At 42.7% G+C, this 144,179-nt stretch overlaps 1 protein-coding gene across 1 annotated transcript; it reads right to left on the bottom strand.

Annotated features, from left to right (window-relative positions):
• Positions 1-34,658: 34,658 nt before the first annotated feature.
• efna3b (ephrin-A3b) lies at positions 34,659-113,391 on the bottom strand. Its single transcript, XM_049583372.1, has 6 exons — positions 112,916-113,391; positions 112,402-112,617; positions 51,832-52,124; positions 48,370-48,435; positions 47,143-47,220; positions 34,659-37,281 (listed from the first exon to the last, which is right to left on the bottom strand). The coding sequence occupies exons 2-6, from the start codon at positions 112,509-112,511 to the stop codon at positions 37,163-37,165; spliced, it is 666 nt and encodes a 221-aa protein (XP_049439329.1). The 5' UTR covers positions 112,512-112,617; positions 112,916-113,391; the 3' UTR covers positions 34,659-37,162.
• Positions 113,392-144,179: the final 30,788 nt, after the last annotated feature.

Raw genomic sequence — 144,179 nt, 5'->3', positions numbered from 1 at the left:
TCAACCAGGTGTGTGTGCACCTTGTTCCAGGTGAGATAAGAAAGCCATAAGGAAAGAGATATAAAACAAGAGAGGGAGAGCCTGTGTGGCCGTACTCGTTATCATAACTCAATAAAACTTTTATCTTACAAGTGTACGTGCAAAGTTCGCCCATGTTTCTCAAGAACGGACTTTGAAAGTTGTGTCGTTTTGGCCGAACAGACGATGTAAATTGTGAACTCAGTTCTGAAAAACCTTTCTCTCTGTGTGTCTGGCTGGAATCCATTTAACTCCCACAGAGACAGGCACAGCAATACTCACTAAGGCTTACACAGGCACTATTGTCCCTTCCTCAGACCACCATTGTCTCTGTGTGTGCATGCATGTGCATAGTTATTGCCTTGTGCACCAGTGTGTGGAAGGTATCTGCTAGTGTATATAAGCATGTGGGTTTATGTGTGCTTGCATGATGGCATGCCAGAATGTCTTAGGAGAGGGAGCCCATGGACTTTGGGGTCGGTAGACAAAAAACAAAACACATGCAGTAATGTGAAAATGTGAGCCGGAGAGAATGTGAAGCTCGAGAAGTACAAAGAAACAGAATTAAAATGGGAGAAAAAAGAGCAAACATAATTCACATCGAATTGATGTTGACATAGCCTGCAAAAAAATGTTAAAAATCCATGTAAAAACAGAACAATCAGAACTTAAACAGTGCAGTCTGGCTCAACATTATTCCCATAATACATCAGAAACAGGACAGAAAAAAAGAAAGAACAAACCAGGCAGGGATCCTTGTGGCCTTTTGACTTATCACAAATTAAACATGGTGACATCATGCCTGCTGTTAAGGCGGGTCACTGATACTACACTGTTTACATCATCCAGAAACACTACTCCCGTTTATCTCACTACCTGGACTGTGTTTCTTCATCTGTCCACTCCTGTGTGATGCCATGGTGTTGTCAGCATTATTCCAGGCACTGAAACTTGAAACCCTCTGCTTAGTGCTACAGTCAGTGATACCCGTTTAATATCACCACTCTAGTAGGGAAGACTGGGTATGACTGCAACAATGGGATGGTTGCCATCACCACTTTTACCAAGAGGGGGATGACCTATGAGTCATGTAATACATTTATTGTATGAGCACTGTCTTCCTGACATTGCTATGTGAAGACGTGTACAGATTTTACAGGCAAAACACTAATTTTCAGGTGTGAAAGTAGTTTTTTGGACCACTTCTGTTTTTTCTATAGTACCGATACTGTTTAAATTAGAACTGTATAACTTGTATTAGATTAAAGAGTAGTTTCTTGGGCAGTATAAAAGCAAAATCGGGTAGTGCGGCAAATTGTCTACCTACTTTTGTTCATACAGAATGCACCTTTTCGGGGCAATGGGGGGCGTGAGCAAGTAACAAAACGTGTAGCTCAGCGTGTGACGTAAACAGTGGCGTGGGAGGGAAGCCGCGGCTAGTCAGTCCTTTGGCGATTCTCTCCTAAGTCGGACCGTTCTTCACTGTTCCTGTCATCTGACGGTTAATGGCCTCTTCGTTTGCGTGGACAAGGAGGGCGCGCAATTCCTTGTCTCCCCAGTTGCTCATCTTCATAGTGTCAGGTTTGCGTTTCCCTCTTGCTACTAGCTTCTCGCTCAGCTGTTTCCTGTTTATCCACCGCCAGTGGCTTGCACGTGCGGCGTCATCAACAGCCCCTCCAGTTGCGGAAGGCCACTTTGTTCTGTTTAAACTAAAAGGGTTCCGCCAATATGACTACCTTACGAGGCAGAAAATTGAGCACCTCGGATCAACTCGCCAATCCGACTCTGTGTGTCTAAACGCTCGCAGCCTACCGGCAAAACAGCCCAACATTCACCAAAAATCTGGCAGTGTAAAAGGGGCTACTGTATTTCCTCCTTTATCAGCCTGCACCTCGTTTATTATCTACAGAGCGGGGTTGCACCCCAACATTTTCAGCACAAAACAGAACAGCCTGGAGTGTGAGTTTCTCTCAAGGGGGATATTCAAAAATAGTGGGTTTGTGCATTTAGTCCTTCTCAGGTAAATGTATAGGGGTTTAGTGTTGCTGGAGCCCACAGGAACGACGCTCCGTGACGTTTTTTGTTTGAGTGAAGATTGGAATATATGCAGTTCACCCAATCCAGTTGAAATTTAAATATATATATATATATTTTTTTAAGATATTTTTTGGGGCTTTTTGCCTTTATTGGACAGGACAGGTAAGCGTGAAGCGGGGAGAGAGAGAGGGGGGATGACATGCAGCAAAGGGCCACAGGCTGGATTCCGCTGCGGCAACAGCCTTGTACATGGGGCGCCTGCTCTACCACCAAGCCACCGACACCCCGAAATTTAAATATATTTTTAAAGGCGTGAAGATCCACTCATTACTAAAAGAGTATGTCATCCAAGAGAAACAATAAAAACTAAAGTTATGGTCAAAGTTGTCACATTGAAATTTAAGGTGTGTTGATGGATTCAAGTAGTCAACTCATACATTGAGTAACATTACAAGTAAATGGCAGCAAAACATCCTTTATTTTTATAGTTACAGTTTACAAAGTTATGTAAAACTAACAGTGGTTACATGAGCCTCAAAACCAGCCACAACTCAGCCCTTAGCAGAGTGACCGTCCGCTATTGACCAATCAACGGACTGCAGTGTTCACAGCTCCACCTTTTAGTACCAGATCTTTGTTCTATACCCAACAGAGGGGGGACCAAAAATGGGGACGGCAAGGAAAGTTTCCATTACTGTCCCCATTTTTTCACAGTGGAAACAGAAAAAAAGCGCATAAGACAGAACTGAACCGTACTGCTCAGTGGAAACAGGGCTTCAGGGGTGTGCTTGCATTTGTACTGAAGTCTCAAGTCTATGGGGCAAGGCAGGGAGAGACAGTTTGGTCTGTCCCCAAAGAATACTTCATCCGCCATGTGACATTGAGCAGATAGTGGAAGAAATTATAAAACCTCAGAGGAAGAGATTTAACACAGCTGCCCTGTGTGGGCTTTCACAGCAATGTGCAGCAAGAGGGTGTCTTGACTGGTTACTTCACTGAGGCAGCAAACTTGTATTTTGGACTCACTCTTTGCGAGGTACTAAGCAGCTAATGGGTACAGGTTAGCGAGTTAGACCTTAGGAGAGTTGGTTCTTAGTGTATCTATCAGTTTTTGTGTGTATTTTTTGCAACTGTGTCATCTTTAGCTCTTCACGCTTACTGTTAAAGTGTAAGTCATGAATTTACCCTGACAGTGGTGCAAGGTTTTGACAATGAACCTCCTGTATCAACTGTTAATGCATTTTGTAATATAGTTGGAGAAGTTGGAAACATGGCTATTTGCAGTAAACAAGTAAGGACAGGCTGCTTTGTGTCAAAATGTGAGAGCTCTGACACAAATATTTAGTAAGTGTAGATGCTGAGACACAAACTGTTACACAGTGTCTCCCCCTATACCTGCAAATTATAGCTTGTCTGCGCTTGTGAGCTTTGACTTTGTTATTGGAGGTTTGATTTGGTTTCAGTAGACAAGAGGTCTGAGCTGAGTAAACAGAACTGCAGTAAATCTGTGAAGCAATAGGTGCTAAGAATCTTACTGAGAAGTGAGAGTATCTTTTATCATACTGCATCTTTTTGCCATAATACCTAAGGCCACAGTAAAGGACTCAGCGCTTTTGCAGCATAGAAAGACTCTTCTTGTCAAATCATTTCCATTATGAACTGTTTCCTATGCTTTGAACTGTTTCTCACGTGTCGTCTCAGCATGATCCACTTCCAGTCTGAGCAAAGAAAAGGCTCTACAGTTTGTGAAACGTGTTTAAAGACTGTCTTGCCAAGAGTTATATGGGAGGATTTATACTGCATTCATGTCCAGTGTTGGGGAGTCACTAGTTAAATGTAATTACAAAATAAATGTTATTGTAATCACAGTTACAGTTACTGAGAATGTATGATTCATTCTGTTGCTTCGCATCTGTTTGCAGTGCAGGAATGCCTTCTTTTGGCATGTTTCCGGACAACGCAGCACAGCAAAGCCATTGAGACAAATCTGAGCGCAACACCATGAAGGGTAGGATGGCTTACAAGGAGCTAGCGGTCTCCACGTCCAGACAGGCTCCATTCATTCGGCAGAGTATGCTCTGATTTTGAGCATTGTTTCTGATTGCTTCTCTTGTTTAAATTTGCACCGTCTTTCATCCGCCAGTCAAATCAGTGCACATTGCTCTAAGCAACATTAATCTGCATGAGCATGAGACCAGCACATCACACCAAGGTAAGTGGTCATGTAAGTTGTATGTGAGGAAATTCAACAATATTTTTCTTCTGAAATCAGAAAAGGGCTCCAACATTAATGTCCAAAGTAAAGCTAGTGTAGCAGCAGTGAAAGGTAATTTTAAAAAGTTTGATGTCGAACCTGAGGAAACATCTACAGGTAAGATAATGTAACCGCAATCAGTAAGTGGTTATATATGAGTTATTGGCTTACATGACTTACTACATTTTTAACAGGGTGACTAGTGATCTGTTACCTGTTACATTTAAAAGTAACCAAGATATCTCATCATTTCTCTTTGGTTCCAGGGCACTGAAAAGCTTACTCTGCCAGAGAGAGCTGGTAACATCTAAGAAATACATAGCAGAAGAGAAGCATACCGGATATTTAAACTGCACACACTGTCTACCAAAGGATTAAATGATGAGACACCATGGCATGTCATGCTTTAATGGATTTGGGGATCTAAAAAGACCAATTTATGATACATGGCATACGAGTCTACAATGCTGAACATTTTGAATAATTTATGAAAGCTACAAGGCCGATGTGTTCATTCATATAATCAACATTATTTGTAAATAATCCTGGAAATAGCCTTTATGATGTAAGGAGTTTGAGTTTTCTAGGTTTTTCTTTATGTTTTTCTTGATCCTTTTCTTACGTTTGTGGGGTATGTGACATATGGTACACAGGCTGTTGTCAGTTATTGAAAAACACACCCACAGCTGAGTAATTCCCTTAATGCACACCTGTGCACACCTGTGAAATGGGTGGGGCAGTTTCTATTTAAGCTCAATGTTGGAAATAATGACGAAGGTCCAGGAGGATGGAAACGAGAAGTGAGAGCAGTGCGTGGGATCTTCTGTTCAAAGACAAACGTAACCTTCCCAAAACTGCTCATGTCTGTATGCTAAACATTACGTTACCGCCAGCATCCATCTTAGCTTAGCATAAAGCTTATTAAGTTTAAGTTTATTTACTTTATTAATCCCCCTGAGGGGAAATTCAGTGTTTTCACTCTTGCTTGTCAATTACACACAGCTCTGAAAGACACACACATGCACAAACAGGACCTATACATGCACAAAGTGGAGAGATCTCAGAGTGAGGGGGCTGCCCTTTGGTCAGGCGCCCCGAGCGGTTGGGGGGTTCGGTGCCTTGCTCAAGGGCACCTCGGCAGTGCCCAGGAGGTGAACTGGCGCCTCTCCAGCCACCAGTCCACGCTCTATATTTTGGTCTGGACGGGGACTCGAACAGGCGACCCTCCGGTTCCCAACCCAACCCAAGTCCCTATGGACTGAGTTACTGCCGCCCCAAAAATGAAGCCTAACCAATGAGAGTTTGCGGCAGGTCTACTGAAGCGCCCAAACACTGGTTTCAATCAAAGACCTGAAAGTCACAAAATCCGCCCACCAGCACCTTTATAGCTCATTAATTAGCAGTCAGGCTGTTTCCCCGTGTTTCCAGTCTTTCGCTAAGCTAACCAGCAGCTGGCGGTAGCTTCACGTTTAGCGTACAGGCACGACACGACAATCTTTTCATCTCACTCTCAGCAAGTAAGCGAATACGTTTCTAAAACATCAAGCTTCTCCTTTGAATATGTGATAAAAAATGGAGGAAAACAGAGCACAAATTACAATGTTTGGCGTATGAGTAAAGAGTTGTACTACACCTACTGTAAGTCTGACACTACAGGAACTAGTGTGGCCCAGCTCTTGATTCTAGGCCAGAGAAGATCAAAGCCTCTGCTCGTCTCTTTCCCGTCCTCCCCATCATTTCACGCCTGCATCAATCACCCAATCTCTGTTTGGCTTCGCTGCCACTTCCTTGTACCACAGAGCTCTCTGTGTCTGTCAAAACTCTGTTTGTCTCTGCTCAGTGATGGATCTGAGCAGAATTCTGTTTGTGTCCAAAGGGAAACAATTAGTTCAGTGTATCTATGTGTGTGTGTGTGTGTGTGTGTGTTTGTGTGCTTGGGTTGGCGGGGGTGTGTACCAACGTGAGAAGAGCAGGCATTCAAGGCCGTCACTGAACAAACTCATTAACCGGCCATTTGTTAGAGCCAAGACAGGACCAAACAAGATATAAAGAGAAAAAGGGAGAACAGCAAGAGATCTGAGACTAATGTGGGAGAAAGAAAATGAGAGGAATACAAAACAGACACGGAGCGAAAGTTTGTTTGGGTTTAATGATTGCTGATCATTGGTCAGTGTGAAAACCTTATCTTTAGAGTCAGCAGTTGCAGTGGAGGCAAAACACTTGGACACACATATGATAGCATATCGCCTGTTATTATAAATGATATGCATGTGATGTTACACATGATGGGGCTGATGGTATTAATTAAATCCTTTCACACCATGTTATTGTTAAATGAACTGTAACAACAGCAGGGGTGGGACAGGCCGACTGAGGGAAGGGGGGCAGAGCTTTGTTCACAGGTCCTCTTCCACACTCAGTGAATAATATAATCAGTAATATAATTGTTCATAAATACAGTGTAGAAATTTCCAGAAGTATGCCTGCTAAAAAAATCAGTTCACAGTTTGTCATTTTACAGGGACAGTTCAACCCAAAATTAAAGATACATATTTTTCCTCTTATCTGTACTTTTCATCAGTCTGGATTGTTCTCCTGAGCACTATAGACTAAACTATAGAGATATCTGCCTTTTCTTAAATATAATGGAACCAGATGGCACTTGGCTTGTGGCGCTAAAAGCACCAAAAAGTACGTACAGTACAAATCTCAACAGCAATGTCTCTTCCCAGAAATCATGACCCGGTTACTCAAGATAATCCACAGACCTTGTTGTGAGCAATTTCATTCAGGAACTATTTTCATTCTACTGAACTACACCCACCAACTGTATCACTGCGCTGAAGGAAGCGTGCATCTACTACTAGCTCACCTAGCACCATTGAGCATCTATTAAAGCTCAGCTGAGGAGAATGCCATTGATGTTTACATCTCGTGCTGTCAGAGACACAAGCTTCTTGTCAGTGAGTAGATGCACGCTTCCTTCTGTGCAGTGATACAGTTGGTCGGTGTATTTTGATAGAAAGAAAATAGTTCCTACATGAAATTTGAGTAACCAGTCATGATTTCTGGAAAGAGACATTGCTGTTGAGTTTTACAAATATATTTTTCTTTGAGCACCACAAGCTGAGTGCCACCTAGCTCCATTATATTCAAGAGAAGGCAGAAATCTCTACAGCCGATATCTCCGACACTTGGCAACTCGCGCAAAAACAATGTAGACTAATAAACAGCACTACAGGTAAAAAGGAAAAATATGTATATTTTGCACTGTTGCATTTACACCTTCCTTATCAAATGGCATACACAGTATATTATCTTTGCATTGATTATTAATCATTATATAATGGTAGGCTTATACGTTTCTTTATGGCCACTAAACAGTGACGTTTGTGATATTTCTCTCAGGACTTATCAATATAACATGATATGATAGAGACTGCAAGTCTGTGCATCCTGTCCAGAGTCTCTCCAGTTAATGGGGAGGCGATTTGTCTGCCAGTCACAGGTACTGCTGCAGCAGCCAAAGCTGAACAGAGTAGGCAGAATAATCATAAAACACCCACAACAGGTTAGCTCAGAGTGCAAAATTTGCTATTAGCTAATAGTCCTGGGCCCAGGATTTTATATACACCAGCGCAAAGTATTGGAAAGTGGGCGAGTTTTGTACAGAGGAAGAATCACTTGTTTTAAGGTGAGGCAGCTCACTGTTCATGGCTGTTTAATGAATTGTGCAAATATTTGTTAAGCTTTGTGATCGATGTTTTAGGTGTTAGTTTGCAGTGGTGGAAAGTAATTGAGTACATTGTGCAGTACAAGTATTGTAATTAAGTACAATTTTGAGGTAGCTGTTCTTCACTTGGGTCATTCCACAGTCATTTTCAGTTTAAGATTTTACGTTAAAAACCGTGAGCCTTGTGTACGTTCGTTTGTCTCATGACCTCTTACACACAATCAGTGTCTAGTTGGGGCCCTTTGTCACATTTCAAATGTCTGTCAGTTGTTAACAGTTCCACCAAAGAGACATTCCCCCCCTGAAATCCCTCACATGATTTAATTCAAGTAATTAAATGAAATTTTAAAGAATATTATTTATCAATTATTCAATATTTTACAAAATATGAAGGATATTTTGCCTCATTTGTAAATACGTAAGCTATCCTGACATTGTTGTTTTCTGCCCCTCTGTCGTGCGCACATCCTCAGACTGTTTGGGGGAAATGGGAAAATCGTCTATAGAGCATTGCTGTCATTAATGCCATTGGTAGCATCTGTGCTTTTTCTCCTGTGACAAATCAAAATGTCTGCTATGAAACAGGACGACAGTAAAAAAAACATCCTGTAACAGGTCTTTCTCACAGCAGACATTTTGATCTGTCATAGCAGGAAAAGTGCAGGTGTTGCTAATCAATGTATCCTCATACAATGGATTGTAAGATATCTAATGAATTAACGCCAGACAAATAAGTGCACCTAGGTTAGATTATGAAAAAGAATCATGGTTTGGTGTCGTTACGTAAGTTATGAATGTATCGTGAGGTTGCATATTTATTGTTAGGTTACATAGGTTAGTTTTAAATTAGGAAAGTTACATAGGGTAGGTTTAGGATAAGAATCATGGTTGGTTGTTGTCACGTAACGTACTTTACATATCATACTGATGTGACAACGTATGTTATGGTAATTCAGAGTTCACTTGGTTTTTACACAGGACAAGAATATGCGTCTCCTATGTTTGTTTGACCCATCCACCACCTCAACAGATCCTTAGGGGAACTAATGTTTTTTTCAACCTGTGAGTGATAGGATGTTCAATATTTGACATTTCTCCAGTATGAAGCTAGGGCTGACCTGCCTGTAGCCCGTGAGCACGTGCTATATCAAATAATAGGGCACTCAGACAGCGTCAAACAACGTCAAAAATAATTATCCGACAATATAACGGAAAGGAGAAATGAACGTCTGTGTTTACCTTTAGCTGGATTCGGACATGTTCCTCTGCCTGTTGCAATTTTAGTATATGTACTACCGAAGTAACACTGCTCCCTCTCTCCTCGTCCGCTCTTCAATTTCAATGAGCTCTGCATCCGTGTACATCCGTGTACTCCGTGTTCAAATAAATACAGGCAGTCATCAAATTCAAATGGCTCGTCCAGATCCAGTTGGTAAAAATTCAGCCATGACTACTCCAAACAGAGTAACTTCTTGCATTTGTAAGGTCACTCCAGCGGTAACGTCCTGCAACAACTCAAATCTCGCGAGACGTGAGATTTCAGAGTCAGACTTTAGTGTTTTGACTTGCCGCAACAATTATGTCCAAATTTTTCAGCCCTAGCTTTGTACTGGAGAAATGTCAAATACTGAACATCCTATCACTCATTTAAACAAAAGTAGATCGGAAAATAGGGCCCAGGTTGAAAAAAAACAAAAGTTCCCCTTTAAGCGGACTTTTGCTCTTTATACTACTACCATCTTTATTTACATTAGCACATTCGTCACGTGATCGCAGCCTTTCTGATTTCGTGGGTTATATATAAATTATTGCCTCATGATTAGATGGGGTGTAAACTAAGTCTAAGTTCTGGTGCATTATTTTTCAAGAACAGCCTCTTCCAATGACACTAATGATGATTCTGCTCTATACAAATGTTCAACTGACAGTGACAGTGAGCCAGCATGCACAACACCAGCAGCAAAATGGAATTAATTTCATTTTTAACATCTGTGCTTTTCCTACTGTGACAAGTCAAAATGTCTTTTGTAAATAAAAAAAGGCCCATTACCATCAAAAAATACCAAATGTGGATGGAGATTAATGCGCCAAACACCAAACAGTAAAGGAAAACTCAGTAACATCACTTGTTTATGCTGCCCTCACAGAGCTACAGATCAAGATTACTCACCATTTTCACACAGACTTCCAATGCTGTCGAACAGGAAGAAATCCCCTATGGAGAGGAGGAAGCAAAAATATCTATGTCTTCACCAGCAGTAGCCTCGGAAGACCATGATGGAACACAACCAAAACACGTGTTGTGTTTTGATTAATGGACACAACAACTCTTTCCCACCGCGAACTCTTGCTGTTACTATCATTAACACCTCTGCTATCACCCGTCATGGTCTACACCTACATATAAACAATAGCTGGACATGTAGGCATGTTTCTTAAGGGATAGTGAAAGTGGTTGTGGTAAACATAGGAAATCCCTCGCTGGGGTTGTATTACAAGAAGAACACAGATTCGCACAGAACAACAGTGTTAACAATATCCAGTGTTGTACTGCGAGGAGGAGAACTGAAAACTTCCTTTGGGGTCATGTAGCCTAATAAAAATGATTTATACCCTGTTGGAAGAGAGAGGGATAGTGTGCTGGTGTGCTGGTGTGTGTGTACTGTATGAGTACACGTTTGTCAGTGTAAGACACCGCCTCTGTGCCGGCATGTCCAGATGTTCCCAGATTGTTATTTTCCTCTCTATATCCCTCCATTTCTCTATCATCCATCATCCTTCACCCTTCTGTCCCGCCCCACTGACTTACTGCTGTTGATTCGTGTAATCCCCACCTTTTATCTCCTTTCTCCCTCTCCCCCTCTGCCCTGTCTTCATCATGCATTTGTCTGTCCATCACTCTTAACATTTAATCTCATCTGCGATACGAGTGGTATTTTTGAACTTGTCAGGTCTTCTGTGGAGGGTGTGAGTGTATTTATAGCCTGTAAACTAGAATGGTATAACCCCCCAGTCGACATGTGTGTTAATATGCTGTTGATGCCAAAATGAATCAAGGACAGCCTAGAGGATGTGTGTTAATGAGGCGTTTGAATTCATTCTAATGTACTGTACTATGTGTGTCAGTGTATACAGTACGTGTGTGTTGGCTGTGTGTTGTTTTATCTGGGTCTGTCTATTGGACTGTGTTATGCAAACTAATATGTTCGTCCTTAGTGCAGACCTGAGGGAGAACATGGGATCAAATCTCCCATGGTGCATTAAATCACATCAACTTCTGTATAATTAACCTGTTCTTCATTCACAACCCAAAATAGATGTTTTCAAATGACTATCATGTGTGCCAGATAGAACTAAGTTTAAAAGTTTAGGGACCCATTTTCATTAACCAATGACACATAACACAAGGAGAAGGCACAAAGTCCCTGGGTGAGGTTTTTTTTCTGGTAATTCAATTACCAAAATTGTGACACTGGTTTACTTGACGTGGAGGAAATCATTATCGATGGATGTGGTGAGGGCAGGCATCAGTCATGGAAAATTAAATCAGCTCCTTTTAAAAGCAGCACATTATCTGTCATGCAGCACACTTACTGTAGTCGGCATTCATTTGGGAGCCCTATTTAGATGTGCAAGGGCCAGGATATTAATGCACACACACACAAACCTCTACAAGAATGTCTACAGTCATGCTAGTGACTCTATGAGGTTTAGGTATAGCAGTGCTTCAAGGTATATGCTCACATCCACCTCATGATTCGATTCAATTTAGCCCTTTTTAGACAGGAATTGTGCAAATTTGCAGGAAAGCCCAGTCACTCTTCTTTCAGCATTGGCAGTATAAAAACAAAATTGGGGAGTGCAGCAAAATGCCGCCTACCTACTACCTAGTCATATTGGGTTCCGCCAATATGACTACCCTAAGAGGCGGAAAATTGGGCACCACGGATCAATCCGGCTCTGTGTGTCTAAACGCTCGCAGCTTGCCGACAAAACGGCCCAACATTCGTGGAAAATCTGTCAGTGTAAAAGGAGCTTTTGTTTATGATTCAGAGGGCAATGATTTGATATTAAAATGACTGTCGATGCATCACAATGCATCAAGTTATTTTCCTCACTGTGTAACTACTTGATACTTTTAAACATATCATACAGATGAATTTACTTTACATACAATCTGGCTCTTGTCCAGGTCCCTTTCTCCTTAAACCTTATAGCAAATGCTTCCATACCCAAACTTTAAAACCAGGGATTGCCAGACGGATTGTACAAATCTGCGGTTGCTCATGGTGACTCGCTGTGCGATATTTTTGCCAGCATAGTGTCCAGTGTTCACATACTGTAATATTTCACAGGAAATAGTTTGCAGTTCCCATACTGTGTGATAATAAATGGTTGGCAGACTTTTTATTTTAGTAATAATTACTGAATTTATCTATCTGAAGCACCTTACAGTCTCCTGCCTGTATGATGGTGATAAAATAAGGGGGATATGTGTTGTTTTAACCTCTCCAGCAGTGGAGAGCAGCCTCTCCGCTGCGCATTAGCTCCGGGAAAAGCCTAGACACTGAGTAGGCCAGGCAAAAGCATTTCTGAGGTGAGTTACTTTATTCTTCACAGAGGTGTTTTAAGTTGATTAATGCTACAGTGTGTGTTAGTCAGCCAGTCTTGTTTGTTAGCATTACTGCTAAATGCTGCTCCTCTCTGGTAATGTTTGTCTTCATGTGATGGCGTGAAAGGTATTCACAGTACACTTCATTCCCCTCGCAAATATAATTATTTAGACATTAAATTAAAATAAGCTTGTAATCGCTGCTTTTTGTAAAGATAAATTGCAAGTTAAGTCTAATATGTCCGTGCTGTAAACTGAGTTCTGCCTCTTTCATTCTGTCAACATCATGTTACCAGTAAACATTTACATAATTGATTATTGACATTTGTGAGCCTCCCACTGTTTGCATGCTCTGGACTCTGTATATAATGGTGCATTGAGATTTATTACCAACTTATTACCAAGCCCCAAACTCATCACTATGTCTTGTATGCTTGGGTTGGGTGGCTGTTTTGAATTTCATACTTTTTCATCGGCATTCTCTTGTTACAAAGCTATTATTGGCCTACTTCCAGCATATTTATGTGTCTACATTAAGCAAAAAATTGAAAATGCCTCTGCTCTCCATTCAAAGAACATGTTTTTATTGTCTGTACCGAGGGCTCTTTGGTTCTCTTTGGTTCATCAAGGCTGTTTCAAAACACTGTTGCAGGATTTTTGTATGCAGGCAACTCTGGCATAGAGATGCCAGTGTCTGGGTACTTTTCTGGTCTTTGTCATCATGTGTAGTTGCCCCACAAGAGATTTTTCTGGTTAAATAAAGGATAAAGAAAAAATTAGCACAAAACACAAAGCACCGCTGAGATCTTCAGGTATTCATTCACCGACCAAAGTACCAAATTTCATGACAACTGTGATCGTTAATTAGATATTTCAGTCTGGACCAAAGTGAAGGACCAACACTGCCATCCACAGAGGCACATCATTTGAGCAGCTGAAAATAACAACAGTGAATCAACACCACTCTGACACAGCGTCAATAAAAACCATTATATGCCTCACAAACATGTTTTCCAATGCAGGGCTCTTGACTATCGGATTATGTGGGTGTACCTAATAATTTGGCAGCTCAGCATGCAGCACTCCATTTCTAAATGAAAATATACATTTAAAAATGTGAATATACAGAGCCCCAAAAACATAAACATACACATTCTCAGACTATATCCTGAGGGCAGATTATACCCCTCTGAAATCACATTCCTGGAAACACTGAAATATTTATCACTATGTTTGAAATGATGCACAACATGAGGTGTTCAGCTGAAGACGATGACTGACACAGTAACCAGATGTGCAGGTCCATCTGAAGTGGCAGCAGCATAAAATGTGATCACATTATTTTGCAGGCTGTCTGTCATTTATGTAACGTACCTGATTAAAAAGGATGCATTTGGTTAATGGCTTTGTTTGCATTAATGTGCACAACAATGTAACTAAGGTAATAAGCTGATTAAACACTTTAAATGATTGCATAAACTGGCAATTCAACATACAGTAATCCTTCAGTTTGCATGACTGATGTAATTAGTTTTATTGTTTAGAGAGAGCAGAGGAGATTGTGGACCACCGCACCCTGTCCATAGCAGCCACGGGCCTTTGTAATGAATTTTGAAGGAGGCTGGTGTTTTGGAGTAGCTGTTTAAAGGAGGAGATGGCTTGTTGAACAAATGCATCTCCGGCAACCCAGGGTTTTTGCATCAGGATGGAGTGAGGATGAGTGGGAACATGCAGGCGTTCCTGTGTCCAGTGTGACCCCTGGACATCACCATCTGAAAACTGAAAACACCAAAATGCGTTTTGTGTATTTTGTGTACCTTTTTTTATCTTTGCAAAAGCTTGGTGCTGATTTTATGAGACAAACACCAGATGAGGCAAACATAACTGTGTATTACAAATCAAAGGCTGCAGATTAGAAATGAATACCTGTCCTTCAGCTGTTGCCTTTTGGAAGGCTATGAAAGGGGACGTTCTCACATATCCTGTCAGCAGCTGTGGATAAGAAATATTAGTAAGAATTGCCTCATATTCTAACACAGTACATGTATCTGCTGCTGAAAGTATTACTGTGAAGGCTTGTGTGATTTTAAAGGGTTTGTATGTGTTGTGGCACACGCATTATTTAGGTTTGATTGTGAAATTGCAGTGGTAATGCAGTCATAACAACCCTTATGATATGGCATGTGTACAGGCAGAAAAAAAAATCTGCTTTTACAGACACAGTCGCCACTTCACTCCTGTTTAAAGACTGTTGTATTTCATATGTGACCAGCATGCAAACAGCGCCCCAAAGCCCAGAACAGAAAGGAAGCATCAGCAGAAGTGCATCTTTTGATCCGCCGCAAACGAGACAACATCAGATCACACTACATTATAATTCCAGCAGAAAATGTGACAGTCACAATTACAGACAGGGAACTGAATGGGTGCTTTTGTGAGTGTTAAGTGCTTTTAGAAAGCAGCTTGCAGGGAACCAAAATACTGCGAACTGATCACTTGGAAAGACAGAGTATTTACACATGATGTCACTGTCACGGTTCACGTTTACAGTGATGCATCTGGAGAACAATTCACTTTGATTTAATGAGCAACCATTAAGGTAAAGTGTGCAGCAGGTGGAGCGTTCACTGACCTGAGGCTTCATCCGGATACAAGAGATCAAAGTAGGGGTTACGTCTGACCGATTGTGAAGAACATTAGATAACAAATCCATACATTAGGTAATGCAGTTCATTACTAACACAATTTTGCAGAAAATAATGTCTCTAACACAGTCGACCTCTGGGTTAGTGGCATTGTATTGCCGCATGTTGTTTTAATGAGACAGCACTGACAAGATAGGGTTTTGATCTATATTGTGAAATGTCCCCCGTGGCTATAGAGGTCATATCTACTGCACCGACGTAGATTCATCACAATAATAACCATGACTGTGTTATACAATGGTCATAATACCCCACTTCTCGCTGTCATTATGAAAACAGTTGGTGCATTTCTGGCATCTGGTTGATGTGAAGGTTGAGGGTCATGACAGATCGGGGCAAAGCTGGGAAACAAAAGCCCACAGCTTTGGAATATAATGAGCCATACGCTTCAGTGAAATCTCATTACAAAGAGGCAACTTTCATAAACATGTCAGAGGATTTATGCAGATCATTACATGTATTTAGATATCTGTAACTTTGAAATTAATCAGTCCTGGAAAAACATTAAATCTCCATTTTGTAAATTTCAGGTTTCTAGCATCTGGCTTTTATTCTCACATGCCAAAAATGTTGACCCTGGTATGTACACAGAGGGTGCAGATTGTGTGTGATACAGCTCAAGATAAAGCCCAAATCCTAAGGAGATTTTAAATGTAGAACTTGAGGGTTGATTTGAGGTAACTTACCCCCATAAAACGAGAAGGGCGGTCTGGGACAAGAGAAGAACAGCTTTGAGAAACTCAACATGGAGCTCCTGCACCATTAAGCCACTGCTGATTTGTAATTACACGAGATAAGAAGATGAGTGGGGGTTTAGTGCATGTCTTGACTAAATGAGAGAGGTTATTTGTGTTCCAGGGGGCACGGGATGATACACTCATTTTACAGGCTTAGGCCACTGCGCTGTCTGTCTGTTCCGAGCATCGGGGACAAGGGAGGACGTTTCCCTTTGGTGTCTCTGTGCCTACGTGTGCTAACAAATACACGTGTAATTGAGCATGTAAGCAGACACACATAAGGACGCACACGTGCACGTGTAATGACACGTTGATAGGATGTTATTTTTGCTTATCAGTTCCTTTCTGTCGCCCAAAATGCACAATAACCTACATTGTCACGATGCAGGCTGCAGCCTCATAGGTGTTTAGTAATCAGTGTCTGAGTGTGTGTTAGTGTGTGAAATGGAGCAGTTACTGAGTCAACCAGAAGGCTTTGAGTTTAGATCTGATTTTCCAGCATTACTACAGCTGAGACATTTCAAACAGCGAGAAATGATGCAGAGAAATATAGATTTCAAGAGACACTGACAGAGAAATAAAGAATGGAAGACAGACAAAGAGGAGAGCTGAGGGGAAAATGACAAATGACGGGCATAATGACAGCATTGTCAGCGTTGTCACCTCGAAATTGAACTGACAAACAAGCATCTCTGTGAATGTTAAACTCGCTGGATTGAATTTAGCATTAATAAAAAGGTGCGATGGTGAAACCACTTTGAAAGAAGCCAAGCCTAGTGCACTGAAATCACTCCTTGCTGCAGAAACTGATAAGGTTTTTTTAATTAACTCATAAGACCTGGGGTTCATTTAAAAGCATATTACAGTTTTGACAGCATAACATTATCTCAGGAAAATTAGAAATGTTTCATGATTGATTTTCGGTTCAGTCTCATATTTAGCATACACGATACATATATTTTATAATTAGACATGCAGTATGATGTCACTCCATGACAGATAAGCATCCAGACTACGTATTTAAAGGTTAAAGTTTAAGATGATTTAATAAGGCTAATGTAGGACACAAGGGCAGAAGCTTTAAGAACTTGAACAGTTGCTGCAAATCAAAACTAAGATTTAAAGGCTCATTCTAAGGTAACGAAACACAGCAGCTCTTATTTTCAGGCGATTATAGACGAGTAAATACACTGCTATGAATATTATATACCATTTCTGTCAATAGACGCCCCGAAATCACACACAGTGAGCCTTTAACAGTGATGAAACAACATCAGATAAAAGTTAAAGCAGTAGAAAATACTCTGAGGTCTTAGAGATGTATTATATTATGTGTCAGGCCACACAGTACACATTGTCACAGTGTCTCACCAGGACAGCCTGTTATTTTTTCCTTATTAATTCCTCTATTTGGCCAAAGCAGCACTCAGCAAGTTGCATCCTGCTCACAGCTTCAGTCGTGCTCATCAGCTTGTGTGCATGTGTGTGTGTGTGTTTGTGTGCGTGTGTGTTGGCCAGACGGCTCAGCTGTTTGTTTCAAAGTCGTTGGGCATTTGAGGGACTTGTGTGGATAAAAGTGGAAATGGGACTCTTAGAGCAAGTAAAAAAGAAAAAAGCAGGACAGAAAAGTAGACAGAGTCAAAATGAGACACATGAGAGATTAAGAAGAAATCTAGGGACAAAGCAGCAGACGACACCATATGCCCCGTGGCCCATTATCCACCGCTCCAGTTGAGCTTGCACTTATGTGCACCCCATGAGTTTTGAAAGCTTGACTTTGCCAAACAAGTAAAGCAGAGCACTAAGCCCTTTATTTTGTTCCTAATATCCAGATGAACTAACGCCACGTGAACGACTTCATTCTCTCAGAATCACATGTGGATTCACAGAAATTCATTGAGAGACTAGAATTACCGCCTCATCTGTTGGATGGCTCTGCGAACCAGTCAAGTTGCAGTTACACTTTACATTCATGTCTGTGTAAACATGGATGCTTCACACACATCTTCCCCCCGGCGGTGCAGAAGATCTATACAAACAGGTGGTTTCAAGGAGAGTCATCAATTCAATATCTGACCAAATGTCTCCCCTTCTGTTCCTGAGATATGATTATTATGAACATAATAATGTCCCAAAAAGTGTTTTTATAGAGCATTATGATGTCACAATTAAGTTGACCTTTGACCATATTGGTGTAAAATGTTGCCATAATTAGCATATGAATTCTTACACTATGGCAAAAAACATGTTTTGTGAGATCACCGTGACCACTGACCCTCAACCACCAAATTTAAATCAGTTCATTCCTGAGTCCAAGTGGACGTTTGTGCCAAAGTTCTCTCAAGGTGTTCTTGAAATATCACTTTCACAAGAATAACACCGACTCACAGTGACAGTAGCTATGTTTCCATCCAAAAGTGATTCGAATCATTGGGAAATGCATATTAAAAGAAATACGAATCCTGTGTGTTTCCATTAAATGTACTGACTTTGGTGAAAACTACGAACTACCTCCTCTTCTACGATTTCTGCGGTTGGCAACCAGCTTGTAAATGCATTACCGCCTTCCTGGCCCAGAGTGTGGCTATCACTATGGAGAGAGGTGCGCTACGTCATGACTTAATTCGAACATAACTGTTTCCATCCCCCGTTTTGCAAATCAACATTTTTTCGAATCAACCAAAACCCGGCTAAAGCGAGCGTATTTTTGTTTGTGCGAATCAGGGGATTTTAATTTGAATTTTGGCGTTTCCATCATAATTTTCCGATGCGATACTTCTAGATGTGCATCTAAACAGGCTGATGGAAACATGGCTATTGATCTTTAAACTTTGACCACCAAATTTTAATCAGTAAGAAATTCCCTCAAGGGGTTTTCGAGATATCACATTCATAAGAATGGGACAGATGGACAACCCAAAAACATAATGCCTCCAGCCTGCATCACACTAGTTTGAGGTGATACTCCGCCCAAAATGTGACTTTTAATATTAAACATTGACCTTAAAAGGTGGCTTGAAAGGTGGATGCTTTAATGAAATACTTATTTTTTGGGGGAAATTACACAGGAGCACTACACTAGAACTACACTAGCTTACTGTAGCTTAGCATAATGGTGGAGGTGGGGGCAAATAGCCAGTCTGTGTAACAGCTGGTGAACCAGGTGAGAGTGGACTCAAACACACAACTCTGGAGACAGTTCAGGTAAAAAAACAGTCTTTACTGGTCAAGAGGTAGGTTAGGTAATGAGATGGACTATCAGTGGAGGCAAACAAATCCAACAGGGATGAGGCAGAGTCAATCAACAGGCTAAATCAAAAAAGAGAAAACAAGACACACAGTCAATCCTCTGGTGAGGGGAAGGATAACGAGACACAGGTGAGGCTAATCAGGGCGGGACAGACAATCAGACACAGGTGAAGTCATCAAAATGGAGGGAAAACACACAGGGGCAGGAAGTGAAGTGATATGAAACTAGAGGAGATGTGAGTTTCAAAGTAAAACAGGAAGCAACATGAATGAAAGAAATAAAAAAACATAATCTGAGAAACTTGAGCTGTGAAAGTCTGGCTCTCTCTGAAGGTAAAAAAATCACCTACTAGCACTTATGAGCAGGTTTATCTTGTTTGTTGAAGCCATACTGAAATGACAAACTGAAATGTAGTGATGACAAGTTGTGGATTAAACAAACAGCAGATAACATATTAATTTGCAAGCTGTAGGCGTGTTAGTTGACATCTTTTTGGTCTTTGGACTGCAAGCTCATTAACTCCTGCAGGGGCAGAGCCAGACATTGTAAACTTTGGGGGCATGCTCTTTTCTGGGGAGATTTTTTTCCCATTTATGGCAGCTATATGCACTTCTTTCGAGCCATCTGAGATAATAGATTGGCTAAAAATCCGCAAATCATTTGGTAAAAATATGACAGTTGCCAAGGAGAAAAAAAACATCCTGCAGCCTATGATCTATTTCATATATAAGTGTATTTCAGCTGTCTTTATCATTCTGATACCATAACATGAATGTTGAGGATGACTTATTTTCACTCCTGCCACTTTAAATGTGGCAAAAAATGATGTGATGTTACTTTTTTTATGTTACCAAACATACTGTAGGTATGGTAGAAAGTCGGCATACCTATCCGAGCATTTCCAATCTTGAAACCTATTTTTGTTATACTCTGCTGGAGTAGAGCTCACAGAATGGATGTTTATCTGAAAAATCTGTTACTTAAATCCATGCCATGATAATCTGGGCTGCTCTAATTGCAAATTAAGGATCCCTGACAATGCCAAGTAAATGGTCTTCAATACTCTGAGTGTTATACCAGGCCAACAGAGGAATATCTACCCAATTATCTTAGATTTCTTTAGGGAATAGTGTAGATTCAGGGCTTGTGAGAAAACATTTGGGGCTGGAGCCCCAGAAGACACACGACCCACCAACCCCCCTCCGTCCCTGGACTCCTGGTGACAGCTCCATTAACACACAGACATGAAAGTGGAATTGATTTTGTCAAGTGTCTCTTGGCAAAAAAGTGAATGAGCATTTCCCAGAATGTTCAACTCCTCCTTTAAGTTTGTCCGTCTTATCTTCCTATGGTGGCACATTTTCATAGTGCTATAAAAGGGACGAAAATCTCCTTAGAAACTTCTCAAATCCACTTTTCTGGCTAAACACACAGCTTCCATGTTGTGCTGTGCCCTGGCAGTGGGGACCAATAGAAGCAACACACTGCCAATTTCGAGTTTATTATGCTTCAGGAGTTTTAAATAAGTTTCTATGAGGATTTTGGGTACTGTTTTTCCACCATGATAACTTGCCACAGTGGAATCTGTGATAAGTGACTGACTCCAAGCTGCACAGCTACTGTTCTCTGCAAACAAGGCTATTAAAATTGTATTAAAGTCACCTTTCAAGTCCACAATTAGAATCAATTTAACTATTCATCTGTGACACTGCAGTGGAGCAGAATTTAAATTTGCACATTTCAATTTAACATGATTTTTAAAAAGTCAGCATGAAAATTGCTGTATTTAACTAAACAAGCTCAGATTTGTCACGTTACCATGCTGATGAGCATCTGCACCTAGTTATGTATCAGGGAAACATATCTGTCATCATGACCTGACATTTAAGTTGTGAAGCAAACATGTTTTTGTGTCATGAATAAATGAATATATGAATTATGGAAAAGCGGTCACACAGGGTGCTGCAGGTGGTTGTACAGTATTTGTACACATGTGCCGCATGTGCGCAGAAATCCGTCACAGTCTAAGAATAAATAACACAATATGTCCAACCTGATGGCATCCCTGTGTGTCACTGCGTGTGCACGTACAGTATGAGGTTGTGTGAGCGCGTGTATGTACATGTGCACACATAACGTGTCTTGCTTTTGACGACAGAGATGATTCAGGCAAGCTTGTTGCATATGTCTCACCCACCACACATATCACCTAACTGTGCCAATATCATGTGCGGGTTAATTAGGAATCTAGTCTTACAGAAATAATTAGAACTTTAAAAAGTTTACTGTCCACCTGAGGAAGTCAGAAATGGTTGTTTTTTTTCTTTAGTGGCCATTAGAGGTCTAATTTGTCGTTTTTACTGGTTTTACTGTATTATTACAGGTAATTTTGCATGTATAATTAGAAATTAACAAACACAAATTCCCAGTAGCTGTGACCACAACAACCATTTCAAGGTGTGACAGGTGTGACATGTAACACAACAGCATTGCCTCTAGCGTGACATAAAACATATTCATACATCATATATATACAACATATTCAGCAGCATAGCATCAGTGGAGCTCCTTACCCTCAAGCAGAGGACAAGGACAGCGCTTTATTGTTTATAAAGAGCTGTCCTCATCCTCTGCTCGAGGGTATGGAGCTCCCGGACCTCATTGTTGCAGACATTTACAACCACTATACTTCTTCTTTGAGTTGACTGCCATCAGCCACATGACGCGTCTTCAAAACGTCACACCCTTCCTGCCCGTGATTTTGTTTAGTCTATCAGTTTGGAAGTTAACGAATTTTGTTGACTTTTGTTGACTCCTTTATTTTACATTTGGATCACAGATTGCAGGCTGTTCTCATGCACTGTCAATACATATACCTATATAAAGTAATACACCAGAATTTGTATATGAAGGCTGCTATCAAGTGACGGGAGTAAGGAAGGAAGTAGCATAAAAAGCAAAATTCCGATTAAAGACAACCTGGTCTCATTTTGAAGTCATCCAATACGGCGCTTGGGTGGTGACGTCAATGTCAGACACTGACAAAAAAAGCCTGTTACACACTGACTTGCCCCTGGCATGATAGGCACCCGGGTGGCGTCAGTTTGTAACACCATCTGATGGCATCAGGCTGACACGCGGCCAGACAACAACGTAAGTAAAAGAGCTGAAGAATCCAAGTAGGGGTTGTGGAGGGGATCAGCAATGTTAGCTTCCTGTGTGAATAAAAAGCCAAACCCTGTAATTTTTTTCTAACCCTAACCATGCTTTTGTTGGCTAAATGTATCCACATGCGTTTGTTGTTGAAAGAAAAAAAAAGTGTATTTCGAAAAGACATAATGCATGTAACAAACAGAAGGTGACACAAAGTCCCAGAGCGTCAAAACCAGACGCACCCAAGATACCTTGCACGTCATATAAAGACGTGGAAAGTCAAACACACCCAGGACTCTCCCCCAGGAGACTATGGTTTGCAACTGGTTTGAACTTTGAGTTATTTTAAGGTACGTCACCACCATGTTTCTTTTCCTAAACCTAGCCTATGTAACGTCTGTAACGTGACAACACTATTCATAAGGTGCTATTTTGTAAGATACCATAAGAACGACTGTATGTGCATTTGCATAAGATATCATATAAACTGTTGTATGACGATACATTGCAGACTGTGTCTTTAAACAGATGCGTAATATTTTAAATTTTTTAGAAACAATGCCAAATACCACTCTCAGGAAAAGCATGTAAGAAAAGATTCAGACGTCATACAGTACGTAACAGATTAGGGCAAAGTTGTTGTTGCTGCTGTTGTTGTTGTCAGAAATAAAAAAAACTCCAGAACAATGATCGTCACTCCGGAAACCTTATAGCAGATAATCTGGTGATTAGAGGATAAGAAGAGGGCATAGCAGGTTAGAGGTACAGTTAAACCACACAACTCCAACGCTCTGATTAATCAATTAGATCTAAATCCATTAATTCTATCTGTTGCCTTGCCTGAACTGGAAGACCAGTTCCAAGACATTACACACACACACACACACACACACACAAGTACAAGCACTATAAAGCATGTGAAAACTCTGTTTATCTAATGTCTTGATCTGAGAAACCTCACAGGGACAACTTGAATGATCAAACTACACTTTCAATTAACATATTTACTCTCCAGTCTCAAGAGTTTTATTAATGAGTCTTTCATCTCTAGCGTGTATTACAGTGTTTGTTCAGTGTTAAAGTACATGTGTATTTTATGGATGTGTGTGTGTGTGTGTCAGATAGACAGAGTAAATATAACCCTCCCATCTGTTCGGGCTGTACAGATGCTGTCTCAGAAATAGAGGATTAGTGCTAAACTTAGAGAAGAGGGGGACATGTGATGAGAGGACGAGGGGAAAGCCAGGCAGTGACTTACACCAAAAGCATAAATCTGGGGGCGAATGACAGCGTCAGAGCAGCCGTTCAGAGGGAGGATGAGAAAATGAAGAGACGGCAAAGCAGGCAGTGCAAAGTTGTAATGGGGCCAGGCACGTTGCATCCATGTGAGGGATGGGGAGTCGGGGAGAAGGAAAATGTACAAAAAAGGGAGACGGGGCGAGACAGACAGAAGATGTAAAGAGGGAAATTTGTAGCGTTCAACACTGTCACAACATCTCATCAAAGCCTTAGATATAGTTGGTTAAAAATACCCACTGTGTAATAAAGTCAGCGTGATGTGGTTGTTGGTCTGCAGGGAGGAAATGTGCTCATATCTGCCTAAGTGTATGCAAACAAAATTAATTTTACCGTGTGTTTTTGTCTCCGGAGACACGATCAGTCATAACTTCACGATTCACACCAAGGAATTTTAGAGAAAAAATGAATTTTGCTTCATGAGAAAACAATAGGAATGTTGTCATATCAGCACAGAACATAATCCACACGGTATTAACTTTATTCATTTATTTAGCGTGGTGCTCTTTATGCATTGCTGAATTTCCTCGGGCCTTTAAATCAAGGATGTAGAGAACTGGGAGGCTTTGAGAAGCCGTAATCAAAATCTCATCTGTTTTCTGCTTGTCAGGCGAAGACACGACATAGCATTGGTGGAGATGCAAGGTCGTCTGATTGCCTTTTCATGGCTGATGGTGATGAAAAGTTCAGCTGTGTCCAAAGTCTCAGTTGAGGAGCTTGTGGGGCTGTTCGCATGTCATCCGATTTCCCCGCTGATGTGCTGCTCACAGCGTGAAAGCGAAAGATGTCTGCAGATTGTGATACCTTAAACGTAGGATATGTAAAACATATTTTGCAAAATCACTATCAAGTCCTAAATTAAGTGACGTCAAAGAAGACAAGTCAAATTTACAGTAAGGTATAAGATTTTTTGTGCTGGAGTTTGAGTTGTTCAAGGTGGTTTTCTTTTCAGTATCTGCACAGCCATGGTGACTCTCAACACTCATGGTCATTTCTGAGCACGGGCTTTTATTTCAACATTATTGGGAAGACATGAAGACACATGAATATTCCATTGTGTAGGGTTTGGGGGGATATGTTGGCAGTGTATAATCACCTGAAAATAAGAATTGTCGTGTTTCTGTTACCTTAGAATGAGACATTTATATCTACATAGGGAACAGGTCCTTTTCTACAAAGATCACCATGTTGCGCCATGTTTCTGCAGTAGCCCAGAAAGGACAAACCAAACACTGGCTCTAGATAGGGACAACTGGCTTTTTTACCTTTTCCCTTCTCTGTATCGGTCACCATAGTTAGAAGCCCCTCCACAAAAAAAGCCTCAGAAAAACTCTGATTTCTTTAAAGTGAAACTACTTTATTCAGTGTTTTTACTACAAGGTTTGTTTTGGAGGGGAGGAGGCCTCTGCAGATAATTCGACTCCTGGTAAAAAAAAACTCCTGGAAGTCTGGTTTTTAAGTTTGAAACCAGGTAAGAAAACATTAGGAGGAGCGAGGATAGCAGCCTGTCTCTGACTTACCAAAGAGTGTTGGAGAAACATTGATTTCTTTAACCTGAAACTGCTTTATTCAGTGTTTTTACTGGTTTTAATCACCTGGTCTGTTTTTTTTTTGAGAGAGGAAGAGACCTCAGCTCCTGGTAAAAACTTCTTGAACAATAAACACTGAAGGAATTCTAAGTAGAAGAAGTTTTATCTGGTTGCAATCTGCAATCCTCACTCTGCTAGACGCAGCTAATCCCCCTAAATCTTACACACTGCTCCTTTAAGGGAGGTTGGATGTTCCTCCCCCAAGAAATTTTGAGTGCCAAACATTTCATTTCCTGCATTCTGGTTAAGTTTTCTGCACCAATTTATAATGGAAAAGTCTTTTTATATTCAAAGAAAAACTAAATTCAGGTAATACAACTTAGTCTGTACAAATGGACTATTATGGAATTCATAAACTCGTGGGCTTTCATGGATCATATATGTTTCAGCAAGATTTCTGCTCATGTTCAAAACTTTCTGCACACTCAAAAATATACATAATACCTGTATCGTCTGAGAAGTTGAAAATTAAGTGATTACATTTTGAGAAAATGTTGTGCAATATGTTACTGCTGGTACTGCTGTGCTGATATGGTAGGATCCCCTTTAGACCATCTGACAGACACAGAACTGTGTTTGGGACTCTCTCGAGAAGGAGGCACCCACAACAAGATAAGCAGTTACAAAAAATGAATGAATGCAAGACATGCAGTTCGTTCCATATTTTCTTGCACAGAAGTGTTGGAATGAGGATAATGTGAACAAGTTTGCTCGAGTGACAGTACGGACAATTCTGTCCTTCCAAAATATTGGACATGTCCCTTCCCTGTATATGCAGACCTATGCCTTTTTTTCTGAGTTTGCCTCTATTTAGTTCAAAGAACTCGCTTTTGCTATCCATAAACAAAGACAAATCGCTTCCTGTTCTCAAGAAGATTTTCCCAGCAAGGGTTCAAGTTTAAATGAAATGGGAAATGTTGTACAAAAAATTATGAGTTGATTTAAAAAAAGACATAGACAAGCAGAAATGTATTTATATGAAAGTAACACAGATTATTACTTCAACCTTAAGATTTTTACGATGAGGTTTGAGAAATGGAATGATCAGCATCAGTGATCAGTGATGAAATTGCATTATTTAAACCCAATGGGATCCCTCCAAAGCGCCAGAGAGAGATGTTTCGACGTCAGCCAGGCAGAGCTGTGACTGGAATTATGGGCCCGTGTTCAAGTGAGGATTCTTCTAAGGCTGAAAAACATGTGTGAGTATTTGCAGAGTTGAGAAAACAGAACAAGAATAAGGTTCAAGAAGTTCACCTTTGATTCGAATCGAAATAAATACATGGAAAAGCTCTGGGGGAGGCTTCATTTCCATTAAAAGCTTGATCAACCACACCTGAGTTCAATCAGGCTTGATGCTTTGGCAGGTGGGTGAGAGGGTTTTCTGAGTTTGGCCCTGGGTGCCACAACGTGACATCAGTGACTCAGCTCGCTTTCACCTTCTGTCTCTCTGGAACACGCAAATACCCAAATTACATGCTCACAACATGCATGAGCACTGAACAAATCCATGATGATGGAGTCACGCCTTAAGTTCAGTACATTGCCTTGAAGTGAACAGCAGACATGATTCAAGGCTGACTGAATCATCAGCTGAATTAATGTGCAGACAGAAAGGCGTGTTCACGTGGCAAGGAGCAGGTTTTATATGCAGGAGCCATAAGGCAGAGTAGGAGGGCTTTCCTTGCCTCGCTGCTGCGTCCGTCACAGAGCTCATCACCACACAGACGTGACTAAGGGAGCATGGGGAGCAGGGCGTGTGTCAGCACAGGGGGGATCATCTGTTTCATATGTCTTGTGGTCTTTCTTTCTGTTTATGTGTCACTGGGTGTTGTAGATGGATGGATGTGGGGACGCTGATGTTTTCTAAATTATTAAGACCATATGTTGTTTAATTTTTGTAGTTCGGGCCATTGGTTCTATTGGTTCTGATAAGACATTACTCACTAAACTAATTATTGAGATCTTAGAATGTGGCAACACATCAAAATAGTTTTAAAGATCTAAGACTTTTATGCACACATTATTTCTCTCACATTCTGGTTGCAAATTTGTTAAAATCCACATTAGTAAGCTCTTCTCCTTTGCCATCCGAACCCATCTGCTAGACATGTCACCCACTGAGCACGTTTGGGATGCTCTGGATCAGCATGTACGACTGTGTCTTCCATTTCCTGCCAATATCCAGCATCATCACACAGCCACTGAAGAGGAGTGGGCCAACGTTCCACAGGTCACAATCAACAACCTCATCAACTCTATGTAAAGGAGACGTGTGAACAGTGGTCGCACCAGATACCAACCGATTTTAGAGTGGCTTTTTACTCAGACCCTCCCAAGGCACACCTGTGAAGTAATGACGCTGTTCAGTCAGCATCTTGATAGGCCACACCTGTCAGGTGGATGGATTGTCATGGAAAAGGAGAAGTGCTCACTAACACAGATTTTAACAAACTTGAAAGCAAAATTTGAGAGAAATATATCTAGTGAGTGCATTAAAAGTCTTAGAGCTTCAACTTAAACCTGTGAAAAATGGGAGCAGAAACAAAAGTGTTGCAATTTAATTTTGTTCAGTGTATGCCCAACAACGCATACCTGTCAGCATGCATACATGTACATCCATACACACAATAAGTCTATCAACTGTCAGGAAAGGCCATTCTGTAAAAGTACATTTTCAGACAAGATTTAAAGACATTAAGAGACTCAGCTGATCTGATGCTCAGTGGGAGGCTGTTCCAAAGCCAAGGAGCAAGAACTGAAAATTGCCGACCACCCTTTGTCTTTGACCTGGACTCTGGAGCAGTTAGAAGACCCAGACTAGCAGACCTGAGGGGCCTGTTTGGGTGGTACGCTACGGTGTGTGAAGCTCAGTTATATACTGTGGTACCAGATCATTGAGAGTCTTGTTAAAAGAACTTTAAAATGGATTGTAAAAGAGTCTGGAAGCCAATGCAGGGAAGCCAAAGAAGGTGTGGATCATTTTGTTTTGTCTCGCTGCTGAAATTTGAACAATTGAACGATTTGGAGCTGGTGTACAGTTATCAGAGCGAGAGGATTTAAGAGCATGTATGACTTTCTCTGTGTTATTGAAGGACCAAGTCCATAGGGATCGGAGGGTCACTGGTTCAAGCCTCTGTATGGACCAAGTATGGCGTGTGGACTAGTAGCTGGAGAGGTGCCAGTTTGCCTCCTGGGCACTGCCGAGGTGCATCTGGCATCTCTCCATTTGATGCCTGTTCTGGTTCTGTTTGTGCATGTGTGTGTATTTCGGGCCTGTGTGCACATACCAACCTTCCTCTTCTTCTTCCTCTTCTTCTTCTTCTTCTTCTTTTGGTTTTACCTTCAAATAAAGTAATCTGCCACAAACCTGTCCATCTGTTTACAACCTATATAACTGTCTGACCACTTGTATTTGTCGCCCCAGTGGACCTATTTGGGGGGATTTTCTGCATTTGGTGATCCCACCAAATATTTTGCTGGTCACAGTGTTGTCATAACCAATAGCTATAAAAATAAAACCCAAGTCGTAATAAATCAGAGTTTCCTTTTAAATCCTTGACATTTGAGGAGGCCCACATGAGCTACAGGCTAGCTACGACAACAATAACTCTTAAACAGACAGCAATAAATTAGGTTTTACGTGTTCCTCACTTCTTTGAGACGTAAGCTTAGACATGCAGTGGAGACAGTTAGTTGAGGCCCTCACGGAAGAGTATCCTTTTGTTCGTGTGCGTGTTTCAGATATTGGCAGAACAATTGTAAACAGCTTCATATTTACAGGCCTGCTCATGCGTGACATTGTTTTCTCTGTTAAACAAACACAACCAGAGAAGGCAGAATATTTTCTCTTCAGCCTGACTCATTGTGATAAATGAATGTGGATTGAAACGCTGCCTTGACATTTACGAATGGAGGATGAGTTTAAACAGTCTGAAGCTTTGGACGTTCAGTTGTTGCATAATTGTTCGGTGGTTGGTATGTGAGGATGTGATGGTACTCGTCCATGACTTCCACAGCCACTTTCCGGAGCTTTTGGGGGCCTTAGCAAACACTCTCCATGAACTCACCTGCTTCAACATGCTGCAAATTGATGGCTATAACGTAACCATAGAACAAATGTTTTTCAGTTTCTATCACTTTCTTGTTTCCTCTGGACTATGGGGATGTAATCTGAGATTCATGACCAGTTGTAAACCCCTCACACACCGATGTACTCTATATTCTTTAGTTCAGCTGATCATCTTTATCTATGCCCAGAACCATGAGCGGATTATAAGACAATGGGCCCCTGGACACAGATATGCCAAAGACCCCACCACCTCTCCAATATAGGAGCAAGAATCACAGACTTTGTGGTGGTGTTGCCTCTTTTTTGTTGTTTTTTTGTGTCTCTTTGTCATCATAATGCATCTTCTTGTGGTTTTGTGCCCCTTTGTGCTCATTTTGTATCTCTTTAGAGTTCCTGTGTGTCTCTTTTGGTCTTTTTTCGCCTCTTTGGGGTCGTTTTAAGTCTCTTCCTGATTGGTACATGTTAATTTGCGCTACATTTTGAAGATGAAGGCCAGATGGCCCCTTATAGATTGGGGTCCTGCCTGTGTCTGTTAGGCTCATACAGTAATCCATCCAAGCACAGAACTTTGCACTGGTATTACTTCATCTATAAAGCCATCCTTGGACTGTGGCCCACTTATTTATCCACTTACATTTTACGTAAAAAGTGCTGTCATAGTCTGCACACTCAGGGATTTGTCACTCTTTCCATCCCCTCTGTTCATACAGTACTTGAAGAAAAGGCCTTCTCCTGCTGTGCCCCCACAGCCTGGAACTCGCTACAGCAGGAACTGAAGCTGTCCAGTATTTTTCCCTCAGGGGATTTTACACTTTAAGAAACCTGGAGAGCTGTAGGGGTTTGTTCTTGTCGTTTTTTTTAACTACCACTTTGGCACTTTTTCATTTGAACGTCCTGTTTACCTGTGACTTTGTGTTGAATGCTGCTCACCAGGTTTCTCTTGAGCATGAGACCTGGTGTCTCAGTGACATCACCTGTTTAAATAAAGGTTAAGTAACAAATAAAATAACCCAGTGAAATAAATCTGCACATTTAATCCCCAACGACTCCAGTTACATAATGCCCATTGTGGCTTTAATGGATTTATGTATTCAGATAAAGGATTACAAGGCAGGGGCATTAGGGAGCAGCGCCTGTGCTCACCGGAGCTGTGACTGAACAGCGGCACCAAGTGGTCAGAAGTGAGTACTGCAGCGTGGACGTGAAAAGGGATTAGTGAGACACAGAGGTGTAGTGGTAGTTGAGGTGGGTTAGGTATTAGATAGATGTTACTGAGGAGGACGTGGATATACTCTCCTTTACATTTTTAAGTTTTGTTTTTTTTTGGCTTATAGGTGGGTATACTGTCAACAGCAAGAAAAATAGTAGGTATACCCCCCACACCACTGGTGAGACCCACGAGAAATAAGCAAATTCACAGTTGTTTGTGTTGCAAACTTTGGCCCTTTAACGCAAATTTGTTTTTCAAGCTTGGGTTCATCTTTTGTGTAAACCACAGACGTGGCTGCATCATTGAAAGAACATTGAAAAAGCTTTTACTTTAACTTAATTAGGCTGTATGAATTATTCAGACCCGCTAATTCTGTTAATGTGTTAGCTCCTGATGGGTTGGACTTTACCCAGAATACAACAGCAACCATGTGCAGAATACTGGCCTGTGAATAATAAGGGAGTGAGTGTTCTGACAATTTAAAAAAAAAAATCGACAAATATGTCTGGAAGCTTGATGTCACCCTGAAGTGAGTCAGGGTGATTCTCAGAAAAGCAGACTTAATGTTGCCAGAATATGGTTTGTTGGGTGGTGCCAGTCATCACATTCATCCGTCAGGTTCACTTCTCAAATGCCACTGATGTCTGATTCACTGCAGAGATCGTCTTCCACTGGGGCTGATGATGTGCCTGTTACCAAATGGAAATGGTAATGATATTTTTTAAAGCATTAAATCAGCAGGGTTATAAGGACACCTCAGTGCTGTGTTAATAGCCTACAGCAAACAACTGGATCTCATATATCTGTACTCGACGAGGAGCAAATTTGTGTTCCAAACATTGCTCTTTTTCTAAATGTAATAACGTTTCAAAGGGAGCATTTTGCAGTACAGTTTCTGCATACCTAGACAAGAAAGATGTGGATGTTTTTGCACACTGATTGAGTGGATATAAAGCGAGTAACTGGACCGCATCTTCCAATTTATCCCTCTCTTATCAGTTGGGAGCCAAATCTGGGACTTTGTGATTGTATCTCATCTAAGTGACACTCAAGCCCAAAAAATATTTGCAGAGTGGGAAACGCTCCCCGTAGACCATTTGGTTTATGAAATATAAACCGCAGTTTCTTCACAGTCACAATTTCCTAAAGCTCAAGGTGACATCTTAGGAGTTCTTGTCTTGTTCGAACCAAAATCAAAAGATACTCTGTTCAGCATCACATTAAATTAAGAAAGCAATTAAGCAATTAAGGAACTTGAGCAAGCAAATGTTTGAAAATTCACTTAGAGCAGAGATGTGGACATGAGTCAGACTGGGGCCACAGATTTAATGAACCTAGACAAAATCGGCAAAATCAAAAAAGACTTCCAACTCCAATCGACACCAGTGACTTGTGACTTCACTTGGACTTGACTTCACTTTTGACTTGCAAATATTTGATACCTTTCATTTTGGAAAACAGCGTTATGGACATTTTTTCCAATAGGAGAGGAGTTAAATACAAGACAGGACGGACACAGCCAAAATTCATTCAGTTATAGGACTGGTTAATAGTGCTGTAGGCTGTGAAAGTATAATGTCCACAATACTTTTCTATGGTTACGTTCAGTAGCAGTTGTTTCAACAAATAAATTAAATATTTATAAAGCATTATTTTTTGTAAATTTAGTATATTATTACTTTGCTTTTAAGATGGCATTACATCTAGTGAATAACACATTAAGACTTTTTTGGGACTTAAAATTCAAAGTTAAGGACTTGGGATGTCAGCCTTGACTTGGGACTTGAATCCAGAGACTTGACGGTTACTTGTCACTTGCATAACAATGACTTGGTCTCTCATCTGTGTTTCAGTTGTGGACTGGAACCATACAGATGGTCAACAGAGAGGTGGCTTGGTTTGAGATGTTTCTATGATTATTGTTCAACCTTTTTACAGCCACCTTTCAAGCCTACACAGGTTCAGTGTTAAATATTCAAAAAATTGGATTCTGTGCAGAGTATCACTTTGTTTCCCAAACCTCAACTTGCTGCCGGAGGATTGAGTGTACTCATCTTTCACTAACCAACTTTTGTCTTTCACATCTTCTTTCTACAGCACCTACCAGAGTGCTGACCTCTATCTGTCCATCTTCTTCCTCGTGCTCTGCTGTCACGTCAGTCGAGAATATCTCCCGTATGACAGAGACCTGTTGCATAAGATCACAGACAGTGAGCCCGCTTGTGCTCTGACATCAGCAGCAGCTTTATCCCTCCATCAGCTGGTCCAGACATACAGGTACACACTGCTGGCCTGTCCCATTGTCATTCAAATGTTGGGTTGGTGATTGAAGCGCTTATCTCTCCTAATCGGAGCGTGTAAAGGTATTACTGCTGAGGGAGAGCGTCGCCACACCAACTTTGATATGGAAAATCACATCTGTGAGCTCCCAAACAACATTATCTACAGAGAACTGAATATACCAGGTAAAACCTTTCCTGCAACCCCCTCCATCTGTTGTCTTGGATTAGCTCCATGCTTGTTCCCTGTTTTTCAGATCCTCAAAGACAGACAGAGCAGGGAGGGCGAGGGGGGGATTAGAGAAGGGAGGAAAATAAAGAGCCGAACACACATCTCGTTAAAAGTAAGATTTGTAAGCTTATTATTTTGTTATCATGATCATTGTTATAACCTCTGTTATGGTTTGTTCAGTTTACAGTTTATTTTCAAGTTCATTTAAAGTCATTCCAGTCGAAGGTAAACATGATTGTAACTGTTGTTTCCAACACTATTAAATGCTTTTTTTTTTGTTTTGCCAGACAACAATCGGTCACACTCGCGCTCGCTCATGCACACATGGGAAGAGCAGAAACAAAGAGACTGTTGCTCACTCGCTCACCCATTCATTCGCTCACACACACATACTGACACCATCACACACAAAGACAGACAGCGTCTCATCCCAAAGCTCCTACACGCGGACATGAAGTGATTAACAGAAATGAGCTTTGATTCTTACTCTCCCTGACACACACACACACTTGCACGCGCACACACACACACACACACACACACACACACACACACACACACACACACTTTCTTGCTCTCGTGTCTAAGTTCTTAAGTGCAACTTCTTGAAGAGTGATTTACCCTCTCGCACAGCTCTTCAACCCTCCCACTCCACACTAGAACCCAAAACCCTTCCTACATCGCCCTCCCACCAAGAGCCATAAATACACCTGGGCTGCTTTGCAGACTGTATCATAACTACATGTTCCTTGTTGAGGTGACAAGAGCGCCTTTACATTTCTATAAATTTAAAAACATGGGCTTTTGCTGTCCAAAGTTTTGAGAAAATAATCTAGCAAACTGACATACTTTGGAAAAAAGCCACATTGTTCTCAAACTACGAGCACACAATGGTGTAAAAAATACCTGAATTTAGAATAAAATCCTATATATCAGTGGCTCCCAACGTGGTGGACCAGACCCCCTACAAGGACGCAACACTAGTTTCCAGCTTACACTGGGAATTACTGGATAAAGTTGTTGCAGCACTTGATGGTGAACCTCTGAGTTTTTTAGACTTAACGCCCCTTGCACAGGCTTAACTTTTCATTTCAATAGGGCAGACTAGTCGGGCAGATTTGTCTCTACAGACATCTCTATGACTCTTCATTGAGAGATTACAAGGACAGTCAAATGGCCTTGGCTTATTGGAAAGAAATAGCCACCATAAAGGAAAGAAGAGGCTTTTTGCCGCAGTGTGTGGAAGAATATGAGACATGGCGGTCATGGAAAGAGTGGCGACCCAGAGTGAAACAAAGCCGTATGACAATTTTGACTTTCGAGGGAAGCGACAGCACACAAATGTGTTGTTTGGCGGGACTACAGTGTGTAATACAGTTGCCAGGCAGCCTAGTTTTCAAGTAACGTTCTTCCTCTTTGACTTCTTGCTTATTTCCAGAAGATCCTGTTTGTGCATCCCCTGGTGCTTCGGAGCATATTGCAACAAACGTGTTTAACGCAAGCTCACTCCCACACGCCATCTACAGAGGTTTCGCGCAAGTTGAACAAAGCTAGAGTATGATCATCACTTTGTTGAACTGGTCACTGACTCCAATCCAAATTAACCCTAGTGATATCATCAGGGTTTTATTCCCTCCAGAACTGAAGGCATTTTACAACTGTTCGAATAATATTCCCTGTGACAAGTTAACTCATCCCACTGTATGTAAGTGGTGAAGTGTCCTTTAAGGGGGTCACGAGCCAAAACAGATGGGAACCACAGCTACTATATATGATTTGTCTATATATTTATCTTTCTTGAAATCATACTAAGTTAACTTTAAAGTAAGAGACTCACAGAGTGCAGCCCAAGTTTACGTATGGCTCAACCCACCCAATTCTCCAGCTTTTAAACCCCCGTCTTCCCCCTCAAGATAACCAAAAATACACCACAGCAAACTCAACAAAACAATAAAAAACATAATAAAAACAACCACAAGGAAACTGAGCTTCAAGTTTGTAAAAATGCTTACATCACATTTCACCTTGGCAAATTTCAAGACAGTTTGTTATTCCATTCTGTTGTCCGTTTGACATTTACACGAGTACTTGAACGCCTCACGTGCCGGTGGGTGAGCCACTGCGTGACCCGGTTCGGCCAGCTGTCGGCTTGCAGTCCATCATCGTCACCTTCATTATCATTATAATCATTTTCACCTTCATCATTGTTATCAGCTACTATAAGCCATGCCCTACTAGAGTCCATCGTTGGCAGGGTGGGGTAACCATGGTGAATAAGGTGCTAGTTGCTATGGAAACGCTATTCTGAAGCAACCAACTGGTACAGTTGTTTGAATTTTGAATTGCCGCACCTCCCCACCAAAGCACTTGGTTTGTATGTATTACTTGTTGCTTTAGTTTGTGTTTTGATTTTTTTTTTTTTTATTTTGCATTTTCATACTTATAAGATGTACAGTATGTGGATGTATTTTCAGGCTGTTAGTACCATTTAAAATACTCTCTCTCACTCTCACACACACACACACACACACACACACACACACACACACACACACACGTGGCACACTCACACATATGTTTGTCTCTTTCAAGCACGCACCGAACACTCACACAGCAACAGAAAACGTTTACATGTGGCATCTGACGGATGGGTTTACAGAGATGAGATTGGTGGAGCAGGCTGCTGCACCAACACTGATCAGTGGAGAGTTTCTTATTGTCCGGGACTGGGCCTGGGCGTAGATGCATGGGTGAGTGACTGTCCTTCGCGCTTCCTCCTCTTGCTCTCCTCCAGACGGCCTGCAGTCAGCTGAGAGGAGGGCTGTATTGCTGAGTGTATCCATGGCTGCTCCATAGCCATCGTGTGCTTCGTTAACCTCGGAGATGACACAGGACTAACCGAGTACTTCAAAGACAGGACAGAAAAGTAACACGGCAACTAATAACATCAACAAACCCTTGCGGTTTCTGTGTCAATGGCACATCTACAGTAAATCCCCGTTTTCTTTTCTTTAAGTGAATGATTCATCGTTTAAATGCTTTGAATTCCCCTCCCGACCCCGTCCAGCCCTGTTGCCTTCATTAGTGCTGGAGACTGATGGTGAACACAGGATGACACAGCAGATGGTGGATATGACAACTAAAACACTGGCGTCTGGAGTCCCAGGGTGCGTTTATGAACTATCAGCTACTTTGACTAGTCTCCTACACAGGACCTGCGCAGTTTGTCAGCTGGTTCCTTTAGCCCCCCGTCCGTGGACTGGGACAAGTTCCCAGCATCAAGATCATCATCAACAACAATAACAACAACAACAAAAAAAAGGCAATTTCAGTTCAGTTCTGATGAAATCTATCTGATTCAGTTCATTTGAGTTCAGTTTAATTCTTGTTGCAAGAAACTATGGCAACTAGCCCTAAGGAAGTGTTTCAGCCAATCAGATCCAGGGGAAAGTCTTCAAATGGTTTTCAATTGGGTGGGTGGATTTGATGCTTTTTCGTCTTCTATTTTTTTTTTTTCTTTTACTTGGACTTCAGCCCCGCCTCTCCTGTTGTATAAATGCTTTGTGTGGTGTGCATGATTCAACAAGCTCAACCTGTGGCTTGTTCAGACACACACATACACACACACACACAGACACACGCTCACACACCTGCATCTGTATGCACAGGCTGACTTTAATGGAACACACGGTTCAGTCTGTGTCACCGAGTGCCTGAAGGTCTTTCAACTCCACCAAAACCACACTCCACTCAAACACACAGCTGTACAAACACACACGCCCACACGCACGCACGCACACACACACTGTGATGCTTGAAAACTCTCATTTCTTGCTCCTCTTGCCTTCTGCTCTATTTGTGGTGTTGCAACTCTCCTCTCTCTCCTCCTGACCCCCCCTCTCCCCCTCCTCAACTCTCCCACCCGCTGATACTGTACACCCTCCCAAGGCTAGTTGGCATGGTGACGCTGATGGGATGGCCGTTGCTAGGAGATGAAGAGAGCGGCCAGAAGGAGCATCGTCACGGTGAGGAGAAGGCGATCCCTGGATGGGCTGCTTCCGCTGACGCTCTTCTCCAGCTTGGGAACAAAGGGGTTAAATTCATCTGGAAGAACAGAGAGAGAGAAAGGAAAGGGGGGAGAGAATGAGAGAGAGTGATGTCTTTATATCGTCTCATTACAATGCTAGCGGAGGCTTTTTCTGCACTTGATAAACTTGAAAGGAAAACAAGGAAAAAAGAGATAAGTTTATCTGTGCTTCTAATTGAGCTATAATCTGCTTACACAGCACAGCTTTGACTAAAACATTTGTTTTTTATAATGAAAAAAAAAGGCTGTTTACAGCACAAAGTCACACTCCTACTAAAATGTTATAAGTCCACTGAAAAGACAACACAACAGCAGTGCCATGGCAGACTGCTGCAGCTGTTATCAGAGTTATTGTTCTAATAAAGAGACACACTCCCAGTCACCCTGCAACACTCCATTCTTTACACCACATGATGCATATTGTCACATTTTTGCATTGTTAAATGTTGTTCCAGGTCATATACTTTGACATCACTGATAAGCATCATGAAGAGAATAAAAGAGAGGAGGCATTTGTCACCAGCAGATATAAACCTTCTTTGAAACCTTGGTTTAAAAGCCTCTAGGGAGCTGAAGTCGATTGCAGATTGTTGAGAGCTTTGGGTGTTGACTCTCAATCTCAGAAGCAGTTTAGAGCTGTGACATCGTCAGCTTTACTGATGCACCTGAGCAATCAGCTGGCACACCTGGTATCAATTAGCTGCTGATACCTTTTCCTGGTGTCTTTCAATCTATTAAATGAAAGCTGGGACCCCAGGTGAGCTATGGGGTGTGACACATGCACAATGTAACTAGGAGTGCAATAGAAATAAAGGGATGGTGTCCACCCAGGTGCTATTTGGGGTACATTTTTTTTAGCCTCTTTAGGTGCACCTGGCTTGACAGAACTTTTTGGGTATGCTAGAATGGATAGAGGCCAATATACAGTAGAACATTTTCATATAGAATAAAGACGGCTGTAGATGACTCGGTTTTTAAAGGCTGTAGACGACTCTACTCTAATACGTTTCAAAGGGACAGTTCACCTTGAAATCAAAAATGCGTATTGTGTCTTCCCTGTAGTGCTATTTATCAGTCTATATTGTTTTGGTGTGAGTTGCAGAGTGTTGGAGATATCAGCCGTAGAGATGTCTGCCTTCTCTTAAATATAATGGAGCTAGATGGCCCTCGGCTTGTGGTGCTCAAAGCATCAAAAACATACACTTGAAAAACTCAACAGCAATGTCTCTTTACAGAAATCATGACCCAGTTTCATGTAGGACCTATTTTCTTTCTACCTAAGTGCATCCACCAATAGTATCACGGCATCTACTCATGGACAAGAGATGTAAACATCAATGGCGTCCTCCTTGGCCGAGCTGTAACGTTAGCTAGCTCAGTGGTGCAAGGTGAGCTAGCAGTATGATGCACACTCCCTTCTGCACGGTGATGAGTGTAGTTCTGTAGAATTACAATAGTTCCTACATGAAGCTGCTCACAACAAGTGAACAGTGGATTCTCTTGAATAACTGGGTCATGATTTCCTAAAAGAGACACTGCTTTTTAGTTTAACAAATGTATGTTTTCGGTGCTTTGAGCACCACAATTCTAGTGCCATCTAGTTCCATTATATTTGAGAGAAGGCAGACATCTCTACGGCCGGTATCTCCAACACTCAGCAACTCACACCAAAACAATCTAAACTGATAAATGGCACTACAGGTAAAAGGAAAAATATGTATTTTGGATTTTGGTGTGAACTGTCCCTTTAAATATCAGTGGATCCACTTGTTTCTTAATGAGCATGTGTTATTAAAAAAGGAAAAATGTTCAGTCTGTTCCAAAGACAACACGACAGCAGTGCCATGGCAGACTGCTGCAGCTGTTACCAGACAGCTCTCATTGTTCTAATAATTCCCACTCACACACATGCATACTTTAACACAAGGGCGCACTGTATATACTGTAACCCCCCCTGCCCCAATCCCCCTCCATGTACACCTGGTGATGCCCTAAAAATAGTTTGCGGCCTTTTGTTGCGAGCTCCACACTGAGTGTTGATGTCTAGCCCGTGTACAAAAACACCAGACAGTTGGCTTCACGCCTACACTTATGAGACACACGTGCGGCCAGACACACCCTCTGTAGTCACTTGATTAATGAGACTGGAGACCAGACAGAAGCACAATTTTCTGTCTGTACACGGGACGGCTGATGCTGATTAGGAGCTATTGTGTTAACGCTCCAATGGCATCGCAGTGAAGTGGGGATATTCTCAGTGTTTCCACGCAGCGCCGTATCTACGCTCCAGAATGTTTCCAGCTGCTCTGTGGGTCAGACAGCAGAGTAATGACTAGCTGACACCTGGTTTTAGAGATGGCCTCTTCTGGTATGCTCTGCTGGCCAACCTAATGAGGTCTATGCAGCAGCGGAGCTCAGGTTAAATGCTTTGACCGCTCTGTAACCGAGCATGGAGCCGAGGGGTCGGGACGCTGTTACTCCGGCACTGACTGACAGAGCAGTGTGGTTTTGAAGACACAAACAGCAGACTGTGGAGCATCTCGCAAAACTGGTTCTAACGTGTGACTCCACTAATCGCCTCATTACACATCTACACACACGCACACACACACAGACGCACGCACACACTGTCTCTCACTCACTGTCTGTCACAGATAAACACATAATTATTGGCATGTTTTTGGCATACTTGTGCAGAAGACATGTGACGTGCATCATGAGCTTCTGACATGCTCCCGCACCAAACGTCAGCTCACACAAGAGGACTGTGTGTTACAAATGAAAGTGTGTGTGTGTGTGCCACATTTTGGAGCAGAAACGCAGGCAACATCCGCCTGATAATTAGGAAACTTAGACACCTAGAGGCGTCTATGAATTTCAATGTCATGTTGACAAGTTCAAGGAGATATCTTAGTCTCTGATTGTGTTTATAAGAGTCTGTGTGTGTGAGAGAGTGTGTGTTTTTACTGAGCTAAAATGTAAAAATGTATATGACACAATACATTATGCGTGTATGTATTATTGGGCAAACAAGCTAATGACACATTTAAAACAACATGTCAAATATGACCATTTAAAACCCCAAAACACTGTGTTTTACGTATTGTTCTGAAAAGCTGAATCCACTCTACATTGTCACGCAACTCATGAGTCTTGTAATGCACGCTTTATGAAAATAATTATCTTTAATTGTAGTTGTCAGAGAGGTGTTGACTCATCTCCATGGTAATCATAGAAGTTATAATTTGTGGTGTGCTCTGTTCAGAATGTCCTCATTAAAGGGTTATAACAGCAGTATCGCACCTCCGTGTAGTTCAGGGACTTTGGAGACATAATTGACACAATGGCATCTTTTATTAGACCCTCTCTGACTGGTTAATACCCATGATTTTCAACTCAAAACTTAATGAAGCTCCACAAAGACCCACAGATGAGAGTACATAACTATTTTTAGAGGCTGAGTTTTCCTCTTTGTGGCTGTTAAATTGACTTTAACACGTAAAATGAGTGGCGTGCCAGTGACTAAACTTGGTCCGAAAAACAGCGGTTGCCTATAGACCTTTTTGTTGCTACTCTCTTTGGCCCCTGTTTACTTCCTGTCAGCCTCTGCATTAACAAACATCCCAACAAGAAATACAAAGGGGCCCTTGTAGAATGTTTATGTTGTAAAGTTTGAAAAGGTCTTCATAAAAATAAATTTAAAAAATGAACTAATTTTACGTTTCTAAGCAACCACGTACTTTTTAAAAAGTGAATGTGAACATCTGCTGGCATCTGACAGTGTCACGGTGTCCATACATGTAATTTAACTGCACCCTCTGGCGTTAGACTGCATGTAAACAACAAAAATAAGCACCATTTGGGAAGTGAAACTGTTGAGTTAGTTATACAGTCCATTTGATTTTCGCCCCATGATGCACACTGTCACATTTTTATATTGTGAAATATTGTGCATTGTGCAGTCGTGTCCTCATAAGCATCAGGTAGAGAACAAAAGAAGAAGCATTTTCCACCAGCAGATCATAACCTTCCTTTCACTGTGGTTTAAAAGCCTCTAGGGAGCTTAAGTTGATTGCAGGTTGCTGAGAGCATCGGGTGCTTATTTTAAATCTCAGATGCAATTTAAGGCTGTGACATCACTAGTCTAATTGATGTACCTGAGCAATCGGCAGGCACACCTGGTATTAATTAGCAGCTGATTCCTCCTGCTGGTGGTTTGAAAGTGGAACAGGAAGCTCGAAACTGCAATTTCATCATGTTAATGTGTCTTCTCGCTTCCCTCGCTTGCATTTCTTTCCTCGCGTCTTAGTCCCGCCCACGGGAGATGCGAGCGGAGGAGGCGAGGAAAAGAAGCCAGGATAGAGGAGCTGAAGCTGCCAAGTGAGAAATCCTTGGTTCAGTGTATACAGCTGTATCACCTGTCAAACCGACCTCTTATTTAAGAATTTCAAAACCTTACATTATCTTTTATAGATCTCTCACAGGCCTAGAAAAGTCTTATATATACAAGAGACCTTTATTCATTTAGGGCCTGGTCTAGAGCCCAGTCAGTGCTCTTAATGTTGCTGTGTTTTTGTTCTGTTCCCCACTTCCTGGTCTTCGTTTTGTCTCCTCTCCCAGTTTTCCAATCAACTTTAAATTTGTTTCTAAAAGTGCCAGGGGGTGCTCAGTTAAAAGCAGCGCAGAGTGGCCTTGTGGGAGACCAAGGGGAGCGGGAACAGTGTATTTCTTTAAAGAGCACAATTTGTTGGTGGTTATAGTTATGGTAAGTTAAAGTTAATTTTTGTTAGTGCTGGTTTCCGTGCAGGGTTTCCTTTTACTTTTAATTTACTATAACTCTTTGTTTTCTGTTTATTGTTTCCTTTTTCTCAGACTGCACTTTTGCACTCATCCACTCCCTACACAGCTGAAACTACAGATTTCTCCCATCAATTTGTGTAACTTGTTTTGATTGCTGTTAAGTTAATAAATCACTTAATTTGTTAATTTACCTGTATGTCTCCCAATTTATTGCTGTTGTTGTAAATATTCCTTTGAAATCCTGTAGTTTATGTATGGATAAGTGATATCACTGTGCATTTGAGGGGTTTGAAGATCCTCCATGATGGCGGAGGATGATCAGTTTCCAGGTTATGGTAGGAGAGAGGAGGTGAGGAGGCATAAGATACTCTTATATGTTTTAAATATCAGTTTACATGGTGGTACGGTGGTGCAGTGATTAGCATTGAACCTGGGGTGGGGAAGCCCTTGGGGGAGTCTGCACGTTCTCCTCGTGTCACCGTGGGTTTTCTCCAGGTTCTATGTCTTCCTCCCACAAAGACATGCACTTCAGTTAAATTGGTGACTCTAAATTGGCCGTAGGTGTGAATACGAGCATAAATGGTTGTCTGAAAGGAAGCAGGGAAACTTTGCTGATACTAAACCAGCTGTGTGTCATCATATTGTGTGCAGATGAACGTTGTTTGACTCTCCCCAGAGATCCCTGCCCATCGAGTGGTAAAGGTCCAGGTGCTGGCAGTGGCACGGGAGCGAAGCCAAACACGGTTCATCTGCACACACTGCGATGCCACACAGCTGGTTCAATATCAGCAAAGTTTCCCTTTATATTCATTGTCTTGTGTGGTGATCAGCAGTGATGTGGTGGTTCACTTTTACACTGTGATCTGTAGCCTATAGTTGGGCTTTAGCTTCTAACTATCTTTGTCTTTTTAACCTGTTGTTGCTGCTGAGTCAGTTTGACATCCTGGATATATCCTTCAAACACAGACTGTAGACCCCTCTGTCTGCTTCTCTCTGCAATCACTCTTTCATTTCTCCAAAAATATGATAATATTTCATCAGGGAGAGCAGTTAGTTACAGTGTGGGCTCCATGCTTACTCCGACAGCTTGATGGACCATTGCAAAGGGGTGGGGCTTAGCAAAAGGTCAATTTCACCTGAATGCAGTGGGGATACACGTCGACATTTTACTACATACTTGATTCCCAGACCTTTGTATGGGATATTTTTTACTAAAACTCAAACATATGAGACAACTTCTTTGTACAAAATATGTTATACAAATGGAGACGACATTCAGTTTGTGCCGTGTCCTGCCTACTGATACTCAACCTGATGTTGCTGGCAAAGTAACCCAAGCACACCGTCACTTAAAGGAGTGCTAATTGCTACAATAAACCCCATTAAAGAAAGAGCTTCTGATTTTCTTCACTAATGGCCGGAGCTGATCGTCAGATGCAGTAACCTGAGCCAACAGGGTTGGTAAATGAGTATCCTCCCACTGAAAGCCATCAGTAATCACATGGCTGCACGGGGAGCTGCTAGCGCCATTCCATCTGTGTTGTAAATGAGATCTAAATGAAATCTAATACTAGAGGCCGTATTCAGGAGGGAACCACTGTTGGGCTGTAGACACTGATTGAAAGGGGCAGCGCCCAGGAAATAAACTGTGAGCAGTGAAGGGGAGAGAGACGGGGTGGTTTACAATATGAGCCTGCAACATTCAGCTTAGTTAAACATTTTCAGACGCGGTAATCAGGCAGATTTGAACCGAGCAGTTTGCGCGTCGCCTCGTGTTTGTGTGAATGTGCTGACGTGAACTTTGAATAACAGTAATTAAAACTATGATGTGATGAGTCTAATCGGCAGTCTGGAGGACCGAGAACGAGGGAGGGGAATAGGAAACTCTACTGCTTCTTTGTTTTCAGTTCATTTCACAGCTCCCTGCTGATTTCCTCACTTCCTCTTGCACCACTTGAGTTATCCTATTAATTTAATTGGCAACACAGCACTACAGGTGAAAATGACCCACAGGAGCTGGGGTAATTTGTGCTCCGCTATTGTGTCAGCCGTTCACTTAATATTAACAATATTTTCATGTGGCTCACATTCCTTATCTCTTCAAGTACATCCAATACAGTTAGTCTTTTGTTGAAATAACCTTTTCTTTTCTGTATATTCTTCTCTGTGACTTGTAATTAAGTACGCACTGTGTGATCTTGAATAAAACTGAACATTTTCTACGACTAGAATGAGCACCTTTTGCATTTACTGTGTGTTATTTGCAGAAAAGGAAGGAAGGTGCACAAGTGGTGGCAATATGTGATGAGAATGTATATCTATTGCAGTGTAGTGGCAAACAAAAGTATGGGCGCCAATCTGCGCTTGCGGAAAGGTAAAAAACAAACAACAAATATAATTTTGGAATAAAACCCTCTATTTTAATACAGCTTACATCACTGTGATAGCATTAATGCACACTATAATCCTGAGATTAATATCGTGCTGGGAGAAAAATATGTTAAAGGAGGGAAAACTCAATTTCACACATCAAAAGGTGAATAAACTGAGTTTTGGTGGCTTTCCCCTCCACTGCATTCCTACTTGTGCTCTGGGAGGAAAAATGGAGGATGGGAATTAAAGAGTGGGAGGATGAGGAGGGCGTGGAGGAAGGAGATGGAGTGAGGGAGAAAAAGGAAATGAAAGGATGATGGAGGGAGGAAAAAGAGGTGAGGGAGAGGTATCTCCACAAACTCGTGTGACACGCAGCCATTCGCCGCAGCCACTGATGAGCTTTCTTACGACAGTTACGAGAGCAGACTGATTTATTACGCAGAGGCACGCATGTGAGCACAGATTAACAACAGCAGCGCCATATTTTACAGGCTACCTTGGAGAAGAGTGTGAGAGCAAGACAGGATGGTGATTGATACTCACATGTGTGGTTGTGTAATGGGTGGCAGCTTGGCCAGGCTAGCTGTACACGTTATTGTGCTGCAGCCACATGATCATCTAAGAGGTTATCCTAAAGGTTGTCACTTATGGATTAACTGTGCAGCCTCTCCCTTCACTAGCTGCCAAATTTTACACAGTTCCAGTGCTAACAGATTTAGCATGACACCCATGATTTCATCAGTTGTGTAACCCTGACGAGAGCAACATAAGGGCGACGTGGGAGCACTAAGTTAACTGCAGGAAATCTGAATGATTTTTTTTTTTTTTTAAAGACATGAAACTTGGTGTTCTGTGCATATCCGGGTGAAAACCACAAGTGTGAAATGAATATGCATGTAGTTGTTTAGCAGTGATCAGCAGCTTGCCAAGCCAGCTGGTGCTGTGAAGTTAGCTGCACTGAAGGTCTCTTCTAAACATGGCACATTTAACTTTAGCTGGACGCTTCTGATGCTGCACGGTCACTGAACTGGTCACTCTGTCATCATACACTAGTGTTCAATATGTTGTCAGTATTTAAATCATAAGGATAGTGATATTTTATATTTGTGTTATTGTCAACAAATCCCATGAAATGACGTGTGTAATCCCCACTGGAGCTGGGGGGCATTTTCAGATTTTGTCAACCCTATTTTTAAAGCCTCATAGTAGCACAATCTCTCCAGTCAGTGCCCTCTTTTGTCCAGCTGTCAAAATACAAATGACAGAGGCTGTTAGTTTATTTTAACATGTGCTCACAGTCACAGGGCAGTGACAAGTGCTTTAGGGGAGTTTTTGCTGCCCTGGGTTTTGCCTGTCGGCCTAGATGCAACCTGTGGACTCTACTGTTGTCTGTGCCGTGTTGATATGAAGAGGCTCAGACTGTGGAAATCTTTGGTGGTGATCTTCGTTTATTCCTGACAACTCGGACAGCAAGAGGTAAAAACAAAATCTTCTGTCAATTACGACCATATAACTCGAGCCCCTCTCAGAAGGTAAACGGTAAGGCAGGAGACACCTCTTTATAGGTGGGGTGCCCCCAAAGGTGATCATAGGGGTACAGAAAGTGACGTTCCACATATTGACTATGGAGGCCTAAGCATGTCAGGTAATGATAACTGAAACAAATGTTGTGTTATTATGATACTTAATATTACAAATGCACATTTGACTTTGTGACACACATTACTGCTGACCCTGTGACATAGATACAGGCTGTCCTAACTATCTGATTGGTGGAGCTAGTCAGGGCTGAGCGCGACCTGACAGGAAGCGTTTGGGGATTTAAAATGGTCTCCTAAAAATATGCCAAAATGCTCATTAATCAAAGTAAGGGCAGGTACAGGTGTTCATGCTGTAAGTACTGATATTTGGTTAAAGATGTAAATATACTATCTTTATTTTTCGGGCCAGTGTCCCTTAATATATATATATAATTTTCAGTTATCAATACTACACAAAGAATATTTCAAATTAATTTGTTTAACTACCATTATTATGAAGGATCAGCACTATTATTCTTTATTTTTTCAACAATAAATTCATCCCTCTAAGGAGTATTAACTTTCTACAAAACATAAATAAGATACAGCTGCTGAAAGTGACATGTTCCCTTATTACAATGAAGCTTCAGCTCAGTTTGAGTCCAACATACACCACCCTGATGCCGCAGTAAGTCGCTAGAAAACCAAATGTGTATTAATCCGCCGCTGAAAATAGTCCCCAACAAATCTACCAGTTACTCCCGTTTTAATAACTTTTGCTAAAACCTAAATTTTGCGACTGTTTAAGAAAATGAGTGAGTCTTTTTTTTTTAATAAAACAGGATTTTGTGCCCTGTTTTTAAAGATGAACATCTCCAGCAGAAACAGGGCTTGTGGCTGAGCGCCACGGACAGATTGAGAGACGGACTGACACACTGTTGCTCTAAGTCTGTTTATGGGATTTGCTGAAAATACGAAAAAAACAGGGTAATCATCATTTAACGCCAATATGTCAGCTTGAATAGGGTGAATCATATGAATTCCATAATTTGAGGCTGATACGATCTGACTGACAAACATGAGTCCATGTCTGCCGTTATAAATCCAGACAGGCCGGATGATTGTGCTTCATACTTACTCAACTTCATGTGTGTATAAGTTTGAGTGAGTGTGTGCATGACTCACCAATATCGTCAATTTTTAGGCCTGGTCTAAGCGTGTAGTCTGGTTCTGTAGGCTCTGGCTCATCATCCACGTCAGAGGCTGAGGGACAGAGAGAGGGAGAGAGGAAATTGAGTGAGACAGAGACAGAGGGAGGGTGAGGGTGAGGGAGCACGGGTTAAACCCTTCCTCCAACCTAAAAGATTTTAATTAGATTCAACTTGACATCTTGAGAGAAACAGGCGAGAGAGCGGCAAGGCAAGGGTGCAGGGGTTAAATTTTTTTTTAGAAATGCCCCGGAGCAGACTGACAAGCCATAACTTCGCCAGCAGCCCAGAGAGGGAGAAAGAGAGGGAAGAGGGAAGGTGAGGGGAGGCAGATCAAACTGAAGAGAGGCAGTGTGTGAAAAGGGAAGGAGAGCGATGGAGTCGGGGAGAAGGGGGGGGGGGGGGGAAGGGAGGAGAGGTTAACACTACAGGGCTGTGGAAGTTAAAAGGACCGGACAGGCCAGGGATCAAAGTCTGCGTGTGTATGTGTGAGTGTGTGTGTAAATGTGTGTCTGTGTGTGTGTGTGTGTGTGTGAACGTGTGTGAGTGCGTGTGTGCAAGTGAGCGAGTGGGAGAGGGTCGAGAGATTGAAGGAAGGCAGGCAAGCGAGCGCGAGAGGTTAACACTACATATACATAGCCACCCACTGACCGCACACAGCAATAAATGGATTCTGACAGGGAGCGAGGGAGGAGGGGTGAGAGAGGAGGAAGGAGGGAGTCGAGAGGAGGGGAGGAGAGGAAGGAGGCGGAGGGGGTGAGGGCCTTCAAAGCCGGAGCTGCTCCTCTCTGCTGCTGCTGCTGCTGCTGCTTCTTTGGAGGGAGCGCAGGAAGAGAAAGGAGAGGCAGAAAAAGAGACAGAGCGAGAAAGGAGGAGAGAAAACGAGAAGCAAAGGGGGGTTCTGTGCTGTGAGTGAAAATGCTGCAGGGGAAACTCAGCAGGAGTATTAATAGCTCTGCCTGTTTTAGACTGTATTTAGATTGTGTATGCAGCATCTGTATGCAGCCGGTGTGTGTGTGTGTGTGTGTGTATACATGTGAGTAATAAGTACGTGTGTGTGTATGTGTGTGTGAGGATTCGTGGGGAGCCCTGTGCCTGCCAGATGGGTAGAGTGGCCAGATGGGTGCAGGTACAGTCTGCAAGCGGGTCCAAGCATTGCAATACAGGTCACACACCACACACACACACAGAGCTAAAGACTCACCCGTAGAGCAGCACACGTACACTCGTAGTCTCAGACAGCTGCGGCCGTGATGATGGGTGGGCGTGGCTATAAAGACACAAAATGCAAAACAGATCAACATGTGTACTGACATGTGTTTAGTGCTATATGTGGTCTCTAGCAAAAGTTCAGTCAGGAAGTCGTAAGTTTCTTTTGAACGCATGCTCACTCGCTATCTCTGCGTGTCGTTGTCTGGGGAGGTCAATTGAGTGGTCAGCTGATTCACAATCAACCAATAGCACAGCGACACACCTTCTCTGTCAGCCTATCATCTTACTGCTCCTCATTTTAAATAAAGTTCTTTCTTGCTGCCGTTGTGGGGGCCCTCCATCTCCCCATCACTACCTAGTCTTTGCAGATTCATCAGCCTCATACTCCTCATCAGCCATCAGCCTCAGTCATCAGCCACCAACACCACTGGTGTCTAGACTCCATGGGGAGTATTAATAGAAGACTTCAGTTAAATTATCTGTTAATTTGTACACTCATATTCTGTATTAAATATCATCTTTACTTCATACTTCTGTCTCTCTTGATTGAAATGTAATGCACCAATCTGAACTACCGGAACAGTATCAGCCGACACCAACCTTGTGACACACATTACATGAGCCAGACGTGACTGTTCTACATTAAACACAGTTAACATACAATTTTACACATAGCATGAAACGTTACATCCATCACTACACTTAAGTTATTTTCAGTATTCCAGGATGCAATGGAGCACACAGGCTGCCATTATACAGTCACGGTTTGTGACATACAACCGTATTTTCTAAATATAGTCAGGCCTAGACTGTATTGTACATATTACTGCAGAGTGAAATGAGCACTCTGTATGTTCAGTTCTAGTAGTGTCTACCTAAAACAGGGACTGTGGTCGGCTGTCAGAGTGTTTTTATTGCATGTTACCAAATGTGGCACATCATTTTTATCTCTTTGTGTCTTACTACGAGACCCCCAACATGAAGTGTTCAGTAGTATGGCCAACAACTTGCTGTCTACAGGGATCAATGCACACACAGCAGAGTTCAGCTGTGAACTCAGTTCAGAATTTCAGGGGGCAACTTCTGATACAGAATACTTTCAACACACCTTTACTCTAATGCCACATTTCCACTGCATGGTGCAGCACGACTCAACTCACTCATTTTTGGTTTTCAATTTGCACAAGTTGTGGATAGTACCTGGTACAGTATTGTGTCTGTACCACTTCAGTCGAGGTTCAAAGTGGCTGATTGGTCCCAGAGAACCGTCACTGCTTCGACACGGGACATCCTGCACAAACCTGCAATATTTAAAGAGCCAAGCTACCATCAACAGCGACCACAATTTTTTTTGTATTCACTCAACCCGGATTTTAAACTATAATTACTGTCTCTTTTGGTTACATGCCTGAGCCAAGCAGTCCAGTTATGGTTTACATCCATGTCTGTGCAGACTCATATGTAGCCATGACAGTAGACAATGCCTCAGATGCTGCTACAAGCAAGCTACATATTCTAAAACATCTTCAAACACATCTTCAAAGGGGCAGCACAGAGGAGCTATACACTCAGCAGAGTTTCAAGATGGACACCCAAGAATAGTGTCACAAATTCGACATCTGATCAAATGTCTCCTCTTTGGTTCTTGAGTTATGGCATTATTATAATGTCACAGTGAAGCTGACCGTTTGGTGTCATCACATCACCATTTGATCCTATTGGACATTTGTGCAAAATGTTGAGGTCAAAAAACATGTGTTGTGAGGTCGCAGCGACCTTGATCTCTGATCACCAAATTCTAGTCAGTTCATCATTGAGTCCGTTTAGACGTTTGTCCTAAAAGAAAGGAAATTCCCTCAAGGTGTTCTTGTGATTTCCCATTCGTGAGAAAGGGACTGACCTTGCTAAAACATGACGTCTCTAGCCATGGCTGTCACATGCGCAGAGACGTAAAAATGGCAGCCTGCAAAACTTAATCTACACTACACCTTACACTACAAATGACAAAGTGTAGACACTCCCGTGATTGGTTGCTCATGATTGAATCCAGCTGGTATTGCATTAAAGATGGTGTTACAGCAGTTTCACGTGGCATCACTATGGCAAACAGCTGAGAATCACACCTACACTGCAGTGAAAAACAAATTAAGAAAAGGACCTGGTACCAAAAGTGAGTTGAGTTGAGCCGTACCATTCAATGGAAACAAGATATACTTAATTATATAGCATTATAACTGATCTATGGCTGCACTGAACCACATATGGCACTCACATGAGCAGCACTAGACAAGCACATTTGACTGACTGTATTAACATCACTCACAACAACTCATTAATGGTCCAAAACATCTGACAAAGGTTTCGAATGATGTTCTCTCACCTGACCCCGAGATACAGATACAGAATGGACATGTAAAAACACCAGCCATATGACCTTGCTGCAGAGAGGCAACATTGAAAATGTGTCACCAGTCTCCACTATTTGAAGTCTAAATATGTCTTAATTTAGTTAAGTGTACTCTATAATATAAAACAGTTAATTGGAAAGATAAGAGGCCCATTTTTACAGAAGACATTTCGACATATCACAGTAGGAAAAGCACAGCTCCTGGTATTGTGCATGCTGATTTACTGTCACACTGTCATGGCTTGCTGGGGCACAACAGAGCAGAGCTATCATTAACGCCATTAGTAACACTTGTGCTTTTCCTGCTGTGACAAGTCAAAGTGTCTGCTGGTAAAACAAAATCTACATTGAAATTGTTGAACTTCAGATTCAAATGTCTTAAAGTAAAATAATATAACCAACCAATCACACCAAATTCATTTTAAGTTGCTATATATTTTCAGTTTCCAGAAGACCAAAAGAACAAGGAGACATCTTCGTTGCAGCGAAGTACAGAGCAGCTTCTGACTTTTGTGCTGCAGAGCTCAACAAAAAAAAATTTCATAGAGACGTCTCCCATCAAGTAATGTAGGTTAAATGAGTGCTGCGCTCATTATATAGCCATTTAATGCATGAGACATTCATCCTAGGCTTGACATATTTGTTTTTAAATTGTTTCATGACAAGCCAAGTGTTCATTATTTATACGGCGTCATATTTGTGCAAGGTGTTGTGAGTTAATTTGATTAGCAATCAACAAAATGGATGAGTCTGCTTGACTGCGGGGTGATATGATTAGATGTGAAACAGCAATTTGTTATCCGGAAATTACCTGAGGATGGATTTTGACTAATCTGAAGTGAGTTAATCACCAAATCCACTTAACATTAAAAGAATAACACGTTTAATCTTGCAGGGAGTGTTTGTCACATCACTGCTCTGCTCTTAATGACCTCCTGCAAGGATAGCAAGCTTTTAATATAATTTATTTTCATTTGTATTTCAAGGACATACACAGGCACTTTATAGTAACACGTACTGACACAGTGATGGTTTGATTACACTCACAGATGTAGTAGTACTCCTGTCCGACGTGGAACTCATAGCCCAGCGAGAAGGCGCTGTAGCGCTGGAACTTCTCGGAGAATTTGATGGGCGCGTGGGGCGCATGGGGCCGGTTACACTCCCACCTCTTGAAGCCCAGCTGGGGGTCGCAGTTTCTGTAACCACGGTAGCTGACCATGTAGAGGACGTACTGCTCGCCAGTGCCCACCATGCGCTGGCTGTCATTGTAGTGAGGGCAGTAGATGTCCAGGTAGTCGTTAACGTTCACCTGCATTGTGTAGCCCTCTCTACGCAGACTGGACACAGAGAGACAGAAAGAGTGCAGACAGTCAGGCTGAGTGTAATTATAAAGTTGAACAATAAACACATCATTTAACTTTTCCACAGTAACATTAATTAAAGCTGCTTCATTTAGACACTGCATTTCCACAAATCTGTCATCTTTTACAGGCAAACTAATTAGAGTGAGCGCATCATAATTAGACATGTTCTTTACTGTTTCCGCCCCAGTGGAAAATCACAAAGTATTTGCAGAATTTGAGGGGGGAAAAACTGTTTTTGCCTGCCAGTCAGTTGCTAGTATTACGTCTAAACTGCCTCTGGAAACAAATGAAATTTTATTAACCTTGTGCTTCATGAAATTAAAAAATAAATGTTATTTATCTAGTGCAAATTATGTATTGATTGCAGCTCACAGTGCTTAAAAAACACACAAAATAAATAACTGAATGAACATCTACAACATGTTTTTAAGGCTGCACGATATTCCAAAAAAAAAAAATCATATTGCCATTATTTTAACAGATATTTTAATTGCAATACCAGTCATGATTTTAGAAGGAATGACACATTTTGCATTTTGTTTTCACACAAAAATACATAAATAAATATATGTACGACAGAGCATCTCTGTAGCTCAACAATGCTTCATTTATAATGGCATGCTGTGACACATTTTATTGCAGCTCCTGCAATTTGGATATTGCACTTTGCTATATCGTAATTTCAAGAATTTTTTAAAAAAATAGTGAGGTCCTAGTTTCTGCCTTGCTGGAAAATCACAAAATATTTGCAGAATTTGAAGTGAAAAAAATTATTATTTTTTGCCCGTGTTATGTCTAAATTGCCTCTGGAAACTAATGAAACTTTATTAACCATGAGCATCAATAATGAATAAAAATAAATGTAATTTATATGGTGCAATCCGTGCACTGATTGCCGCTCACAGTGCTCAGAAAACACTCAAAATAACTACATGAATTAACATGTTCAACACACAGCTTTCATGTGCAAAACATTTCATAATGTATTTAAAAAAATTTCATTTCAAAAGTGGAAATGGGACTAATATTTCAACATGATCACACACCCTAGTAGCGCCCTCTCTAATAACGCACGCACACACACACACTCACACACACACACACACACACACACACACACACACACACAATGCAGCTGTGCTATTTGTTCTGTGACATCATGGTTAACATGAAGGTCCACATTTAGCATACATGCAGTTAACTGGCTCTAAATCCCAGTCGTCCGTGCAACATTTTTAGACACACAAACATCACATACATCACAGCGAAGACAACATGACACCTCACATCATCGTATGGTACCCTGTTGTTCCTGGATGCATGCATGTCAGCTTCAGCGTTAACTCGAGGTCAAACAAATCTTTGTCTGAGAGTTATTGAGTTATTAATAACACAAAGCAGGTGTGTGTGTGTGTGTGTGTGTGTGTGTGTGTGTGTGTGTGTGTGTGTGTATTTGTGGCTGCAGGGCTGCTGCTTGCAGAGAATGCGGAGCTGGCTCTTCAGTATGGACTGAAGGCCCCAGGGCCACAGCTCCTTCTCCTGGTGTCAGCGCAGCGTTGTCCCCTAACCCCAGTGCTCGTACATCAACCTGAGCGCAACGTTGCGCTCACGTCAGTCGTCAACGTCCCGGCCACGTTTCTCCCCCCCCAAAGCTCATATATCAGCGTCAACCCCAAAAAAGACTCAGCTTGACAGGAAGATAAGGTCTGAATCTGTGTCTGGGAGTGTATGTGTGTGTGTAGTTTGTGTGACAAAGTGAAATAGATTCTTTCCTGACATCCAAAAGCCCTCTTTTTCTCCCCATCACAGACACGGGCCCATATCTGTGTGACAGAGACAGGTTGCAGTTGTAAATCATACACACGCCGATGAGCATGTGTGCGCACACACACACAGACAGACACACACACACACACACACACACACACACACACACACACACACACATATATACACACACTCAGATGTTATAGTGGTGACATCATAAAATCACAAGGGGGCAGCAGTGTGTCATCCTCAGCCTGATGCTGCCTCTCTCTTTGCCAGTTCTAGGTCATGTCTCAAGGGGGATTATTATTCAATTATTAAATGAAGATCGAAACACTGTTCCCAATGTCTCCCTCTCTCCATCACTTCTTACTGCTCTCCTCAAATCCTTCCTGAATTTGTCTTTCTCCCCCTGCTCTCCATTCCTCTCATCCCTTCCTTTCAGACTAACATGAGCGGAAGATTAATTGTTCAACATCCATCCTTTGCTCTCCTCCTCCACTCCTCTCCTCTCATCACTTTTTCTCATTACATCATTTACTAGCCTACAGAGGGTATTAGTGGTAGAAAAAAAAAGCGTAAAATGCTTCAAGGGAACTATATTTATAGTGAATGCAAAAAAGAGAGAGAGAGAGAGAAAGAACACGAGTGAGGGATGAGTTTGGTTCCACTAGGGAGGCGTGAATGCAAATTGAGTAAAAGAGCAGAGAGAGCCAGAATGGAGCAGACAGGGAAAAAAAAGGAGGCGGTTGGAGAGTTTTACGCTACCAAAGAAAAGCAAGTTCTCCGAGATGAAGGGATAATGGCAGGAAAGAAAGAGAGAAAAATGAGGGGGAGGGCAACTCGGAGCATCTTGAGTAATCTGAAAGTAAATCACTTCTTTGAGATAAAAGCTGGCTTTAGGATTCCCACTGTGTGTGTGTGTGTGTGTGTGTGTGTGTGTGTGTGTGTGTGTGTGTGCCAACAAGCATTTCTGTGTGTGACACGAAAACATCTCACCTGCCTGCTTTTAATATTTGATGGAGTGACATCTTACGGGGGTGTGTCTCTGACATACACACATGAACCATGACACAATACATGAGCATGAGAAGGCTTTAACGCTACAATAATCTGTGTGAGGCCACTTTAAATTTAGTTTCAGGCTGTGGATAATCAGGAAATAGCAACCTGCTCTTATTCCCTGGGAATCAAATACGGCAGCCATGTTGCTTCTGTTATCGATGCACAAGGCACGCTCCTTCAGGCTTTTAAATAATGTTGAAATCCCGTCTGTGGCAATAACGTATTTGAAATAGCGAGAAAGTCCGAGTAGGGCGGGCAAGAGGAAGGGACATGGTGGAAGGTCAAACACACACCTTTCACCCAAAAGACCACTGCCAGTGTCCAATTTCTAAACCTAACCAAGTGGTTTTGTTGCCTAAACCTAAAATAGTTTTGGTGGTGAAACCTACGACTCCTGTGACGACAGATGTCACACTTGAAAGACATTCTAGCAAACAAGTGCACACTGCTAGGAAAGTGACGCATCCAAAACTGATTCTGGAAGGGAACGTAGAGCATCATAATTTGAAGCATAGGGTCATTGAACGAGTTGGGAGTGAGAACGTCATGAAAATACAAAGTTGAAGAGTGAGTTTTTGTTGAAGAGCACATGCCTTGGAGGATTAATGGTCTTTAAAGTATCATTTTTAATCATACATCTGATGTCTTATTTGTACACAGTGACACATTAGCATGTACATCGAGTGACTAGAAATGTAGAAACCAACGTACAGTACAATTTAATCCAGTATAACAGAGACTTGGACTGACTTGACTTAGTAAACCTTTCTGACACACTGGTGCTGATACTGACCTTTAAGTAGATCAAGAAGCGGCTGGTTGTGATCGACCCACATTAACTTACAGTTGAGGAATGAGAAGTTACGAATGTTGGTGCATGAATTTTTTCACTTAAAGTTAAATGATAATGTGTCCTTAAAGCATAGGTGCCCAAACTTTTTCAGGCCAGATTAGTAAGAATACCTGAGGGCCAGCATGCATCATATTGTTTTTCTTTTCCCCATTAAGGGGTGTTTTTTGGGGGAATTTTTCCTTATCCGCTGTGAGGGTCCTAAGGTCAGAGGGATGTCGTGATATTTATAAATAAAATTGAATGGAAATGAACATTGGGTGGTTAAAAACAACATAGAAGCTCGACAGTGCAACTGTTTTATCTTCCACTGAACTGTTCACAAGCTGTTCGATATTCCTGCCATTGTGAGGTGAACAAAAAAATATGCAGTGATCTTGCTTAATCAACCAATATTGTGTGGGCCACACATAGTATATGTTAAAAGACAAGCCGCCAGCCGTTTCAATCTGTCCGTGGGCCACAATTTTTGGACCGAAGTTTAGACATGCCTGTGTTTAAGGGACAGTTCAATCCCAAATCAAAAACACAAATTTCCTCTTACCTGTAGTGCTGTTTATCAGTCTAGATAATTTTGGTGTGAGTTTCCGAGTGTTGAAGATAACGGCACCACAAGCTAGGTGAGATCTAGTTAAGGCAGACATCTTAAATACTCGGCAGCTCACATCAAAACAATCTACACGGATAAATCGCACTACAACTTTGGAGCAAACCGTCCCTTTGACGTCTCATATGAGATAGAAGAATGATCCCAATCAGCTCCACACGGTGAGATATACAGATTTTACACTGAGAGAAGAGCACTAGTGTTGGATTGGCACTCGGTGTTGGAAAAGTGACGCCTAGAAGAGACTGATCCCAGTTTATACTGTAAATTCTGAATGTCTCTTTGTTTTTGAGGCTGTTCTTTGTGCTGTTATTTTACTGGACTGAATGGTAAGCATTATATTGTGTTTTTTGGTGTGACTAAAACTGTAGCTTCTCCATATGTCATCAAGTTTCAAAATATCAGACTATACTACTACTATACTACTTAGAAAAAAATGTTTCAATACAATTCACCAACACCATAAAGTACGATCCCAGTCTGTCTTGAGTGATGTAATATTTATTGCACATGCATTGTATTTCATTGTGGAGGTCACACTGGATGATTTTATACCGGTTTTCAATCACAGTGCTACATGTTCAGATGTGTACAGGGAGAATCTCCTCGATTAAAAAACAGCCTCCTGGACGATGATAAAAAGAAAATGTCTGAATCTTATTAGATAACAGAATGAAGGATTCGTGAACTGACCGGCCTTTGACTTCAATTTTTATGTTCATCGTTTCAGTGAAGCAGTTGACTACCAACTGTCTGTTGGGAATGTGGCCTATGCTTTCTCAGTGCTACCAGCCGCAATCATATTCTCCCTTCAGTAGCTACAAGACAAAACACAATGCAATAAATATTTTAATTTCAAAACCTGTTTTCCCTGAGAATCTTGAGCGAAAATCCTATCTGACTCAGAAAATCATCATTCTCATTTTATCCCAAAATGTGCAGCCCTATTTTGGAGGATTTTTCCTACATTTATTATATTGGACTTTATTGGATGGTAATGCTCCCTGAAAATTCCAAATAAAGAGAGATGGAGAGACACAGCGATACAGAAAGTAAGTGGCGGAGCAGCTTATGAAATGTCATGATGTGTTGCTTTCCTTGGCTCTCTCCCGACGCCTCCCTTTCATTTTGTGTTGGATCTTCACTAATTTCCTCCTTGGTACGTGACACCTGGTTAGTTGCAGCTGATAGCAGGGAGAGCCGAGAGATGCAGCGGGACGTTTTATCGACAACATAACTCTGACGAGCGCAGCCGAGGCTCCGACAAGCAAAAGAACACTTATATCTACAGATCCACCAGAGGGATGGAGCGATGGAAGGATGGGGAGCGAGACGGGAGGGTTTATAGGATGAGACGAGGGGTAGTCGGGGTTAAAAGCTGCAGAGTCTGGCCACCAGGGAGCGGAGGGTGATAGCGGGAGGGAGCGAGAGAGAGCAACAGCTAAGAGCAAGATCAAAGTGGGCCTGGATCAATGTCACTACTGTAAAATCACATCAGAGAGTGTGAGAGAGCGGGAGAGAGAGAGAGTATGTTGCCTATATAAATCAGTCGTGGGCAACATAATGCCACAGAGTTACCCCCTGCCTGCCTATTATCTGGCTGGCCTGTTGGAGCACCGTACATCAATAAAACACTTTGACAGTAAGAGCAATCATTCCTTTTTGTAACAAGAGCTTGGAGGACCAGCTTACTCTGCTGTTCTCTGTTGGTAAGATGGCAGACTTTGTAGACAAAGGGGGGCACTGAGGCAGACTGGAGAGCTCAAAGATTTAAGCTACTAAGTGCTGGTTTTTCTCCTTCAACCATGACAGTCATAGCATGGTATTACACTGAATATATACCATGCATCTGCAACAATAGCACACACATGTTCGATGCACCACATAAGCAATGAGGGCACTAAAATCATCCATGTGTGCCAGGTAGATTTATTCATTCTGCTCTGTGCGTGGTGGTGGTCAGTCTGTGGTTGTGTGACTTGTTTGTATTGTCTGAACCAATCAGAGATGTCACAGCTAAACATTCATGTCTTGTGGGAAATGTGACTCCTTTAGGCACATTTTGCAAACAGCATCTTATCAAAACCCTCTCGTGATGACAGATCAACAAATGTGGCTAAAAAATAAGCTAATCAGTCGCCATGGAAACCAGAGGGAAAGGCATAAGGAAGCACATTTCAACAACCAGCCAATAGACAACGTAATTACCATCAGCCTGATTAGTAAGTTTAAACTGGTAAGGCAAGGCAGCTCTATTTGTATGGCACATTTCATACACAAGGGCGACTCAACGTGTTTTACAGAGCAGTAAAATATGAAACATAATAAAGGATACAGAAAAGAGTGAAGAGGAAAAGGGATATAAAAGGTAAAATTAATTACTAAATGATTTACAATTAAAAAATATAACATAAAAAATAGCAAAAGCGTAGACAAGAGGTGCAGAAATAAAAAGATTATTTAAAATGATTTAAAATCAGGTTTAAAAATGAGTTTGCAGTCATTGCAAGATGGAGCAGACAGTGTAAAAAGGGAATATTTTTTGCTTTAGTGGTCAGAGTTGGGGCCTGTCTATCATCTGGGAGGTTATTCCAGGTTTGTGCTGCATGATAACTAAACGCTGCTTCACCATGTTTTATTCTGACTCTTAGGACGGTCAATAGGCCGGCCCCAGCTGTCCTCAGGGTCCGAGAAGGTTCATTTGTCACAAGCATGACAGAGATATATGTGATTTATACAGAAGCGGCAAGATTTTGAAATCAATTCTCTGAGTGACAGGTACCCAGTGTAAAGATTTTAGAACTGGAGTAATGTGGTCATACTTTCTTCTTTTTTAGTCCTAAATAGCTTTAAATGTTTGATCACATAATCTGTGGATCCACATGTTTACATTAATCAGGCCGTTTAATGGAAGACAGTAGGAAAAGCACACTTGCAAATAACATGAATGATGGCTTAACTACTTTAAGGCCTAGTCAACACGGACAAAGGGTTTTCTGAAGACGGGGTTTTTCCCTCCTACACACAAGCACGGTTATGAAAGAAATCTTCCTCCAAATGAAACACAAAACACAACTGAAGTGCTGTCAGAACATGCCAAACCAACATGTGGCAATAACCACAACCCTGAAGCCACACAAAGAAGAAGAAGAAGGTGTTGCCCAATCAGAAGCCTGTAAAAAGTTTTACCTGCAGGCTACCTGGCGCAGTGACGTCTGTAGCTAAATCTGACGCCTCTGTTCCTTAATACAGTGGAAGAGGAACAATACATTTTCTATGTAAACGTGTAAAAAGTCCTCAAGGTAAGGTTAGTCAGCAATATTTCGGTCATGCCTGGCATTGCATGAAATGATGCCTCATTTTGCCACCCTCACAAAAGGAGATAACTCCAACGTCTCAAGCCAAAAACTCTCCTGTCTGCATGTCAACTCTGAAAATCTTCACCCGGGACACAGTTTTACAAAAGATCTATTCTCAGTGACCTACAATGCAGTTTGCATGTGAACAAAAGCCCAAAACAAAAAGCTACATTTCCAAATATACTTGTGTACGTGTTGCCAAGGCCGTAGCTTCTTCAGTTTCAGGTTCGTGATATCGTGCTCGGGGGTGCACTGTCACTGTCATAGCTTACTAGGACTCTTGAATGGAACAGAGCCATCACTGATGTCATTAGTAAAACCTGTGCTTTGTGCTGCTACGACAAGGTGAAATGACTTCTGTGAAAAAAGATCTATTAATTGATTCTTCATTCTAAAAGAAGTGAGGTTCATTTCAGAGCAATTCAGAATAAGCGGCAATGAGGTTATCACATTTATAGTAAAGGTAGTTACTTTTTCTTTTTTTTATTAAAACGTTGAAATAACTTAAAAAACACCTAAATTTTAATTCAAATTAAATCTCTTCACATTGTCGCAGTTATTGGTGATTTATGCTACAAATCCCATTCATGAGTGATACTATAAAATTTCCTCGTCATGTTTTATCTATTATTGTACTTATGACACTGTGTTGTAATAGATTAGACTTTTTTTTTTTTTAAGAAGAGTCTTACTTACAGTGAGCAGGGTTTTTTTAAGTTATCTGTCCTGACATAACCCTTTGGGACTTTGATTAAAAATCATTCAGACTTAAACATACAATATGTAATTTTTGGGAATGGAGGTCATTAAAAATCAGTTTTTTCTTAGATAGTGTTCAGCTCGTCACAGAGGGGCTCCTGCTGATGTGTGCTCACCTATTTTCTCTGATAACTTAACATCCAAACGTTCAGGAGGTTTTTACTGTGAGACGAATTATCCACAGAGGTCTCCTCAACTCCAAAACAAACAGACCTGATGATTCAAACTAGTAAAAATACAGAACAAAGCAATTTTATTTTAAAAATCAGTGTTTCTTTGGCACCATTTGGCATGGCAGGGGCCAGAGTCAAGCTACCGCTAACATTTGCTCAGTCTATTTTTCTAGTAACTAAAGATCAAGATGTCTGATGACTAAAATCCTTCATCTGGTTAAAAAAAATGACCAAGAAATAAAAAGTGAATCATGATTTCTCTGGGTTTGAACATTGTTGGAAACTTTTGGGATAATGTAAGTACACAACTCAACAAAATAGTTACATATGTAACTTGAAAAAATACAAAACGGCAAACTTTCCCTAGAGATGCTTGAGCTTTCAATTACTCTCTCACAAGAGACAACGCCAGCTGCCAACAGTCACTTAGCACGAGGAATGCTAACATGTTAGCATGAAACACCTGAGGCTCTGACCCACAGGGGCACACAAGGCCATGAGTTTTTTATTCTTCCCAACTACTAAGTGCACAGTGATCAGAAGTATAAAACCACGGGTGGCTGATTGGGTTGCGAAGGTGTAAGTGTGTGTAACTGCCAAAATAGAAATGCATGCCAAGGTAAATCAAGGTTAAAGTAAATCAAAGGAGACACTGCTGATGGGTACAAGGTTGGGCTGGATTAAAACTTGTCCAGCAGTGTTACAAATGATTGCCAATCAGGACTTAAAAGCCACTCTGCCTCCCGAGGCCAGAATTCTTAATCCCACCTCGGTTCGGTACAGAGATGCTAACATTGTTGCGGGAGGACTCCAATCAGCCAGCGGAGCGGTAGGTATAATTGAACGGCTCCCCCGCTGAATGGAGACTCCCAGAGATCTGTAGCATCAATGAGGCCCTCATCAAACACAGGCAGGAGTCCTTCCTACTGTATCCTCTTCGTACTCCCTCTGCTCTCCCTCTCTCTTTTGTCTCCTCACCTCCATTTGTTCTCACTTTCCTCTGTTTCTGTCTAAGTTTGGCTTTTGCCTGAGAGGGAAGCATGCAGACAAGAGTGAGTAGAGAGACAAGGAGACAAGAGACAAGACAGTAAAACAAACTTGTGTGTATACATGCCCCTCAGTGATGCCATCTAATTCAATATTGGTTGACATTAAAGATATCGACATGTGTGACTGCTGGCGAATAAGAATAGCATCCCTCTCTTTAATTATCTTCTACCTCGTTTTGTTCTTTTCCTCTCCATCCCTCCATCCATATCTCCCTGAACCACTGGAGGAACATGTATGTGTGTTCGTGTCTATGTCTCAGGTGTGTATAGGTGTGTGTGTGTCTGATAGGGTGTAGTGGTTGAGTAGGTTCTAAATTCTCCCCATTGAAATCAATACCTGTCTAGAGTGTGTCCAACAGACTGGAATATGCTGCCTTCTCTCAAGGCCGCTACACGCACACATACAGACACACGCACACACGCACGCACACACACACACACACACACACACAGTCCTGCCCTGCAGAGCGATGGTTCATCATTGGTAATTGATCAAAGTATTACAGCTAACAGGGTTTCTTGCCAAGCGGCCTCACACGCGGCACTGACATGATCCCATAACACGGGCAGCATTCTCTGAATCACTCTCTCTCTCTATTTCTACCCTTTCCTTACATCTTCTACCTCGTTTGCTCCATTTTTCTGCTCTTGTCTCACTTCTCTCGAGCTCTTAAGCACTCTTTCTCTTTCCTCCCCTCCTCTCCTTCCTCCATCCATCATCCTCTCCCTCTCTCTTCCCCCTCTCCTCTCCGTCTGTGGATATTGACTGTGTGGTGTGAGAGAGAGTGCTCCGGCAGCACGAAACCCTAATGGCAGGCGTTATTAGCCCTTTGAACTGAGCTGTCTCGCTTTCACACAGAGCCACGTTCGACAGACACACTCCTAACCCATTACGCTTACGACGAGCATGTCCTCCTGCACATGCATGTTTTTCTGTCTTTTTTTTTTTTTTTGTCATCAATCACGCGCGCTTTATTTTGTGGGTTTTGTCCGAACACGCATGACACAGATGGATGGATGCGGGGAAATTAAAATGAACAACTGCATGAAACAACAGATGGCGGAAGCCGAGGCCGAAACACGTGCGGAATACGGAGACAAAGAAAAAAAAACAGCGAGAGAAAGAGGAGATCAGAGACGTGGGCGGATGAAAGGATGAACGACAAGGACGGGGAAGAGGAAAGACAGTGCACTTCGATTAAGAAAAATGTTGTTTAACCTGCGAACGAGACCGGGACTTGTGGTCTTTACCTTAATTTGCGTGTTTATTGATTTTGTTTTCAACTTTAATTTATCGTCCATTTCACAAACGTCCCCACCCAGCCTATTTTACGCTCCAAAGGGTTTCTCCACTTAAAGTCTTCTTCTACCTCTCAAGTGTCATTCACCAAGTGGCTGCCAATACCAACCAATCTCTCCCTCTTATTCTATCACTTTGCTCCCATCAATCCTTCCCGGGCCGCCCTATCTCTCTGTTTCCCCACATCTCCCGCTGTCTCTGTTCCCAAAGCCCTTACATGAGCAATAGTGATCCCATCAGACTCCGGGCCAGCAGCGGCAAAGAGACACACGGAGAAGAGAAAGAGAGTGTATGTTTCCTAAGCTCTCCCATGATTGATAGTGATCCTGTCTGATGGCTGTGTATAGACTCAGCACTCAGTGAGACATTACCCTCTGACCCAGCTATTGATTCTCTGCCCCAAACACACAACACTAGTCCTGACCCCGCCCGCGCAAAAACCACACAAAACGCACACACCCTCGCCCTGTGTGTACAGTCCTGCAGATTGATAGTCCGCCGGTGTCCTGTGAAACCTGATCAATCTGCTGCATAACAATCATTCTCCCTGCCCGCCTCAGCCCACTTCCTGGCCGAGTCACATGGCACCCGTGTCCCGCTGACTGATGTGTTTGGGTCGGGGTCTGGAGGCTTGAATATCAGGGCTGCGGGGAAAAGAGCTCCAGCGCTGGGATAAACCGTTCTCAACAACAACAACAACATTACTCAGATCCCTCTCCTGAGCCACATTTAATAAGGGATCCAGGGCAAGAAACAGTGCTTGCCAGACAGAGGGACAATGTGGAATGAGAAGTAGCGCCATCCATCAAGCAGACCTGGGTCAGATACAATTTGCAAATAATTCCTTATCTGCTTACACTTGTTTTAACCTACTTGAACTGCAAGCTGGGTGGGGTCTACCTTATAAAAGATATCAGCTACTACAGGAAACTATTTAAAACTCACTTTGCTTTTTTGTCTGTGCCGGAGCCAACTGTGCATGTGTGGCCAAGTTGGCTAACATAACAAAAAAAATCCTCCATCACGCACTTCAAACAGGGTAAAACAAAAGCTCCGAATGATTTGCAACTGTTATTTGACCCATGTCCGATATCACAGACAAGTTAAACACGGAGAGGATATTTTCGCCTTTGTGAGTCCAAGGGGGCGAAGCCAGAAAGAAAAGCGAGACAGAAAGGAGTGCCAACCGAGCTCCAGCCTAATGGGCTTCCAAGACAAAACCACAGCTGGCTTTCAACATTAGTCTCCATGGCGACAGAAGAAGCCCTAGCTATGGAGCTATTGTAGCAAAAAAAAAAAAAAAGGGGCTACAGGGGTTCATTGCTTTGTGTGAAAACCCATCTATCCCCTCTTTATCCACCATCTCCCCTCTGTCTCTCTAATGGCTAATTAAGTACCACTTATTACTATTCCACATTATCACAAATCATCGGCTATTACTGTGGCAAATTCACACCGTTTTCAGGAGGAGATTTTTTTTTTGCTGTATCTCAGTTTGCCTGCAAAAGGAACAAAGAATTAAGGCTAAAAGCAGAGGGGGAGAGCAGGGATGTGTTACTAAGGGCTGCAGGCAAAATTTGGTTTGGTCATGTACTGTACGACCAGCTAGGTGTGCAGGGTGATTTCATGTGGATATTAGAGGGGACATCCAAAGGTGAACAAAGGACTGAAGTGAAAGTTTAATTAAAGTTTATACCCTGTTAAATCACTTAAATTGCTAACAAAAAAAAAGTAGAAAGAGAAAAAAACATTATTCTGACATTTTTCTATCAACTGTAATGACAACTGTTTAAAATTCATCTCTCGAACCTTTTAATTTGCTCCGAAAGAGATAAAACACACTGCAACAAGGGCAGAAACTGTGCAGTTTTAGGAGCAAATGGAAGCTCTGTTGCTCTCAGGGTACAGCAGATGGATAAGCACACGCATACACACACACCCACATGCACACACACAAAAGGGCAGCTAGATAAACAGTAGACTTGGTAGGACAAGCAGGCATCAGTATGAAGCCTTTAAGTGTTTTAATGCGTCTGGGTATTCTTGTCAGATAGAAGATGACATTGAGCTCGAACATTGCGAGCGTTATGGATGTTCTATTAATGCACTGTGACGTGGAGAATTAATTAAATGCATTCACATATACCCGGTCACAAAGGCCTGAAATTAAAGCATGCAGATTGAGACACAATGCTAATCTAAGCGATAAGTGCTCAATTACCCATTTAGGAAAATAATTTCTGCTGCGTGGAATCAATGGAGTAAAACAATGAAAGGATGAAAAAAAGAGAGGCTGCACTAAGGAAAAAAAACAGTGTTCAGCCTCACTTCATCTGGAGAGTTTTCTATTTTTATTCTTTATCAAAGCACAACATAAAAGACAAGCACAGCACAGATGTTTCAGTGCTGAGACCTTCCACAGTTCGCAGGCCAAAGTGATAACCGAAACAAAAAGATTTTGTTGGGTGATGAATGAGCAGAAAAATCTATCAATGCCAGATTTGAACTCCACACACAATAGGCTTACAAGTGACTAGTGGCGATGCACTCAGAGTGGAAACAGAAACTCTGAGTTTGTGCAGTGTATCGCTAAACAGCTACGTGTGTGGGGGGGGTGCTTACTGATTTTACAGATGCAACTGGGGCTGCCCCCTGAAAGTCTAAGACTTGAATCATCAGCCGGAGACCCCTCAGTCGACTGAGATTCCCTGAAGTCGAACAGTCTTTTTTGTTTTTGTCAGTCAGTACGCAGCTTGGGGAGTGAGCGCTCCTCACTTTGACGCTGCTCTCTGGTACAGGCAACTGTGGACCCAGACCCACTGTGAGCCTGAAGCCCTTTATACACAGAGATGATGCTATGAAGTCCCTTCTTTGTGCCGCCTTTGCATTGTTACACAGAACGAAACAACAGCGGCATCATACCACCACCGTGTTTAAGTCTAGACAGTGTGCCAACATCGTGGAAGCAAAAAGGTGTGACAGGTGGGACGTGTAACACAGCAGCATTTACTTGGCAATTAACATGGCAATAACAATCATTTACCATCCCTGCTATATGGTGCTGATCATGCCCTCTATACAGCTGGTAAGGAGCTTCAGGACCTCATTGTTTTCCCAATTTGCGGACATGTTCAGCTGCTGTTCTTCCTCTTTGAGTTAGCCGCTAACTGCTTCCAGCTGCTTTTAAATCTCCCACAGTGGGTCACACACATAACCAACTGTGAAGACGTCACAACCATGCTGCCAATGGCCCCGTCCTGCTGGCAGTCCCTTACATAAACCTTGATTTGGTGCTGTTAATGCCTCCACTGCCAGACTAAAGGTGAAACTGTCCCGCCATTTCCCCATTGCACCTTTCATAAAGAACAGTGAGGCAGAATAACAGCGTGAAATCCCCGTCTTGAATAAGCACTTTAAAAGGATCTTGAGTGAAATGGAGGCAGTTGCCCAGAGAAAGAGAGAATTCAAGGCTCAGAGATAACCTTATTCGCCACCTTCGGCTTGGAAGTGATGAATTTACAGAAACTTGATACTCAGTAATACTCAGCCCTGCGATTGTCTGGTGGCTTGTCCAGGGTGTACCCTGCTTCTCACCCACTGTCAGCTAAGATAGGCTCTAGCCCCACATGACACCTAACAGCATAAGTGGTTACAGCAAATGAATGAAGGAATGAATGAATGAGAAACTTCATACAATAGTCACTAGTTTTAAGTATCCAAAAAAATATGTTGTTGCACATTCTCGTTCCGTCATTAGCAAAGTTAGCACGCATTAGGCTAACCTGGCTTGTTTACCATATAATATAGTAAACAAGGACAGCGAACCATGTAATATGATATTACATAAACTTCGTTGTCACCCTGAAAGTTCCGCCGAGGCACGTTCAAGCCCTCAAATTCAATATGGAATAAAGGGAACGAATATTTTTATCAAACAGCCAAATCTGATTCAACTGGCATAATTCTGTGCTGCATTCAGCCCTAGATGCAACTGTATAAAGCTTTGCCCCACTATCTTTAATTATTCCTTCTAACCAGGCCTGAGAAATGTTACCAGAGTCAGTCAACAGAGGGCTGTGAGTCTGTCCGGCTGCATGATATCTCCCTCACACTCCAGTAAATTACCTGTCAGGAATGCACAACTCTGCAAGGCCTGTGAAAGTCGATACAAACAATGAAACATGAAATTGGGGCAGTACACTGATGAAAATGGAATAATTTGCAAAGTATCTAGCTTGAGGACAGGCTACAGCAAAACACATGCTGGCGCCTTGCACGGCAATTAAAATGTAAGTAAACGGAGGTGTAGTTTAAGAAACCCTGTTAGTATACGATTACGCACATTAAGCCTTAAATCCTGTTGATTCTACAAGCTTGTGTGTGTGTGTGTGTGTGTGTGTGTGTTTGTGGGTGTCAGTATTTCATGATGTGGCTGACTCTCTCCACTGAACATGAGCAGACTCTGTCAGACTCGACAGTCTATCAGTGGAACATCCCCCTCTCTCCTCTCTCTTTCTCCCCCACTATCACTCGCTCTGCCCTGCTCTCCTCCTCTGTCTCTCCATCCTTATCAGTGTCCTTCCATCCGTCTCTCGTTCAATTTTTCATTTCAGGTTCAATCTTTTTGACGTCCTCTCACTCCTCCTCCGACGACACCTCTCCCACCCTTTCTGTCTCATTCTGCTGGCCTGTCAATCTGTCGTCCCCGCCCTTTCTCACACACACACACACACACACACACACACACACACACACACACACACACACACACACTCATGAAGTCAATATGCCTCTCCATGTAGTGGCGACCTATCAATCATCTTCAGACAGTCAGCAAAATGTGCATTCATGTGGCCCTTGTGTGAGTGTGTGAGGCTTTTCCAAGTGCATCTGAGAACTGATGTGTAAATAAAAATATCATCCTTGTCATCCGTCCAATTATTATTCAAAGGGAAAGGAAACTTTCCTTCCCTGCAAGATGCTCAGATATCAGACATTATGTACTATAATTTCTTCATGTTTTCGCATGTGTCACTCACATACATAAACTTGATATCCACATCCGAAGCAGTTCCGCGAATTTGTGCATATGAAATGAGTCAGTGGGAGGTGACATCTGTGAGAAAGTGCATCATGGACTTGACAAAGCAATTCCACCACGCCAAAAACTGATTTTCTCTTCCATCTCTGTTTGTGTGTGGGTGTACTGCATGTGCCTGCGCTGTGACTTACTGCTTTAATTTAGGTGGTAATCCACACAGACCTTCTTTATTTTATTTTTTTTTTATTATTTCAGCAACATCTCCCGCGCTAACCGATCATTGCTTACCACTGCTCTTAACTTCCCCCAAAAAATAAATAAACAAACATTATCCTTTCACTGAAATATTGCAGCAAAAATGTGAAACACCGTGATGCCTTTTGTTTTTTTTTCAATTCCACTTTCCTTTGATGAGGTTTGACTTTCTGTAGGTTTCGCTCTTTTATTTCACTCTAACTATTGAGCTCTTCATCTGTTTATTCCAAAACAAACTGCTGCTGCTGCTGGAAGCATAAAAGACATCACTTTCTGTGCGCCTCGGGGTATTTCTCAAGAAAGAACAGGAAATGAAAAAGGCATCAGCTCAATCACCATTGTGTTTTATAAAGGGGGATGGCAAGTAGCGACGTTAGCGTTTATTCATATAAAGATGCCGCAGATTATTACTTTAACTGTCCTTTGCACTGAGTGACACGCACCAGTGACAAGAGCGGTGAATCATGCGGCGGGTGGCCACATGGGTCCATTTAAGATCTGACATTCTGTGTCGACATTGAGGTTTATGGATTTTTTTTTTAGGTGTCTTTCTGGAAGTGTTATGAAATGCGTTGTATTTATTCGTACTTGGGAGTTTATTCAAAGGGGACAAAGCGGTGGGATGTGTATATGAGCACTCATAAAGTCAGCCCACGTCCCAGTGCAACATCCTGGCCATATAAGCAATGCCTGCTCTGCTCTGCTTTGCTGCTGGAATATGAAATATGCATGGACAATAAAGAGCATATGGACCATCCATCTCAATATCCGCTACACCAGACCATCAAAAAAGATCATTAAACCCAACACACACAGGCTGGCTCGCACGCACACGTACACACAAAATGGCACATAAACATGCACTCCCACGTTGTGCATAATGGTTTATCAGTTTCAGTGCCAACTTTCTGCTGACAGAGCACAGGCAATAACAGGCAAAGGCACACGCACACTCAGACGGACACACACATTTAGCAAAGAGATTTTAACAATTGTGTACATTTGCTCACTTCACATTTCTAGTCGTAATCTAAAGACATTACAAACAGCTGTCACATAATAACAGTGAAAAAAAAAAAGGCGACAGAGGCAAACATGAACATATGTTTTTGCTCCTCTCTATGTCTCACACACACAAACACACGTACACACGTGTCGCACCTCTAAGCTGTCACTCTGTCTATATTTCCTGTACCATGCCTCTGTCAGGCTCTGTCACTATCAGGCTCTCTGGCCCTCCACTGCAGGGAATTAAAATTTAATATGAGCCTCACAAGGAGCGAGCGAGAGAGTCAAAGTCACAATGACAGTAAATCAGAAAAAGCCCAACTCATGGCCAGTTTGCAGAGAGCGACAACAAATGCACAGATACAGAGCAAAGTCCGGGAAAGTGTTCACAGAGCGGCAGAACAAAGTAGGAAGGGGATGCACAAAAAGTGAAGGTGAGAGATGAAGAATAAGAAGAGGGTGGAGATGAGGAAGAAAAACAGAATGGCTCAGGAGGAGAGTAAATTCTCATTCACACCCATTTTACAGAAATGACAACTTAAAACACAGCCTTCCACTGGGCGAGGCATCTGTCCTCTTTTATCTCTTTCTCTCCATCCCTCACCCTCTCTCTGTCTCCCTCCCTTCCTTTCTCTCACATCTCTCTAATCTCTGTCTAACTACAGTATGTGTCAGCAAAGAGTCTGACACTAAGTCAGCGTCATATTCTATCATCCATGCAGACAGAGACAGGAGCACACGCAAACAGGACAGCTACAAGACGGGCTTCATCTTTATCTAATCTCTTTACTCCTTCAGCCCTTCCTTCCTCATCCCTCCATCCCACTTCCACCAAAAAACGTGTCAGCACAGGTGCAGCCGACATCAATCTGCTAATGGGCGCTGCTCTCTTGTTAGTTCTCCCTGTGGCCGGAGAAAGCCCATTCTGGTTGGTGAAAAGCTCTCCATTTTATCTGTAAGAATGAGAGTGAAAGAATGTGCAGTGTGTGTGTGTGCGTGTGTGTGCGTGTGTGTGTGTGTGTACTTTCCAGGATTTTCCAACTGGCACCTTGTTTTCACCTTCACAGTGGAGGGCAGAAGTTGGAGAAATTCAATCTTTGTTACCAAGCTCTACCTGCAGGAGTAATAATTTACTTCTTTTTGTGGAGAGGTGCAAAGTTGGAGGAACTGCAGGCTGGAGAAGTATTTTTCTCCACTGCCAATTCCCATTTGAAGAGTTCTGGATAACAATCGTACACGTTTATGTCATTACGGCCAACAGCTGAGAAATCATGATTTTTCATCAATTTGGTCCGGCCAGGCACAGAGTATTGATTTTGAAGGTTAGGGGACAGTTAGGACACGCACAAATCCTAAAAAGTTTGTCAGATACACCTAACCAAGTAGACAAAATCACAACCATGTTTATTTTTATATAACTGTAATATGTGCCCTGCATAAAGACTAAAATACAGAGGCGCATGCACACCTTCAAAATCTTGTAGACAGATGTGAAAGAGGATGTTACTTGCAAAAAACTTCACTGGATAAACAACGCTGCCGTCATGAGACCTTCATCAGGTTAGCCTGGTAAAGGTCTGATGATCGAAATACAACAGTGTGCGGGAATTCCCTTTTCTTCAAATATGTGCTCTTCATGAAATGGATGGCCTCAAAAAAAAAAAAAAATTATACAGCAAAAAGAGATGAAATTGATCATATATTGACTCACCAACCCACCTGAAGATGGCGGAGGGGAACCTACTTAATGTCATGTGATTTTCTACCTATTGCTTGGATTCAGTTCAAATTTCCACGACTAAAAACCCTGCTATTTGCCGTACAAAGCAATATGGATATCAAAAATAGAGCTGTACCGATACCACTTTTTCCTTCCCGATACTGATTCCGATCCGATGGGATATGAATTGTTGTATGTCTCAACTCCTAAAACTCTATGTAAAATATTAAGAAATGAATACATAATAGTAGAATGAATGCCATAAAACTTGTTTTTATTATTATTATCCAGTGTTGACATGGATCAAGACGGGTTAAAGTGCAGCCACACAATTTGGTAGAAAAGACATTTTAAAGGCTATAGTTGAATGCTTTTTAAACTCCGCTCCGTTTCCATTTTGTTTGCCTGTAGTGTACGTATGTATAATGACGTGAGGCATTACGTGGTATCGGATTGGTCATAGGCTGCACTCGCCGATACCCGATACTGCATTTTAGGCAGTATCGGAGGCATTTCCGATACTGGTATCAGTATCGGTGCAACTCTAATTAAAAACATGTATTCATCATAAAAGTAGAGCCTAAAGACTTTTAAATACAAAGTTGTCACAATCCCTGTCTCTCAGTCCTCTCCTGCAACACTGCTGCAGTAGTTTTCCACTCTCCCTCCCTCTGCTCCACTCTACCTGCCAGCCACGCCCACTTCATCAGGCCACTCTGCTCACCTGCCTCACAGCTGCAGCTCATTGCAATCAGGCCTGCATATAAGCCACTCCAGCACCTTCACTCACTGCCAGATTGTTCTTCTGCATTATGCGAGACTCTCCAGCGTTCTTCTCCTGCCTGATCTCCCGGTGCCAACTCTGCCTGTCCCCGACCTGCTCTCCTCGTCTGCCTCCCGGTAAACTCACCTGCCTTCTGTCCCCGACCTCGTGCTTTGCTTCAGCGTCTCTGGTTTCTGCCTGCTCGTCTGGTCTCGACTCCTCCGCCCGGCCTCGTCAACTCTCCTGCCTGCTCCTCAACGGTGCTTCTGCCTTCGCTGACGGCTCTTCTGGCTACGACCCCCACACCGGCTCCCGACCTCGCCTCAGCTCACTCCTCGTCGGCTTCTCAGCTCGATCAGCCGGCGTTTCAGCCTACGGAGCGCCTGCCTCGCCACCTTCGGCTGCCGTAAGCTACATCTCTTCTCCTCTCTGTGAAAGAGTTTTGAACTGTGTGGAACCGGGGGCTCTGGAGCTTCCCCTCGGTTCCGTGACTGAGCCCAGCCGCTACTCTTCCCCTTATCTGTGCTTCAGAGACTGTGTTAGGGCAACTTGCCCGAAGAACGAACTTTATCCTGTGTTTATTCTGCCTGCTGCATTCCCTGTTTGCTGTGGTTCTAATAAAAGTCATTACCAACTATTCCTGCGAGCCTGGTACTGCATTTGGGTTCACCAACACGCCCGTTTCAAAAGTTGTCATAACCAGAAATTTCACACAGAAAGTCACTTACACTTAAGGTCATATATGATGGCTTGCTGGCACAGCTCAGGCCATTACATTGATTACAAAACAATAAAAGTGGTGTAATAAAAAAAAATGTATAAAGTGAAGAGTAAAATGCATTATTTTCATGTTATTGTGTAGTAAGTGAGCAAAAATAAACTGTTTTTATCTCTTTTATACTTTTGGAAATACATCAAAAACTTCATTTACCCCATGGAGCTCAAGATTTCAAAATTAATCTAAATGAATCTTAAACCAGACACTCCAAACCAGAAAAAGTTTTTCAGTTATTCCCATGTCCATTCAGTTCATTCCTTTTTCTATGTATTTCCTACAACTTATTTCATACAAACACTATTCCACCTTTTTTTTAATAGATAACGTTTGTGTTCACACTGTATAAAGTGGGGGGGTCCACAACTGCAGTGGTTCTGAAATGGTGTGCCACGATGCCAATTCAGGTGTGCCGTGGGATTTTGTGATGACCACATATTATTAATGCAATATTTAACTGGGCCTATACAAAACATTATAAATGTATTTTTAATTGATTTTATCAGTATGTTGTGTGCATCCATTTCCAAATAAAAGGGCAAACTCTGGCTAAAGCATGTAATTTAAAATAATTTAATTTAAAAAAAAACCTTCACTGGGAACCTATTTGTCGCTGTTCGTGTCTGGGAATAATAAGTCTGCAACACACTGAGAGCCCTGATTGGCAGCCAGTGTGAGGGATGACAATTAAAAGGAGAAAGCCGTGAGCGGGACAATGGATCACTTTATTATACGGAGCAAATTACGACAAAGCACCAGCGAAGACGACCTACCACCGAAAGAAAAAAGAAAGAAAAGCTACCTGCCCTATTTTTTCCTATTTTTATTGTCTGATGTCGTGATAAGAGTGATAACACACGTTATAGAAGCTACTGTGCACAGATATAAATACAGGTGTGTCTTGAGATTTTGGTTTGCCTGTTGGTGTGCCTTGGGCACAAAAGTTTAAAAACCACTGAACTACTTCTTTCTAAAAAAAGTGGAAGGGACACGTCCCCTGTGTACCCCCCATAAATTACACCCATGTGTATGGCTCTAAATTCCACAGTACCCATGAGCCTCAACTGCTGTTGCTATGGAGAAGAACCCAGTCGAAGGCATGTGGTCAAAACGTTTTTTGTTGCAACAAAATACCACATCCCAGTCGCCAAATGCATCTATAATTGAATCCAAAAGTAAACTGCTGAATGTAACGGTACAGGCGTGAAGCACATTTCCGCCTCCTGTAATGGACTGTTGGACCTCATGTGTTTATTTGCCCCAAACAGCAGAAGGATTTGCTTAGCGTTTCTGTCTGAGCACAGAAATTTTCAGCGTCCCCAGAAACAACATGCTCGATGGCTGGATATTAGAAGTCGTAGTTGACTTTCTCTCCTGACAGTTTTATATAAAAAAGACTTGTATGTTTGACCAGGAATGTTCTAACTCAGTTGCTCATCTTTTGCACTGATGATTCAACCAGGAGAGTTTCAAGCCCACCCAAGCATCTAGTCACTTAACATTTCCTATGCACAAAATGAAAAAGGACTTTTACATCCGGAAACCTGGATGCCCAAAATACCTCCTCCCACTACACAACTCTATTTCTCAGAGTTTATCACCATCCTCCTCTGGGACACAATACACCTCCAGTATCGCTCCACTGTACTGGATAGTGCCCAAAATGCCAATGCAGGAATACTCAGGGACTGTCGTTGGTATATCGCTGCCTTCTGGTTTGAGATTTAAAAATATCTCTTTTGAAACCAGATGTGCCACCTGCTCACCTCAGCTGCTGTGGAGCTCTTTTGACAGGCTGACTCCCTGCCTTGTTAACAGCACTTTGATTCAGCCAATTTCAGGAATATGAAAAGATGCTGTCATGCCTTGGGAGGCCGTTGTTGTGCCTTTATGAATGGCGGCGTGTAAGTGTGTGTGTGTGTGTGTGTGTGTGTGCAGCTGGCTGAGGATTGATGCCGTATGAGTTGGTGAGCGTGTGCGTGTTCGCAGATGTGTATAAGTGTGAAGAGAACACAAACGGGCACAGCTGACACACAAAAAAAAAAAAAAAAAACACATGAGAGGAATGAATCAACAGTGTTTGCTTTTTGACGTTTTCGTCCCCTCTGGCAAGGACTTTCTCCCCCGCTCACTGTCCTTACTCCCCTTCAAACACACTTTCTTTTTCAGTATTTTCTGCCTCTGTTTGGCATCACCTGTTCCCCTCGTCTCCTGAACCTCTCTGTCCTCCCTCTCAATCCATCTGGCACAGCCAATCTATCCACCGTGGTGTAAAGTCGTAATCCCTTTCCCTCTTTCTCTCCTGTCGTTTACTTCCCTCTCTATCTTAGTAATTATCTCTCCGCCCTGTCCCCTCGTCGCACCCCCTGTCATCCATCTATCTGCCTCTATGTAAAATATCTCCATCTGCTTTCACTTTCATACTCCATTTTCCATTCCCTGCCCTCCCTTATCTCACTGGGCTGACCCCTTCATCTCTCCCCCTCTCTTTCCCTCCATCCTTCTATCTCTCCTCCTCTCATCAGCACCCTCCTTCCGCCTGCCTTCCTCCATCTTTCCATCCCTCCTCCCGGTCACGGGCTGATTGAAATTCAAACCTGGGCTTTATTGTCGGTCCGTGTGGTCGGCGATTTGCTCAGCACACGTTGCTGTCCGAGGCCGTGGAGGTTGTGAGCAATATGGTGTTGGGTGTTCAGAGGGAAGATAAAGCAACATCAGAGGCAGCGGCGGCCGACTCGTCCATCCATTAGTTTGCTGTAATGTTTATCATTGTCACTGAGCTAACAGCAGCGGTGGCTCTGAACTTAGTTTGTCTCTCTGAGGCAGAGTTAACTCACTCTAAATGCTTCCCTCTGCCACCTCCATCTATTCTCCTCTATTTCTCCCTGTCAGCCAGTCTTTCTCACCTTTCCTGCTCAGACGTGCCATCATTTTCTCTTTCTTTTTCCTGGTAAGAGGCAAAGTAAATCCGACACAATGAGAGGAGGGGATGATTTTAGTCATATAAGATTCAATATTGTCTGCAATTTGGTTCATCAATCTTTTTCTGGTCTTTACAGGAGTGACAACATTTTCTAAGGTTATTTTAGCATTGTGACATGACCTGATAAACCATTATCAACATATTTCTTTTTTTCCTTTCAATCCACATACAGATCCTTATCTAGATTTCCAAAAAATCGTACATATATGACAGATAACTTGCTTGACAACAAAAGCAAATGCATGTATGACGCTGAATGTACTAGACTGTGTGGACCTTGAACTAATGACTAAGGAGAAATTTGGACTCCCTGGATAGACCAGACTAGAAGACTTTGAAAACACTTGACACCCTCTCTCACAGATTTTGCAAACACTGAAAATCCCGCAGGGTCACTATTTGCAAAACAGCAAGATTCCTTTTGAGATTATTTCCCATCCCGCTCCTGGTGGGAAATACTACGCCAAACTCTCTTTAAGAAATATGACATATTAACAATTCCTTGCATGTCCGCAAAACACATAAATAGAAACACAAGATAAAGGGTGTCACATGTCAAAAGTCTTGTTGTCAATTCTGCACCAATATAATCCATAGACAAACTGTGTTTGCATACAAACTTGGCATTTTGGATTTTGTCACCTCAACGTGCTGCCAGCCTCTGTTGGTTTGCTGTGATACTTAAGTGGGAGAAGACCGTGGGAATAAGAGAGGAAGCGTTTCAAAAATTAAGATTTCTCACTAAAATAAGTGCCTGTTGGTGGATCAGATTCACGCCAAATTAAACACCAACTCTTCGCTGCACAGCTCCAACAGTTTCGCCTCTTTTTTCACAGTCCAAGAGAACCAAGACTTGTTCTTGTGTCTCCCTGGAGTCCCCTCCACTGTCTACCCAGTTTGCTGCTTCCTGTTTGGTGCTGGAGAGAGCGCAACTATTAGTTGTTGACAATGTTCATGTCATTGAACTTCAGTGTTTACATGAGCCAAGACTAAAAAATTCACAACATCAAACAGTTCTGATGTTGTCAGAGCGTCAAGACGAGAAAAAGACTGACTTGAGGCAGCTCAGTCTGAGTTTTATGGCCACCTTACACCAAATGATCAAACTCCCAGGAGCGCCACCAACTGAAGTAAAACTGTTCTGATTTTATTCAGACATTGGAAGTTTATTTAAAACAACGAAACTGCTTGAAGAGTCGTTTGATGTAAAACTGGCATCAGTTGGATATTTGGGTGTTTTGGACTGTCGATGGGACAAAACAAGACATTTGCTTGTTTCTCTGAAGACCCTCTAAAATTGGAGCAAATGAAGATGAAGCTTTAGTACCCACAACATTAGCTGTTAACAAAGAGATATTAAACAGATGGTGTGTGTGTGTGTGTGTGTGTATGGCTGTGTGTGTGTGTGGATGCATGTATGAGTGCGTGTGCATTGGGCAGGTAAAAGAACGGGACATTTGTTTGCTAATGTGTGTGAGGAGCAGACAGCTTACATACACATTTTGCGGGTGTCACAGCTGCTCCTGCAGGCTGACTCATATGTCCTCATATGTGTATGCCTACAAGTGTGTGTGTGTGTGTGTGTGTGTGTGAGTTAGTGTATCCACGTGGATTTGCCTGGCACGTGTGTGCGTGTTTTATCTGCGCGCGCGTGCAACTGTCATGCACAGGACAGCTGCTTCAAAGATGGCAGTGTGAGCTTTTGTTCTGTCTCTTCAATCAAAGTGCTTCCCTACAGCTCGGCCTGCCAGACAAAACCAAAGTCAGCCAACACCGGGCTCTGAGCTCGGCTCAGTCGGACTGAGAGAGACAAAGAGAGACGGAGAGGGAGGGAGACAGAAAGGGAAAGAGAGGGACCTGTGGGTGAGAGGCCATGAGGTCTGTTTCTGTCTCTGGTGCAATGTGATGAAACCGGCAGGCAGCCAATCAGACATGACGATGAGCCAACCAGGGAATAACCTGCAGGTCAGCTAACACACACACACACACACTCACACACTAACACACGCACAAATGCACACACAATCATCGGCATGCGCTCGTTTGAATCACAGCATTGTTCGCTGAGGTCTAAGCAGACCTTTTCTTGATATCAAGTGTTGCATGTAGAAGGTAATTGGATTGGTTGTAATTGGTTGTGGTCGGCTGGTTTGAATAGCAAATGCTGGCTTTGCATAAACACACAAATTAAAATCCTTGTTTATGTTGTGTGTCTGCGTGTGCACATGCCACTGTGTCGCTGTTATTGTTGTATCTGCTGGTGTGCTGATTGCAAAAGCAAACCCTAAGCTACATTTTCCTGCAGGGAGAAAAGAAGAAAGATGCTAGTGCCGAAATTGGCAAGAAAAAAAAAAAAGGGAGGACTGAGTGACGTGTGAAATGAAGGAGCGAGAGATGGAGGGAGGAAGTGAGAGTGGTCACGGGAGGGAGGAAGAGACAGAGCGAGAGGCCGGAGAGGTCAGGGAGAAAATGAAGGGGAGGGGGAGAGAGGACTGTACTGGTGTTTCCAGCAGCATATACCTTCAAGCTTGGCTAATGCGCTCTGTGTGTGTGTGCGTGTGTGTGCGTGTGTGTGTGTGTGTGTGTGTGTGACCCTTTGTCTGAGGCAATGCTCCATTACAGTGAGTCATACGAGCTGCAACAAGGAACAGATTGCTGTTCATTTATATGTAGCAGGCATTTGTGTGTGTGTTATACCACCCTGGTGACTCCAAAGGTCGTCTACATGCCAGTTATTGCAGCAGCAGCAGCAGCAGACAGGACCAGATATGTGTCTCACACACACACACACACACACACACACACACACACACACACACACACACACACCCATCAGCGTTGTGTTATGAGAGACGAAATGAGACAAAGAAACTTCAGAGGTGTAAGAAACACACAACACTTTGGACCTCCCACTGAGTACGAATGTGCAGTGTCAGCCTTCATGTCTCTGCCTTCCCTTTATTACCCCCTTGTCTCTCGCTTCTCTCTTTCTCAACTTGTTTATTTTCCTCTCTCCCTACCTCACTCCACCCCCCACTCGCTCCATGCCTCCCTCTCTGTGCGGCCGTTATGGCGAGAGAGGGAGCGGTGATGTCACGTCATCATGTCTTCCCCTGGCCGCAACTGTGCTTATATGATATCGCCTCTACATCTCGCTGCTCCCCTCGCCGTCCGTTACAGAGGGCTAAATGCACCATTTAACAATGATGTGACAATGCCTTTATATGTATGGTCTTTTGCATGTGTGTGTAAGTGCCAGCAGTGAGAGTCTTGTCTTTACATAACCACCGTGCAAGGAGCAAAGTGGGGCAGCAAGAGAGACAGCAAAACATTACAGTGTGTGTGTTCCGGCTTTTGCATACCCTTATTTCCTGTGTATGTGAGTGCGTGCGTGTCAGGGGTCAGATCTACGGGGGGATGTGTTTAAGGAGAGATATGCGGCAGAAATGGAAGGAGACAGGCAGGCAGTCTGGACAGCGAGAGAAGATGGAGGAAAGAGAGATTTAGTTTGTCACCTCCACCACACTCCAACATCCAGCTTGTGTACTGAAAATCGATGTGGACCCTCTGTTATCAAGGACATTTCAACAGGTCCTCCGAGGGCAAAGCCTCCCAGAGAAGCCCGATGAGAGAGACGCAAAACCGCATCCTTCGCCGAAGTCTTTAATTGGAATGTTTGTCATATAAGATGATGCTTGGCCGAGCACAGACATTCCACTTATTAAATATGTGCTGCACTGACTCGTCTGTCCTCGCTTTGTACCCTTACATGTCTTCCTTGTAAGCGGGAGGAATTAAGGAGAAAGGATGCAAGCGAAGGAAGTGAGGAAGCATAACTGTGAATAAAAAAAAGCAGCAGATTTTAGGTAATCGTGAGAAGGTGGATAACATGAGGGAAGAGAAGGAAGGGAGGTGGTGGGGTAAAGTGTAATTGGTTACTGTTTACTAGCACTGTCCCTTTCATGGACCGTGTGCAATTTCACATTTAGCACATCAAACTTTCTGCGGGCTAATGATGAGAATAAAAGCATCTTTTTGATGTGCTGCTTAATCTACTGTGGAGATTTTAATTAAGTTTTCATTTTTGGGGAATCTTTGATTCTGCGGTGAGCGTCTCCTGCTGGTTACCGAGCAGCTCTGTGGGATCTGCACAGGTTTAAGTGACTGTTCCACCTTGTTTTCACATTCCTGCTCATTTTCTGGAGTCTCTTGGAGTACTTGCTCTCCAGTGGTAGGTGTTTGTAGCTTAGGTAACAGTAACAGCTGATCTCAGGCTGCTCCTTAGGGATGCACCTATTGGGAATTTCTGGGCTGATAACAACTTAGCCAATAGCCGATGGCTGAAAATGATGTTTTTGTTGTTTTTTTATTACCCCTTTAGTGCCATGGAAATACAGAAATCATCTCTCTGAACAATAACTCAACTGCTCTTTATTACACTACCTTTGAATGAGCACAAATTCAATCATACACAATTATGAAACAGCTTTCAAAATAACCCTCTGTCACATGAAAAACTTTCTTTAATTAGGCCTTACTGCTAGAAAAGTCTCTTAACTGTAAACTACATCATAATTCCTTCTCTAATATGTATATCGCTGTGAAAACATCAACAAATTTCTCCTTCAAACAACTGAATTTATTCAAGTTTCTCATCAAAAACTAAATTTTAAAGGATTACACTTCAATTCAATTTACCTTCATCTGATGCTCATTTTTACCAAAAGGAGCTTGAAGGCATCATAATGTAACTCACTGCAACCTTCATTAGCTGTTAGCTCCAGCCACTGGCTGTGAACAGCAAAGTCAACAAGCTCTCCTGCCGATGTCAACGCAGATTTGTTGGACAAAATGTAGCACTATCAGGGGGACAATAGAGTGCGTCCCCTGAGGCCGTCTTTTTGTCTCAATAGTGTCCCAAGTACAATCTCTGTTTGTCCCCAGGACAACGGAAGCTCTAGTTTCAAGCCCTGCTTTTTAGCCTTTGCACAATTGATGTGACACAACAGGAAAACATCAGCTACTGTTATTGGTGGCAGTCAACAGGTGAATATCAGCTGATAAATCAGTGCATCCCTACTTTGCCTGTTTGCATGTCAAAGTTTCTGAGTGACACATTTAACCCCTAATTCCTTCACTTTTATATGGAATGTAAGGTGTAATGCAACACTTCTCTTTCCTTTAGCTGAGTAGCTTTAACACTCTGAAACAAGCACTGTATAAATATCACACCACAGAGATGCCTGTTTTAAGCTGTAAAATCTCGATCTAATTAACCACCAGCGGCATCTTGCTTTGGTTTGTCTATAGATTTGAGATGTCTATCTGTTGGGTCATGCTTTTCCAGAGGGTTGACTCTAACTCATCTATAGAGACAAAGAATGGATTGCTATTTTTTCTTTATGCACAATTTATGCATCCCTGCCGTCTCTGCCTTCCTTCCTCCAGCCTATGACCCAGAAATCAATTGAGGTCCACCGTCTTTTTTAAAAGGAGACAGAGAGGAAATCAGAGTGGTAATGAAACACAAACTTCAGGTCTCACTTTTTTTCTGTGGTGTTATGTTTATTCACTCCTCTCTGAAATGTGTACGTTTTTATGAAGTGGCAACCTGAACTTGTTGTTTGCTAAGCTGTATTGTCTGGTGCCGGTGTGCTGATGCAACACTTTAAAAAAAACAATTATTGGCTTCTCATTCACACTGACTGATTACCTTCACTGACTGAATTAGATGTCTCTGGGGATTTCTGTGCTGTTTGTAATTGAATGGGAATTAATGAGGCTGAGAGGTATGGCAAGAAGTACTTAAAAATGTCTTTAACTATGCGTATTAAAACAGAATTAACAATGAAGGGATAAAAAATAAAAAAAAAAAGCTCTGGTCACAATGGAGTAACTCTTTCAGTGCCTTGCTAAAGGGCATAAAATTAGTGTTTTTAAATGAGAGAAAAGCATTCGGCTGTGTTTAGACCAACATTAGCACTGTGGGAATAAACCCAGGCCCTTCATTTCACAGTGCAGCTGCTGTTACGTGATACATGTAAGGCGTCAGCGGCATACTGGTTTCACGATATGCCACTGTATGAAAATTGACTTTTATCATACCATGTACATTTGCTTCTCTACTGTACTGTAAAAAACAATGCAACCAGATGGAGAATCTCATCTGTGCATGCACGTCTGAGACAATGTCAGAGAGAAGCGAGGCTGATATCACCGATTCCCATCCACCACCAAAAAAGAAATTAAAGTTAGCAGCATGGAATTACTCTGGATATCCCAAAATAAATCTTTAAGAACATCATCCATTTGTGCAGATTTACATATGCGTACAGTTTATAACTTCAATCTCTAACGACAAAACGTGTGAACATTTAAAAATCGTTATATTATAAAATGCGCCGCACACATTGCGGTAATTTCTGACTTACAAACACACACAAGGTTTCTTAGCAACCTCAGAGACAACCTGCCCCCCGTGCTCTTGAAAGCTGGCACAAAGAAGGCACAAGAGTAGCGGCCAGTGCCCAACCTCGCATTTCCAGGCGGTTAAAGACCTGGCATGTGTACGATCCCTAATGAACAGGGCTGGTCCCAGGCTAGTTAATAACATGTCGGGCAGGAAATCCAAAGTGTGGGATCATTTTGAGAAGGTGAAGGACGAACCCAAGGTGATATGTAAACTCATCTTCATTGGTCGACTACAAACATGACGTATCATCTGAAACATGGAAGTAGCTACATGCCCATTAGCCCACAGCGTCATTAACAGGCGGCTCGCTCAGTGTGTGACGTGCACTTGTAGATAAAATATAGGCCTATATTAATGAAGGTTCATTAGTACGGTTTTGTATTTCTCTGTAATGTAGCACAGTGTTAACAATGTTACTGATACTATTCTTTCTCACACCTTCAACTCAAACCATTGTGTTGCCCCGCCCCCAAATATATCATTTAATGATCAAATTAATATGACAAACATGCGGGCGACTAGTCCACTAATGGCCCTAAATGACGACTATTGGATGGCTAAGAAAATTCTTAATCGGGGGCAGCCATAACTGCAACCCTTGTTAAGAGCTCCAGAGAGAGTATTCCTTTAAAACAGTGTTGTTTTCAGTCGCTGTTTTCGAATCACTCTTCCGCCTCCTACATATATTCTGCCAGTCTAGGGACTCAAACCAGCCTTAATCCCAGTCTCCTCACTGGGCCCAGGCCGCTGAAGCTCCTATGTCATTTGAAAATGATTATCACTCAGTAGGTCGCTCTGTTCTCCTCCATATTTAAAGACTTTATCAGGATCATTATTCAGGAAGTAAAAGTTAAAAACTGATGAATAAGGATTACGCTCTCTGCCATTCTGTGACGGGGAGTGGCAGTCATTAGCAGCAGTTATTAATAGACAGGCTATTAGCTTAGGTCGGAGCTTTGTGTCAGACTCTGTTACAGTTACACTGACTTTCTGTCTCCCTCCTCTGCTTTCCTCTCCCCTCATTGCCTCACCCATCTCCCCAACACATCCCCTCCGTCCTCCTTCGCCCTGCTCCCGCTTATCCACTCTGATTTCCCACCTTGACTCATTTAGGCCTCTCCCCTCTCACACTCTCTCACACTCTCTCACGTTCATGCACTGGCTCTCTCTGTCACTTTACTCACTCACACAGTTCTCTTCGCTACAGGCCCAAACCACTTCCCCACGGCGTTGTCTATCTAATCCTGTTTTCCATCATTCCGCACTCTCCCCTCTTTTCTCGCATCATGCTATTTCTCACCGTAAATCCTCAAACCACCACCACCCCTTCGGTCGCCACGCATCATTTAATAACACACTCTCACCTCCCTCCAACCCATCTTTTCCAATCTCTCTCTCTCATTCACTTTAGCCATGACCATGCCTATGCAGATCTTTTTGATACACACTGGTTTTTGTGCTAGACTTCCATCCACACTTGAATTTTTCTGGGTTTTTTTTCTAAAAGTTTGTCATCCAAGCTGAAAAAAGATCTTTTCTTCCTTTCATACAGGTGGCAAACACAAAATTGTTCCTCTCCCGTATCATCTAGTTTTCAAGGTAATACTAAGCAGTGATCAAACGTCGCTACCAAGAAGTAGCCCCCGGGTTGAGCCTTAACCTGTGGGTCCTGCGGCTTGACCTGTGGGTCGGGCAGTAACTTGTAAGGAAGAAGTTATGAATGACTAACCAACATTGTGCAATAATCAACCTTCCACCTTTTCTTCTCCTGTCTTCCTCCCCATTACATCATGTAAACAAACCACTATACCTATCAGCTGTGTGCTCATGTACGCAAAGCATGTAGGATATCAGCCACGCACTTGAGATCATACTTAGGCTATGATGTAACCACTCATCACATCCTTTACACTGTGATATTTACTGGAAATGACAGTACAGCCAACAGCAAGTAGGTTGTGATTAGAAATGGTTATTACCAGGCACTCTCAACTGATTAACGCATAGGTTTGCGTGTGAGGCGGGCGGATTAGCTCTCATAACGGGCCGGGTTGGTACGGGTTTTAAAAGACCCTGACCCACACATCATTACAACTGAGGCATGGGTAAGGGTTTGATGAATCCCATGCTGCCAAATCACATTTTGTACTTGCACATTATCTGACAACATGAACGTAAAGATGCTTCAATGACACACCAGTCTGGTATCATCTTCTATGCTTGCTTAAGAAAGAAACGATCACAGAGACTCTGAAGAAATGGACAGTCGGCTGCTTAATGCTGCTGCCTGGCTGATGTAAGGGTGGGTGATATGGATCAAATTAATGTTGTGATGAATACAACACCATTACCTCAACTTAATTGTGTTGAGAGTCCACGTAGGGTGATTTACTTAAACTTCATCTTGGGTTGTGTCTGAAATATCTATCTTGTTTATTCAGTCATTACTCTGTAACAATCGCCCAGTGGTTTACTTTACAGTAAGCAGTTTGACTTTGTCAGTTAGAAATCTTATTTTGTGTCACTGACAGGTGTTGTGATGCAATTTTTAACATCTATAAAAAGGTGACGAAATGCATTGTGTGATTAATAGTAGAAAGTAGCATATATGCCATGGACAATACATTTTATTCCATTGTGAGTTGCCTTTAGGAAGCTATAGGCTGGATCCCAACCTTCTGGACTTGTGGACTGAGCCCTCACAGACTTTAGTTGTACATAGTGCGACGTTTTCACTGTCATCATGTTAAGTTTGTGAGGGGTAAGACTGCAAGCAGCTGATAGACAGTCCTCGAGATTGCAACAGTTTGCAAGTCTGCAAGTGTGGTGAAGTTGGGACATTTGGATTCATCCATATAGTGTGTTCATGTCACTCTCTGACACTTGAACACAATGCTGGGCAGTAAATCACTGCACTGTATATTAAGTATGGAGTGATTTCGGACACAGCTCTAAAGTTTTCAGTATCTCACACTGAGGAATTTAATAAAAGTTATGATGCTGACATCAGAACTGCAGTATCTCACAATGAGAATTTTATGTTATTGAGACATTTATGGTTTTTAAACTTTTGAAAGCATTTTTGAAAAAGTTTCATTTTTAGGGTGGAAATCATCTTCTTGGTGTGTGGCGAGACGAAAGAAAAAAAAAAAACTAAACACACGCCTTTATGTGGCTTAGCTCTTCACCCTTCATCAAATGTGGCTTCACCCCAACACTCGGCCTCCTCTTTATTCCTCACTAACGACCTCTCTGTCCATCCCTCTATCTTTAACAAATTCCCTCATTTCTTCCCAATCATCTTATCTCTCCTCTTATCGCTCCTCCATTGTGGAGCTGTGACCCCTCGGAGAGAGAGAGGCCGGGGGAGAGACGGTTGCAAAGAGGGGGAAAAAGAGCGGGAGAAAGGGAGAGAGCGGCAGAGGGTAAGGTTTCGATTTCACAGCAGACAAATAGGCTGACTTTACGTAGGTAACCTCTGTAAATGGGTTTTCGATCTCTAATTCTCAACAGATCTCTACAAACGATTACATAAAGACACACGTGTGAGAGAGAGAGGACAAAGAAAGAAGAAGAACAAGAAGAAGAAGAAGAAGAGAGAGGGAGACTCTTAGACAAACGCCTACATAAAAATTGACGAATCGCCTCAGAGTTTCCCGGTGGTTTCGCAGTCTGGTCGATGAGTCAGAGACTTTAGAGTCACACTGACTCCTACACTAACCAACACATAAACAAATCAGCATTTAACCACTGATATACACATATGGCTGTCGCCCACACTGAATATGGTTGGAGGTCTGACCTTAATTGCTCTCCCACTGTTTCTTAGGTTGCCTGATGCCGGCCGGATTTTAACATCGCTTTGGGAAAAGATCTCAACGCTCATTTATGACTTTTTCTAACATGACTCCAGACACCACTGATGTGACCTTGGAAATGATGTGTCTCATTAGTTGTAGCATTTTTAATATTACACAGATATGCAAAAGGCAACTGTCTGCGGCTGACTGGCTATGCGAGAGGCGTACTGCTCCGAGAGATACAAACACACAAACAAACTTTTTACTTTACTCGGTTACTTCCTTGAATTTGTAGTGAGTCCTATTACAAAGTTACTCCTTAAAAATAAAAATCATACAATACTTTGTTCTCGACCAGACAAACAGAAGACACTGAGGTACAAAGGGGAGCATCATTACCTCACAGCAAATTACAGTATGTTTCCTGAGTTTATTTGGTTCAGCATCTCTAAATTTAGACGTCTGTTTCTCTTCAGTGTGACATAGGCGCCTTAATGCACAGGCTTACCAGGGCTTCAATCCCAGGCCCCAGGCCTCCGACTGAGTACCAGGGGGCCTCAAGAGACATGAGCTTAGGAAAGTTTTAAAATAAAAATTATAATATATATTTGCACTGCTTCCATTAATGATATTAGGTCAGGGAAGGTGCAGAGGTCTTGCAAGGATGATCAGCACACTGTGGTGTGGAGCAAAATGTATTCACGTTTTGTAATTCCTCAAAATCACAAATCGGGTAGCTGTAGCATTGGACAGCGATGCATCGGCTACAGAGATAACAAGGGGCTTGCAGAGATATAGACCGGCAAAAAGCACCTGTGAAGGTAAACAAAAACTGGCTTTGTAACAGTTTTTATATCAGTTCTTTGCTGGTGATGTTCTTCCCTTTATTTTCATTAAAGGGTTTTATTGGAGGGCAAGTCTTTCCTTATCTGCTGTGTGAGGGTCCAAGGACAGAGGGTGTCATATGTTGCAAAGCCCTCTGCGATTTGAGATATTGGGATATAGATATAGATACAAATATTTAATTGAATTGAATTGAACTGTACGCAAGTTTTTTAACTGAAAACACTGCTCTTCTTGTGTTGCCTCTGTGCACACAGACCACCTGGCTAATAACCTAGCTTTGTCTTATTATTGACAAGTTTTATATTCTGTTAACTGATTAGGAGGGCACTCCATTTACTATTTGTCGCTGTCCATTGATGGGTTTGCTGAATAAATGTTGCCGTGGAATCTTGTGGGGAGAAAAAAAAAGGCCTCCAACACGTCCATAGCTCCAGGGCCTAGACTAATATTAAGGCGCCTAAAGAGAACATTGTTCATGTCCTGAAAAACAGAGATAAGGTCACAGCTGTGGTGTTTCCTTATTATCTGCTTAATGGAGAATAAGAAAACTAACTTGTAATTAAGAATTAAGATTTCTAGAGTGGCCTGTTAAGTAAAATACCATACAATGATCAATAAAAAGTCCATCCCAGCGTTAACTGGGTGGGAGGCAGAGCTCACCCTGGACAGGACGCCCACATTCGCAACTATGGGGACGAATTTCAGTTTACGCATCACGCATGATTTTGAGGTGCTAGAGGAAGCCATACCGCCCAAGGGAGAACTTGTATGCTGCCACAGAAAGGCTGTTAAAAAACAGCTTAACGTTGTTTTAGTTTTTGAAGTGAAGATTTTATACAACACTGCTGAACTTCTAACTATGATTTTCTAACCACAAAAATTAAGATGATGGTGCTGTAATGACTGGTCTGTTGATCAGTAAGTCAATTGACAGAAAACTGTCTACAGGCTAGATAATAATTCATCATTTATCAAGCCAAGATGCCACACATTTGCTGCCTCCAGCCTCTTATAATACAAAGATTAGCTTTTCCCTACTTAATATCACTGCGAATTGAATATCTTCCATCAGAAAAAAAAAAATCAATTTCAAGACATCACCTTGTGCTATGAGAAATTGCCATGGCCATTTTTCACAATTTTCGGACACTTTATAGACTTAACAATTAATCTAGAAAAAAATAGATTGACAGACTGATCAATAATGGAAATAGCCCTCAATCTGAAAACTGTAATGTGCTCTCGAGCAAAGCATTACCTCCAATTACAACACACTCACGTACGCATGCACATAATCACTCAGAAATCACCTCTCTCTAATTCCAAGGAGAATTTCTCTTTGGTTCGTCAGTCTGTGAATCAGCAGATATAAAGTCATACTGACAAGAGATTTGGCAGCCAATGAAGAGAGAGTGAGAGAGAGACAGCGGCAGAGCTTTAATAAGCCTGATCTGTACTTTCTGTTTATTCCGTCTCAGCCCAAATTGCTTCTAGGTGCGGCTTGTTCGCAAAGTAATTCTCCCCCACCATATTTAATTGTTTTATTGTGTCATTACTTCATGTTGCCGGAGCATTAACGCGCCGTGCATTCCACTACGCCTATTAAACTGTAATGGCTCTACAAAGCAATATACGTCGTGATCAGATGTACACACACACACACACACATGCAGACACTATCAAACGCACACACACTATTAAGCGCCAATGGTGCCAGAGAGTGATATGAGGCAATATTGCGGGCGAGCAATCTGATGAAGTGTGCAGAAACAGTCATTAGCCGAGTCCTCGTCCCTGTTCAGTTTACCACACACTTAACGTCTTAACGAAGGAGCCGCACTGCTTTCACACTGCATCGGCTTATAATCACTCGCAGAAACACTATCAGAATTGTTACACGCGCTCACTTTGTCACTCATTTACACGCAGACAGTTCTGCTTGTTTCTCTCGGCTTATGGGACAAGCTGTGGAGAGAGCCTGAGAATATGTGCATACATTACGGCACGTGAGTGCGAGCTAGCGCGAGAAAGTCTTAAATGTTTCTGAGAGTGTGAGAGGAAGTAATAAGATGAGTGGAGTGCGCTCGTCTGCTGAGAGAGGGATGATGGATCGTCGAGGAGAGGCAGGTGAAGCTGAATATCTCCCTACAGCACCGGTCATAAAGCAAGAGAGCAGCCTCCTCTCCAACAACACAATGAGATCAAATAACCTCCAGTGCCTCTAAGCGCACACACACCTACACACACACACACACTTGGAGGTGAAAGCAACATCAGTGGCTGGCACTGATATTCAGGCTTCGCTCTGTTTTGAAACATCCATCATATTCTTGAGCAGAAAGAGAGGCAATGAAAGTATAAAGGCGAGCACTCTTTGACACACTCCTCCCCCTCCCCTATCTCTCGCAAAAACACATATACGCTCACATGCACAGGTGGGGAGGAGGGGGTGCACACGCAGATAAATACACAGCAGTCCATGAAGTATGCGGGTGAGAGTAGGTGAAGTAAGATGAACAAGCAGGAGAGGAGGTTGAAGTAGAAGAACAAATCCGAGTATAGGAAGGGGAGGGAGGGAAACAAACCAAAGTGCTCAAGTGGAAGGAGGGTCACTGATGGAAGAGACTCTCCAGGGCTCTGAGGGGGGATTAGGACCCAGGGAGTGTGTGTGTGTGTGTGTGTGTCTGAGTGTGTGTGAAAAACTGGGAAAGAAAAAAGGAATGGCATCAATCTTGCTGAATCTGATCGCTACTTTTTTTTTCATAACAATAAACCTGTGAGCAAGGCATTTTACAACCAGCATCTGTCACAAAGCCTTGACACCGCCACAGTCCCGCTGCCTTTCTGTCCTCGACAGTCATTAACAGCCCTCTCTGACTTCTCGCTTTGGTGTGTTATTGTGTGTGAGCGCTTGTTTGTGCGTGCCTGTCCACATGTGAGACTCCCCATTGCTATACAATGTGTGTGGAATTTCACGCCGTAATCGGTTGGGGACCGGAACACACGGCAAACAAAGCGATCTGCACAACAGCGAGGCCGTGTCTTTGCACGCACGTAGTTTGCATCATGCTGCAAACGCACACACATCTCGCGAACAGGCTGGTGAGGTGTAGTCATCTTTGAGATTCTGCACTTTGCCCTCTCCTGCAGATGGCCAATTATATGATCAGATGTGGTCCGATACACCGCGGCCACACACGAAACGCTGCACGCTCGAGCTCCCTCCACACATACACACACACACACACTCACACACAGAATCATAGGATGCCTGATCATAAAAACATCCACCAGCATGGTCCTGGGGGGTAATTTAGGATTAGGGTGTGCTGTGCTCAAAACAGCCTAAAACATTCTCACATTGATATGGAAATTAGACCAATCTACCACTGGCGCAAATGGCAAAAAAAACAGTTACTTAAATGGCAAAAAAACCCACCAGTGTGTACATGCACACACACATATACACACAGAGAGATATGCATATGAATGGCATGCGAGGGATCTGTCCCAGAGCTTGGTTGTGCCTATCAAAGGCTCGTCTCTCCCAGAAACCAGTCGAGGCCCAGCCTTACACACTTAGCATTAGAATACATCAATGGCACAGGAATGGAGGCACGCAGGCTTTCATACTCGGAAAAACCCACCTTCAGCCTCTATCTTCCCCTTTTCACTCCCTCTTTTGGTCCATCCCAGCCCTCCACCCCCACTGTTAGCCCTCTCCTATTATCTCCTGCTCCTCTTATTCCCCCCCCAACCACCCTCCTCCCGCATCTCCCTCTCCCGTCTTAAGACTCCACTCCCCCCCTCCTCTCCAGAAGGAAGCCTTTTTAACCGTGACCAGAACTCGGAGCCGCATGGACCGTGACCACATAGCCATACAACACCAGATAGGCTGTGTGTGTGTGTGTGTGTGTGTGTGTGTGTGTGTGTGTTTGTGTATATGTGACTGACATAAAATAATCATAGTTAGGCCTGCCACTGCTCAGTCACCCTCAGAATTGTGAGTGTCTTGTACGGGCTGCTTCAGATCCTGTTTAGCTCCGTGGGATTCGCTGTCTGGCAATCAGCATTCACCCCAACACTTCACCGACTAACTGACAAACTCCACTTAATGGAATCAAACTTGGCTCATCAAACGTGTGTCAGTGCATGTATTTGTGTGTGTGTGTGTGTGTGTGTGTGTGTGTGTGTGTGCCGTCACTTGTCTGTCGATACCCAGAGACAGCCTTCAGCCAGAGAATAGGAGAAGGAGGTGAGAAAAAAACAAGCCAGCTCTCCGTTACTCTCTAATTACAAATGACAAACCTGCTACCAAGAGTCGGTCTGGCACCTGACGACGCATGATAACCTCTCAGCTCTCTGCCGATATTCGGTGGCAGACTGGAGGCTGTCCGTGTGTGTGTGTGTGTGTGTGTGTGTGTGTGTGTGTGTGTGTGCGCGCTGACTGACAGATTAAAACAAGAACAACAAAATCAAACAGCGTCCTGCCCTACGGCTCTGATTTCCAATGACAAAGCAAGAAGTCTACGGCCAATATCTCACCTGTCTTCCTCTCTTCATTGCCCTTTTAGTTTCCCATCCTTTACTTTTAGCCATCGATTTTCTCCTTCCTTCCTTCCTTCCTTCCTTCCTCTCTCACTCATCCTCCGTCCCCTCTGCATCATTTAAACACCAGCCGTTCTTCTCCAGATCATCCATTTCCTCCCCATCGCGTAATAATGAGGTTAACGCTGCATTGTGGCTTGTACTCTTACTGCCTAATACCTCTAATTGCACTGTAATCATATCAAAGGCCATCAACTGTAAGTGTCACGTGATATAGATATCTTCGCAACTTCGGAGGTTGTAACCTGTTCTCACACTCTCACTCTCATCTCTTGCACACCCTCGACTCTGCTCCTGTACTGTAGTACTCTTTCATTTGAGGGGAGCTGTACAAGGTTACGGAGGATGGATACTAGAGACGATATGATACCTGAGTACTGATACCAAAACATCTCAACACAAGGTCCATGAAGTGGCTGTTTAGTGGCTTTCAAAATGATGTCATCTTGATCAGCAGGAGCCGGTTACACTGACTTCAAACTCACCACATCACTAATTAAAAACAGGATATAGCACACTGTTTTTTGTTACTAAAAATGTATGTTTTATCTGCAAAGTTTAACTGTTAAAAAACAAACTGACAAAGCTGATATTGACATTAGCTTGATAATAGTGTGACACCTTTAGACACCACAGTGACTTCCTGTTTAAAGCTACAGAGCTTCCTAGAGCTTGACTTGGTCATTACTTAACTCTTAACCGGCTACGGCACCGCTCTCATTTTACAACCCCCCTTTCATAAATCACTAGTTTGAAAGTAGCTAGTAGCTACTCCGAACTTCCCACTCTTAGACAACATCCACACTAATGCGTTCTCCTTTTGAGATGGTGATTTAGAATGAAAATGATCAACGTACACACAAGTGTTTCAGCACCAACACCACTGTGCCCATATTAACATGCATTATGAAGCACATCACATGACCATTCATGCATACTGGGCATGCGCATACCGAAGTAAACAGGAAGCAAATTGTGCTCTCTGCAATTGGATGACTGGACTGCCAGCAAGGTGGAACTGTTAATGAAACTAACTCGTGAGTATCAGACGGTCAACGCAGCAGAAAACAGAGCATTACCCAGGTGTATTATCCATCGCCGTAGAAAGTACACACATGAAGGATGAAACCACAAGATGCAGACCGAGCTATAAGATTTTATCTCGACACGTTGTGACTTATAGGACCCAATTAGGAAGCAAACGTGGGTGTCTGCATCTTCATGTCCAAAACTCTCCACTTCCAGCCGTCCAGACTAAAAGACCCGAAGTTTTCAAACTAAAACAGGTTCTGCAGCATTTTCAAGTTTCTCCATTTAAGAGGTTTCAAAATACCAGCGTAGTGTGGATGCTAGGCGTAAACACAGGAATAGTTTGGCAAATGGCAACGTATCAGTGTGGATGTAGCCTTAGGAGGTGTTGGTACAACCCAGTCCAGGAGGAGTTTGCCCATTTGTCATGGGACTGTCGATCTTCAGTCTAACATTTTGAAGAACTTTAAGGACTTATCTCCCATGTTGGGTTTCAATTCTGGACTTGGAAACAGCGAGAAAATAATCCCACCACAAGATCAATTTAATGGCTATTCTGGAGCTTTCAGGCACATTATAAATGTTTGCCCAGTTGTCATTGGGTGATTGGGAAGTCTTGTTTTCTGTTATAAAAAAAACTTCTTGATCTACTAAAAGAAGCCAAATGCCTCCAATAAATTCAAGAGTTAAACCAAAGCCTAAATAAAATGGTCTTAAGTAATATTTGATGTGACAAAGAGCAAGGATTCAATGCTAAGTTTTGTGTTTGACAACTTTTGATGCTCTCTGCTATGGAGAGCATTTCATCGGCTCCAAAAGTGTACAGAAGCACCAAGATAAACATGAGAACATCTTAAAATGTGGAAAAATAAAATGGAGCGGGGAGATAAAGAGGGAGACACACACAGAGACACTCATATATACACACAAACAGCGGCCTGAATGGACCGCCAGACATGGGTTCACGCTACAGGGGTGAGCTTACACTTCTTCCCATTCATACTTAGCACTGAGTTAGCATTGACTCCCCGCTGAATAGCCTTGTGAAGGCACAGGACGATGCTAACCGGGAGGCACTATCGCTAGCCGCCCTGCTCCTTGGCGGAATAGCCGGGGCGGCATTGATATGGTAATGTCAGGGACATTTCAGGGCCAAAGCTTGGGACCGTGGGCGCTCTGTGATCCTCCAAGCCCAAAAAGGACAGATCTCCAGGGCATTGTGATTTCCCCAGTCAAGGCCCTGAGTGATCAGGATAAGCCCGACCATGCCGCTTTAGTGCTGTCACTCAGCCGCTATTGTGGTCATGTGAACGGCCATTTTCATCACAATTGACCTCGGTTTTGGCAGTACTGTTCTGCAGGGCCCTCCTTTCTCTATTCTTCTGTGCCCTCCCCTCCTTCCCCTTCGCCCTCCATCAATGATTTTCTTTTTCTCTGTCTGGTCTTTCTTGTTGTGGGCTCTCTCTGTCTTTTTTTTTCCACTCCGGCAACAACAGAGGCCCACAGATATGGCTGATGCAGAGTTTTAACTGGTTTCTCTGCCTATCTACTCCCATCTCTGCAGCCCTTTCCGCTCTAAGAGGAGAGTGTCATGGAGCCTTTGATTATCTGAACTGATACTGTAAAAAATTGCACCCCGTGATGCAATACATATGCTCAGATTTACCGTTCACCTCAAGGGTGTAAAACACTCAGCGTGTGTGGTGTGACCGACAGCTTTTTTACACACGAAACGAGTGGGCGGATGGGTGTCATCATTCTGTGTTTTACTCAATCACGGTTTAGCAAACATAGGAGTATATGGTGTGTGTCATTCTATATGTTTGCGCATGGAGGAATGTGCGTGTGTGTGTGTGTGTGTTCTCTCTTTGCTCCACTTTATTTGATCAGTGCTGGAAGAAAATAACAATGTACTCCCTTGAGGAAGCTGTGGGAGGTAATGACAGAGATGGTCCCTGCAAGACGAGTTTTCCCTGCATGTGTGTGTGTTAGTGTAAGTGTGTGTGTGTGCATATATGGAATGGGGTAAAAACAAGGAAGAAATGGAAAGAGAGGTAGAGAGTGTAGACTATGCATATGTATGGGTCTAATACATGTGGGTAATGTGTGTGGGTGGTATGCTTGTAGGCTGTGGGGCATTCACATGCCTTCTTCCTCGCTTTCTCTCTCTGCACCCCCCCCCCCCCCCCACACACACACACACACACACACATGCACACACACACACTCACACATACTCATACACACACATATACGTGCATACTAGGATGGGAGGAGAGTTTGCCTGGCTGCAAAGAACTCTGCTCCATCAACACAACACATCCTATTTCTCAACATCTCCTCCCACATCTCCCTCTCCCCCCTCCACCACCTTTATTTCTCTCTCTCCCGGGAAGTGACACAGAATTCTTTTTAACTGCAGTACATTCATTACAACAACCCTGCAACCCCCACATCCTCCACACACCCCCTCCCCACCCCACCCCTCTATCCTCCACCCCTCCCTCCTCTTTCTCCCTCCCTAAAACACAACTGAAAGACAGTGTACATATCCACCTCCAGCAGCCGCCCTGCACTTTACGCTTTCATTAAAAACGTGATAGTCCAGCCGGAGAGAGAAGTTGGCTGAGAGAGGTAGTAAACACTCATTCATATGTGCGGCCTTACTACAGCAGTGCTAGCACATTCCCGAGCCTCAAAGCGTAGGAAGGGAAAGCAGAGCCTACAGACAGCGTGGGTGTTAGCACTGAGGCCAGCCAGCATCTCTAGCTCTCAGCCATCCTCTTCCTATCTGCCTCCATTGAGAACCGTGGACTCTGTTCAGTGTGCACACATGTACACACAAAGACGCAGCTGTCCCTCATGTAAATGCATGTGCGCATGAAAAAAAATACATTGCATACCAAAGGTCAAAAACACAAGGGTATACATGAACACACACACACACACGCACACATGCACTACACCTCAGAGATAATGCTGGATGAATAGACTATACAGTGTACTAATATATGCTGCAAGTCAATAGGAATGTGTCAATTGCCATTGCAGGCAAGGTTGCAAATCAATGACTAGGACTGCTTTATGGAAGTATTGGATTTTTGCATAGCAGTGATGAAGTATCTGGATTCGTCAGGTATTTAATTCAGTGGATGAGACGAAAACAGACTTTCTGTCTGCTTGTTTCTGCTATAAATGATTTCTCAGAAGACTTTTCAGTGGGTAACAATTACCACAAAGTTCTTGCACACAAGAAAATTGTATCGATAAATGCATCCCTTGTTGATTCCTTGAACTCGCTTCATTAATGGTGCTTAGACTTCGATTCGAGTGTCCTGCCCCAGATGGAGCCCAGCCCGTATGGGCTTAAAAGACACTAATCCGGGGTTCTTGAAAGTTTTTCAGGCCAAGGAGCCCTTAACTGAAACAGAGATGGAGCAAGGACCCCTCACCACACACATAAAATTGAGTTGTATATGGGCCTACATTAACACATAGAGCAGCAGTGCTATGTATAAAAATACTGTCATATGGAGCATAAAATATTTAGCTGTTAAAATGATAATTATTGACAGATTAATATATTTTTACATCATAGATTCATTTGACAAGGATTCATGGGTAGCAATTAGCAGTTATTATCAATGTGCTGTGAATGAAATGGATTTTTCTTTTTTTTTTTATGAATAGGCTGATTTATCTTTGCTGGTAATGTGTTGCATTCCTGTTAATGCCTATTTTCAGACATAAATAAAATAAATGATCAAACAATAATTTGCCGGCCCCCTTGCAGTAACTCTGAGGACCCCCTAGGCCAGGGGTGTCAAACTCATTTTAGTACACGGGCCACATACAGTCCGATTTGATCGCAGGTTAGCCGGACCAGTAAAACCATTGCATAATATCCTATAAATAACTGTCATTGCATGTGCATTTTTCTATACATTTCCACTCCTGTGTAGTAATCCTGACATCACCACACTGAAGCTGCTGGTTCACAATATTTTGCACAAGGTTCAGTATCTTTAAAATAAGCATTCATTGTTTTTTAGAGAACTGTATTCTAGTCAGGGTGGAAAAACGTCTGTTTAACTTGGTCCTGAAAACCGACACCTCTTAGCCTTCAGAAGTGCATCACTATTAGGTGTGCAAAGTCATCCAGTGGGCCAGATTGGACCCTTTGGTGGGCCAGATCTGGCTCCTGAGCCATATGTTTGACACCCCTGCACTAGACATCAACAACCAGGACGGCCACATGATGAGTTATAATATATAGTTCCACAAATTCAAAAGGAAAACACGTAAAAACATTAAATTTCCATGACAAAAGCTCTTATTCTGATGGATGCTATGTTCTCTAACTCTTGCAAAACCAAGAATTCCCTTATTTAAGACCAAGCACAATGCCTTTAGATCATCAAAACAGATCTGGATTACTCAGCTCAAGACACTGACCAGGGGGCAATCGAACACAAAATTAAATTCATCCTCCACAACACCAAGATCACAAAAAAACCCACATAAACACTGCTCTTGGGGAATCCTTTTATCTGCCTACCTCAGTTGCCAGTGGTCTTATACAAGTGACTGACAGTGTACAGGATTTTTGGTTCTTTCAACAGAGTTTCACTCCAAAATTACTCTTATGTAATCTATATCGATCTTGCAATTTAAACTGAGCATTTAAAGGATTATTTTCAATAATAAATAAACCTCTCAATAATTCTTGTGTGCCCGTCCAGCCATACAAAATTCATCCATTGCGAAAGATATAAAACAGAGAATTTCCTACATTTGAAAAGTCTCTGTTATCAAAATAGTTGTTGTTGCAGAGTGACCGATCCATTAAGCAACTTACTGTTTCAACCAGTATACCATGATAGAAGATTTTATCCTCATCCCTGACTTTTACTCACATTAAAGCTGCAACTAATTAATATTTTCATTATCTACTAATCTCAAAGCCCAAGATGATGTCTAAAAATAGCTCATTTTGTCCGAAACCCCAAAACGTTCCACATTTATCAACAATATAAAACTGAGAAGAGCAGCAGTCCTCATATGAGGAAGCCTGAACCAAGGAATCTTTTGCGTTTGGCTTAAAATGATTGATTGATGATTAAAATGCCTGCCAAGTGATTATCTATTCACTGACACAAATGTATCAGCTACATGTTTCAGACTCTGGTCTCACACACCGGCTCCACAAAGACATACAAATTCCTTAAAAACCACAGAAGAGCTGCAGAATTATATTGGCATTCAGCACACCGACACAAACTGGCCAAGATGTAAAGCCAAGAACAGGAATCCCTCATAAAGGAGCTGCAAGAATTTCTCAGAAAACACACACACACACACACACACACACACACTGAGGGCTCATTGTCTGATCTGAAGAGAGACTCGAGAGTAGTACGGTGATGCAGAGGAGGACAATGAGGAGGAGAAGAAGAAGTGATGCCGAGAAGACGAGCCAACGGGAGAGGCAGCGGGAGAGACGGAGAGGCAGAGGGAGGAAGGGGAGGGCAGAGCGGCAGATAGAGAGAAAGAAAGAGAAAGAGAGAGAGAGAAGGAGCAGGCTGAAACGTCCAGGAGAGGAGTGCAGTGTCTGTAGGACGCCATCGATCCAACACTGACAGAAATAGACAGCCAGACCAGAACCAAGAGAGGCACTCAGAGACACACTGACACACAGCAGTGCTGCTGACCGTACACACATCTACACAGCAGGAGCCATTCATACATGAACAAGCAAACACATTCAACAGCTACACACAAGCAGCCACGTGCACACACATGAACACTGATGGAGGAAAAGTGCTACACCAAAATTAATATTTGCATGTTTTCACAGACAACACAGCCGGTTTGAAACCATAATGACATGTTGCACAGGCATCGATCACAACAGTGTGTATGGGCCGGACCAAGCTTCGCTCTGTGCAACACCACCTGCAAGCAGCTGACAATCACATGATGAGCTGCAATTTTGATGTGTCCACTGAGCTGCTTTTTTCTAACCTTTGTGTCCACCTCAGTCTGCTCATGCTCTTCCTGTCTTTGCTCATTCCAAGATGAACCAGTTCAGCTAAGGCTAAGCAGGGGAGCACTACCCCTGCATTACAAGTAATGGACATCAGTAAGAGTGGGGTTAATTGAGGACTTATTTCTCATGTTCCCTTGTTTAAAGTCTACTTCTGCTCTTTACTTGAGCATATTTTTGAGCCAGCAGTCTATTTTTTACCTCACTATATTTGCCATTTACACCCTTGTTACAAGTCTGCTCTAAATGCAAAATGGGATTTAGTGTAAGGCAGGCGAGAATGCGAGGAGCACCTCTACCACTAATGCCAAAACGCGAGCTAAAAAAGAAGCACCACCTGTCTTTTGACTATAATGTGATGATGACGGAGCAAAACTCTGAACAAGAGGCAGCTTCCAGCGACACATCTGGCCACACATTTTATACCAAAATCTCAAAAAGACACCAGTTACATGATGAAGTGCTTGCTGTGCCTCCAAAAAAAAAAAAACAATCCCCACTTTTAAAAACTCCTCTAACCTCTGCAAGCACATTGAAGTAAGTTGCACACACTGTAGATGAATATGTAGTTCGGTAGCTAACATTAGCTACGTTCATTTTTCACGTGTAATGTTTATTTTTCAAGTTACGATAGGGAAGAGAGAGGTAGAGATAAGAGATAAGATAATCCTTTATTTGTCCCACAGCGGGGAATTTCAACATTACAGCAGCAAAGGGAAAGTGCAAAGAGGAAGCATCAGGAGAAAAAAATAAAATACAAAGCAATATAATAAGGAAGCACCAAAGAGAAGAGACTGAATGAAAAAAAAATATCAAAATGGAAAGTAACTTGTACTTTGAGTAATTTATTAACCAGCTACTTTATCACTTTAACTTGAGCATAGATTTTCAGTGCTCTACCCACCACTGAGGCTGAGGCTAGACTCACTGGGGTTTGCCAGACGATTTGTGCACTTACATGAACATAAATGTCTGCACTTACGTAAACGCACAAGCATAAAACCCCCAGCAGGAGCTATAAAGAGAAAAAGTAACTTCCCCTATCTTATACTTAACCCGGTGATTTGCGAGTCATTTCCTCATCAGGTGTGAAGCTTCCTGCAGCAGACAGATGTTTTCATCGTACGGCAGACGCACAACTGTCAGCAGATTCAGACCCACTGATTTACTCACTGACATTGAGCTACTATATATCACAAAATGGAAAATAATCCTAGTAATGTTCTGTTCAAGTGCTGTATGCTTCACGTCAGATTAGTGTTGTCACGATACTGGAATTTGTCACTTCAGTACAGTACCTTGAATAGTTTCAATATTTGATATCATTTTTATTACCAGGGGGAAATTTGACATTGAAGGCATATACTATTTAATTTTTTTATAAAGATAACGAGCCTACAAGACAAACATCTTTTCTTGGTTAGTAGCTGAGAACAGCAGAATGAATGTGGTAAACACTAGAAATGAGAGAGCAAAAAGCAAAGCTGGGACCGGTGTATTGACACTGTTCTTGGCGATATGACAAAGTAGTAAAAAAAAAAAAATTAATTCAAGAATATAGAATTTCAACAAAATAAGTGATATAGTTTTACATGTCAACCCAACAGTTTGCCTTCAAATATTCAGTAAAACTAAACAAAAATGATCTCTCATTTCTTTAGTTTGTGAACAACAACAGTAACTCAGAGTGAGATTCAGATTCTGTATACAATATTAATAGTGCCACAAAATAAAATCTACCACAAAGTACACAAGTACACAAACAAATCAACAGGTGATTTCTTTCTTTTAGTAAAATCCTAAATGACTGAGTTGGGGTTTTTCCACCTGGACCTTTATGCTCTGCCATTCTCCTCTAATCATCACGCTGTAACCTGTGACAGGCTGTTATGATACCACAACTACTGCACATTCACATATATGGAGTTTTTTGGTCGAGCCACGAGCGTCACAAACGTTTTTTGTTACCAAAGATTTATGACAAAATCACTTAATGACACAACTCTGTCCACACAGCGAGAGAGGAGAGAGAGGGACGCTGAGCTGCTGCCAGAGGAGCCGCTGAATGAGTTCCCTCTGAGCGGTAACTCACTAAAAGCGTCTGAGACGTCCGGGGCTGTTCATAAAACATTCAGGACACCAAAGTTTATTCCACACTACTGAAGCTGCTCCTCTTTCTGGAACCACCACAGAGTCTGTAATAATTTTGCTTTCAGCCATGCTTGTTGTTGCCATGGGTAACAGTATGATATCAGTATGTCAACAAGTTGAAATATTGCAAAGTATCACAATATGAATTTTTCACATGATATTAAAATGTATACCGGTATTATCATGAATGAGATGATATGACACACCCCAATTCAATATGTTCTGATAAATGGATCTTTTTGACTACGCTACATCAGACAGAACTCTTAAAAACACAAATAGCTTATTTAATGATCTAATATGCTTGGAGAAACTAATTTGGGTGACAGAGTTTTGTGAAACGACATGATCTTAAAAGCTGAAGTGATTTTTTTTTTTTTAACAGAAAAGTATCGAGCAGCAATTTTGAACTAAATTTTGAATTTTTGACGTAATCCAACCTCTCCAATTCCTAAATTTACAGTGTTTCTCATTTTGTATCATTGTAAACTAAACATTTTAGGGTTTCCTGCTGTTGGCTGGACAAAACAATTTGATGACGTCATCTTGGGCTCTGCTTAGTTGGCAATTTTCACTATTTTCTGACATTTTGTAAAACAAATAATCGAATAAATGAAAAAATCACCTGTAGATTAACTGATAATGTAAATAACTGTTAGTTGCAGCCCTTTTCGTTACAATATGATCACACTGAAAGTCAGTAAACTGTACGATGATGTTGAATTACAGCCAGACCTCATGTACAACCCTACATGGAGGTACACCACACAATGGAAGACCAAAACAATAACAATAGAATATAACTCGTAGATTATTTCGTGCTCGGACTTCAATTTTCTGCCAATAGTTTAATGAATATGCCTGTTGCCATATGAATTACTGGTTGACCGTGTGGTTTCCACTGACACATGAGACTGGTTGACAGCTTTACTGACTGGTTGCTGTTGCCATCAGGAACAAGAGTGCTTGGGTAGCGAACATTTCTGCCTCCCTCCCTGGCCTGGCTGGGACTGATTAAAGCCTTCTGCTGAAACAAGGTCATAATTCACTTAGCCATTTCCCAATTTCCGCATAATTACCCTCCTGCTTCACGAACGCTGACACGCGCAAACACACGCGCACCCGCACACAGTCGCACCAGCGCTCAGACACAAACACATTTCCTCTCTGATTTGTGTCATTACTGAGAGGAGAGTGGTTAAAAGGTTTCAGAGTTGGCCTCTTAGTGACAGCTTAAATGGATAAAACCTCAATTAAAGACTCTCTCCCTCTCCGCCGCGCTCTCTCTGTGGATGGAATAAGCATAATTCTGTGTCCTCTGCAGTTTGTTGAAGTGAGGACCCTGCCTTGCTGTTTTTTTTTCTCCTCTGGCTGCTAAATCAAACCTCCTCAATCAGGACTTTCTCATATCTCGCCATAATTGTTTCTTATGAAAACCCGTTACAGAGAAGCTACCTTCAGAATAAAGCCAAATAAACCTCTGAGGTTGTTTACGCCTTGATGAACCGATAACAACATTCATAATCAAAGCTCAACAATGAGCATCATTTCTGCCCAGCGAGCAGTGACAATAGACACTTCTCCTGCGAATGCAGCGACTCTCCTCCCTGCTGCTCTTCTGTCCTATCCTCACCGCCGACAGTTGATTCCCCAGTGGGTTTGTTGAAAACAGCTGCATTTTCACGTGCGACCGTATTGTCTTTATGTGGAGGATTCCTAATTGTCATGTCGGTAGAGTTTATTAACGCTAGACCACTCTGCTCTGTTGTGATCAGGCTCAGCATATGGCTTCACACTGCCACTACGCTGCTACCATTAGCCACATCACAAACACACCATATGAGCATCTGGTGTATGTGTGTATGTGTGTATGTGAGTGTGTGTGCTGGAGCTGACAGTCTACATTATTAGTACCCCCCTCTTCCCCAAAGCCCCAAGAGCGCTGGCGAGGAATAGAGTAGACATCACATAGAGTATACTCACACACACACACGCAGATACACACATAGATACATAAAGCGCTTTGAAACAGCTTGTAAACATCACAGCCTTGTTATTAGCACCTGATTACACTGCTGGAGCTTAGGCGTCGGCTCAGAGAATAATGTTAATATCAACAACAACATCGAGTGTGTGCGTCTGAGCGTGCGTGTGTGTGTGTGTGTGTGTGTGTTTTCGTGTATTGCCTCCAGCCCATCGCTGTGGGATTTGTTCTCTGTGGACAATTTGTTCAAATTTAACACATGGGTGGGAAAGATAAATTCTTGTTTCTCCCCGCTTTTTGCCTAAAACAGATACAGATAACGAGGGAAGACGGTCATTCAATAATTTGGCTGTCAGGGAGAAAAAAAAGCAATTCATCCGGCTCAGACGGCAGCGCTATAACTTAAATCAGCACAAACACTGCGGGACTCTGACACACAGTTTCTTGTTACTGCAACGTGATTTTTGAGAATTCAGCATCCTGAGAAGAACTGTTTAGTCACTTTACTGTCACTATTCAATCTCATTTGCAAGCTCTACGTTTCCTCGCCGTGCCTTTACACTACTCATACAGACACTGTCCCTGGATTACCTCCAGGTTGTGCAGAACAGTGAACACAGGCCACCGAACATCTTGGAATCACCAATGGAGGAGCCAATATTGATGTGTCTGACTTTGTGTGAACTCCTGCGTGTCTTAGTGCAACCAAAAGTCACTTAACGGCAATGTAAAATGGATCTCTGCTCTTTAGCCACTGTTAAGCCCCTGTGCAGACCAAAGACAAGTCAGAACTTGCAACTACTTGCTATGCACCAGCCTGCAATGTTCCAAAAACTTGCCAGTTTACACCAGAGCTTTGATTCTCTGCCTGAACCCGACTGAGCCTGACCCGACCCACCGGGTTCCAGCTGAGCAAGGCCAACGATTCTCAACATTCACCCAGGCTTGAATCCAGTCAGGTTTTTGCTTTCCCAGTGATACTGCATTCTTTTTTATTTGAATTAAGTTTCATTTTTACTGCTCTTGGCACTCTGAAACAAACAGTATATTCCCCACATTTACGAATGGTATAGTTTGTGCCAGGGGACAGAAAGTATGTGGGTTCAAGAAAGGTTGGGCTTGATGTCTTGGGCCTGATCAAAGCCCTAGTTTACACCAATGCAACTAGACGAGACAGTGTATCATCTGCACATCAACAACTGTCTGTACTCCCATTCTAACCTCTGGCTTCAGTAAGGCTACAAGTAACGACTCTAAAAGTACTTTGGGGTTTTTTCATATGTGTGTAGGACATGTGTTCATAAACAGCCAGCGGCAGCAGCAACCCACTGTCTGACATCTACACACTGTGAGGACGGAGACCGACATATGTGTCAAAAGCAGCGGGGATGTAAATGAGTCGGGCTCAGCGGGGACGGAGGGCTGTTGTCAGAGAATGCCACAGCGACTGAACATGCCGTCCACTGACTGCTTGTAACAGACTTTACCAGCTGGCTTCACTACAGGCTGACTGGCTGCTGAAACAGGTGACCTGCCTTACGTTCTAAAAGCTACTGGCGACTTGACAAGCTGAGTCGCAGACGCCATCAGCCGGCGTTCTGTCGATTTATGCTGCCTTGTTGAAAAATGCTGCCATATAGCAGAGTCTCGCTACCTTATTCAAAGATGATTACATACAGGGGGAAGTATACTGGAAGAATATGAGGAGCATATTTCCATACTCTATCAAAACATCTTTATTTGAGATTTCAGGGGTAGCATGTTTCAATACACCAACATTCTCTATCGAAAAATGCTCAACAGAACAGAATCACTTTATACAATACCACCATCTTATACTGTAAGATTGCAAATAACCATTTGAGTCAAGTTGAGACGGACCATTTCACACAGCTGCAAGCAGTTTTGTCTTGTTGCAAATCTTTGGTCTGAATAGGGCTTTAAAGACAAAAGCATGGTCCCACAAAGCTACAGTATGTGCACCTGGTAGTGGAGGTGAAGGGAAAGTCCGTCTTATCAACTCAACCTTGATCCCAAATTTGGTTGGAATCCCCCTGATTCTCCTCTTAAAGCACACAGCCTCTCTGCTGTTGCCAACATGGACGTGACGGTCTCAGAATTTGCACCACATTTGGAGCTCAACCCCATTTTCACACCTGAGCACACCTGGCCGGGACACAGGTGTGGCAGTCAGCTTGTCGGTTTTGGAAACTTACAATAATTGGGCGACTTGGGCCCACATTGTCCGAACACCTGAAAGGAGCTTTTCATCATTTTCAGACTGTCCAGACAGCACTTCTGAAACAGTATACACTGGCCTCAACACAAAGAACAGCAAGAAGAGCAATCACTCACACGACCAGTCCCACCTTTGGGTAATTCAGACTGTCCGATCTAACTGATGGCATGTTGTTGGAAGCAGGTGGAGACTCATGCACACAAGGACGAAACCTGGAAACATATTTATCAAGCATCTCTGATTGTAAAACTGGTCCTAACCGGCCCAAAAATCTCTGAGTGATGCACATTTGGCCATCCTTTCAGGCATAACGACGTTTTTATCAGCTTTTTAAACTGGGAAAAGTCACCCTGTCTGCTCCAGGATTTCGTTGAGCTGCAGAGCTGCTCTAAGCTATTAGACGTTCCCAGCAGGTGGCAAATGATATGATAAACATGCACGTTTGGGCAAATGTGGAAAACAGAAAATTTAATTCAAGCAACAAACGTCATTCTCAAACATAGTGACTCTATTCAACATTTTGATTTTGTCTTGGAAACACTGCACCATCCAAACATGCCATTCATGCTTTATTGAAAGCAAATAAATACAGCAATTACATGGGACATAACAACTGTGAATGCACTGTCTGGATCTCAAAGCCCTGATAACACACATTTGCCTCAAAATTGCGTAAATTTGTGGCTCTCTGTGATTTGTCAGTGTCATGAATCGCATAAATCAACGGTCCCAAGCATTGATAAGGACACATTCCAAGTAAATCCATATCACATTATCAACACATATTGGTTCTGCATGCATTATCCTTGATGTTTTACCCAAATGACACACAGACGTGCTCAGACCACAGAAACAGGCAGGCAGCAAAGTCAAACATCATATTAGTACTTTAACCAATGCACATTCACATTTAAAAGGGGTTCTTTAAGTACGCGGTGTTAAATGGTGCAAGTCATTATTACTAGTGTGTCATGTTTATCAAACATGATTTAGCCTTTATTGACTTTACAAGTCAACACTTCCCATGCATAAAATTTATCTGGGTGGCCTACTCAAACAGATGTTTTTGTATTTTTCTGTATTTATTATTCCTTCCTGTTCAAGTTTGTGTGACAATGCGAACAACGGTGCTGAGCATTGACTGAAAAGTCTGCCAGAACACAGCATTCATGTGCAGTTCTTAGCTTGTGAATTCACTGCAGCCCACCACGTTACACCTCCACCTCCCTCGAGGTTGACTACCAAAAATAAATTCTCAACCTGTGGGAAACACTCGTCGTGATGCTATTTTCTGTATTTTATTTTTCCTGCATCAACTTAATGTACCAGCATCCTCTGGCCGTTGTTGTGAACATGTAGAATCTAGGGCTGACCTGAATGCTTCGAAGCTTCGAAGCCTCGATTGTTGCCATAGTGAGTGATGCCCATACCAGTATTCAGGTGCTCCTTTTATATATTATTATTACTATTAGTTCTTCTCGGACAAGGACATTTAAACTCAGATTCCAACTCACTGTCATCCAACATTAGTCACCAGCAGTCAGGGACAGTTTGACCACATGTGACACACCAACAAGATATCCAAAAAGTGGACTGGAATTATTTAAATTTGCAAAGATGACTCCTAAAACATAAAGAGCCAGATATACTAAGGAAAACTGGCATTGTACAAATCTACAACCAGTTTGGCAAATCAGCTGAAACTGTAAAATCTTAGCAGTCTTGCAAAGTATTCTTTTTCTAGCCATTATAGTTAGTGTTAGTCACCTCCATGCTAACAAAGTGGCTAATTGTCACGCTATTTTAGGTGCAAAAAGTCTGACTCATGACCTCATCTGTTATTACCCCCCCATACCCAGTCGAAGCGACTAATTGCACATATTTCTCACTGATGCTTTGATACCTAAAACCTGCTATTCAGGACGACCCTAGTTAAATCCACATTAACTTAATAATCACCATTAATTTAACTTTATAATTATGATTGATGTGAAATGTTACGTCTTGATGCTTGTCTCGGAACCTTCATTGACAAAACAACTTAATCGTACTCTGAGGCGGGAGTGCTTTTACTTCTAGACAACCATTCAGTGCAATTTCTTGCAATGACTGTGAAAGGCTTGATAAACACAGTCTGCAAAGCGTCTTTGCTAAACACTGAGCCACGAGCGTGGAATCAACAGTCGCTTAAATCAATACCAATCCTGGGCCCAGGCATTTTTCAACTATAAGATCCTTACTTTGTGGCAGGCTGGATCAGAATTGCTCAACTTGGTCTGACTCTTGTATAAGCTTGGTCTTAGCAGAATTACATCCCTAAAATCCCTAAGAACCCGCTGCCTTTGAATCCAAACCATTACAGTGACCGGTTTGCGTTTGATCCAAGACGGAGCAAGCGCGAACGCTGCACATCAATACTCCATTTTCACAGCAATGCTTCCGATTAGTCGATCATGTAAGCGGGACAGCGTTTGAGGAAATGAAAGAGCCAATCAAGAGATGTAGAAAAACGGGGTGGGCTCGATATTTCAGGCTTGTCTATTTCTCAAGATCAATGCGAGTGTTTTATGTGTGTGTGTAAATTTCCAGGATCTGCAAAGAGGTGCGTTTGAGGGTGGCTTTGGTCAAAATCTCAAAGTGTGTAAGACGAGAGGAGACGAGAAGGAGAGAAAATGAAAGAGCGGTTGAGGTGAGGTGAAGGAAAAGCAGACAACAAAGAAAGGCGACACATTTCCTAGCACTGGAAAGATTTAGTCCAAGTTAATTTGACAGAGAGAGAGAGAGCTCTCACAACATTCACATTAAACCACACAGCTCCCAAAATACCCCGCCCCCCCCCCCCAAGAGTGCTTTCCCATCAGGCAACTGGAGGATGAGAGAAGAACAGAGAGGTGGGAGCACACTCCTGAAATCTAGCTCATCCCCAAAGAAAAAAAGATAGAGGACGAGAAAATAATTCATTTCTCTTCCTTCCTTTCTTGTACATGTCCCTTATTGCTCAGCTCACCTACCAGACAATCTCCGTCCAATCAGAAAAATGTATTTACTCCTACCCACGCACACACAGAGCAACAGCACGAGAGAGAGGTAGAGAGAGGACCACTGGATCTTATTATGCGAACAGAAGTCATCCATCACACAGGTGTTCCCTATTGCTTTTAATTAATGACGTCTCTATGCGAGCGTCTGCAAGCCACACACACACTTTAACACCCACACGTCGCCCAACCAGAATCCATTCACCCATACACTATGTGGCCTTAATATTCGTTACTAATGAACAGCCTGATCACTGTGTCTATATGACTGTTCTGATCACTGAGCCTGTGTGTGAGGTTTTATTTTTGTGTGTGTGTGTGCACAAACACACACCACAGTGGTAGCTGACATAGCGGCGCGAACGCCTATGATAGATGGGTTGTACACACATCGCACGCACACACACAGGCGGGCCGTGTGCCTCATGATAGTGAGTGAGTAATACTCTCCTTTGTGCAGATATTCATAAATGTAAATGTTGTTGTCCTAAGTGGGGCTGGGAGACAGATAGTTTTGTGTTGCTGTCAAGGGGATGGTTGATTGGCCTGCTTAATCCTCTCGTCTGTTTCTCACACACACACACACACACACACACACACACACACACACACACACACATACACTGGGCCTGTGTTATGATGTCTAATGTGAGAACTCAATGTGTGGATCGGGGCACTGGCCAAGCATTATTATCATTATTATGATGACCCTCCTCCCCCTGCTCGATTACAATTCAACACGAAATCCGTCTGTATTCCTCCTGACTTCCCCTCTCCTCTAACCAGTCCCATAGCATTTCTCTCTCTCTCACTGTCTCCCTCTTCTCATATTCTTGCATTATTTCTCTCCTGCCCTGCGTGACGTGTCTCTGCACACTCTGACGAGCAGGATGAATATAAAACAAGTTCCACCTCAGCATCGATTACCACACATACGCATGTGCATTTATATGAGAAGCAAATTCTGCTTGCGATAGCTGGCTTCATTCCAGTGGCATGCGTTGAGGTGACAGTGTCATTGATACACATATGCAACACACACACAAAGCGACTGTCTAGAAATGCTTATGCATTTGTTCATTCGCAACCTAATCGCTTCCGAAATATACAACTGATAAATTAAGAGATATCACCGGATATCTATTATGCAAACCGGTTAACTGCTGCATTATTAGATTACACACATATACGTGTACACGCACGCACACACTCGTGAGCGCACACACTCACACTCACAGCGGTGGTTAATTGCCAGGTGGTGGGAGATAATGTGTGATTTAACGGACTGATGGATTTGTTTTTGTTTCGGTCACCCATCAATGAACAGAGACATCTGTAACGGGGCAAACACACACATACGCGAGTCCTCACACACACTAAAACGCACACCATTACACACACACTCATGCCCAGGGATATCAGTGACAAGTGACTGATAGGCGGTGGCAACAGCCGTTGTGCAAGACGCGAACGCAGGAAATGATCCATCTTCTCGAAGTTAAAAAAGTACACAGCGGAGACGTGTGTGTGTGTGTTTGTGTGGACTCGCGTCATCATAGTCAAATGTGAAAATGTACAGTTATAAGTGTGCATGCTCGTGTGTGTGTGTGTGTGTGTGTGTGTGTGTGAAGCAGTTAATCCATGGTAACAGTCTCAGCCTGTCTCTTGTGGTTGATGAGTGGCTCGGGGTCAGAAGCTGGTTGAGAAACTGCGGGGTCCTGAGGCTTTACAATGTGTTTACCACTCAAACTGACAGCTATACTACAGCTTATTATTGGCCTTCTAAACCTCCACACTGCACTGTGAGTTAGAGAAACTCCAGAGAGGCCGATTGCCAACGGCTAGAGACACGCCAGCCAACCCTACAAAATGTGGGATGTTGTGGTGTTGAGTGCAGAGATTAAAATAAACGCCGGGAATGGGATCTGTGCCGTCGAAAAATGGCTCGGAAGTGTATGAAAGGGTGGATTAGACAGGTTATCCTGCAGTTTATCTGTCTTTTGTGTGTCACTGTCCGCGGCCCCTTTGTCTCCTAATTCAATAAGTAGGCTGGATTGAAAAAAAGTTATCCCCACTCGCTGCTCATACGTTGTCATTGTGTATGTGTGCACTGAGGAAGAGAAAGAGAGAGGGAGAGATGGGAAGATCAGGGATGAGGCAGGTCCACTGAGATGCAGTGTTCTTTAATTAACCACAGTCTTTTATAAAAGACACACACACTAAGACTCACACTGCAGGGGCTAAGAATATTCCGCCGCTGGGATGAAAAGCGTATTGGCAGTCAACGTGTGGAGAGAGAAGGAGGAGAGAGACTGCGGGGCTCTGCAGTACTCAGGTCCTGGACAGTCAGGTTAAAGGTTAGACTGCTCCAGACTGCTGTAGTACTCCCACTGCTTTGTCAGAAAAATCAACTGCAGCTTTATTTCCCTTTACAGACAGTCTTGAGTACACAGTGAAAGGCAACTGACAAATTACTTAATTAAATATACATTTTACCAAGGTCAAAGCTGCTCGTGTTACGTCGAGCTGATTGTACCAAGGTCCCGGGTTCACTTCCTTTTCCTTTATGCCTGTAAGCGTTTTTCCCCCCCTCACATTTTATCTTAATCAACTTCTGTGTCTTATATGGAAACCGACGGTGGAATTTCATTAGCATTTATTATCAAATTGTTCCAGAGTCAAGAAAGTACAGAAATTGAAGATGAGCCTCCTCAACATTGAGAGAAATATATCAGCTAAAATGCATTAGCAGCAACTGTGCACGCAATATTAGTTTCTCTAAAATGTGCCGCAAAAATAATTTTCTCGCATTCAGAAAAACTAATATTGTTTACAGCATTGTACCAAGACCAATAACATTATGTTCTCCGCTCCTATTACTTCACGCAGTACTTCATGTATAGTAATTCTGTTGTCGAGGCATAAATTCGCTTGCCTCTCATACTTTTATTCCACGCTGTAAACTAAAATCATTGGCCTGGAGTTATTGTCGGCGGACACAATCATTGATCCCCCTTCTGCAAAAACAACAGCGTATTTTCCGAGTTTTCATTTTGTTTACGTCTTTAATAAGCGCAGTCGTAAAATGTGAGTCGCTGTACGTCCGGCTGCTCATCTTAGGGGCCCAGTAAATTCTGCTGAAGATGTAAATACCACAAACTGAGATGTTTTAAGGGCCGCCTGGTCGCCGAAACAGCGCTCACACATAGACAGGATTCACTGCAAGATGGAGAGCGAAGAAGAAGGTGTGTGTTAGTGTGTGACATGCGCTCTCGTGCACCTCTGAGACCTGAAATTTAGGTTGATTATTGCGTCATTTTTGCGACGTTATTGAGACAATCTAAACACATTAGATCACAGAGAATTGCTCCCTGAAGTGAAATCTTGAAAATCTGTCAATATTTCATGTCAAATCTGGCATTCAGCTGCAAATTTACAACATCTGATCTGCATGTTTTGGGCAGAGGAGAAGGAATGTACAGATTAGGATGCGGAAACGCAGTTATATACAACATAAATTAACAAGATTTTACTGTGAATTGTTGAAAGAGAGATAAGCCTACAGTGTGTTGCAGCAGACTGACGCTACATTCTTAAGGATCCAGCAGCAGAGCCATGGACTCACGAGGACAGTATTAAAAAGGCAGCTTTCACACACACACACAAAAAAAAAAACGAGAGAGGAGAAGAGAGAAAAAGGGGTTTTCACTTGAATCAAGATAGGGGCGAAGAGCGACGGATTAGGAGGATAACAAAAAGGCCAACGGACTGAGTGTAAACAAGAAAGGGGGTTAGAGAGGGATAGAAGGAGAGAGCAAGTTGGAGAGGGAGCGAGAAGGAGAGATTGAATAGTGACACTGCTACAACACAATGGGGTCAGGATGAAGAAGTGCTCCTAATTGAACCAGATAGAGGAGAAGACAGAGAAAGAGCCCTGAAAGACTGAGAGGGGAGAGCCACATGACGGAGACAGAGGAGGAAGGAGAGGGGATCACGTGTGATTCTCCTTTTTCTTTCTACTCCTCACCATGCATGGCTGAAGGTAGAGGAGAGGGGGGGGAATAAATGCACACATTGACGTTGGCCTGAGGAACAGAAACTAAATATGCAGGACTAGTTGTGCAAGTGGAGGTGTTGAAAAGATGCTTCGGAGCCACCTTGACTTCCCAGTGGGGGTCTGACTGAGCAGTTTGAGACTCAAAAATAGCTTCCACATACAGCGAAACATGAGAGGCCTGTGTGAATGGCTTTTGGGGATCTAAATCATTTCTTCCGCTTATATAAATGACAGACACAGATGAGGGACATGGCTGCTGTAACCCTGATAAAGCACTGAGAGAGACACAATCAAGCCAAACAGCATAGATGGACTGAGAGTGTGATGATGGTGTGAGCCTGACACACCAGGGAGTGCATATCAGGACATTTAATTCATCCGTTTAACAGGTGGAGGATAGAGAGATCAAAGTGAGATGACATTTAACTGCACACACACACACACACACACACACACACACACACACACACACACACACAGGTAAGAGATAGAGGGGGGGGTCTTACTGTATGTTGGAGCTGTTCCAGTAAACGGAATGCCTGTTGGCTGACACCTGGACCACGTCCGCCCAGGTGAGACTCGTTAGCACCCAGAGAGACAGCGCTACCAGAGCCATGCTCTCGGCTCCTCTCTCGGCCTCCGTCCCCCTTTCGGTCTCTCCGGCCACTCTCTCGGTCCCTTCACCCCACCAAACAACGCGACTCAAACATCCCAGCAAATGCCTATCAGATGGGAGAGGGGGAGAACAAAAAGCTTCATGCATGCATACAAACGGACACGTTCAATGTGACTTGCTGTGGTTAATAACTGTTGTAAAAGTCTATTGTGGTGTGAAGTGACTAACACCCTCCTCTACCTCCCCTCCCTCCCTCCTATAAAGCAGACTGCGATCCCCCTCCTCCCCTACCCTACCCTCCCACCCTCTCCAACAAATCCTGGGGCTTCAAACAAGGGGGTTTGTGGAAGTCCGTATGAGCGGGTCCCCCCTTTTAATGAATGAGCTGGTCCTCTCTCTCTCACCGGGAACTGCTGCTTCTGAGCCCGTCTGAGGAGTGTGGGAGGCCGGTATTGGGTCCAAGCGGGAGGTCGGTCTACCTCCGGGCATGAAACGCTCCTCTCCGCCGGGGAAAGAGTTGCTGCAGGCGCGCACGGGCTCACTGAAGATAAATGAAGAGTGGAGGAAAAAAAACGGTGGTGAAACAACAGATATTAAAGTCCTCTTCTGTTTTTTTAAAAACTGTTCTTTATCTCGGTGCTGCTGCAGTTTTCTTTCCCCTGCTCCAAGGATCCGAGAGATGCAGAGCACGCCGGGGCTGCTGCGCGCTGCAATCGCCTGCAAACAATTCAACCGGCCAGTTTCATTAGGTCTTCAAGACTCTATCCGACAACCATCGTTTACGGTGAGCAGCCTGCCCACCCGTCTCTCCCCTTTCTCTTTCTCTCCTCCTTCTCCCTCTCTCTGTTTGGTAGGCAGCACTCGTTCACTTTCTAACTCCACCCCCTGCGAGCGACAAAAGCGCATTCCTCCAATATTGTGGCCGAGTCGCTGCACATCAGGCATCACTGCGAAGTTTTTTTTTTTTTTTTTTTGCTTCTGCTTTTTGTCAACTATTCGACCTCCAGTGCAAAGCTTTGAATCCCCCCCCCCCAACACACACACACACACACACACCTTCTGCCAGATATGTCTGCAGCCACCATCTGCAGCCTATTTTTCACCCCCCCTCCTCCTCATCCACCTCTTCCTCCCCAGCCACACACACACACACACACACACACACTTTTGTGCATTTTTATGACAAAGCCTTAAAAAACACCCATAAACTCACGCAAGCACACACGAGCCTTTTCTCCTCCACTGTCACCCCCCTCCTTGTTTGGATCCACCACCAGACACTGTAAGTCAGTCTAATACAGTACTATTATCATGTGCAATCCTCTTATAGCTGCAGCACATTAACACGCGTGCCCGCGCGCACACACACGCGCATGCCCTTCCAAGTAATCTATCCACCATAAAGAAAATATACAACCAGGTGTACTGTAGGTTTGCAGCGATATTATAGTGACTTTATCAAAAGTTTTGTGACTTGCTGTTTTATTTTTGCAAATTGTCCCATAAAATAAATTCCACATTCAAATTTTATTAAAGCAATTAACATTTAAGTTATAATACAATAAGAGTTATTTCAAGCAACTGTAATGTGGCTGCTGTTATATATTACTGTGGCTCTGTCCTGCAGAGATGTGGTAAAAATGTTCAGTAATTTGCCCCCCTCTGTCACCTCCACTGCTACAAGCTGTGCATCTCAGGTGTGTGTGCGTGTGTGTGTGTGTGTGTGTGTGTGTGTGTGTGTGTGTGTGTGTGTGTGTGTGCGTGAGGAACAGGCCAGACAGGCAAAGAGACAGGAGGAGGGAGTGAGAAAAAGAGAGAGATAGCAGATAGGAGAAAGATTGTTACAGTTTTCTTGCCGCCTGCTGGGAATGAGTTGGTTAAGGAGAAGTCAGAATGATTTATTGGGAGAAAAAAGGAGGGAAATAGGGGAGAAGGAGAGCAAGAAAGAGAGTGAGATGAGGTGCCATCGGGGAATCCCTCTGTCTTCTCCAGTCCTTCCACTCCTCTCACGAGCTGTCCATTTAATCCCCCCACTGTCTCTGTCTCCCCCTCTCTTCTTCCTCTTCTCCTCACCTTATCCTCCATTTCCAATGCAAACTTGTCTCCGTTCTGCGATCGCTGCTACCTGGCTCTGCTATTTTGCCTCTCTGTCTCTGGTGGTCTACCTGTCTCCTCTGCCTATGCCTCTCTCTCCATCTCTCTCCCTTACAGCAGCCATGCAACTTTTTTAATGAGCACTCCTCCTTTGCCTCCTCTCCTAGCTCCCATCATTTCTCCTTAGTCTCCCTGTGTTGTATCTCTGTTTATCGCCACACTGCATTGTGTGTTATCACAGCAGCACAGTTAAACACCTGCTACAATCAAATATACATGCCCTGTACATATAAACATAGATACATACATATTTTATCATCAAGCCCCAGTGATATCCATGCAGACGACTTTGGGTCTCTCTCTGAAATTTCAGCCGTCACAATTAATTTTTACAATTATTTATTTATTTTTGGTGGTAACAACATGAAAAAGATTTTTAAAGATGTAAGGGAATCGTATAACATTTTGGGAATTACTCTCATTTGCTTTGTTGTTGAGAATTAGATGAGACGATTAACACCACTCTCATATGTCTGTCTGTCCATTTAATATGAAGCTACAGCCAGCAGGCAGTTAGCTTAGCTTAGCATAAAGACCATAGACTGTAGGAAAAAAGCTAATGGATGGAGCCAGAGTGACGTTAACAATTAACTCCGGTTTTGAAGCCCAAAGTTTGGTCTTTTGGTCGTTGCCAACTTGAATATTTGCATCCAGAGGAGACCATATTTGGATACGAGTGTGGTGCCAACCTCAACGCAAGCTGCTAACTGGATTAGCATGGTGTATTTACAGCTATGGTAAACTGTGATAATGCTAATGCTAATTTTCACTGACAAAAAAACAGGTTTAAAACCATTAAAACAAAATGAACTTACCAGAAAAACTGGACATCCAACTCCTTGGAGGATCTTCAAGTACAACCAAATGCTAAACAAGGCTATTTTAGAAAACCAAAATGTTACAATTAACTTTAATGAACTGAAAACACACACTGAAATAGCAGCGGCTACCCCTTCACTCTGGAAATCTTGGGTTAGGTCATGGATCCATTACTCCCTAGTAGAAACTTGTCAACTGACAGCATCTACCTGCCAATCAAAGCGGCCATTATGCAAAAATTTAAGCCTTAATAACATTTAAATCTATATCTTTTTTCATACTAGGCTGCAAACATGTTAATTTCTGCTTTAAAGTTGGGCATTGTAACATGGGGGGGGGACTTGTTCTTGGAGACAGCCTCACCTGGCCATTCAAGGAACAGTTTTTGGCACTTTAGCACTGGCTTAATTTTTCAGCCCCACGGGTAACCCACTTTATAGAGACTGGACAGGGGAACAGCTAGCCTGGCTCTGTGCTCTCTTATGCCTTGCAGAGAAACATTGCTTTCCAAAATAACCAAAGTTTTTATTAGCGAATAAGATGTTTTAAACTCCAGTTTCATTCTCTAGCTTTTGCCTGAGGTTTCGGTCACGTCCAACTGTCTTCTTTGGCGAATAGAACCTGCTCAAGTGCCACTGAGGGGCCCCATGAGTGATCATCCTGTCAGAAGTTCTGTGTGTAGATCATGAGGGGCTGAAGAGGAAGTGTGTGTACTCTCCTATATATTCCAGTGGTTTTTGGCTAAGAGGTGGGTATACTGTAAACAGCCAGAAAAAGTAGTAGATATAGCCTGTGTACCTGCATATACCCTCCACAACACCACTGATGTAGGGTAATGAGCAAAGTCCACTCACTGAAGATGACTATGGAATATGGCAAAAAACTCCAGAATAACCAGGCTGTTCTCACAAACTGTTTGTAATTTTTCCCATGAGAAAGTAACGTGTCCAAATTTGTAAATATCCCACGGATTGTGAAAGGGTGCATTCACATGACCAATGTGCTGACAGGAGTAAACAAGGGAGCACCCCTGAGTGATCTTGTAAGGTGGCAGGTTGAGGTGGTGGATGGGTCACAATAACTCGGACTTTCCCCTGGGACTTTCCTTTGGAGTCGCGTGTCCACAATCATGTGAGCTCTGAGTGAACTTTGAGTCATTTTAAGGTATATCTTCATCACACCTTTAGAAAGAGTTTACAGTGTGTTCTGTGGACTATCCAGAACAACAGGGATACTGTTTTTGGAGAGAAGTTGCTGTTGATTTTTAAAGTGTCTATGCAAATGAAACCTAAATTATATGCACGGCTAGACAAGAATTAAGTGAGCAAATGTGTTTTTCCCATTTAGATAAACTGACCCTTTAAAATGCAGTCTGTAAAGCATCAATGATTGACTGTGTGGTGTCCACAAGGGGCTGGTTGTAAATGCACCATATGGCTACATTTGAAAGGAAACTGTAAATCAGGTGCAGGAGGACAAAGTCTGAAAAGCGGACAGCAGCAGAAGCAGCGATTTGGTACTTTTTTGAATAACAAAAATTCCACTTCTCGCCTCTCCGTTCAGTTTCTTTGAAACAGACGCTGACATGTTCTGTTTCAGCAAACGCCCCTGTCAATTCTAATCATCCAGGTTGGATTTTCCAGGCGTGGGTTGCAGTGCTATTGGATTACTTTTGTATTGGGGTTATTATGAGAAACGACCTCGGGGCTGACTGCATGCGGTGACACCGAGGCTCTTATGACATTTCCAACCCAGAGCCGGCCAACAACACATCTGTCAAGTGCTCCTTTCTGCAACCTCGAAATCTAATCGGAGCTTTCTCATAGCACTGATGATGGGATATTAGGCCCCTCTAGGAGTCACATCCCTCTCTGGGGCCCCAGGAAGTACACATGCATATATATGAATTCAGTGGGACCCTTGTATTTACATGAACATCATGTAAATGTACACGAAACACTTTATATTTTTGTACACTTGTATGTGTGCTGCATTTCAATGGCATTCTTGAACTGGAAGTCTCTTTCTCACTCCGCCTCCCGCTCGCTCTGTGTCTTGGCCTGCTTCGCTGTTCACTGTTGTGTTAGTAAATTGTACTGACACTCCCCCCGCCTCCTCTCGCTCCCTCACCACCTCTGCTGCTCTCCCTCCCTCCCTGTCCCTCTCTCACCCGACTGACTGACACGAATTTTCAATCTCTCTGTTTACCTTTCACTGCTGTGCCTAAAACAACACTGGTACAGGCTAAGAGCAAGGAGGAGACTGAGGAGGGGGGGTGCTGGAGATGGAGCTGAGTATGACAGAGCTTCGGTGGAGGGAAGAGAAAAAAAAAAGAGGGAGGAGGATGAGGAGGAGAGGTGCCACTAAGATTGGATGGGAGAAGGAGAACAGCAAGGGGAGGGGGGTGAGGTGGGGAGGGGATGCAAGGAACGAAAGAGGTGCAAAAAGAGAGAACAGGGCTTTCTCTGTGTTTTGGTTGGAGAGGAATCCAAGGGGGAAAGAGGAGAGACAAGGAGTGAGGGGTTAAGGGAAGGAGAAGAGGAGCTGATACTTTTGAACAGTCACGCGAACTGAGCCAGCAGAGGGGACGGAGGAGAGCAGAGGGAAGGGGAAGGGAAGGGGAGGGGGAGGAAAAGGAAATGAAAGGGTGGAAGAGAATGTAAGTCAGAGTTGGGAAAAAGAGTTAGATGGGGCACAGAACATTAGGAGTGCAATGAGATATAGAGAGTGAGGGGGAGAGAGAGATTTATAGAGGTACAGATGGAGGGAGAGGACAGCAAGAGTGATGTGTAGAGGGATGGTTTTTTTTTAAGAAGACGGGAGGGATGGAGGAAGAGAGGGAGGAGAGGGTGTGTGTAGAGAGAGAGAAAGAGAGAGAGAGCTCAGAATAGATCTGCTCTCAACAGCATGAAATATTGAACGAAGGAGGCCGAACACAAGGAGGGGCGAGGAAAATGGAGGGACTGATAAAGACAAATACAATCGTTTTGTGTGTTTGTGTGTGTGTGTTGTTTTGGAGACAGAGGAAGATGAGAGAGAAGAAGAGTAGGTGACAGGAATATGAAGAATAGTTGCCCCTGGCTGGAGACCAACACACACACACATACATGCTGAGACACACTAACGTTGCTTTGAGTTTAGATTACTCCCATGTGTGGAGGAGATGGAGCGGAATTTGGTGGTGTTGAAAATATCACACTGCAGAGTACGTTTCATCACTACTTGCACCATTCCAACACACACTCACACACACTCGCACACACACACACACACCCTCCCCCCCTCCTTTGATCTCACTTCTCACTGATCTTCTCTCCTTCCATGTCAAATATTTAGGCTGCATTTGGCAGGTTTGACGAAAATTACCATGGAGAAATGATTTTATTTATTTAACTTCCACATCAGAAGTCAGTGTCAGTAGCAGCGAGAGGATGATCCCCAATTTCAACGAGAGGAGACCGAAGATGATCCAAAAAAAAAAAACCTGGAATCTGCTGAGTTTCCCATTTCAGACATTATTTTTAAAGCAGGGTACCACTGTTGATTGATTTCTGAGGAGGGCATGTGAACGATTTGTTTGAAAAATGAAATGGAGAAAAAAAAGTAGGGAAAAGTTTAAGAAGACACAAACACACAAATCTAAACTGAAGGTGATGAGTCAACACTCTCCCTGCCGCCGTCATTTGCTATTAAAGCGTCGAGATGATGTTTTATGTCTCTTTTTGGATAAATAAATGCATTTTTTAATTAATTCAGGCTGTGCGGCCCTGCGGGGAATCTCCTGCTAAGCCTGAGAGGTGTATCATTTTAACGTAGCATTGATAGAAATATCCGACTATAGCGTCACACACAGAGAATGATGCACAATTGCAAATCTTTCTTTTTACAGCCTCCTATCACACTCAGACACAAAAGCCTGTATTCACTTACTCTGCATTTTTTAACCAGAGATCTTGACATAAATCAGACAGAACGCATCAGTGAAGGGAGAGATGAGTTTACAGTGGCTGAAAAGGAAAGAAAATGAGGAAGACGGAGGGCCGCAGTAATAACTGGGGAGGTGCTGCTCTAAAGCAAACCCATTTGAGTTACAAGCTTAATGGCAAATATGAGTTTACACATCATAGAAAATAATACAAATCTTTATTTTAGTGCATAGATACAAAATATTTGACACATGAAAGTAACATCATAGAATCTTCTAAGAGAAAGTGAAGACTAATGGTGATTACTCGCCTACTAACAGTGGAATAATTTCCCAGTTCATAGTTCATACTTTCATTTCACCACTACAATATCAGTAATAACATTTCTCACAGAGAGAAAGAGTCCTCTCCATCATGTATATAAGAGAAACTGTGAGATCACACCATATGTAACACTTATATTCACATGGGTGACAAGTCAAAGGGGGAAAAAAAACTCAGCATTAAGTGTCTTAGGTGTTGGACAAACACAAGTCACCACAGCTGCAAAAATGCTACCTGGTATAGAAAAAAAAGGTCATTCTTATTCTCAAGTCATCGAATACTGCCGCTTTGACACCAAAAGCCACCTTTGGCAGTGGTATGATATGCCACCAGAGGGCGTCAGTATGTAAAGCAGCTGGACGATATGTGGACAAACAGCGCCAATTGGTTTGATGTGGTGGTATGATACGTATGACTGTGGCAGGTTGAAACTCCGTTGGTAACGCAGCAATATAAGGAGCTGGAGAGTCCCTAAGGGATAGGTGGGAGAGGCGGTAGATGGGTCTATCAAATCCTGGACTTTCACCTGGGAGCCCAGTGTTTGCTTCCTGTATGACTGTAAAGCCAAACCATCCATCCATTTTCGTCCGCTTTCCAGGGCTGGGCTGCTGGGGTTAGCAAGCCAAGCAAAGAACCTCAAAGGTTTCTCTCCCCAGCAACACTTTCCAGCTCCTCCTGGGTCACCCCAAGGCGTTCCCAGGCCAGATGAGATATGTTATTCCTTCCAGCACGTTCTGGGTCTGCCCCTGGGCCTCCTACCAGTGTAGAGTAGAGCTGCTGCTCCTTCGTGTCAAAAGGGGTCAGTTGAGGCGGTTCGGGCATCTGATAAGGATGCCTCCTTGACACCTCCCTCCGTTGGAGCACATCCCACAGGTAGGAGGCCCCGGGGTAGAGCCAATCCAGGATGCTTTTTTTCAAACCTAACCACATGCTTTTGTTGCCTAAACTTAATCATGTGCTTTTGTTGACGTCCCGGTGTTGGTAACCGTGTCCCGGAACATCAGAGCAGACACAGGAGGATTCCTAACATGTAATAAGTAGATGCAAAAGGCCACTAACAAAGTGGTGACATGTGACATCTTGGAATGATCTGTAAATCTAGATCTGTAAAATAAATCATGTTCTTCCTCGTCATCCTATTGCCTCTAAAGGCTTTTGGTAGAATCAACCACAGTGCACCAAAAACAACCAATTGTCTCTAACACAGCTTTGAATCCCGTCAATCATGTCAGTCTCTTCATGAACTGTGGCCAAACTAGGCAGCGCTGGTCAAATATGAATCAAGATTCTGTTACAGCATTGCCTCCTTTTTCCATAAATGTTTTTAGACAGATATTTTAGTGTACTGTTAAGCTGAGAAGTGAGAAAGATGGTGACCTGGCCACCATGTTGGAAATAGTCAAGTGAAATATACATACACTGAAATATGTTTCGAGAGATAGGCAATGCAGTAACAGAGTCTTAATTCATATTTGATCAGCGCTGCCTAGTTTGACCGCAGTTCACAAGCAGTGATTGACGCGATTAACATCTGTGTTAGAGACTTCTTGGCTCTGACTGGCTGTTTTTATTCCCATGCAGTAATGTCATTAGAAGATACACGTGGAAGCACAGGAATATGATTTTTTTTCACAGATTATCTGACTCATTTACCACTGTGTGAATGTAGTGACAGCTTCAGAAAACATGACAAAAGTTATTTTTATTGAAGTCATGAACTACAACTTTAAACAAACTTAACTCACTGAATAACACAAAGGGGATACTGGGTGACATAATGACTGAAATGAGCACAAATAACCAATTAAAGAGACAGTTTGCAAACAACTTCATATGAACAATAAAAGCAACAACATAGTAACTTTGGCCATAAGTTAAACTGACCTGGTGAGGGTGAGCTGCAGTGAGATTACCATTTTTTTGGTTTTGATGATGTGGTTGCAGGTAGGGGTGTAACGGTTCACAAAAATCACGGTTCGGTACGTACCTCGGTACACAAGTTACGGTTCAGTTTTTTTTCGGTACAGTAATGAAAAAATAGACAACTATTAAATATCTTTTACTTATTGGTAACCTTATTAAAACATACCACCACAGCAGTTAAGTCTTTTTACACAGTTTTTGAATGAAACAAATATATATAAAATCCTGCTTTTTCACATTGTTTGAATGAAAATAGAAATATAAAAGTGAAAAATAAAATCCTGCTGTTTTTTTAACACATTTTTTGAATGAAAAATATAAATAGAAATTGCATGCTTAAACAGTTTTACTCAATTAAAATAAAAAGTATAGTGCAGCTGGTCAGCTTTAAAGCCTGCTCAGATTCAGTTTTACTAGGAACTTACTTAGCTTTCCCACTTTGTTAAAGTGCAGTAAACAAAACATGCTTATATCTAAAGTGCAGCTTAAACAATTTTACTCAACTCCAATGTCGTTGGTTATTTCTTTAGCGCGATGGTCAGGGAAACTCTCTTTCTTTTAAAACGACGACGATATCATAAGTTTGCACCAGACTGTTCTTTCTAGTCGTGCCGGTTAACGTTCAACTCAGGTGGTGTCGCTTTAGATGCGTTAGCATGTCAGACGTGTTTCCAAGTACATACCCGACCGCTGTTCTGCAGTGTCGGCACAATGCTTTTGTCTTGTCCACTTGTTTATTTCCATCTTCGTATTTTACCCTGAAACCAAAGTGTTCCCGAACGGAGGACTTAAGGTTTGCAGGTGGGTCTTCAGGTTCGTCAGGCTCACTTGCCATGTTGTCAAAATGCTAGAATGCGCTGCACAAAGTGAAGGCGGAGATTTACGGTCAGACTCGGTCCGTCACTCAATTATGTCCATCGGGGAACTAGATATTTTAAATGGTTCGGCTCGCAAAAACGGAATTAAAATAAAACAAAATAAAATAAAATAATATCCTGCGCCCAATAATTCGGTACAGGGTCGTGCCGAACCGAAAGTCGCGCACCGAACGGTTCGACACAAATACATGTACCGTTACGGCCCTAGTTGCAGGTGCTGCCATCACAAAGCTGGTCCAAAATATCCCTAAGGTGTTCATCAAGCTATTCACTGACTCCAGTGCCATGTGGATGGGGAGTGGATCAGGAGCATTCAGTGTCTTCAACATGGGGACTAGGGGAGCTGGAGATCAAACTGCTGATTTTCCAATTAATGGACAACTCGCCCCACCTCCTGAGCCACAGCCACCCTCCATTGTATCATGTGCAGTACATCTGTATTCATACTCACTCAGGTTTTTCTTTATTTCGTCAATTGTTTGTACAAATTACAAACCTGGCAAGAATGCAAAAAGTTAAGGCCTCTTAAGAAGATAGTTAGAGTGTGTGTGTGTGTGTGTGTGTGTGTGTGTGTTTACGTCTTACAAGCAAGTATTTGTATGTGCACTGCTGCTAGCTTGTGTATAAGAGTGGTTGGGCTTTGGGGCTCTTTAGACAAATGTTCCTGACGCCTCATATATCACAAGTCTCAGTACTGTATTAGCCCCCGCGAGTGTACTTCTGCAGACAGCACAGAAACACTGAAGACAGCAGGTACGCACACACACGCAGAGACAAACACATACACAAGAACCCTCCCCCCACGGGCACGCAGACAGACACACATGCACACACATGGAAAAGGAACAGGTGCAGGTTGAAAAAGCCAGCTGCCAACCGTTCTTTGTAACATCTACATTTCATCATCCACAGCAGCAGCAGCACAGGTGACGCCGAGCCCAGTGGGCACCGAGATTAGGAGAGTGGGAAAAGGTTTAACTTACACTGTCATCTAAGGTCAGATTTGCATTTTCCCTTTATTGTTAAAGGTTAGGTATTCCAGTGGCTAAGCTGATCTGAGATCAATGCCTAAAGGCACCTTCCACCCTCAAGGACGGCTCCTCTGAGCTTCTGATGGTGACATCATCATATCTGTGAGGGAAGTTGAAAGGGCAGCCGGGCAGAGGGAGAGATTGTTGCCCGTTTTGGGTATGATTTGTAGACAGTCGGTGTCCTCTGCGCCTGTATCTCTGTTGCTGTCTCCTCTTTCTCCATTTCTTTCTCTCTTGCCTGTAGCTTCCTCTTTGTCATTCTATCTCAATCGCCTTATTTCTGTCCCCACTGCTATCTCTGTCGCCCTATTGCTCCCGGCTTCCTCCTTCCTCGCTCTATCTCTATTTTCCTGTTGCTCTCGGCATCCTTCTCCTCCCTCTGCCCGGCCGCCACGAGGAAGTGCTGTCAGGTGAAACCCTGGTAGATTAACCTCTGACCCTCAGCAGGAGGTGGGACCGATTGACTTGTAATTGCTATCAATGTAGCGTGTGTGTGTGGGTGTGTAAGTTGAGCGTTTGTGTATGTGTGTGTGTGTGTGTGTGTGTGTGTGTTTTCTCCATTTGGGCAATATGATGGCTATCTGGGCCAGCACAGGCAGCCTGCAAATTTAAAGGGTGAAATGCATTCTGGGTTGTGATGGTGAGTTATGGGTGTAAGTGGGTCTTTGGTGTCCATACCAAAGCGGATGAAAAACCATTTCTGCTGCTCTCAGCAAACTGGAGCTTACTGCTGTGTCCGGAGCATCAGCACGTATACACAAACATGTTAACACACACGCACACACACACACACACACACACATATAGAACACAAGACATAAATACAAATGTTTTTCTCTCTTCTACCGACTTTGAATGGCACCTGATTTGTGCAACAGTGAGCGCTAAGGGCCCTCCTCTGCAGCTCGTCTGATTGGGTTTGTGTGCATGGGTACCCATGTGTGCAGAATATTTACGACTGCGTACGCATGTGTGTGTGTGTGTGTGAGTGTGTGTATTCGTGCAGAGATAGGGTGCTGTGAAACAGAGGCTCTGACTCCCAGCAGTCCTTTGTCACACTGACTGACTGCTGAAAGGCTGAAAGCAGGAAAGCCATTTCAGACTGTGGGGCTAAATGATGGCAGGTACTCCGATCCATCTGCAGCTCGCTACAATAACACAATACAGACAAGTCATCAACAGCCCTGTCATCTCCATCTGTAAATGCACTTCACACAGCCCCCTCTATCTCTCCTCCTCCTCTGACTGCCATTCAAACACTTGTGTAACTGTCCCCTAAACCCAATTGGCCCTCAAATAGCTGAAGTAGAGCCAGATTTAGCGAAATCATTTGTGTGTGGCTCCTTCTCCCCTGTTTCCTTGTTTTGTTTGCCTCGTGTCGTCCTCAATTTGTTTTAGAGTTACTGCTGAATTTATCGGCTTGCTGTTTTGGTAGGAGGGGGAATGTCACTTGGCTTTAATGTATGACTAACTCAGAGAAGCCACGTATTTCTAGTGGTGTTGCTGCTACTTCTTGAGCCTATTGATGAAATTAATGACCAGAATGACTAAATGGGCCGTCACAATACACGGCTCTGGAGACTCACAGGGGTGGGCAGGCTTTTACGCCGGGCAAGCACTAACACAGTCAGCTGCAAGAGAGACAGAGCACAAAAAAAGAAGAGGGGACTAGAGAGTTTTTTCAAGGTGAGGTGGGAAGAAAAGAGACATCAGATGCACACAGTGAAAGGATGGAGAGAAAGGGGGGAGAGAAAGCGAGTGGCAGGGAGGAGAGGGAGAGAAAGAGAGATAGTGAGTAAGTAAAAGCAGGTCTGGTCCAGGTGGGGTTCAGACAGTCAGTATGTTATTTTAGGAGGGCAGAGGGAGGGAGGGTGAGAGAAAGGGATGGATGGAGGGAGGGGAAGATGAATGTAGTTAATTAAGATGAGCAGGCGGAGGAGACAGTGTGGAATTACACAAACACTAATTAGAGTCTTCGTTAGGGGGCACGAAACGAGAGCAGCGCATCCATCATCGCAACCCTCCATCCCTCTTTTTTCCCTCTCCCTCCTTCTTTACCTCCACTGCTCTTCTCTTGCTTTTGCATGGCAACCACATTTCCTCGCATGACTCTTCCCCGCATGCCCCCGCCACCGTCGCCAGTCCTCTGCCACTTTTCATCCCACACTTTCCTCCCTCCATCTTCCCTTTCCCTTCTCAGTTTCCCCCCATCGATCCCATCAGCAGTTAACTAAATAGGTGCGATTAAACATCTGGGATTGTAATCGAAGCAACCTGTGCTCTCCCCTTTCCTTCACTTTGATTTCTATCCTTTGTTGTCACATCATTCCTTCTGTTTTTATCACTGCTCCGGGAAGGATTTCATCTGCACTCTCCCTCTCTCACTTCCCCGTATACATGCTGACAAACACACACACACATTAACTGTACCATGTCAGCACTATTTTTATTGTTACGCCAAGCCAGTCAATGCCTCCTCTAGTCTTACTGCTCCTGCTCCACTCTTCCTCCTACATACAGTATACACAGCACTGTAAACCACTTACCTCTTCTTATCTTGCTTTCTCTTCTCTTCTCTCTCTTTTTTTTTCCTGTACACACAGGCTCTAAGCACTACTCTTGTCCTCTTTATCGTTTCACTGTCCTCCTCTGGCTCACCCCTCATTCCCTGCTCTTACTGAGGAGCGGATCAGCCTGTCACTGTTGTCGTCTGCATCCCTTTCCCCTCATGAGACCACGAGGATGGAGGGAATAATGAGAGATAAGTTTGGATGGAGCCGACGGTGGTTCATGCCAGCTCTTGTTTCTGGCATACATATATACGCAGCATGAAGCAAAAATAATACCATACCCGCTGTGTGGTCACAATGCAAGTAATTGCAATAATGTGCTTAAACGAGTCAAGTGCTCGCTGATTCTACAAGTTCAGCCCATTATCCGTACATTTACTCTGATCATGTACATGTTTACATTGATTTTATACCTTCCAGGTGGTCGTGGTTTTCACTGTTCACTTTATAATTTCAGTAAGCTGTGGTTTGAGAAAATCCACGTACTTGACAATGATGGGATGGTGAGCATTTAGTTACTTTATTTTTCTTATGATACCAAAGTCCAGTAAGACGTTAGGTAGTGTAGGCCCCTTTTTACAAGTGAATGAATACAGAATCAGGAATGATAGAGACAACTGTTTTCATACAGTTTTCTTTTTCAGTTAAATATTTCTATCATCTAAACTGAGGTGTCAGTTACATAAAGCTTTTGCTATCCCAGTGATTTTGGAAGGTATATCCGGCGATAGTGTCAGACAATGTCGGGCATTGGTGAGCATCTGTCGGCCTGGTTTTTGAGGTGTATCCTGCACTACTGGACCCATTAAAGCACTCTGATTGGCAGTTCAACTCAGTGCACATAAAGAGAAACAGAAGTGGGGAAAGCAAACAAACAGCTAAAGTGACGAGGGCGTGAGATCGAAAGAACCTTGTTATATTAGGTTACATTATTGTTTAGCAATTAAGCTATTTAGCAGAAATGATTCATATTTGTTTGTATTACTGTTCGCTTGCACAAGGTACATGTCCTTTGTTCTCTCAGCATCAGGTCGTCCTAACTGGCTAACTAGTGTCTTGAAGCTGTCCTGTCAGTCTTCCAGTGTCACCCTAATGATAAATACAGACTATCATTGCTTGCTTGGTGTGGAGTTATTTCCTCTCACAACACTGCAGAACATATGTACTAGTTGGCTGTTGGCTGGAGTCTTTGCGTTGTATCCAAGTGTAACAGGGTCAATTATACAGCAGTAATATGTGTAACAAAGTCAAACGTACATTTGTAATATGAAGTATTATAAGTACACAAAATTTGTTTCAGTTGTTACCTGACACTCCTAGGCCTCTATAGTCAGTATGTGAAACATTTGATACTCAGTTTCTGTACCTCTATGTTCACCTTCAGGGGTGCCCCACCTATAAAGGGGTGTCTCCTGCCTTGCCTCTCCCCTTTCCCCCCGCGTTTTAGCGCTGTTAAGCTGTTTATGACTTCTTTTTTTCAGCCTAAACTTATTGAATAATATGTTGAAATATTCCTGTGTCACTTAATCGGTGTAGGGGCTCGAGTTATACAGTTGTAATAGACGGAGGATTTTGTTTTTACCTCTTGCTGTCAGGTATGTTTGCTGTGTTTCATTGTACTGAATTGAATGTAACATGGCCTGCCCTTTTGCTGTTGTGCTCCATGGGAGAGGGGCTCAAGTTATATGGTCGTAATTGATGGAGGATTTTGTTTTTACTTCCTGCTGTCAGAGTTGTCAGGAACAATCAGAGATCGCCTACAAAGATCTCCACCGTCTGGGCCTCTTTATGTCAACACAAGGGAGATAAAACTAGAGTCCAACAGTAAAACAAGTGCACCTTTCTGGCCGAGAATGTGAAGCGGTGATGTGAAGCAACATAACAGCTGATCTTCATCACCCCTTGATGTTGGGTTGTTGTGTCTAAGCCTTTAGAGAGAGGGGCAACAGAATTTAAAGGGATAGTGCACCCAAAAATGAAAATTCAGCCATTATCTTCTCACCCATATGCCGCGCTTCAATTATGTGTTTTTGGACATTTGAATCTGGGGCTGAATTTTCATTTTTGGGTGCATTATCCCTTTAAGGGGGGTGAGAAAGGTGAGAGATGAGATGTGTGTCAAAGGTCAAAGGCCAGACTTGAACTGAAGACGCTGGAGTTCATGGTCAGCTCAAGTTTCCATGTGGTGGGTCGAAAATGACAAGTAGACCCCCTTAAGACATGTTTTAAAGACACACTTAAATACTCTGCTGCAATGATAATTTGTGTTTGATATGTTTTTCCCGCAAAAAGTTAATTTGCCCATTCAAAAAGTGATTATGCAAATTTGTTTCAGTACAAATGTTTAACTGCTGGACACAAGCTGTCTCCTATTTCGGTGAAAAGTTCATCCTGAGTGTATTAATGCTAAAAGCTTTATGTTTCCACATCACACTCATGTGACACTGCCTTCCAAATTAGTTGTGATGTCACTAAATCCTGCTCACACACACGTGTTAAATTGAGATTTGAGGTGAGCGCAGAGAAGCTTTCAGCAAATGAATTTGGAAACAGCCTTCTGGTGTCAAACTCGGCACATTATTCTGCTCAGTGAAGCTCAAACATCCACATGAAGAAAAAATTAGCAAAACAGATTTTTGAATAGAGGGGGACTTTCAAGTTAGCAGCATTACGTCACCACCGGATTTAAAAATGTCACAGCTGACAGGCTGCTGTTTGAAATCTGCTACGTTTTATTTCCATATAAAACAATATAAGGAAGAACAACATGTTAATTCTGTGATGCTGCACAGGACAGGAAAGTAAGCTTATTGGGCTCTCGCTGTGGAAAGCAAAGTCCACAGTAACAAGCTGAGGGTGGTGATTTGCAGTAATTGCATGCATCTCATCAAATACACAGAGGCACACACACACACACATACAAACACACAGCTTGTTCAGCGCCGTGCTGGACCCGATAACAGCTGCCATGTGTCATGACCGTGACTCGACAAGCGATCTGTAGTTTAATACTACATGAGCTGGGTAGAGTTACAGTGGAAGATACAGTTGTTTTGAAGCGAGTGATGTGCTGCCTTTATCTGCTTGCAGTGGTGAGCTAATGGCAGTCAACATGGTACAACCAAACATAAATATTGTAAAATGTTGTTAAGCAGTCTCATTAATTCTTCCTCCCTGACCTTTGACCTTTGAAGCCCATCTTGGTGTGAGCTTCTTGCTGCAGTCACAGACAGACAGACGGACGAAGCAGACAGAGCGGAGGACTCCCAACAGTTTGCAGTTCCAGACTCAGGTCAAAGGTCACAGTGTGCACACAGCTGAAGCCTACTAACAAGCTACCGGCTACCTGTCCGTCATGTCTAGGTGACCCCAGAGCACCTACTGTATGGTTGGCTGCATGGTAATGCACCAATAAACTTTCATTCATAAAAGAAACAAAACAGAAGCTAGCAGAGCACTGGAGAACAAGTAAGTGAAGTCATGCTGATTTTAAGGTTACACAGAGGAAAAGGGGAGGAAGTTCAAAAACAATCATTTGAGGTATTCATCCTAGATGTTAAAGATTTGCCTTTAGCCATGTTAGCGACAAGGCTCGGGGGATGACAGTGTCAGTCTGCAGGTCAAGTTCAAATGAAAAACTTAGGCCTCAGGCTCCCTCCAACAATGCTCATTGAATAACTATGAAAAGGGAAATCATGCAAGTAAAAGCAAAATCTCAATTTATGACATAAAATAGTGTAGGCTAAAACATAAATAAAATACAAATAAAGTTTGTAGACAATATTGCAAATGAATAAACAGGAAACAGGACTGTAGTAAATGTTAATGCATTATGAGAAGTAATAAACACAGAGTAAAACAGTAAGTAGAGTCTATAAAAGTAAAGTGACTATTAAGTTAAGGAAAAGCTTAAAAAAATGGAATGGCAGTCATCCTCAGTGTGCAACCCAGTCATCAGAAAACATGTTGGCATTGTACGTTTCTGCAAACCCTGGTTACGTTATATTTGTGGTTTATGTAGCCGGTACATTGAAACTTGAAATTTCAGCAACACTGTGTTAGTGTGTGGTTAGGTTTAGGCACAAAAACCACTTGATTATGGTTTTAGGGGCACAATCCTGGCAGGAAAAGCAGCAATGTCTTGGTAAAGAAAAAAATTTAAAAAACACTTTTTCTGGCACTTTACCCTATGGAAAAACAGCAACAGGTCACTAAAATACTAAAAACACAGGGATGACTTACTAAAACATAACCAGTTTTGTTGTTTGTTGGTTTTGAACAGGGGTCTGCAGCTTGGCAGGTGTCTCGCCCAGGAGTTATACCACCCACCATCCCCTCCTCATCTGCATGACAAAGTCAGCTTATATTATATACTACGTCCCTTTAGAAAAGTTAATGATACATATGAAATGTACAAATGTAACTTATTCATGGTTTACAGAAATGTAAAATGCCAACATTTTCCCTCCAGTGACTGGACTGCGATTCTATCTTGAGGCTGCGGGTATAGGTCAGTCTACCTCTTTGGTCCAGACTGAAATATCTCAACAACTTTTGTATGGATTGCCATGACATTTCACACAAACATTCACTATCCTCAGAGGAAGAAGAAGAAGAAGAAGAAGAAGAAGAAGAAGAAGAAGAAGATATACTTTAATAATCCCTGAGGGGAAATTCAATTCAATCTTGTCATATACACACAGGCCTGAAATATAAATGGACAGAACTTACATGAAGAGATGTCAGAGCGAGGGGGCTGCCCTTGGACAGGCACCCTGAGCAGTTGGGTGTTGGGTGCCTTGCTCAGGGGCACCTTAGCAGTGCCCAGCTGCCAGTCCATGCTGCATATTTGGTGCAGACAGGGACTTGAGCCGTCGACCCTCCAGTTCCCAAGCCAAGTCCCTATAGACTGAGCTACTGCCGCCCCATTAAGGATGAATCCTTAATGACTTTGGTGATCCCCTAGCACCACAATAAATTTGACAGTTGTGGTTCAGAGTGAAATATCTTGACAACTGTTGGATGGATTGCACACAACATTAGTTAGACACTTGTGCGGTTCTTTGAACATCCACTTGAGGTTGGCAACAGAAGTAAGTCAATCCCATAGATGCCCATGTGAAAATGCCTGACTTCACAACAGATATAAACATGTTTACAGCCTGGTACAAAAAGCGGTTTTGGGTCTACAGCTAATTTCACCCTTTATGAAAATTGCGGGGTGAATTTTATATAATATAACTCACCTGTTTACATATTGTAAAGGCTCAATGTAATGAATAATTAAGGGCGAGCACCTCTGAGTGACAGGCTGTCTGCGGATAGTGTCCTTGGGCTCTCAGTCAGCTTCACCCTCTTGTCCCAATATGGTCACTTCTTGCTCCAAAAAACCAGGTTGACATTTTTGTATTTTTAATCAAATATCTTGACAGCAATGGATGGATATCAGCCTCAACTGTACTTTATTAGTGCTAATTAGCTAATATTAGTATGCTAACACACTAAAACTAAGGTGGTGAGCATATCTAACACACCTGCTAAACATTAGCATGTTAGCATTGTCGTTATGAGCAGAATAGTCTCGCTCACCAGACCTTTCTCAAGAAAACAAAGGTCTGGCTGGGCCGACTCTCACTTTAAGATCGGAGAAAAAAACGCCCCGGTTGCTTGTATTTCTTTCAACCAATCACAATCGTTCTGGGCAGTGCCACAGCAAGGGTGCGCTTGCAAACATATAGCCAGGGGGAAACAGGTTTTGGTGTAACACGCCCACAAAAATATCGCCTACAGGATGCGAACCATGGCAGAAAACTGGCTACATCCCCACAAGATCAAACACCGCAAAAGTTAGTAAAGGACATGTTGAAAACGGTTGAAAACTGCTACACAACCGGAGGTGGTAGGGCGGGACTTCAGCGGGTGGCTCGTTCCACCCAATGAGAGGCTGATCTCTGCAGCAAACTTCCGCCCACTCAGACTATGAGCAGAATAATGGGAGCTTTTGTTGATTTATGTCCTTATTTTAATGCCTTTGTATTCATAATTTATCTCACTTTACATGTGCAATATTATTGATAATCTTTTTTTTACACAATTTAGTCGTATATCATTTCTTATTGTGTCTTTGTATGTACCACTGTACTGTCTTGTTGGCTACATTTTGTCTTAAGATGATTGCAGCTGTATGTAGCACTATTGCCTGAGCAGCATTTCCCCTTGGGGACAATAAAGTCTATCTTATCTTATGTTATGTAGCTTAGAGCTCCAATGTGCTTAAGTACACAGTACTTACAGAGCTTATGGATGGCTTAAAAACATATTTGGATCAGTGTAAAGTAAATGCATTTGAGTGGCACTTACATGAGGATTTTCCATCTTCAGATCCTGCTCTGCAACTACAACCACATTGTTGATGCTAAATCTTTATGTTTTATCGGCTAACAAAGCTTGCACTTTTGTTCAATACTTCCTTGGCAGGATGTTATGCCCTTCAAGGGTTAGGTTGTATTATTTATGCAGCCCTCGGAGGCCACGGAGGTTGAAATTCTGTCAGTTAAACACAGTCAGCTGGGACTGTATTGCAACAGCAGATCACCCAATAAGACCAGTACCATGAGCGTCTCCCACCTTCCATCAGTAACCATTGTGGCACATCCCTCCTGGCCAGCACAACAGCAGCATGCTAATTCACTGTGAAACCAGCGTAGTGTGTCCCATCACTGCACCTCCTGTAATCCCTGCAGGTGAGAAAGAGGGATGGATTCCTGAGTATCTGATTGAGCAGCACACAAGATGAATAATTGATATGTAGGTTCTCCATCCCGATGAATACACAGTGTACACACAGATGCACAAACACCAACTGTCTTACAGCCCGTGCAGTCACTGGTCTTTCAGGCTAAACTAATCCTCCAGGAAATGTAGTATGTGATTCAATTAGCAGCAGCATATAGGGCCAGATACCTCTTGTGTATGACGTGGTAGTGTGTATGTGTATGTGTAAGCACTTTAACTAGTCCATTCATTAATGTAAAACCACAGATATACGGTCCTCTCCCACATGTTTCTCAGATCCTCGAGCATGAAGAGGCAAAAATACAAGACACTGAGGAGAAAATCCCAGAGATACACGCATTAAATGTAAAAAAATAAAATGATGCCCAGTAAATTAACGCTCTGATGGAAAACACTGAGTCAAAATATGTGATTCTTCGCATCCACCTCAGAAATTGATAGAACAGCAAACAACAGCCCGACCGTAGTCTCTCTGTTTGCTTTTCCATTATTCATCATCTTGTTTTCATGCGCTCACAGTTGTTTTTCATGCTCACAGCAGTAGGATGATGCCCCTGTCTTTCAAGTCCGTTTTCTTATTCACTTGGGTCAACTCTTGCCTCAGACCCTGAATAAACGTACACACAGAAGGCAAGAAAAATGCTCTCATAAGCTCAGCGCAGGGTAGACACTGTGAGCATCTTCCCCTGTTTTAATTGCTCAGGATTTCAAAAGGAGTGTTGACTGCTGAGGCATTTAGTTAAAAGATGAACATTAATAAGTCAGTTTCACAGTGAAGGTGTTAATACCTCGGATAAGTCACTGAGTAGATAGTGTTCCTGTGTGATGTCTAATTTAAGACTTTTTCAGAGAATAAAACAATCATAATAATTATAAATCAGTCACAAATTGCAGGCAGGAACACATCTAGAACATTATCAAAGGAGACAAGCTGTCAGATGTGCGACGTCTGACAGTCTTCAGACACGTTTCCAGCTCAACCCTACTCTTGATCCACTTGTTTCCTTTTTTTTTTGTAAAACAGTACCTTAAATTACTTCTCAGCAGGGAAATTCCTAAATTCTATTTTCATACATTACAAAGTCAAACACTTTCAAAATACAAAACACTGCCCTTAGAGGAAGCTTGTTAAAAATTACATAATTATGCTCAGACTTGGCAAATAATAATTGCCCTCTTTTTAAAAATGCATGTAGTGAAATACAGCCCATCTCATGGTCCAGTGGGGGAAAGAGAGGGAGGAGAGAGAACAAGAGTGTTACTCTTTATTGCTCCATCTCTCTTTCACGCTCCCTGAATCTCTCTATTACCCTGGAAGACTCCCGAATCTCTAAAAAAGAGAAACACACACACACACACACACACACACACACACAAGCATGCACAGAGTCCATCTATAAACACTAATACAGCATGTGGAGGGGAATAATGAGTGTGTGCGTGTGCTTCTCGGTGTGTCTGAGTTATGATTGATGTCTCTTTTCTCAAATTAGGCATTTAAAGAGGAATGGGGTAAAGCGAGGGAGCACCGGATGAAGGAGGAGGGGGGAAAGCAGCCACTTAAGAGGGCCTAAACCATTTAACCACTTAACCTTAAAGCCCTCTCAATGTCATGCTCACACTGCCTCCTCTGTCCTGTGTCTCCTCTCGACTGCCTCGTCTCTAATTCAAAGCTGATTCAGTGACACGATCGTGTTGTGCAGGTCAAGGTCTACAATGTACAGCAAGTAGCCCACAGTGATTTGGAGTGTGATTAATAAAGACAAATGGTTAATATACCACAATGTACTCTACAGATTTGATATAACCATGATTAGCGGGCGCAGTCTTTTTTGTCCACCATTTTAGTTCATGTTAATAACTCTTGTACTTATCACGCTCCTACTGTTACTCTATTATGCACTGGTTTTTGCTTTTGCTTCAAGAAAACACATCTATCGTGTATATTTGTATATTCTGCCAGATATTTAATACTCTATTGTTACAAAACTGGGCCCAGTGTGTGACCCTGACCTTGGGAAACCCACTGGTTGTTTGGTTGATACTAGTTGTAAATCGTTATAATTGAGGTTACTGTACTTTGTGTTACTGTAAATTTGAAGCATTGTCTGGCACAAGAATTCCCTTTGGGATAAATAAAGTTCTATAGAATTGAATTGAACTGAGCACAGCCTGTAACTCTAAATTAGCCTATCGAGCAGCCATGAATATGTTTTACCACAAGGTGGCCACTCTGCAGTGGGCTATATATGATTATTTGGCACTTTAGAATGAAAATACAGACAGTTCTTACTCACCCTCATGCCGACAAGAAGTCCAGTGTAGTTTTTAATCCACAAAACTCATTCGGGGTATCGGAGGATAACAGCTAGCCGGATTTTTCCATACATTTGAAGTGCATGGAACCCAGGTTCCAAAATCATTTTGAAAATGTAATAAAACTCCGCTAATGCATTTCAAAAACGTCAGAATGGCTCGTCCATCATAATCCAAGTGCCCTGCAGCCGCAGAATGCAAAATTGACTTGAAAAGACATAATTTACTCCACTCAGTTAGCCTGCAGGCGTGCTGTGTTTACATGGCAACTCGCACGAGACTTGAGAACATTTAGAGACGTTCTTGCTCTCGAGTCTCGCAAGTTGCCATGTAAACACAGCACGCCTGCAGGCTAACTGACCATGGTGAGAAATTATGCTATAAAAGTGGAGTAAATCATGTCTAGCTGTTATCCTCCAATACCCCGAACGAGTTTTGTGGATTAAAAAACTACACTGGACTTCTTGTCGGCATGAGGGTGAGTACTGTCTGTATTTGAATTCTAAAGTGGCCATTTCCTTTAAGCTTTGCAGCATTGGCGGTGAAAGCAAACAAATCTGTCTGCGCACTATTAAAATCTCTGTTGTCTTCCAAAACTTTTTCTTTTTTGGATTTGGAATCATAGCAAACCTAGCCAAGGAGACTCAAGACTGGTCTACTCGAGATCAAACGCCAGGCCGTAAACGTTTGATGCACATTTTAGTTGATGGAATGTTAATGTTTTTATTTGGTATAGGCTACATTTTTAGCTCTGGAGACTGTTAGAATCTCTTTAGGCCTACAACAATATAAATGAAAATTAAAATGTGAGAAAAAAATACATTTTTAATTTCCATATCATTTTTTGTCAGAACCACAGGGAGCCACTGAAGAGGGGCCACAGAGCTACATGCGGCTCCGAAACAGCAGGTTGCCTACCCCTGCTCTGCATAATTGGACAGCCACCCATTATGTGTTATGCATACATCTATCAATTATGTGTTTCATTCACTGTTTGGTCGATAAAATGTGTGAAAACTGTGAAAAATGACTAGATTTCCCATTTGAATTCAGTTTACAGTGATATGAAACACAGGAGAGCAGAAAATCCTCACTGTTTAGAAAACTGCTGATTGACTGAGTGATTAGTTTTTAGCGCAGCATAATCTTATGATCACAACTCTTAAGCAAACTTCTGTGTGACAGTTCTTTGACAGCTGAAAGTGAACTCAGTCTGATATGGAAAATCCTGAGAGATACAAACTAAAGCAGAACAGATACAGAATGGACCTTGTTTGTTCTGACTGCTGATTCCAGGAATGAACTGTCCATCCTAATCTGTTAATCAGCTAGTTGTTTGATTTCTACAATGCTATATGCATACAGCTACATTACTATAGTACAAAGTACAGAATACAGAAAGATAAGAAAATCATTGTGTGCAAAATATGAGAACATACAGGTGAGATATTCTTTTTCATGCTGCGACATATTTTTCATAAAGTCAGTTCTTTCCCAACTAAACATTGAATTTTGGTTTTGTTTGTGAAACTCTTGGCATTTGAGTTTCATTTTTTGGTAAAGAACTTGGCTCCGGTGTTTTTCATGCGGGCTGAAGTGTAGCTGGAAGTGTTGCTCCATCTCTACCTTTTGTTCTTGGCAAAACTGACACAGTAAAGCTGCATCCTGAGTCACAATATATCTAATTCTGAGCAGGCACTGAGCATGTTCACACAGGAAAAGTGACAAAATTACATATACCCCAAAATACTAAAAGCATGCACACTGAAAGACGCCTGATTTTTAAGTGTGCTGTTGATGCACAAAAATGCCAAGCACAGCTGCATAATTTTAAGTGAAATTACAGATACTGGTAAAGTAGCACCAGAAAGATCTCATGAAATGAAAAACAACAACAAAATATCAAATCTTTGTAAAAACACTTCGGTTTCTTTTTGAAATGGCAGAGTCTGTTGATTCCTGGTATACCAACTGCAAAAACAGTTTACCATACAGATTACTATACAGTACATACCATCAGGGGCGGAGCAGGAGGTGCTTCTGGGGCTCCAGTCCCAAATGTTTTCTCAAAAGCCCTGAATCTTTGCTATTCCCTAAAGAAATCTAAGAAAATGTTCTTGTGTTGGTCTGATTTAACATTCAGAGTATTGAAGACCACATTTACTTGGCTTTACTGTGAATCCTTGCAGTTGCAGCAGCGCAGAGTATCATGGCATGGATTATGTATCACAGATTTGTCAGATTAACATCCATTTTGTGAACTCTACTCCAGCATAGTATGGCAACACATTCCTACTCCACCCTCGTCCCATATAAATGTTTGGTCATGGACCTTCCATGTCCAGATATGACCTGCAAGGTACCCTGGGTTAGTTGGGTTTGGGTTTATGAGGCTCTTGCGAAAGTTCGGTCAAGCAGACAATACTTTTCATGCTCAGGCTGTAAATTCTTTCTCACCCTGCCATTCACTCCTCGCATGTATGCTCACTCACTATCTCTAGGTGTCACTGTCTGGGTAGGCGTCTGAGTCATCAGCTCATTCACAATCAACCAATAGCACAGTGAGACTGCTTCTCTGTCGGCCTATCATCTTGCTGCTTCTCACTTTAAATATTGTTCTTTTTCTGCCGTAGTTCTTTCTTGCTGCTTGCTGCCATCACCACCTATTCTTTACGGATTCATCAGCCTCATACGCCTCAGTAGTCAGCAGCCTTCAGGCCTAATCCACACAGACCCGTGTACTTCTGAAAGTGACGTTTTTCGGGCTCCAATTTCCAAAAAAATATGATATCCACACAAAACCGCAAAACCCGCTACCAAGTGATGTAAAACACATGCCAAAGCAGTAGGTTAGGCTGACCAAACGTCCTCTTTTGCCCGGACATGTCCACTTTTTACGTCTCGTCCGGGGCGTCCGGGGGGATTTTATAAACTGATGATAATGTCCGGTTTTCCGTGTATTTGTGTGTGTGTGTTAGAGTGCGGCACGGGCAGCATATTTCTGTCCGAACTCGAACCGAGCCCGACATTATTTAATGACCAAAGCACTGAGTTTGTGTCACACAGTTGTTACGGTTGAGGCTATTTAACAGGCCGGGCGTGCGCCGTGGGTGCTCAGCTGCAGAGAGGGAGACCTCTGTGTTTGAGACGGGAACGGGAGGTCCGACGCTTCCAGCGAGAGGAGAGGGAGAAATAAAACAAAATGAGCTAAAATAGGAAAAATCTGTCTCCCTCTTTTATTTTATTTTCGGCGTTTAATCAAGGCGGAGGCCAGCGGCTGGAGGTCTGAGACTTCCAGCGAGGAGAGAGGTAGAAACAAACAGCCAATGTGTGTCTGTGTGTTATGTTCAGGTGTTGTCACGTAAATAACAGTGCCCAAGCAATAAACAGGACAGACAATAGGATTTTATTTATTTTTACACTACATTTTCACTGAAAGCTGACCGAATCCGACCCAAGCCTGAATACAATTTATAGCTACTTTTCTGACCAAACCCGGACCGATCTGTCGGGTACTGTCGGGCTTGGATTGCCACACTCTAGTGTGTGTATGTGTCCCTATTGGGGCCTATCTGAATTTCTGTCTTTGAGAGATATCATTTTGTAATATGACTGAATTTTCTATCCATACATATAAATTTTAAATATATTAAAATTATAAGGCATCTTTGAGTAAACTGCGAGTATCATTTAAGTAGGCTATGTCGTGGCCGGCCGAGTGTCCTCTTTTTTGGAAATCAAAATATGGTCACCCTACAGTAGGTGGAGATGTAACTTCTAATGGAAAGGCGATTTTAACCAATCAGAAGTCAGAGTCAATACTGGAATAAGGAAGTGCGGAAAATAAAAACAACCTGATCCACAAAAATTGTGCGACCTAATTCAACAGCAGAGGCGCCTGAACAACCAACTAAAAGAAAGCAGCGTCGGGCCTGCCAACGGAGGTCCAACCCAGCCAGATCCAGAACCTTTGTTGGCAGGCCCGTCGCTGCTTTCGTGGTAGTGTAGTTGGGGTAGCTAGCAACAGGAGCAGCCTCCTTCGTTGGTCGTTAGGTCGAGCAGCTGGATATGCCATCCAAATCGAGCAGGTAGCACACTCACAAATAAAGTTATCACCAGCATGTTTGTTTGGTCTGCCATTTCACTAGCTATTTACCGTCGCTCTGACGTCAAACAATGGAGACAGGTAATAAAATACTGCGGTTATCCTATCTACACGCAACCGCTGGCACCGGAGTCTTCCAAAAACTTCACCGTGTGGCCAAACAGCCAAATCGCATAGAATAATACACGGTTTCAGAAGTACGCAGGTCCGTGTGGACTAGGCCTCAGAGGCAGCAGCCAGCACCACCAGTGTCAGGACTCCGTGGGGAGGATTCAATCTGCTGCCGCTCAGATGTCCCTTGATCACAAAATATCTCCACCACCAAAGACTTCTGTTAAATCTTAATCAGCACAAATCAAATGTTCATCTGTACACTCATATTCTGTACTAAATATTATCTTTACTTCATTCTTCTGTCTCTCCTGATTGAAATACCTGCAGACTCATTTCAGTGAGGCGAAGGCATCTTATTGGTAAATATCTGCATGAGTTTCTGATTGAGACATTACTGTTTGTCATCTGTATCATGATTATTATAACTATCAGTGCTGTAAATGGGAAAAAACATCTTCCTGGGAGAGCATGCCCCTGGACCCCCTTGAATGTTCAGAAAAGTCTGGCTCCACTCCTACATACCATTAGTTTATGGAGTTTAGCATCTGTCTTCCCTGGATTGCCAGGTTTGTTTGTATCCACCAGCCAGCGTTTTCTTGGTTTAATATGGGTTCTTTGGTGTAGACATCCAGCAGTTAATGTACTTTTATTTTTCTTTGGCTACAATTTTCCTGGTCCAGATGGTGTGAGGGTTATACTGAGGCTTCATATCCAGCTCCTCTCATCATCTGTTCATCATCATCACACTGTTAAGGCCTGACATCCATCCATCCACTTCTTTTGTCTCCATTACTCCATATTTTTTTCTAGTTGAAGTCACATTTGCCACAAACTGTTGAAAACATTTATAGTTGCCTTGAAGATCAGTCGCTCACTGACTGACTGATTTGCAGTGATGGTGAATTAACCCTGATTGGCTGGGCTGTCTGTCTGTAATCAAAGTGGATGAGGCGAGGGCAGGCATCAGACCGGCCGGATGAGACTCTCATTATTTTCCTCGCTACTTTCTTCTCCTCTCATCCCCTACATCAATTTATAATACCGCTCTCTCATTGCGTCTCCTCTCCCTCTTTCCCAAGCCTTCTGCTCATCAAATCCCCCTCCTAGACTTATCCATTCCCTATTTTTCATTTCCACGTTCTCTCTCTCTCTCCTCTTCTGTCTCTCTCCCCTCTCTCTCTCTCCCCTGGATATTTAGTTTGATTTATTACCTCTTGTTGGAAAGGTTGGCGTTTTAATAACTCAGCTCCTCCTCACCCCAACGAAGAGAGAGAGAATGTGCGAGAAGAAGAACTTTAGTAAGCACAAAATAAACGTGCGGACAGGCAGCGAGGTTTTTCTAGTGCTTTTCTTTTATCTCCCCAGCACTCTCCCACTCTTTCATGTCTTCCGGTTCCTCTCACCGTTCACTCCGGCTGAGGATATAAAAGCTAAACGTGCAGCCGAAATGGATGTCAATTTGAGCTCCTCTCTGATCTGTGGAGAGAGAAAATACACATACGCGCGCACACACCCAACAGCTGTAATGGACTGGGGATGTGCAAACTGACAAGCACATAAAAGATGGACCATCTGGTTTGAGGTAGAGGGAAGGATGGGACCAAAAAGAAAAAAAAAACTTTAACCAGAAGATCAATGATGAAAGAGGGACAGCACTCTGGCCGTGAGATACACAGTGATAATAACAAAAAAGTAGAGGTGTGAAATCAACAGAGGGAGACAAGGCTGGAGAAGTATGTTCATCAGCTAATGGGCCAGGGAGGATGAAAAAGATAGTGAGAGACAGACTGGGAGATTTCTAGCACCAAACAGAGCCTTTATTTAGATGGCGATTATTCACACTGGTCATTAGAGAACCATATCACTTTCCCTCATTTACTGAAAGACGGCGAGGGGAGAGGGGGCGAGGGGAGAATGAGAGGGCAATCATTAGGAGATATCACTTTCACCCATCTTCTGCAGAGGGGAAGAACGCCACAGCAGACAGATAACAGTCTGAGAGTCCACATCCTCGAGCAATAAGACAATAACCAGCAATTAATAATTCAAATGACAAACCAGCAGCCGCCACATCCACACGTGGGAGTTGCAAAACCTGTTAACAGAAACTTTACGCTCTTGTTCATTTAGTTTTTTCTGTGTCTGCATTGAGAGTAAATCTATCTGATCAGGGTAATTATGTCTTAGCTATAGGCTGAGCATATTGTTTGTTACTTTGCAGCACGTCTCCTCCCAGAGCAATTAAGTTAAAGTGTGTGTAGAGTTAATTACAGAGCATGAAGTGGGATTATTGGAAAACACGCGCGTTTTCCCGTTTAATTAAATGTTTGCAGGTATTCATTGTAAACCTGTCAAACGTCGTGATGTAAGAAGAGCAGAGAGGAGTCTTTATGACACACAGATTTACAAACACACACAAAAGTCTCCCCCTCTTTCCCTCTCTCTCTCTCTCTCTCTCTCTCTCACACACACACATACACACACACACACACACACACACACACTGCCAGTGTCTGATTCCGCAGTAATAACTCACAGGAAAAATCGTTGATGGGGAAAAAGTCATTGACAGGGAAGAAAAAAAAAAATCTGCATTTTTATCTTCAGCCCATAATTCTAAGTGGTCCAGCCTGTTTGAACGTTTCCTAAGGGAACAATTAACTTGCTTTTAGTTCCTACCACATAAGCATGTCTGCCAAATCCCCATCAGATCGCTGCCCACAAAAACACACACTGACAGTCAGGAGATTACAGACACAAAGACACAAACTGGAAAACACTGGTTTGTGTGTGCACTTAATGAAGAAAGCTGCAATAACAACGAGGAAATGACTGTATATGTGGAGGTCAGAAAAAAGAGACAAAAACTAAGTGGAGTTTTGTCTCTGCGACACTTTTATCTGCCAGCTTTGATTCTTTTACAAGTGTGGATCCACTTAAATGTATGACTTTATGTCAAAGCCGTCGCTGTCACCATTTTGACTTTTCTATATTGGTATCTAAAGCAAGCGTTTATAAAAACACACACAATGACAGTTGAGTGCTTGTATGCGTTGGCCTCTCCTGTCAAAGCACACAGCTGCTAAAAAAAAAGATAGATATTCATTTATTCTCTTATCTCTTTCAGAGCCACATGACTGAGCAGGTAAGGGATTTGTGTCCTCCTCAAAGGCACTTTGATGGGGTTCAGAGCTCATCGTGTTGTACTGGGACAGTCACTTCAACCATTAGACTGCCCCGCTGCCTCCTGTTTGGCTGCATTTAAATGGAAATCTCTTTTTTGGCACGGAGGTGGATTGATTCTTTTTAGACACCAGAGCATAATTGGAGAAGTCACAAAAGTGGAGTGTCTTGGCAGTAAATAGATCAAGACATAACCTTCACTGCATTTTTGGCAGAGTGTCAGACTGCATGCGCAAACAGCCATAGCCTCGTTCATCTCAAAGTTAATTTTACTACAGAGGGTTCGCTCAGTCTATCTGGGATGGAGAGGAGGAGCGGAGGGAGACGCAGTACAGTAGGGGGACAGAAGGGGAGGAGAGGAGAGGAGAGGAGAGGATAAATTGTGGAGGTGTACGTGGGGGGGAGGGAGGATGACTGCTGGCACGCAGAGAGGACAGAAAGAAAGTGGACAGAGCGCAGAGAGAGTCCGCAGCGAGGGGGCCAAGTGAATAGAAGGAACAGAAGGATAGATGAATATGCAGAGCGGGCCGCGTGTCCTCCTCTTGCCTCCATCTGACTCTACTAATCATCCACAAATGCTGCGAGAGGGGAGGGGAGGGGGGAGGACAGGAGAGACAGAAAGTAGGTGACAGGAAAGGCAGAGGAACACTATGGAAACAGAGTGAGGATGAGACAGGGACTGGAGAATTTTGTGATACCATTGTATCATTGAGGTTTTCCTCACATTAAGGAATATTAAGATGTACTACAAAATCCAAAGTTCAAAATCTTAAATGCCCAAACACATAACCCATACAGGCACCCTTTAATGCTGTACATACATATCATGGAACAGTCATTGTGCAACAGCATGTGCAAACAGAAATATCCTTTTACTGTCAATGTATGATGCCTGAATTGTATTTAGCTGTGTCAGTTTCAGGCTCTTGGTGATGTTTATGCTGCCTCACTGTCATACTGGGACACCTGAACAGAACTGAGCCATCATTAATGTTTTATTAGTAACACATGCTTTTCCTACTAGCCCTATATGACAGGTCAAAATGTCGCGATGCATACTGCTCTGCATTCCATTTGTAATTCCACTTCCTCTCAGCCCTTGGTGTTACATAACAGCATACGTCGCACGGAGGAGAGCAGAGGAAAAATGGGCGGGGGAAGAGCAGGGGATTGAAATGGAACGCACCTATCCCTTGTACACTTACAGCTCAAACCATCATGGATCACAACGACACTTAGGATGGCGGCGGGAATTCCCCTGAGGCCAAGTGCTGAGGGGAAGTCAGCGAGGACATGTTGAACATCTAATGAAGCACAGCCTCTGTCCATCAGTAGAAATACATAACACCTGTGTATATAAAGTCAAAGTAACTTATACATGCAGTATGTATTCAGTCATTGCACTGCCATGCACTCTTCTATGACTTATATAGTACAGTGCCAACAAGACTGCAACCCTGTGTGTTACACTGGAGCTGTATATTGCCATCCCATGTATCTCTAAAACAGCTCAAATGTCTGTCTTAAGCT

Source organism: Epinephelus fuscoguttatus, linkage group LG8 (genome assembly GCF_011397635.1).
Source record: "Epinephelus fuscoguttatus linkage group LG8, E.fuscoguttatus.final_Chr_v1".
Lineage (NCBI taxonomy): Eukaryota > Metazoa > Chordata > Actinopteri > Perciformes > Serranidae > Epinephelus > Epinephelus fuscoguttatus.
The sequence above is the reverse complement of the archived record's forward strand: the minus strand, read 5'-3'. Positions and strand labels throughout refer to the sequence as shown.

Bases quoted from the DNA above. Each gene is read 5' to 3' on its own strand.
- efna3b (XM_049583372.1), bottom strand. From the start codon at position 112,511: ATGGCTCTGGTAGCGCTGTCTCTCTGGGTGCTAACGAGTCTCACCTGG. The intron at 48,436-51,831 runs GTGAGTGTAATC...GTGTCTTTATAG, and splicing joins ACAGGAGTACTACTACATCT to CCACGCCCACCCATCATCAC. The intron at 37,282-47,142 runs GTGAGTCATGCA...CTGTTCTTCCAG, and splicing joins CCTAAAAATTGACGATATTG to ATGAATTTAACCCCTTTGTT.